Here is a 135,267-nt window from a genome sequence, read left to right as displayed (position 1 = left end):
CTGCCAACGTCTCATTGACAGCCAAGTGGACATGATCTTTCTCTCTCGGGCTAAGGTGGTGAGAGTTCAATCGGATTGGGGGAGAATTCCCCATGTCTATGTAATGAGACAAAGGGACATCCATCTGCTGTCAAATTTACCTTGACTGAAAACGTCGCCAAATCAATTTATAAAGGCTCAAAGTCGATTCCGCTCCTCAAGGAAAAGAGTGGATTCTCCTCGCAAAGCCTGTCAATCCATGAATTATCCGAATTGTTATCCCCCCCTACGCCGGCTACATGACCATCACCCGGCGTGGCATCTTCCGCGGAATGAGCAGGGGTCGCATGTGCCAAAACGGTACCGGCCTGAATAACTATCTGCGAACGGACACGCGTTTAAAATTTGAAAAAAGTTTCCTGGTCTTCCGCCACGACCGTCAGGGCACCCACCAAGCAGGCGGTCTGTGAAAAGTAATTAGCGGGAGTTAATAGGACTCTCGCCTCAGGCACTGGCAAATGCAGGTGCTTGCGCAACCTCAGGGGCACCAGCATTTGAGAACCTGGTGGAACCTTCACAGATTCCCTAGCCAAAGCCTGGGCACTGGCGGCAACAGGAGTCAGCCTAGTAGGAGAATTAAAAAAGCTCAATTGATGGCCCGATGGAATCTCCATGCACCCTTGATCGACTAAAATCTTAAGGGGCATTCTGGCCAAAAAATCCGTACCCAAAAGGCATGGCACAGCCAATGTCTATGAGACTAAGACAGGACCCACCACTTCGATGTCTCCAATTCTAATGGAGGCGACAATCTGTCCCAAAATGCCCAAGCTACCCCCGTTGGCGACAACACAAGCACCCTTGACCAGGCTCAAACGACCAATGCTGAGGTAGAATACCAAAGATAATTTCTGAGATAATGGTGGCGGACGTGCCCGTGTCCACCAAAAACTCCTTGAATGTAACCAATGACCGCATAGGAACCTGCCGCGGCTGCTACAACCCGATGTGCGAGCGCATCCCATTGGTGTATGCCCTGTGGCTACCCGGCGACCGACCGCGAACTCCTGTCTTGAGTTTTAACATGATTGGTGGTGGCAAGGTGATCGGGACGACGGGGTCCTGCCGTAGGCTCCGAAGTCGTTGCAGCAGCCCCTGGCTATGTGGCCAGGCTGGCCACATGGAAAGCACATGGTGGGTGGTGGCCCTCGCGAGCGAGGAGTCCTCGCTTGCCACTGCTGTACCGGCCGACATCCTCCAGCACCCCTCTCACGCTGGTCGTGTGTGACAAAGGCACCCATATGCTCACCCTCGTGTGGCGTGACGACCTCCAACGGACTCAGGTCCCCGGCACACGCCACCACACTGGGCCACTGGCGCAGCCCGAGGTGGGCCTGATTCCCCTGAGCCACCTTCAGAGAGGACAGGTCGGCCTCCCCCGCGATGGACAGGATGACACCCAGCTCCCGCGCCAGTGAAAATAGCCGCTCCAGTGCCAGGGAGTCGAGCGCAGCCCCGTCCATGTTGGGGTAGGCCGCCTGTCCGAGTGCCATCAAGATGCTGCAGAAGGTGAGAGGCGTCTCGGTCTCCCCTCACCTCAACAAGAATGTACGGTGAGCGCAAGAGGGCGGCTCAAAATCGCGGCCATGTGAGCACATGCCAGAGGGAACGTCGCCCGATCGCAGCCGGAATGGAGTTGAAAGCGGCAAAGGAGTCATCGTCCAATGCTGTCGGAAGTGCCTTGAGAGCCTCGTCCATCGGCCATCCCACCGAGGCGTAAGCCACTTTAACCTGCCGTTGAAAAGATGTACAATTGCCCCCAGCTGCGGTGAATGGGCGAACTGGGTGTAGACGCCGAAGCTTGAAGGAACTGGAGTTGAAGTCCGGTTCGGGCACTCCAAAAGTTGCACCCGGCGGCATCAATGTGGCATGGTCAATGGTGCCCGGTGTCTACGTCGCACTTGAGGATAAAATGGCGCCTTGTTGGTGCATCGCACTTGAGGAGAAAATGGCGCCCAGCTGCTCTGTCGCACTTGAAGATAAATTTGCGCCAAATTCCAACGTGGCAGCAGAAAAAGTGGCAGGAAGTGGCCGCTCTGACTCTGTGATGGGCGCACGCGGCTGGTATCCCGCCTCGGACATCAGCGAGACCAGGCGAGCGGCGGATTCCAGCAATCGGCCGAATTGGCTCGTGACGGACCGCCAGCTCTCCGGCAATGGTGGCCAGCCGGGAAGAGCAGCCTTCTCTTCCTGCATCGGCTGCCAAAGCTCTGCGGGGCGCATCTCCGGGGCCCCGGACTCCAGGAGCATCGTGGGAACCTCCTCCATACTGTCGACGTCTGCCGACTGCACTACGGGTGGGTTCTTGTACTTCGCTGCCGACTTGGACATGACGACGGTGAAGGTAGGGAGCCACTCAAGACACCAGTTGTTGTGCAGTAGACTCACGCGGAGATGAGGAATACTATAAGGGTTTTTGCCGTTTATCAAATCACTGTCACATTCGACATCCTACACTCACACCAGTGTAGGTGCACTCTATTTTGGTTCTCTACCCTGGACACTGAATACTATTTTGGTCCTACCCTCGGCTACCCTTTGGGCTCTCTCACTCGTCTGCCCGGAGCGGGGGTTCAGCCAATACCGCTCCGCGACGAGGAGAGAGACCCTCTTCTGCCGATCCTTACCCTGGCCCCCCAAGACGACTTCTCCTTTGTCACGGGGTCCCCCTTAAGAACCCCTTGGGCGGCTCCTCCCCCCCAGCTCAGCCCCGCCCATGTTCCCGACGGTGCTCTCCGAAAAGCCCCTTACGCAACCCATGACGTTACGTCATCCTTGGCTGTCAACCTGCTCGCACCTCCTTCTGTTCACCCCCTCATTGGTTACCCACAATACCCCTCTACACTACTATAGAGTCAGTAGATACTATTATAGTCGGTAGATACTTCTGTAGAGTTAGTAGATACTATTATAGTCAGTATATACTACTATAGAGTTAGTAGATACTATTATGATCGGTAGATACTACTATAGAGTTAGTAGATACTACTATAGTCGGTATATACTACTATCGAGTTAGTGGATACTATTATAGTCGATAGATACTACTGTAGAGTTAGTAGATACTACTATAGTCAGTATATACTACTGTAGCGTTAGTAGATACTACTGTAGAGTTAGTAGATACTACTGTTGAGTCCGTAGATACTACTAGAGAGTCGGTAGATACTACTGTAGAGTTAGTAGTGTAGAGTCAGTCGTTACTACTATAGAGTCTCCTGTACACCAGGTGAAGGAGTTAACATCGCATAGCCACACTGCCCATACTAGAGTCAGTAGATACTGCTCTAGAGTCAGAAGATACTACTATAGAGTTAGTACATATTACTGTAGAGTCCGTAGTTACTACTGTAGAATCAGTAGATACTACTGAAGAGTCAGTAGATACTGTTATAGAGTCAGAAGATACTACTATAGAGTTAGTAGATACTACTATATTCAGTAGATACAACGACAGTCAACATATACTACTATAGAGTCAGTAGACACTACTATAGTCAATAGATACTACTATAGAGTCAGTAGATACCTCTGTAGAGTCGGTAGATGCTACTGTAAAGTCGATAGATGCTACTGTAGAGTCGGTAGATACAACTACAGTCAGTACATACTACTGTAGACTCAGTGATACTACTGTAGTGGGTGCAAATTGAGAGAGAGAGGCTTCTCTGGAGGCAACACGTTTATTATAACAACATCAACACCCTAACACAAAGGGGTAGCTGCCCCTTCCACCAGGTACCCTAAGGAGGTAGTCCCTCCGGGCTAACCAGCCCTAACACAACTGGAGGAGGCTGTCAAGACTAGACCACGATTCGGGTACGGGTCTTGTCTTCAGGGCTTCTCTTCAGGATGACGGCCTCATGTCTTCAGGTTAACAACAGCAGCCGGACCCGTTCAGGGGTCCGGCTTATATAGTCAGTCGCGAGGCTTCCTCCGCCCCGAGCCATGCCTCCCTTCTCGAACCTTCGAGAAGCACCTGGAACTGGTCCCGGGGTTCCCCAGCCCCCTCTTTTTGGGGCCCTCCCCCGGTATCCGGCCACTAGCCCTCCGGGTTCATCCGGAGTGCCATGGCCGCCTGGCACCCCTGCACCGCACCAGGCGCTCTCGCCCCCTAGCCCTCAGGGGCTGACACTGCACACGGAGTGCAATGCCCTACAGCTGCCGTGCGGCGTGTCTCATGCTTCACACATAGGCCGACTTTACATGATATGCAGTGGCATCCCCCGACGCCACTACACTACTATAGAGTCAATAGATAATGCTGCAGAGTCCGTAGATATTACTATAGAGTCGGTAGATATTACTGTAGAGTCCGTACTATAGTCTCCTGTACACCAGGTGAAGGCGTTAACATCTCATAGCCACACTGCCCATAGACTCCATGTAGCAGGGATCGAACCCAGGACCTCCTGTACAGCAGCAGAGGTAGTTAACATCTCATAGCCACACTGCCAATAGACTCCATGTAGCAGGGATCGAACCCAGGACATCCTGTACACCGGGCGAAGTAGTTAACATCTCCTAGCCATACTACCCATAGACTCCACGTAGCAGGGATCAAACCCAGGATCTCCTATACACCAGCAAAGGGAGTAAACATCTCATAGCCTCACTGCCCATAGACTCCATGGGGCAGGGATCGAACCCAGGACCTCTTCTATACCAGGAGAGATAGTTAATATCTCCTAGCCACACTGGCCATAGACTCCACATAGAAAGGATCAAACACAGTATCTCCTGTACACCAGCAGAGGGAGTTAACATCTCATAGCCACACTGCCCATAGACTCCACATAGAAGGGATCGAACCCAGGACCTCCTGTACACCAGGCGAGGTAGTTAACATCTCATAGCCACACTGCCCATAGACTCCACATAGCAGGGATTGTACCCACGACCTCCTGTACACCAGGCGAGGGAGTTAACATCTCATAGCCACACTGCCCATAGACTCCACATAGAAGGGATCGAACCCAGGATCTCCTGTATATCAGGAGAGGTAGTTAACATCTCATAGCCACACTGCCCATAGACTCCACATAGCAAGTATCGAACCCAGGACCTCCTGTACAACTGGCGAGGGAGTTAACATCTCATAGCCACACTGCTCATATACTTTACATAGCAGGGATCGAACCCAGGATCTCCTGTATACCAGGAGAGGTAGTTTACATCTCATACCTACACTGCCCATAGACTCCACATAGCAGGCATCGAACCCAGGACCTCCTGTACACCAGCAGAGGTAGTTAACATATCTTAGCCACACTGCCCATAGACTCCACGTAGCAGGGATCGAACCCAGGTTCTCCTGTAGACCAGCAGAGGGAGTAAACATCTCATAGCCACACTGCCCATATACTCTACATAGCAGGAATCGAACCCAGGACCTCCTGTGCACCGGGCGAGGTAGTTAACATCTCCTAGCAACACTGCCTATAGACTCCACGAAGCAGTGATGGTATCCACCACACCCTGTACACAAGGAGAGAGAGTTAACATCTCATAGCCACACTGCCCATAAACTCCACATAGAAGAGATCGAACCTAGGATCTCTGTACACCAGCAGAGGGAGTAAACATCTCATAGCCACACTGCCCATATACTCTACATAGCAGGAATCGAACCCAGGATCTCCTGTATACCAGGAGAGGTAATTAACATCTCAAAGCCAGACTGCCCATAGACTCCACACAGAAGGGATCGAACCCAGGATCTCCTGTACACCAGCAGAGGGAGTAAACATCTCATAGCCTCACTGCCCATAGACTCCATGTAGCAGGGATCGAACCCAGGACCTCCTCTATACAAGGAAATATAGTTAATATCTCCTAGCCACACTGCCAATAGACTCCACATAGAAGAGATCGAACCCAGGCTCTCCTGTAAATCAGGAGAGGTAGTTAACATCTCATAGCCACACTGCCCATATACTCTACATAGCAGGGATCGAACCCAGGATCTCCTGTATATCAGGAGAGGTAGTTAACATCACAAACCTACACTGCCCATAGACTCCACATTGCAGGCATCGAACCCAGGACCTCCTGTACACCAGCAGAGGTAGTTAACATCTCCTAGCCACACTGCCGATAGACTCCACGTAACAGGGATCGAACCCAGGACCTCCTGTACAGCAGGAGAGGTAGTTAACGTATCTTAGCCACACTGCCCCTAGACTCCACGTAGCAGGGATCGAACCCAGGACCTCCTGTACACCAGGAGAGGTAGTTAACATCTCCTAGCCACACTGCCCATAGACTCCACATAGAAAGGATCGAACCCAGGTTCTCCTGAACACCAGGAGAGGGAGTGAACATCTCATAGCCACACTGCCCATATACTCTACATAGCAGGAATCGAACCCAGGACCTCCTGTGCACCGGGCGAGGTAGTTAACATCTCCTAGCAACACTGCCTATAGACTCCACGAAGCAGTGATGGTATCCACCACACCCTGTACACAAGGAGAGAGAGTTAACATCTCATAGCCACACTGCCCATAAACTCCACATAGAAGGGATCGAACCTAGGATCTCTGTACACCAGCAGAGGGAGTAAACATCTCATAGCCACACTGCCCATATACTCTACATAGCAGGAATCGAACCCAGGATCTCCTGTATACCAGGAGAGGTAGTTAACATCTCAAAGCCAGACTGCCCATAGACTCCACACAGAAGGGATCGAACCCAGGATCTCCTGTACACCAGCAGAGGGAGTAAACATCTCATAGCCTCACTGCCCATAGACTCCATGTAGCAGGGATCGAACCCAGGACCTCCTCTATACAAGGAAATATAGTTAATATCTCCTAGCCACACTGCCAATAGACTCCACATAGAAGGGATCGAACCCAGGCTCTCCTGTATATCAGGAGAGGCAGTTAACATCTCACAGCCACACTGCCCATATACTCTACATAGCAGGGATCGAAGCAAGGATCTCCTGTATATCAGGAGAGGTAGTTAACATCACATACCTACACTGGCCATAGACTCCACATTGCAGGCATCGAACCCAGGACCTCCTGTACACCAGCAGAGGTAGTTAACATCTCCTAGCCACACTGCCGATAGACTCCACGTAACAGGGATCGAACCCAGGACCTCCTGTACAGCAGGAGAGGTAGTTAACGTATCTTAGCCACACTGCCCCTAGACTCCACGTAGCAGGGATCGAACCCAGGACCTCCTGTACACCAGGAGAGGTAGTTAACATCTCCTAGCCACACTGCCCATAGACTCCACATAGAAAGGATCGAACCCATGTTCTCCTGAACACCAGGAGAGGGAGTAAACATCTCCTAGCCACACTGCCCATAGACTCCAAGTAACAGGGATCGAACCCAGGACCTCATGTACAACAGGAGAGGTAGTTAAAGTATCTTAGCCACACTGCCCATAGCCTTCACGTAGCAGGAATCGAACCCAGGACCTCCTGTACAGCAGGAGAGATAGTTAACGTATCTAAGCCACACTGCCCATAGACTCCACGTAGCAGGGATCGAACCCAGTACCTCCTGTACAGCAGGAGAGGTAGTTAACATCTCCTAGCCACACTGCCCATAAACTCCACATAGCAGGGATTGTACCCACGACCTCCTGTACACCAGGCGAAGGAGTTAACATCTCATAGCCACACTGCCCATAGACTCCACATAGAAGGGATCGAACCCAGGATCTCCTGTACACCTGGAGAGGTAGTTAACATCTCGTAGCCACACTGCCCATAGACTCCACATAGCAGGGGTTGTACCCACGACCTCCTGCACACCAGGCGAGGGAGTTAACATCTCATAGCCACACTGCCCATAGACTCCACATAGAAGGGATCGAACCCAGGACCTCCTGTACACCAGGAGAGGTAGTTAACATATCCTAGCCACACTGCCCATAGACTCCACGTCGCACGGATCCAACCCAGTACCTCCTGTACAGCAGGAGAGGTAGTTAACATCTAGCTACACTGCCCATAAACTCCACATAGCAGGGATTGTACCCACGACCTCCTGTACACCAGGCGAGGGAGTTAACATCTCATAGCCACACTGCCCATAGACTCTACATAGAAGGGATCAAACCCAGTATCTCCTGTATACCAGGAGAGGTAGTTAACATCTCATAGCCACACTGCCCATAGACTCCACATAGAAGGGATCGAACCCAAGATCTCCTGTATACCAGGAGAGGTAGTTAACATCTCAAAGCCAGACTGCCCATAGACTCCACACAGAAGGGATCGAACCCAGGATCTCCTGTACACCAGCAGAGGGAGTAAACATCTCATAGCCTCACTGCCCATAGACTCCATGTAGCAGGGATCGAACCCAGGACCTCCTCTATACAAGGAAATATAGTTAATATCTCCTAGCCACACTGCCAATAGACTCCACATAGAAGGGATCGAACCCAGGCTCTCCTGTATATCAGGAGAGGTAGTTAACATCTCACAGCCACACTGCCCATATACTCTACATAGCAGGGATCGAACCAAGGATCTCCTGTATATCAGGAGAGGTAGTTAACATCACATACCTACACTGGCCATAGACTCCACATTGCAGGCATCGAACCCAGGACCTCCTGTACACCAGCAGAGGTAGTTAACATCTCCTAGCCACACTGCCGATAGACTCCACGTAACAGGGATCGAACCCAGGACCTCCTGTACAGCAGGAGAGGTAGTTAACGTATCTTAGCCACACTGCCCCTAGACTCCACGTAGCAGGGATCGAACCCAGGACCTCCTGTACACCAGGAGAGGTAGTTAACATCTCCTAGCCACACTGCCCATAGACTCCACATAGAAAGGATCGAACCCATGTTCTCCTGAACACCAGGAGAGGGAGTAAACATCTCCTAGCCACACTGCCCATAGACTCCAAGTAACAGGGATCGAACCCAGGACCTCATGTACAACAGGAGAGGTAGTTAAAGTATCTTAGCCACACTGCCCATAGCCTTCACGTAGCAGGAATCGAACCCAGGACCTCCTGTACAGCAGGAGAGATAGTTAACGTATCTTAGCCACACTGCCCATAGACTCCACGTAGCAGGGATCGAACCCAGTACCTCCTGTACAGCAGGAGAGGTAGTTAACATCTCCTAGCCACACTGCCCATAAACTCCACATAGCAGGGATTGTACCCACGACCTCCTGTACACCAGGCGAAGGAGTTAACATCTCATAGCCACACTGCCCATAGACTCCACATAGAAGGGATCGAACCCAGGATCTCCTGTATACCTGGAGAGGTAGTTAACATCTCGTAGCCACACTGCCCATAGACTCCACATAGCAGGGGTTGTACCCACGACCTCCTGTACACCAGGCGAGGGAGTTAACATCTCATAGCCACACTGCCCATAGACTCCACATAGAAGGGATCGAACCCAGGACCTCCTGTACACCAGGAGAGGTAGTTAACATATCCTAGCCACACTGCCCATAGACTCCACGTCGCACGGATCCAACCCAGTACCTCCTGTACAGCAGGAGAGGTAGTTAACATCTAGCTACACTGCCCATAAACTCCACATAGCAGGGATTGTACCCACGACCTCCTGTACACCAGGCGAGGGAGTTAACATCTCATAGCCACACTGCCCATAGACTCTACATAGAAGGGATCAAACCCAGTATCTCCTGTATACCAGGAGAGGTAGTTAACATCTCATAGCCACACTGCCCATAGACTCCACATAGAAGGGATCTAACCCAAGATCTCCTGTATACCAGGAGAGGTAGTTAACATCTCATAGCCACACTGCCCATAAACTCCACATAGCAGGGATTGTACCACAACCTCCTGTACACCAAGAGAGGTATTTAACATCTGCTAGCCACACTGCCCAAAGACGCCACATAGCAGGAATCGAACCCAGGACCTCCTGTACACAAGGAGAGGGAGTTACCATCTCCTAGCCACACTGCCCATAGACTCCACATAGCAGGAATCGAAACCAGGACCTCCTGTACACAAGGAGAGGGAGTTGCCATCTCCTAGCCACACTGCCCATAGACTCCACATAGCAGTAAATCGAACCCAGGACCTCCTGTATGCCAGGAGAGGGAGTAAACATCTCATAGCCACACTGTCCATACTCTACATAGCAGGAATCGAACCCAGGACCTCCTGTACACCAGGCGAGGTAGTTAACATCTCCTAGCAACACTGCCTATAGACTCCACGAAACAGTGATGGTATCCACGACACCCTGTACACAAGGAGAGAGAGAGTTAACATCTCATAGCCACACTGCCCATAAACTCCACATAGAAGGGATCGAACCCAGGATCTCCTGTATCCCAGGATCTCCTGTATACCAAGAGAGGTAGTTAACATCTCAAAGCCACACAGCCCAAAGACGCCACACAGAAGGGATCGAACCCACGACCTCCTGTACACCGGGCGAGGGAGTTAACATCTCATAGCCACACTGCCCATAGACTCCACGTAGCAGGGATCGAACCCCGGACCTCCATTATACCAGCAGAGATAGTTAACATCTCCTATCCAGACTGCCCATAGACTCCACGTAGCAGGGATCAAACCCAGGATCTCCTGTACACCAGCAGAGGGAGTAAACATCCCATAGCCTCACTGCCCATAGACTCCATGTAGCAGGGATCGAACCCAGGACCTCCTCTATACAAGGAAATATAGTTAATATCTCCTAGCCACACTGCCCATAGACTCCACATAGAAAGGATCGAACGCAGGATCTGCTGTACACCAGCAGAGGGAGTTAACATCTCATAGCCACACTGCCAATAGACTCTACATAGAAGGGATCGAACCCAAGGCTCTGCTGTATATCGGGAGAGGTAGTTAACATCTCATAGCCACACTGCCCATATACTCTACATAGCAGGGATCGAACCCAGGATCTCCTGTATATCAGGAGAGGTAGTTAACATCACATACCTACACTGCCCATAGACTCCACATTGCAGGCATCGAACCCAGGACCTCCTGTACACCAGCAGAGGTAGTTAACATCTCCTAGCCACACTGCCGGTAGACTCCACGTAACAGGGATCGAACCCAGGGCCTCCTGTACACCAGGAGAGGTAGTTAACATCTCCTTGCCACACTACCCATAGACTCCACATAGAAAGGATCGAACCCAGGTTCTCCTGAACACCAGGAGAGGGAGCAAACATCTCCTAGCCACACTGCCTATAGACTCCAAGTAACAGGGATCGAACCCAGGACCTCCTGTACAGCAGGAGAGGTAGTTAACGTATCTTAGCCACACTGCCCATAGACTCCACGTAGCAGGGATCGAACCCAGGACCTCCTGTACACCAGGAGAAGTAGTTAACATCTCCTAGCCACACTGCCCATAGACTCCACATAGAAGGGATTGAACCCAGGTTCTCTTGTAGACCAGCAGAGGGAGTAAACATCTCATAGCCACACTGCCCATATACTCTACATAGCAGGAATCGAACCCAGGACCTCCTATGCACCAGGCGAGGTAGTTAACATCTCCTAGCAACACTGGCAATAGACTCCACGAAGCAGTGATGGTATCCACCACACCCTGTACACAAGGAGAGAGAGTCAACATCTCATAGCCACACTGCCCATAAACTCCACATAGAAGGGATCGAACCTAGGATCTCTTTACACCAGCAGAGGGAGTAAACATCTCATAGCCACACTGCCCATATACTCTACATAGCAGGAATCGAACCCAGGATCTCCTGTATACCAGGAGAGGTAGATAACATCTCAAAGCCAGACTGCCCATAGATTCCACTCAGAAGGGATCGAACCCAGGATCTCCTGTACACCAGCAGAGGGAGTAAACATCTCATAGCCACACTGCCCATAGACTCCACGTAGCAGGGATCGAACCCCGGACCTCCTCTATACCAGGAGAGATAGTTAACATCTCCTATCCACATTGCCCATAGACTCCACGTAGCAGGGATCAAACCCAGGATCTCCTATACACCAGCAGAGGGAGTAAACATCTCATAGCCTCACTGCCCATAGACTCCATGTTGCAGGGATCGAACCCAGGACCTCCTCTATACAAGGAAATATAGTTAATATCTCCTAGCCACACTGCCAATAGACTCCACATAGAAGGGATCGAACCCAGGCTCTCCTGTATATCAGGAGAGGTAGTTAACATCTCACAGCCACACTGCCCATATACTCTACATAGCAGGGATCGAACCAAGGATCTCCTGTATATCAGGAGAGGTAGTTAACATCACATACCTACACTGGCCATAGACTCCACATTGCAGGCATCGAACCCAGGACCTCCTGTACACCAGCAGAGGTAGTTAACATCTCCTAGCCACACTGCCGATAGACTCCACGTAACAGGGATCGAACCCAGGACCTCCTGTACAGCAGGAGAGGTAGTTAACGTATCTTAGCCACACTGCCCCTAGACTCCACGTAGCAGGGATCGAACCCAGGACCTCCTGTACACCAGGAGAGGTAGTTAACATCTCCTAGCCACACTGCCCATAGACTCCACATAGAAAGGATCGAACCCATGTTCTCCTGAACACCAGGAGAGGGAGTAAACATCTCCTAGCCACACTGCCCATAGACTCCAAGTAACAGGGATCGAACCCAGGACCTCATGTACAACAGGAGAGGTAGTTAAAGTATCTTAGCCACACTGCCCATAGCCTTCACGTAGCAGGAATCGAACCCAGGACCTCCTGTACAGCAGGAGAGATAGTTAACGTATCTTAGCCACACTGCCCATAGACTCCACGTAGCAGGGATCGAACCCAGTACCTCCTGTACAGCAGGAGAGGTAGTTAACATCTCCTAGCCACACTGCCCATAAACTCCACATAGCAGGGATTGTACCCACGACCTCCTGTACACCAGGCGAAGGAGTTAACATCTCATAGCCACACTGCCCATAGACTCCACATAGAAGGGATCGAACCCAGGATCTCCTGTATACCTGGAGAGGTAGTTAACATCTCGTAGCCACACTGCCCATAGACTCCACATAGCAGGGGTTGTACCCACGACCTCCTGTACACCAGGCGAGGGAGTTAACATCTCATAGCCACACTGCCCATAGACTCCACATAGAAGGGATCGAACCCAGGACCTCCTGTACACCAGGAGAGGTAGTTAACATATCCTAGCCACACTGCCCATAGACTCCACGTCGCACGGATCCAACCCAGTACCTCCTGTACAGCAGGAGAGGTAGTTAACATCTAGCTACACTGCCCATAAACTCCACATAGCAGGGATTGTACCCACGACCTCCTGTACACCAGGCGAGGGAGTTAACATCTCATAGCCACACTGCCCATAGACTCTACATAGAAGGGATCAAACCCAGTATCTCCTGTATACCAGGAGAGGTAGTTAACATCTCATAGCCACACTGCCCATAGACTCCACATAGAAGGGATCTAACCCAAGATCTCCTGTATACCAGGAGAGGTAGTTAACATCTCATAGCCACACTGCCCATAAACTCCACATAGCAGGGATTGTACCACAACCTCCTGTACACCAAGAGAGGTATTTAACATCTGCTAGCCACACTGCCCAAAGACGCCACATAGCAGGAATCGAACCCAGGACCTCCTGTACACAAGGAGAGGGAGTTACCATCTCCTAGCCACACTGCCCATAGACTCCACATAGCAGGAATCGAAACCAGGACCTCCTGTACACAAGGAGAGGGAGTTGCCATCTCCTAGCCACACTGCCCATAGACTCCACATAGCAGTAAATCGAACCCAGGACCTCCTGTATGCCAGGAGAGGGAGTAAACATCTCATAGCCACACTGTCCATACTCTACATAGCAGGAATCGAACCCAGGACCTCCTGTACACCAGGCGAGGTAGTTAACATCTCCTAGCAACACTGCCTATAGACTCCACGAAACAGTGATGGTATCCACGACACCCTGTACACAAGGAGAGAGAGAGTTAACATCTCATAGCCACACTGCCCATAAACTCCACATAGAAGGGATCGAACCCAGGATCTCCTGTATCCCAGGATCTCCTGTATACCAAGAGAGGTAGTTAACATCTCAAAGCCACACAGCCCAAAGACGCCACACAGAAGGGATCGAACCCACGACCTCCTGTACACCGGGCGAGGGAGTTAACATCTCATAGCCACACTGCCCATAGACTCCACGTAGCAGGGATCGAACCCCGGACCTCCATTATACCAGCAGAGATAGTTAACATCTCCTATCCAGACTGCCCATAGACTCCACGTAGCAGGGATCAAACCCAGGATCTCCTGTACACCAGCAGAGGGAGTAAACATCCCATAGCCTCACTGCCCATAGACTCCATGTAGCAGGGATCGAACCCAGGACCTCCTCTATACAAGGAAATATAGTTAATATCTCCTAGCCACACTGCCCATAGACTCCACATAGAAAGGATCGAACGCAGGATCTGCTGTACACCAGCAGAGGGAGTTAACATCTCATAGCCACACTGCCAATAGACTCTACATAGAAGGGATCGAACCCAAGGCTCTGCTGTATATCGGGAGAGGTAGTTAACATCTCATAGCCACACTGCCCATATACTCTACATAGCAGGGATCGAACCCAGGATCTCCTGTATATCAGGAGAGGTAGTTAACATCACATACCTACACTGCCCATAGACTCCACATTGCAGGCATCGAACCCAGGACCTCCTGTACACCAGCAGAGGTAGTTAACATCTCCTAGCCACACTGCCGGTAGACTCCACGTAACAGGGATCGAACCCAGGGCCTCCTGTACACCAGGAGAGGTAGTTAACATCTCCTTGCCACACTACCCATAGACTCCACATAGAAAGGATCGAACCCAGGTTCTCCTGAACACCAGGAGAGGGAGCAAACATCTCCTAGCCACACTGCCTATAGACTCCAAGTAACAGGGATCGAACCCAGGACCTCCTGTACAGCAGGAGAGGTAGTTAACGTATCTTAGCCACACTGCCCATAGACTCCACGTAGCAGGGATCGAACCCAGGACCTCCTGTACACCAGGAGAAGTAGTTAACATCTCCTAGCCACACTGCCCATAGACTCCACATAGAAGGGATTGAACCCAGGTTCTCTTGTAGACCAGCAGAGGGAGTAAACATCTCATAGCCACACTGCCCATATACTCTACATAGCAGGAATCGAACCCAGGACCTCCTATGCACCAGGCGAGGTAGTTAACATCTCCTAGCAACACTGGCAATAGACTCCACGAAGCAGTGATGGTATCCACCACACCCTGTACACAAGGAGAGAGAGTCAACATCTCATAGCCACACTGCCCATAAACTCCACATAGAAGGGATCGAACCTAGGATCTCTTTACACCAGCAGAGGGAGTAAACATCTCATAGCCACACTGCCCATATACTCTACATAGCAGGAATCGAACCCAGGATCTCCTGTATACCAGGAGAGGTAGATAACATCTCAAAGCCAGACTGCCCATAGATTCCACTCAGAAGGGATCGAACCCAGGATCTCCTGTACACCAGCAGAGGGAGTAAACATCTCATAGCCACACTGCCCATAGACTCCACGTAGCAGGGATCGAACCCCGGACCTCCTCTATACCAGGAGAGATAGTTAACATCTCCTATCCACATTGCCCATAGACTCCACGTAGCAGGGATCAAACCCAGGATCTCCTATACACCAGCAGAGGGAGTAAACATCTCATAGCCTCACTGCCCATAGACTCCATGTTGCAGGGATCGAACCCAGGACCTCCTCTATACAAGGAAATATAGTTAATATCTCCTAGCCACACTGCCAATAGACTCCACATAGAAGGGATCGAACCCAGGCTCTCCTGTATATCAGGAGAGGTAGTTAACATCTCACAGCCACACTGCCCATATACTCTACATAGCAGGGATCGAACCAAGGATCTCCTGTATATCAGGAGAGGTAGTTAACATCACATACCTACACTGGCCATAGACTCCACATTGCAGGCATCGAACCCAGGACCTCCTGTACACCAGCAGAGGTAGTTAACATCTCCTAGCCACACTGCCGATAGACTCCACGTAACAGGGATCGAACCCAGGACCTCCTGTACAGCAGGAGAGGTAGTTAACGTATCTTAGCCACACTGCCCCTAGACTCCACGTAGCAGGGATCGAACCCAGGACCTCCTGTACACCAGGAGAGGTAGTTAACATCTCCTAGCCACACTGCCCATAGACTCCACATAGAAAGGATCGAACCCATGTTCTCCTGAACACCAGGAGAGGGAGTAAACATCTCCTAGCCACACTGCCCATAGACTCCAAGTAACAGGGATCGAACCCAGGACCTCATGTACAACAGGAGAGGTAGTTAAAGTATCTTAGCCACACTGCCCATAGCCTTCACGTAGCAGGAATCGAACCCAGGACCTCCTGTACAGCAGGAGAGATAGTTAACGTATCTTAGCCACACTGCCCATAGACTCCACGTAGCAGGGATCGAACCCAGTACCTCCTGTACAGCAGGAGAGGTAGTTAACATCTCCTAGCCACACTGCCCATAAACTCCACATAGCAGGGATTGTACCCACGACCTCCTGTACACCAGGCGAAGGAGTTAACATCTCATAGCCACACTGCCCATAGACTCCACATAGAAGGGATCGAACCCAGGATCTCCTGTATACCTGGAGAGGTAGTTAACATCTCGTAGCCACACTGCCCATAGACTCCACATAGCAGGGGTTGTACCCACGACCTCCTGTACACCAGGCGAGGGAGTTAACATCTCATAGCCACACTGCCCATAGACTCCACATAGAAGGGATCGAACCCAGGACCTCCTGTACACCAGGAGAGGTAGTTAACATATCCTAGCCACACTGCCCATAGACTCCACGTCGCACGGATCCAACCCAGTACCTCCTGTACAGCAGGAGAGGTAGTTAACATCTAGCTACACTGCCCATAAACTCCACATAGCAGGGATTGTACCCACGACCTCCTGTACACCAGGCGAGGGAGTTAACATCTCATAGCCACACTGCCCATAGACTCTACATAGAAGGGATCAAACCCAGTATCTCCTGTATACCAGGAGAGGTAGTTAACATCTCATAGCCACACTGCCCATAGACTCCACATAGAAGGGATCTAACCCAAGATCTCCTGTATACCAGGAGAGGTAGTTAACATCTCATAGCCACACTGCCCATAAACTCCACATAGCAGGGATTGTACCACAACCTCCTGTACACCAAGAGAGGTATTTAACATCTGCTAGCCACACTGCCCAAAGACGCCACATAGCAGGAATCGAACCCAGGACCTCCTGTACACAAGGAGAGGGAGTTACCATCTCCTAGCCACACTGCCCATAGACTCCACATAGCAGGAATCGAAACCAGGACCTCCTGTACACAAGGAGAGGGAGTTGCCATCTCCTAGCCACACTGCCCATAGACTCCACATAGCAGTAAATCGAACCCAGGACCTCCTGTATGCCAGGAGAGGGAGTAAACATCTCATAGCCACACTGTCCATACTCTACATAGCAGGAATCGAACCCAGGACCTCCTGTACACCAGGCGAGGTAGTTAACATCTCCTAGCAACACTGCCTATAGACTCCACGAAACAGTGATGGTATCCACGACACCCTGTACACAAGGAGAGAGAGAGTTAACATCTCATAGCCACACTGCCCATAAACTCCACATAGAAGGGATCGAACCCAGGATCTCCTGTATCCCAGGATCTCCTGTATACCAAGAGAGGTAGTTAACATCTCAAAGCCACACAGCCCAAAGACGCCACACAGAAGGGATCGAACCCACGACCTCCTGTACACCGGGCGAGGGAGTTAACATCTCATAGCCACACTGCCCATAGACTCCACGTAGCAGGGATCGAACCCCGGACCTCCATTATACCAGCAGAGATAGTTAACATCTCCTATCCAGACTGCCCATAGACTCCACGTAGCAGGGATCAAACCCAGGATCTCCTGTACACCAGCAGAGGGAGTAAACATCCCATAGCCTCACTGCCCATAGACTCCATGTAGCAGGGATCGAACCCAGGACCTCCTCTATACAAGGAAATATAGTTAATATCTCCTAGCCACACTGCCCATAGACTCCACATAGAAAGGATCGAACGCAGGATCTGCTGTACACCAGCAGAGGGAGTTAACATCTCATAGCCACACTGCCAATAGACTCTACATAGAAGGGATCGAACCCAAGGCTCTGCTGTATATCGGGAGAGGTAGTTAACATCTCATAGCCACACTGCCCATATACTCTACATAGCAGGGATCGAACCCAGGATCTCCTGTATATCAGGAGAGGTAGTTAACATCACATACCTACACTGCCCATAGACTCCACATTGCAGGCATCGAACCCAGGACCTCCTGTACACCAGCAGAGGTAGTTAACATCTCCTAGCCACACTGCCGGTAGACTCCACGTAACAGGGATCGAACCCAGGGCCTCCTGTACACCAGGAGAGGTAGTTAACATCTCCTTGCCACACTACCCATAGACTCCACATAGAAAGGATCGAACCCAGGTTCTCCTGAACACCAGGAGAGGGAGCAAACATCTCCTAGCCACACTGCCTATAGACTCCAAGTAACAGGGATCGAACCCAGGACCTCCTGTACAGCAGGAGAGGTAGTTAACGTATCTTAGCCACACTGCCCATAGACTCCACGTAGCAGGGATCGAACCCAGGACCTCCTGTACACCAGGAGAAGTAGTTAACATCTCCTAGCCACACTGCCCATAGACTCCACATAGAAGGGATTGAACCCAGGTTCTCTTGTAGACCAGCAGAGGGAGTAAACATCTCATAGCCACACTGCCCATATACTCTACATAGCAGGAATCGAACCCAGGACCTCCTATGCACCAGGCGAGGTAGTTAACATCTCCTAGCAACACTGGCAATAGACTCCACGAAGCAGTGATGGTATCCACCACACCCTGTACACAAGGAGAGAGAGTCAACATCTCATAGCCACACTGCCCATAAACTCCACATAGAAGGGATCGAACCTAGGATCTCTTTACACCAGCAGAGGGAGTAAACATCTCATAGCCACACTGCCCATATACTCTACATAGCAGGAATCGAACCCAGGATCTCCTGTATACCAGGAGAGGTAGATAACATCTCAAAGCCAGACTGCCCATAGATTCCACTCAGAAGGGATCGAACCCAGGATCTCCTGTACACCAGCAGAGGGAGTAAACATCTCATAGCCACACTGCCCATAGACTCCACGTAGCAGGGATCGAACCCCGGACCTCCTCTATACCAGGAGAGATAGTTAACATCTCCTATCCACATTGCCCATAGACTCCACGTAGCAGGGATCAAACCCAGGATCTCCTATACACCAGCAGAGGGAGTAAACATCTCATAGCCTCACTGCCCATAGACTCCATGTTGCAGGGATCGAACCCAGGACCTCCTCTATACAAGGAAATATAGTTAATATCTCCTAGCCACACTGCCAATAGACTCCACATAGAAGGGATCGAACCCAGGCTCTCCTGTATATCAGGAGAGGTAGTTAACATCTCACAGCCACACTGCCCATATACTCTACATAGCAGGGATCGAACCAAGGATCTCCTGTATATCAGGAGAGGTAGTTAACATCACATACCTACACTGGCCATAGACTCCACATTGCAGGCATCGAACCCAGGACCTCCTGTACACCAGCAGAGGTAGTTAACATCTCCTAGCCACACTGCCGATAGACTCCACGTAACAGGGATCGAACCCAGGACCTCCTGTACAGCAGGAGAGGTAGTTAACGTATCTTAGCCACACTGCCCCTAGACTCCACGTAGCAGGGATCGAACCCAGGACCTCCTGTACACCAGGAGAGGTAGTTAACATCTCCTAGCCACACTGCCCATAGACTCCACATAGAAAGGATCGAACCCATGTTCTCCTGAACACCAGGAGAGGGAGTAAACATCTCCTAGCCACACTGCCCATAGACTCCAAGTAACAGGGATCGAACCCAGGACCTCATGTACAACAGGAGAGGTAGTTAAAGTATCTTAGCCACACTGCCCATAGCCTTCACGTAGCAGGAATCGAACCCAGGACCTCCTGTACAGCAGGAGAGATAGTTAACGTATCTTAGCCACACTGCCCATAGACTCCACGTAGCAGGGATCGAACCCAGTACCTCCTGTACAGCAGGAGAGGTAGTTAACATCTCCTAGCCACACTGCCCATAAACTCCACATAGCAGGGATTGTACCCACGACCTCCTGTACACCAGGCGAAGGAGTTAACATCTCATAGCCACACTGCCCATAGACTCCACATAGAAGGGATCGAACCCAGGATCTCCTGTATACCTGGAGAGGTAGTTAACATCTCGTAGCCACACTGCCCATAGACTCCACATAGCAGGGGTTGTACCCACGACCTCCTGTACACCAGGCGAGGGAGTTAACATCTCATAGCCACACTGCCCATAGACTCCACATAGAAGGGATCGAACCCAGGACCTCCTGTACACCAGGAGAGGTAGTTAACATATCCTAGCCACACTGCCCATAGACTCCACGTCGCACGGATCCAACCCAGTACCTCCTGTACAGCAGGAGAGGTAGTTAACATCTAGCTACACTGCCCATAAACTCCACATAGCAGGGATTGTACCCACGACCTCCTGTACACCAGGCGAGGGAGTTAACATCTCATAGCCACACTGCCCATAGACTCTACATAGAAGGGATCAAACCCAGTATCTCCTGTATACCAGGAGAGGTAGTTAACATCTCATAGCCACACTGCCCATAGACTCCACATAGAAGGGATCTAACCCAAGATCTCCTGTATACCAGGAGAGGTAGTTAACATCTCATAGCCACACTGCCCATAAACTCCACATAGCAGGGATTGTACCACAACCTCCTGTACACCAAGAGAGGTATTTAACATCTGCTAGCCACACTGCCCAAAGACGCCACATAGCAGGAATCGAACCCAGGACCTCCTGTACACAAGGAGAGGGAGTTACCATCTCCTAGCCACACTGCCCATAGACTCCACATAGCAGGAATCGAAACCAGGACCTCCTGTACACAAGGAGAGGGAGTTGCCATCTCCTAGCCACACTGCCCATAGACTCCACATAGCAGTAAATCGAACCCAGGACCTCCTGTATGCCAGGAGAGGGAGTAAACATCTCATAGCCACACTGTCCATACTCTACATAGCAGGAATCGAACCCAGGACCTCCTGTACACCAGGCGAGGTAGTTAACATCTCCTAGCAACACTGCCTATAGACTCCACGAAACAGTGATGGTATCCACGACACCCTGTACACAAGGAGAGAGAGAGTTAACATCTCATAGCCACACTGCCCATAAACTCCACATAGAAGGGATCGAACCCAGGATCTCCTGTATCCCAGGATCTCCTGTATACCAAGAGAGGTAGTTAACATCTCAAAGCCACACAGCCCAAAGACGCCACACAGAAGGGATCGAACCCACGACCTCCTGTACACCGGGCGAGGGAGTTAACATCTCATAGCCACACTGCCCATAGACTCCACGTAGCAGGGATCGAACCCCGGACCTCCATTATACCAGCAGAGATAGTTAACATCTCCTATCCAGACTGCCCATAGACTCCACGTAGCAGGGATCAAACCCAGGATCTCCTGTACACCAGCAGAGGGAGTAAACATCCCATAGCCTCACTGCCCATAGACTCCATGTAGCAGGGATCGAACCCAGGACCTCCTCTATACAAGGAAATATAGTTAATATCTCCCAGCCACACTGCCCATAGACTCCACATAGAAAGGATCGAACGCAGGATCTGCTGTACACCAGCAGAGGGAGTTAACATCTCATAGCCACACTGCCAATAGACTCTACATAGAAGGGATCGAACCCAAGGCTCTGCTGTATATCGGGAGAGGTAGTTAACATCTCATAGCCACACTGCCCATATACTCTACATAGCAGGGATCGAACCCAGGATCTCCTGTATATCAGGAGAGGTAGTTAACATCACATACCTACACTGCCCATAGACTCCACATTGCAGGCATCGAACCCAGGACCTCCTGTACACCAGCAGAGGTAGTTAACATCTCCTAGCCACACTGCCGGTAGACTCCACGTAACAGGGATCGAACCCAGGGCCTCCTGTACACCAGGAGAGGTAGTTAACATCTCCTTGCCACACTACCCATAGACTCCACATAGAAAGGATCGAACCCAGGTTCTCCTGAACACCAGGAGAGGGAGCAAACATCTCCTAGCCACACTGCCTATAGACTCCAAGTAACAGGGATCGAACCCAGGACCTCCTGTACAGCAGGAGAGGTAGTTAACGTATCTTAGCCACACTGCCCATAGACTCCACGTAGCAGGGATCGAACCCAGGACCTCCTGTACACCAGGAGAAGTAGTTAACATCTCCTAGCCACACTGCCCATAGACTCCACATAGAAGGGATTGAACCCAGGTTCTCTTGTAGACCAGCAGAGGGAGTAAACATCTCATAGCCACACTGCCCATATACTCTACATAGCAGGAATCGAACCCAGGACCTCCTATGCACCAGGCGAGGTAGTTAACATCTCCTAGCAACACTGGCAATAGACTCAACGAAGCAGTGATGGTATCCACCACACCCTGTACACAAGGAGAGAGAGTCAACATCTCATAGCCACACTGCCCATAAACTCCACATAGAAGGGATCGAACCTAGGATCTCTTTACACCAGCAGAGGGAGTAAACATCTCATAGCCACACTGCCCATATACTCTACATAGCAGGAATCGAACCCAGGATCTCCTGTATACCAGGAGAGGTAGATAACATCTCAAAGCCAGACTGCCCATAGATTCCACTCAGAAGGGATCGAACCCAGGATCTCCTGTACACCAGCAGAGGGAGTAAACATCTCATAGCCACACTGCCCATAGACTCCACGTAGCAGGGATCGAACCCCGGACCTCCTCTATACCAGGAGAGATAGTTAACATCTCCTATCCACATTGCCCATAGACTCCACGTAGCAGGGATCAAACCCAGGATCTCCTATACACCAGCAGAGGGAGTAAACATCTCATAGCCTCACTGCCCATAGACTCCATGTTGCAGGGATCGAACCCAGGACCTCCTCTATACAAGGAAATATAGTTAATATCTCCTAGCCACACTGCCAATCGAACCCAGGCTCTCCTGTATATCAGGAGAGGTAGTTAACATCTCATAGCCACACTGCCCATATACTCTACATAGCAGGGATCGAACCCAGGATCTCTTGTATATCAGGAGAGGTAGTTAACATCACATACTTACACTGGCCATAGACTCCACATTGCAGGCATCGAACCCAGGACCTCCTGTACACCAGCAGAGGTAGTTAACATCTCCTAGCCACACTGCCGATATACTCCATGTAACAGGGATCGAACCCAGGACCTCCTGTACAGCAGGAGAGGTAGTTAACGTATCTTAGCCACACTGCCCATAGACTCCACGTAGCAGGGATCGAACCCAGGACCTCCTGTACACTAGGAGAGGTAGTTAACATCTCCTAGCCACACTGCCCATAGACTCCAAGTAACAGGGATCGAACCCAGGACCTCCTGTACAACAGGAGAGGTAGTTAAAGTATCTTAGCCACACTGCCCATAGACTCCACGTAGCAGGAATCGAACCCAGGACCTCCTGTACAGCAGGAGAGGTAGTTAACGTATCTTAGCCACACTGCCCATAGACTCCACGTAGCAGGGATCGAACCCAGCACCTCCTGTACAGCAGCAGAGGTAGTTAACATCTCCTAGCCACACTGCCCATAAACTCCACATAGCAGGGATTGTACCCACGACCTCCTGTACACCAGGCGAGGGAGTTAACATCTCATAGCCACACTGCCCATAGACTCCACATAGAAGGGATCGAACCCAGGATCTCCTGTTTACCTGGAGAGGTAGTTAACATCTCGTAGCCACACTGCCCTTAGACTCCACGTAGCAGGAGTTGTACCCACGACCTCCTGTACACCAGGCGAGGGAGTTAACATCTCATAGCCACACTGCCCATAGACTCCACATAGAAGGGATCGAACCCAGGACCTCCTGTACACCAGGAGAGGTAGTTAACATATCCTAGCCACACTGCCCATAGACTCCACGTCGCACGGATCCAACCTAGTACCTCCAGTACAGCAGGAGATGTAGTTAACATCTCCTAGCCCCACTGCCCATAAACTCCACATAGCAGGGATTGTACCCACGACCTCCTGTACACCAGGCGAGGGAGTTAACATCTCATAGCCACACTGCCCATAGACTCCACATAGAAGGGATCGAACCCAGTATCTCCTGTATACCAGGAGAGGTAGTTAACATCTCATAGCCACACTGCCCATAGACTCCACATAGAAGGGATCGAACCCAAGATCTCCTGTATACCAGGAGAGGTATTTAACATCTCCTAGCCACACTGCCCAAAGACTCCACATAGCAGGAATCGAACCCAGGACCTCATGTACACAAGGAGAGGGAGTTACCATCTCCTAGCCACACTGCCCATAGACTCCACATAGCAGGAATCGAAACCAGGACCTCCTGTACACAAGGAGAGGGAGTTGCCATCTCCTAGCCACACTGCCCATAGACTCCACATAGCAGTAATCGAACCCAGGACCTCCTGTATGCCAAGAGAGGGAGTAAACATCTCATAGCCACACTGTCCATATACTCTACATAGCAGGAATCGAACCCAGGACCTCCTGTACACCAGGCGAGGTAGTTAACATCTCCTAGAAACACTGCCTATAGACTCCACGAAGCAGTGATGGTATCCACGACACCCTGTACACAAGGAGAGAGAGAGTTAACATCTCATAGCCACACTGCCCATAAACTCCACATAGAAGGGATCGAACCCAGGATCTCCTGTATCCCAGGATCTCCTGTATACCAGGAGAGGTAGTTAACATCTCAAAGCCACACTGCCCAAAGACGCCACACAGAAGGGATCGAACCCATGACCTCCTGTCCACCAGGCGAGGGAGTTAACATCTCATAGCCACACTGCCCATAGACTCCACGTAGCAAGGATCGAACCCCGGACCTCCTCTATACCAGCAGAGATAGTTAACATCTCCTACCCACACTGCCCATAGACTCCACGTAGCAGGGATCAAACCCAGGATCTCCTGTACACCAGCAGAGGGAGTAAACATCCCATAGCCTCACTGCCCATAGACTCCATGTAGCAGGGATCGAACCCAGGACCTCCTCTATACAAGGAAATATAGATAATATCTCCTAGCCACACTGCCCATAGACTCCACATAGAAAGGATCGAACGCAGGATCTGCTGTACACCAGCAGAAGGAGTTAACATATCATAGCCACTCTGCCAATATACTCCACATAGAAGGGATCGAACCCAGGATCTCCTGTAAATCAGGAGAGGTAGTTAACATCACATACCTACACTGCCCATATACTCTACATAGCAGCGATCGGACCCAGGATCTCCTGTATATCAGGAGAGGTAGTTAACATCACATACCTACACTGCCCATAGACTCCACATTGCAGGCATCGAACCCAGGACCTCCTGTACACCAGCAGAGGTAGTTAACATCTCCTAGCCACACTGCCGAAAGACTCCACGTAACAGGGATCGAACCCAGGAACTCCTATACAGCAGGAGAGGTAGTTAACGTATCTTAGCCACACTGCGCATAGACTCCACGTAGCAGGGATCGAACCCAGTACCTCCTGTACACCAGGAGAGGTAGTTGACATCTCCTTGCCACACTACCCATAGACTCCACATAGAAAGGATCGAACCCAGGTTCTCCTGAACACGAGGAGAGGGAGTAAACATCTCCTAGCCACACTGCCCATAGACTCCAAGTAACAGGGATCGAACCCAGGACCTCCTGTACAGCAGGAGAGGTAGTTAACGTATCTTAGCCACACTGCCCATAGACTCCACGTAGCAGAGATCGAACACAGGACCTCCTGTACAGCAGGAGAGGTAGTTAACATATCCTAGCCACACTGCCCATAGACTCCACGTAGCAGGGGTCGAACCTAGTACCTCCTGTACAGCATTAGAGGTAGTTAACATCTCGTAGCCACACTGCCCATAGACTCCACATAACAGGGATTGTACCCACGACCTCCTGTACACCAGGCGAAGGAGTTAACATCTCATAGCCACACTGCCCATAGACTCCACATAGAAGGGATCGAACCCAGGATCTCCTGTATACCAGGAGAGGTAGTTAACATCTCGTAGCCACACTGCCCATAGACTCCACATAGCAGGGGTTGTACCCACGACCTCCTGTACACCAGGCGAGGGAGTTAACATCTCATAGCCACACTGCCCATAGACTCCACATAGATGGGATCGAACCCAGGACCTCATTTACACCGGGAGAGGTAGTTAACACATCCTAGCCACACTGCCCATAGACTCCACGTCGCACGGATCCAACCCAGTACCTCCTGTACAGCAGAAGAGGTAGTTAACATCTCCTAGCCACACTGCCCATAAACTCCACATAGCAGGGATTGTACCCACGACCTCCTGTACACCAGACGAGGGAGTTAACATCTCATAGCCACACTGCCCATAGACTCCACATAGAAGGGATCGAACCCAGGCTCTCCTGTATATTAGGAGAGGTAGTTAACATCTCATAGCCACACTGCTCATATACTCTACATATCAGGGATCGAACCCAGGATCTCCTGTATATCAGACGAGGTAGTTAACATCACATACCTACACTGCCCATAGACTCCACATTGCAGGCATCGAACCCAGGACCTCCTGTACACCAGCAGAGGTAGTTAACATCTCCTAGCCACACTGCCGATAGACTCCACGTAACAGGGATCGAACCCAGGCCTCCTGTACAGCAGGAGAGGTAGTTAACGTATCTTAGCCACACTGCCCATAGACTCCACGTAGCAGGGATCGAACCCAGGACCTCCTGTACACCAGGAGAGGTAGTTAACATCTCCTAGCCACACTGCCCATAGACTCCACATAGAAAGGATCGAACCCAGGTTCTCCTGAACACCAGGAGAGGGAGTAAACATCTCCTAGCCACACTGCCCATAGACTCCAAGTAACAGGGATCGATCCCAGGACCTCCTGTACACCAGGAGAGGTAGTTAACATATCCTAGACACACTGCCCATAGACTCCACGTAGCAGGGATCGAACCCAGTACCTCCTGTACAGCAGGAGAGGTAGTTAACATCTCCTAGCCACACTGCTCATAAACTCCACATAGCAGGGATAGTGCCCACGACCTCCTGTACACCAGGCGAGGGAGTTAACATCTCATAGCCACACTGCCCATAGACTCCAAATAGAAGGGATCGAACCCAGGATCTCCTGTATACCAGGAGAGGTAGTTAACATCTCGTAGCCACACTGCCCATAGACTCCACATAGCAGGGTTGTACCCACGACCTCCTGTACACCAGGCGAGGGAGTTAACATCTCATAGCCACACTGCCCATAGACTCCACGTAGAAGGGATCGAACCCAGTACCTCCTGTACACCAGGAGAGGTAGTTAACATATCCTAGCCACACTGCCCATAAACTCCACATAGCAGGGATTGTACCACGACCTCCTGTACACCAAGAGAGGTATTTAACATCTCCTAGCCACACTGCCCATAGACTCCACATAGCAGGAATCGAACCCAGGACCTCCTGTAGGCCAGGAGATGGAGTTAACATCTCATAGCCACACTACCCAGAGACTTTCTATCTATCCATCTTCCGGAATAATGATGTCACCCATTGTTTTCATATCGGGGTGGTGAGGTGGCGGGGTAGATGGGAAGACTCTACCTCTCTTCCTATCTTCCGGAAGATCTTCCCATCTTACGGAAGATAAGAAGATAGGAAGAGTCTTCCCGGAAGATGGACAGGGTCTTCCGGAAAATAAGTATATGGGAAGAGTTTTCCGATCTTCCTATCTTTCGGAAGATCCTGTACATCTTTCCAGGGACGCCTTCCTCATATATTCCATCTTACGGAATATAAGAGTCTTCCGGAAGATTGGGAAGATGGGAAGACTCTTCCTCTCTTCCAGAATAATTTAATAGCTTCCAAAAATACCCTTCCATCTTCCGGAAGAATGACGTCACCCATTGTGTTTCCATGGTGGGAGGGGGGCCGCCCCCCCCCCGCGCCAAATAAAAAAACACCAAAATCTTCCGGAAGGAAGCCGTCGACCAATGAGGAAGGCGTCCCTGGGCCGTCGGTGACGTCACGCTGCGACAGAGCTGCCCCCCGGGGGGGGGAGAGAGGCGGCGGCTCCCTCCATTGCCGCACAGCGCAGCAGCAGGAGGAGGCTGTGAGGCGGCAGCAGCAGCAGTAGCGAGAATCTTCCACAATCCGTCGCCATCCTCCTGGCAGGAGCGCCCGCATCGCCACCGGCCCCACCCGGCAGACACCGTCGACGGGGTGTCACGACGCATCCGATGGCGGCGCAGATGGGGCGGCTGGCGAGCGCCGTGCTGGGAATCCTCCTCACGGTACGAGGAGGCTGAAGGGGAGGCTCCGTTAGATCCATGATGGCCGCCCCGTTTGCTATTAGGGCTTCTTGTCATGGAATCGTTAGCGGGGGGTTGCGACGTTGTGACTTAATTCGCTTATCACGGGATAGCTTCGAGATGCGTGCATTCGAAGCCGTATTCGTCTCCCCTTTCTTTTGAATATTTTTTCGTCCGCTTCCTCCGCCGCCGCCGCCTACGTTGCAATGAACAATAAAATGAAAATGTGTGAGCAAAATATTAACAATGCTATTGTCATTGTAGTAATCGATAATTGTGATGAATGCGATTAATCATTGCGAATGGTTAGCCGTGCATTCGGTTCGACGGGGCAAATGCCACCTTTGTTGCGGCGTTAATAATGAGATCCGCAAAGCCCGAATTTAATTGCGATTTTAAAATGCGCATTAAAATCACTTGATACGCGTATCGACATCAAGATAAATTTATCTGCCAATTCAGAACAAAATAATGAATAACATCACCGTTAAAGATCACGTTGCATATGAAATGCGTTGTGTTAATGTGTCGCGATTTAAATCTTATCGCAAGATGCGAATTAATATTTGTATTTACCATTGATTTAAAATAATCCATCACCATTACTGTATTCAATATAATAATAATACGTTAATAATATATCACGCGTTAGTTTTAACGTTACATTTTAACATAGCATTGTATTTCGATAAGCGCTTACTATATCGTCGCTATAATTTATCAATATATGAATGCATGCAATATATTTAACAATGTATCCCTTAATACCTCACTGTTTCATATCACACTATATATTAATATATCACAATGTATCAATGTCGCCATAGGTATCTATATATCACTGGTAATATAGTTCTAAAATATCACGTTATATATTGAGATGTATGAATGCATCGCTGTCAAGATATCACCGTTAAATACATGACGTTATATATTAATATATCATTGTTAATCTACCACACTTCATCGATATATCTATCACTATTGCATGTCAGTATGCATCAATATGTATCAGCAATACGTATGCATCGATATAAATATGTATCGATATCTATGAATTCAAAGACCAAAGATCCCCCGTGTAGCCTCCAGCAGGCTGTAGGGGCAAGTGCTGTGAGTAGCAGCAGCGCCTATGAAGGCTACCGGCACTGTGGCACACACAGAGGGGGCCCGGGTCCCCAGGTTCGTAGCGCAGCGCGCTTACCGCTACACCACCTCTCCCCACATAGACCACAGACAAATACACACTCACACACACACAGTGCGATAATCACTGCACCACCGCTCCCCACTCACACACAGTGTGATGATCACTGCACCACCGCTCCCCACACACAAACACAGTGCGATAATCACTGCACCACCGCTCCCCACTCACACACACAGTGCGATAATCACTGCACCACCGCTCCCCACACACACTGCGATAATCACTGCAACACCGCTCCCCACACACACACAGTGCGATAATCACTGCACCACCGCTCCCCACACACACTGCGATAATCACTGCAACACCGCTCCCCACACACACACACAGTGCGATAATCACTGCAACACCGCTCCCCACACACACTGTGCGCTAACCACTGCATCACCGCTCCCCACACACACACATTGCGATAATCACTGCACCACTGCTCCCCACACACAGTGCGATAATCACTGCACAACCGCCCCCACACACACAGTGCGATAATCACTGCACCACCACTCCACACACACACAGTGTGATAATCACTGCACCACCGCTCCCCACACACGCAGAGATACACACACACAAGGCAAAGATCCCCCGTGTAGCCTTAACAGACTGTAGCGGCAAGCTGCTAGTGAGCACCTATGAAGGTGCTCACTAGCAGCTTGGGGGTGGGTGGCCAACACCACGCCCGGCCGCCTTTGTCTCGCTTAGTGGCGATGTTTACACACAGCTCCAGGTACTCATTTAAGGCTGAGTTGACCTAGGGGAGGCCCAGGACCAGTTCAGATAATCGTCACTGGTGTTGGCTTGAGTGGAACGCTTTCAAGGATTTGTGAGCTCACACAATCCAGCCTGGTTAAACCCAGGATGGATCGTAGGCAGGCCAGCCTGAATGTTTGTAACCAGCGAAGATGTTCCATTAGGGGGGTTCACGTTTCGCAAGCATAGAGAAGGGAAGGAATGACTGTGCCCGAGAAGACCTGAAGCTTCGTGCGGAGCGACAGACCAGGTAGCTTCCACACAGCGTTACGCAGCCGATGAAAAGACAATACCGCTCGACTGATTCGGAGTGAGACCTCTGCTGTTAAACTGGAGCCGGTCATAACCACACTGCCCAGGTATGGGAAACTCTTCACTCTCTCCACAACTGCCCCATCACCGATTGGGAGTTGTGGGGGTGGAGTGTCCGATGGTACAAAATACCCAGGCAGGTGCTTACTTTTGGTGGGGCTGATGGTAAGGCCCCACCTCTTAGTGGCACGCTGCAGGTTCAGCAGCAGCGCCTCCAAATCCTTCTCTGAGTGAGCAGCAATTACCAGGTCGTCGGCATACATAACGTGGTTGACCAATCGTGAGCCATCCCCCGACCGCACCCAGGCATCGATCAGCCTCCCATTGTATCTGTACCAGATGAAAATTCCTCCGGTACAGCCATGGAAGGCTTGATGAACTACGTGGTCAAAATAGATGTTAAATAACGTGGGAGCCAGAGGACATCCTTGTCGCACTCCAAGGTGAACAGGGAATGAAGGTCCTTAATGAATGTGAGCAGAGAGACAGAGACTCAAAAAGCACGAAGAACAACCCAGTGCCCAGGCCTACTGATGGTATTATAGTGCCTTGACTAGATCAATAAAGCAGAGATGTAGATCCTGTTTGAATTCCCGACATCTCTGCTGTAGCAGACGGACAAAAAAAAATGGAATCTGTGCAGGACCGCCCTTTTCCGAAACCACATTGGGGCCTCTGCAAGCCTCTCGTCAGCGTGCCTGGCAAGGCGATGTTGAATAATCCTTGCCAGGATATTTCCTGACCTCACACTGAGTACGGAAATGCCCCTGTAGCTGCCACAGTTTGTGCGGTTCCCCGTTCTTGAAGAGGGGGACCATCAGAGAATTCTTCCAATCCTGCCACCCACACACAGATAGACACGAAAGACAAAGACATGCACACAGATCTCTCCATCTCTCTTTCCAGGTGCAGGATTAGGATTCCGCCATCTAAGCTCCATGACCCCCCAGGCATCAGGGATTAGGGACACAGTGGAAATGATGGATTAAGTGTGTGAGTGAGTGGCTGTGAGAGTCTGACAGTGTTTGAGGGTGTCTGTGTGTGAGGGTGAGAGTGTGAGTCTGGCTCCCTGTGATGAGTCTACGGGTCTCTGTGATGAGCCTGGGTCTTTGTGTGGTGAGTTTATGAGTCTCTGTGTGGTGAGTATGGGTCTCTGTGTTGTGAGTCTATGGGTCTCTGCATGATGGGTCTATTGGTCACTGTGTGGAGACCCTGTGGGTCTGTGATGCGTCTGTGGGTCTTTGTGTGGCGAGTCTACGGGTCTGTCTGATTAGTCGAGTCTGTCTGGTGAGTGTTTGGGTCTCTGTGGTGAGTCTGTGGTTCTCAGTGCGATGCGTCTGTACGCCTGTGTGATGTGTCTGTGGGTGTTTGTGATGCTTCTGTGGGTGTTTGTGATGCGTCTGTGGACCTGTTGATGCCTCTGTGGGTTTTTGTGTGTTGAGTCTATGGGTGTCTGTGTGATGAGTCTATGGGTCACTGTGTAGTGAATCTACGGGTCTCTGTGTGGTAAGTCTATGGGTCTCTGTGTAGGGAGTTTATGGGTTTCTGTGTAGTGGTGATGAGTCTATGGGTCTCTGTGTAGTGGTGGTGAGTATACGAGTCTGTGTGGTGAGTCTACGGGTCTCTGTGTAGTGAGTCTATGGGTCTCTATGTGGTGAGTATAGGTCTCTGTGGTGAGTCTATGGGTCTTTGTTTGGTGAGTCTATGGGTCTGTGTAGTGAGGCTCTGGGTCTCTGTGTGTGGCAAACCTGTTGGTCTCATTGCGATTAGCCTATGGGTCTGTGATGTGTCTGTGGGTCTTTCTGTGGTGAGTCTGTGGGTCGCTGTGTTTGGCGAGTCTGGCTGTCTTGTGTGGTGAGTCTATGGGTGTTTCTGTGTGTCTCTGTAAGTCTGGTGAGTCTGAGGGTCTCTGTTTGTTGAGTCTGTGGGTCTCATTGTGGTATGTTAGTCTGTGTTGTGGGTCTGTGGGTCTGTGGGTGAGTCTATGGGTTTCAGTGGGTGAGCATGGGTCTTTGTGTGAGGGAGTCTATGGGTCTCTGTGGTGAGGTTGTGGGTCTGTCTGTGGTGAGTCTGGATCTGTGTGATGCGTCTGTGGATCTTTGTGGTGAGTCTGGGTGGCTTGTGTGGTGAATCTATGGGTCTCTGTAAGTCTATGGTTTTCTGTGTGATCAGTCTGTGGGTCTCTGTGAAGTGAGTTTATGGGTCTCTGTGTAGTGGAGGTGAGGCTATGGTTCTTTTGTGGTGAGTCTGAGTCTCTGTGTGGTGAGTCTACGGGTCTGTGTGGTGAGTCTATGTGTCTCTGTGTGATGAGTCTACGGGTCTTGGTGTGTTGAGTCTACGGGTCTTGGTGTGTTGAGTCTATGGGTCTCTGTGTGGTGAGTCTATGGTTCTCTCTGTGATGAGTCTGGGTCTCTGTGTGGTGAGTCTATGGGTCTCTGTAGTGAGTCTATGGGTCTCTGTGTGGTGAGTCTATGGGTCTCTGTAGTGAGTCTATGGGTCTCTGTGCAGTGAGCCTATGGGTCTATGTGTAATGAGTCTATTAGTATCTGCGTGGTGAGTCTGAGTCTCTGGTGAGTCTATTGGTCTCTGTGGTGAGTCTATGAATCTCTGTGTAGTGAGTCTACGGGGTATTTGTGTATACATTTCCACAGTGACCTTACTTGTGTGCATTGTCCTTGTATTGGTTGCATTTTGGCATTGCCCTCTGGTCTACCACAATCGTGATGCACGGATTTTTTTTTACTCTGGGTCCTCTGGCTTTTCTCCCTCCCACATTTAGAATCGACAAGCAGTTGAAATATTATTTTGCGTGTGCTACAAGTGTCCACGGATGACGATTGATAATGATAAGCCACTTCTGTTGAGCGGCCATCACAGGCGTGATGGCCAGGTGCGCTTCTGAAAATGTTTTTTTTAGTCAACCTCGGTGGGCTTTGCCTTGATCAGGATTGGTGATCATTTGGTTTTCAGAGTAGATGCTCGATTATCCCGGCTAATGACAGGGTTCAAATCACGGATAAATCCAACAATGTTAACCATTTTCCCCTCGCGGATCTCCACGCCACAAAGCCGCTATTGCCGGGGTATAATAACACGTTTAAGTTTCCCTGCCGAACGCACAGTTTCGGTAAATTAAAACTCACAAAGTGAATTTTCGCGTAAATCGCTCAAGGTGATGGCGCGCGCTTGTGGTGATCGTTACTCTGTCGATTCAGAACGAATAACTTGACGATTGAGCGATGGAAGATGCTCATGCTCGGTGATAATATATATAAACACCCAGCTCTGTCATTCTGTCACTGTGTGACTGTGATTAACGCGGCACGGATTGGTTGAAGTGTGTCACGTGACCGCAAGCAAGCAGCCAACCAGAGGTGCTTCCTCCCAAACATGTACGCCCCCGGATTGGTTGAAGTGCGTCACGTGACCGCGAGCTACCCACTTCATGTTGTTGTGGTGCACCCCGCACCTCGGAGCAGCGAGAAGCAGAAACATCATGGCCACAGCGCCGGAGACGCAGCCACAGAAAGCTGACGGTCGATCCACTCACACACGGCTCACTCATACACACAGCTCACTCACTGACTCGCACACATTCGCATGCAGCTTAGCGGAGACGGGTGAGTGAGAGTGAGGAGACGGGTGAGTGAGAGTGAGGAGACGGGTGAGTGAGAGTGAGGCAGAGCCGTGCTCCATCCACTGCTGCCCTGGGAGACCCCCGTGCTCTCCACTGCTGGCTTGAGGGAGAGCCGCGCTGTCTCCCCTGCTGCCGTCAGGGAGCCAGACGCACTCTCTCCACTGCTGCCCTGAAGCAGAGCCGTGCTCGGGCCGCTGCTGCCCTGAGGGAGAGCCGTGCTCTCTCCACTGCTGCCGAGGGAGAGCCGCGCTCTCTCCACTGCTGGCCTGGGGGAGAGCCGCGCTCTCGTCGCTGCTGCCCTGAGGCAGAGCCGTGCTCCGTCCACTGCTGCCCTGAGGGAGCCCCGTGCTCTCCACTGATGGCCGCCTGAGGCTCGCGCTCCCGGGGTGCGCTCCCAGCAGCGGCTGGCGGGGCAGTTTGTGAGGGGGCTGAGGGAGCCGACGGAGGGGGCCGACGGAGCCGGGGGGGCCGACGGAGCCGGGGGGGCCGACGGAGCCTGGGGGGCCGATGGAGCCGGGGGGGGCGACGGAGCCGGGGGGGCCGACGGAGCCGGGGGGGCCGACGGAGCCGGGTGGGCCGACGGGGCCGACGGAGCCGGGTGGGCCGACGGAGCCGGGTGGGCCGACGGAGCTGGGTGGGCCGACGGAGCCGGGTGGGCCGAAGGAGCCGGGTGGGCCGACGGAGGCTGTGGTTGTGAAGCTATGGCAACTCCTGTACTGTAGTGGCTATCGCTTGGATATCGGATTAACTGGAGCAACACATTGGTTCGTTTTAAGCACTGGGTGTGACTTATACAGTGAGAGGAAAAAAGTATTTGATCCCCTGCTGATTTTGTACGTTTGCCCACTGACAAAGAAATGATCAGTCTATAATTTTAATGGTAGGTTTATTTGAACAGTGAGAGACAAAATAACAACAATAAAAAAATCCAGAAAAACGTATGTAAAAAATGCTATAAATTTATTTGCATTTTAATGAGGGAAATGAGTATTTGACCCCCTCTCAATCAGAAAGATTTCTGGCTCCCAGGTGTCTTTTATACAGGTAACAAGCTGAGATTAGGAGCACTCCCTTTAAGAGTTTGCTACTAATCTCAACTCGTTACCTGTATAAAAGACACCTGTCCACAGAAGCAATCAATCAAATTCCAAACTGCACCATGGCCAAGACCAAAGAGCTCTCCAAGGATGTCAGGGACAAGATTGTAGACCTACACAAGGCTGGAATGGGCTATAAGACCATTGCCAAGCAGCTTGGTGAGAAGGTGACAACAGTTGTTGCGATTATTCGCAAATGGAAGAAACACAAAATAACTGTCAATCTATACTCTTTGGTTTTATTCGGTAAAGTCACGTAGATAAAATAAAACAAAATAAAACAAAATAATTAAATCACGACGTTTCGGAGGCAACACAAGCCTCCGTCTTCAGGTGGAAAAGTCAACGCAGAATATCTGTGTTAGGAGCACAGTTCAGAGACTACCTTGGATTATATACAGGTTAAGGGAGGGGGGAGGAGTCAGTATGGTGACGTGGGTGGGAGGGCTGGGCTTAGCAGCCTTTTGATAGAATGCTGCGGGTAACACCCACTTCTCAAAGCTCACATCAAAGGGCCCCCCGATGTGGGCTCACATCAAAGGGTCCCCCGGTGCGAGCTCACATCAAAGGGCTCACATCAAAGGACCCCTCGATGTGAGCCCACATCAAAGGGCTCCCCAATGCGAGCTCTCTGTGAACGCGATCAAAGGGCTGTACAAAAAAATTGAAAGGCAGCTCACGTTTGACTTGATTTAAAACATCTTTCCAGTGATTACTCAATTTGAAACCATCCTCTCGGTTGAAGTTGTCTACGTTTGTAAATCTGGATGGCCTTGATAATAGCCTACAGGCCTCGTGGACAAATATCTGATAATAGCCTACAGGTTATTATCAGAGATTTGTCCACGAGACCATCGAGTGGCCCTTTGATGTGAGCCCTTTGATGTGAGCTCGCACCGGGGGACGCTTTGATGTGAGCCCACATCGGGGGGCCCTTTGATGTGAGCTTTGAGAAGTGGGTGTTACCCACAGCATTCTATCAAAAGGCTGCTTAGCCCAGCCCTCCCACCCACCCACGCCCCCTTACTGACTCCTCCCCCCTCCCTTAAACTGTATATAATCCAAGGTCGTCTCTGAACTGTGCTCCTAACACAGATATTCTGCGTTGATTTCACCTGAAGACGGAGGCTTGTGTTGCCTCCGAAACGTCGTGATTTAATTTTTTATTTTGATTTATTTTCTCTACTTGACTTTACCGAATAAAACCAAAGAGTATGAATCCTTGCAGTCACGAAAGCTTCAAATCTAGAACTGTCAATCTCCCTCGGCCTGGGGCTCCATGCAAGATCTCACCTCGTGGAGTTGCAATGATCATAAGAACGGTGAGGAATCAGCCCAGAACTACACGGGAGGATCTTGTCAATGATCTCAAGGCAGCTGGGACCATCGTCACCAAGAAAACAATTGGTAACACACTACGCCGTGAAGGACTGAAATCCTGCAGCGCCCGCAAGGTCCCCCTGCTCAAGAAAGCACATACATGCCCGTCTGAAGTTTGCCAATGAACATTTGAATGATTCAAAGGACAACTGGGTGAAAGTGTTGTGGTCAGATGAGACCAAAATGGAGCTCTTTGGCATCAATTCAACTCGCCGTGTTTGAAGGAATGCTGCCTATGATCCCAAGAACACCATCCCCACCGTCAAACATGGAGGTGGAAACATTATGCTTTGGGGGTGTTTTTCTGCTAAGGGGACAGGACAACTTCACCGCATCAAAGGGACGATGGACGGCGCCATGTACCATCAAATCTTGGGTGAGAACCTCTTTCCCTCAGCCAGGGCATTGAAAATGGGTCGTGGATGGGTATTCCAGCATGACAATGACCCAAAACACACGGCCTAGGCAACAAAGGAGTGGCTCAAGAAGAAGCACATTAAGGTCCTGAAGTGGCCTAGCCATTCTCCAGACCTTAATCCCATAGAAAAGCTATGGAGGGAGCTGAAGGTTCGAGTTGCCAAACGTCAGCCTCGAAACCTTAATGACTTGGAGAAGATCTGCAAAGAGGAGTGGGACAAAATCCCTCCTGAGATGTGTGAAAACCTAGTGGCCAACTACAAAAAACGTCTGACCTCTGATTGCCAACAAGGGTTTTGCCACCAAGTACTAAGTCATGTTTTGCAGAGGGGTCAAATACTTATTTCCCTCACTAAAATGCAAATCAATTTATAACATTTTTGACATGCGTTTTTCTGGATTTTGTTGTTGTTGTTCTGTCTCTCACTAGTCAAATAAACCTACCATTAAAATGATACACTCATCATTTCTTTGTCAGTGGGCAAACGTACAAAATCAGCAGGGGATCAAATACTTTTTCCCTCACTGTAGTAACACATTGACAGGGGATAACAATGTTGTTACTAATGTGGCCTTTTAAGGTTAAAAACCCCCACTAGTTATTCATTTAATGTAAAAATCTCAGGCGCCGCGGTTAATCCGTAGGTCGGCTAAATGGCAAGCGGATTATCGAGAACACTAAATAAATATTGAATACTCCCAGATACAACTGTCAGCAGTAGCAGAACAAACGTGCCAACAAGTACTCAAAAAAATTACAAAATTTGTTATTTTCTTTTATCCTATCTACGTGACTTTCCCGAAAGATCCAAGAATGTGAATTCCTGCGGTCACGAAATCTTTAAGTCAAGTTTTGAAACTCAATAAATTTTGATAATCTTGAAGTTCTGTGCAAAACTAGCGACTACTGGCCAAGACTAATTAGGGAATCGATCGAAATTGAAAGTAATATTTTTTTTAACCATTTGGATAGCTACCAACTTAGTGCTGCGTGGAAGCGAATCATCAAATGATGCATTGTTTAAATGCATGCCTATACAAGCCACCATACTTCAATAGGGATTACCGTTGGTACGGCTATTTTAATACACACAATGGACAGGAAAGACAAGATCAATGGGCCTGCATAATGCGCATGCATCATGGACGTTGGCTCAAGAGCGCAGAAGTGTGGTCACCACATCTACGCCTCCATATCAGGAATTAAACAGTAATACTTCTCCACATAAAGGAGTCGAGAGTGGGGGGAGCTCAGGGCTCCATCGTCACTAAACGTCTCCGCTAGATAATTCGCTGTGAAGGGCAGCAGTTGGCTGTCTGAGTCGGCGCCGTTGGTGTTGGGACGGCCGGTGTCGTGTATAGGCATAGGCTGTGAGCTACTGTGGAGGAAGTGTGCAGACGAAACCGTGGAAGTTGTTAATAAAGAAAGTGCCTGTGCCTCTTATAAACTGTCTCTGAATTGTTGACGCTACATTAGTATGAATATCTGAAGCCCCCTGTGTCTCTGTATACGCATGCATGGCGCTCTCTCTGCATTAACGGCTCCTATTAGCTTGGTTGGCTACATGCGGTTTGTACAGTGAGGGAAAAAAGTATTTGATCCCCTGCTGATTTTGTACTTTTGCCCACTGACAAAGAAATGATCAGTCTATAATTTTAATGGTAGGTTTATTTGAACAGTGAGAGACAGAATAACAACAATCCAGAAAAATGCACGTCAAAAATGTTATAAATTGATTTGCATTTTAATGAGGGAAATAAGTATTTGACCCCCCCTCAATCAGAAAGATTTCTGGCTCCCAGGTGTGTTTTATACAGGTAACGAGCTGAGATTAGGAGCACACTTAAAGGGAGTGCTCCTAATCTCAGCTTGTTATCTGTATAGAAGACACCTGTCCACAGAAGCAATCAATCAGATTCCAAACTCTCCACCATGGCCAAGACCAAAGAGCTCTCCAAGGATGTCAGGGACAAGATTGTAGACCTACACAAGGCTGGAATGGGCTACAAGACCATCATTTCTTTGTCAGTGGGCAAAAGTACAAAATCAGCAGGGGATCAAATACTTTTTTCCCTCACTGTATCTATGTATGGTGAACTTCTTTGACACCATACATAGCCAGCCGTGCTGTATGTACGTTGAACTTCTTTCGCACCGTACGTCGCCGACCGTGCTAAATATCCAAGCATATTTGCATTCAATATACCCATATACATCTTTCTCTGTATCTTTGCATTACTATATCTCAATAAACACAGCGCTCTCTACTGTCTATGTATCTGTATCCTCATTTATCTCTTTTATCTGTGTATAAATTTGACTCTATACCTCAGTGCATATCTATCCCACTCCTTCCCCACCTCCCGCTCCCCCCTCCCTTCCCACCTCTCTACCCCCCTCCCTCCCCACCCCCTTCCTCCCCACCTCCCTCTCCCCCCTCCCTCCCTTCCCCCTCCCTCTCCCCGTGTAGGCTACTGCCTGCCACTCGGCCACGCTGAGCTTGGCCGAGCCCCAGGTGGCGATGTTCTGCGGAAAGCTGAACATGCACCTGGGCCTGGACACTGGGCGCTGGCAGCCTGACCCCAGCGGGGTCACCAGCTGCCTGGCTACCAGACAGGACATACTCGCTTACTGCCAGCAGGTAAGACACTCACCCACTCACCCAGCCACTCACCTAGACACTCACCCAGCCACTCACCTAGACACTCACCCAGCCACTCACCTAGACACTCAACCAGCCACTCACCTAGACACTCACCCAACCACTCACCTAGCCACTCACCCACTCACCTACTCACCCAGCCACTCATCTCGACACTCACCCACCCAGCCTGACCCCAGCGAAGGTCACCAGCTGCCTGGCTACCAGACAGGAGGTATTCGCTTACTGCCAGCAGGTGAGACACTCACCCAGCTACTCACCTACTCACCCAGCCACTCACCTAGACACTCACCTAGCCACTAACCCACTCACCTACTCACCCAGCCACTCTTCTAGACACTCACCTACTCACCCAGCCTGACCCCAGCGGGGTCACCAGCTGCCTGGCTACCAGACAGGAGGTACTCGCTTACTGCCAGCAGGTGAGACACTCACCCAGCTGCTCACCTAGCCACTCAACTACTCACCAAGCCACTCACCTACTCACCCAGCCACTCATCTAGACACTCACCCAGCCACTCACCTACTCACCTAGCCACTCACCTAGCCACTTGCCTACTCACCCAGCCACTCGCCTACTCACCCAGCCACTCACCTACTCACCCAGCCACTCGCCTACTCACCCAGCCACTCGCCTACTCGCCCAGCCACTCGCCTACTCGCCCAGCCACTCGCCTACTCTCCCAGCCACTCGCCTACTCACCCAGCCACTCACCTTCTGACGTAGCCACTCACCCACTCATCTACACACCTAGCCACTCACCCAGGCACTCACGTACTCACCTAACCACACACTCATCCACTCACCTAGCCACTCACCTAGCCACTCACCTGGCCACTCACCTAAACACTGACCTAGACACTCACCCAGCCACTCACTTGCCTAGCCACTCGCTCATCCAGCCACTCGCATAGCCACTCAGCTCGCCATTCACCCACTCACCTAGCCACTCACCCACTCACTTATCCACTGACTCACCCAGCCACTCACCTACTCACTCACCCACATACTCACCTAGCCGCTCGCCTAGCCGCTCGCCTAGCCGCTCGCCTAGCCGCTCGCCTAGCCTCTTGCCTAGCCTCTCGCCTAGCCACTCACCTACCCAGCCACTCACCTACTCACCCACTCACTCATCCACTCACCTAGCCACTCGCTCACCTAGCCACTCGCTCACTTAGCCACTCACTCACCCAGCCACTCACCCAACCACTTACCTACTCACCTACTCACCAACTCACCTAGCCACTCACCTAGCCCCTCACCCAATCATCCACCCACTCTCTTCCTCCCTCCTAGGTGTATCCGGAGCTCCAGGTGCGAAATGTGGTGGAGGGGAACTCCCCGGTGACTATTGGAGGCTGGTGCCGGAGAGACAGAGCCCACGGGAAGAGGAGCGGAGCAGGAGAGAGGGGAGGAGAGAGGGGAGACTCCGCCAGCACGGGGCAGTGCAGGGGTCACCCTCACGTCGTGGTGCCGTACCGCTGCCTAGGTAAGAGACACGAGGAGAGAGAGAGAGACATGGGGAGAGAGACACGGGGAGAGAGAGAGACACAGAGAGAGAGACACAGGGAGAGAGAGACACGGGGAGAGAGAGAGGGACACATACAGGGAGAGAGACACGGGGAGAGAGAGACACGGGGAGAGAGAGACACGGGGAGAGAGAGACACGGGAAGAAAGAGACACGGGGAGAGAGAGAGAGGGACACATACAGGGAGAGAGACACGGGGAGAGAGAGAGAGGGACACATACAGGGAGAGAGACACGGGGAGAGAGAGGGAGGGACACATACAGGGAGAGAGACATGGGGAGAGAGACACTGGGAGAGAGAGAGAGGGACATATACAGGGAGAGAGAGACACGGAGAGAGGGAGACATGGAGAGAGAGACACGGGGAGAGAGAGAGGGACACATACAGGGAGAGAGACACGGGGAGAGAGACACTGGGAGAGAGAGAGACACGGAGAGAGAGAGGGACACATACAGGGAGAGAGAGACACGGAGAGAGAGAGAGACACGGGGAGAGAGGGACACATACAGGGAGAGAGACACGGGGAGAGACACGGAGACACAGGGAGAGACACGGGGAGAGAGAGGGACACAGGGAGAGAGACACGGGGAGAGAGACACTGGGAGAGAGAGAGGGACACATACAGGGAGAGAGAGACATGGAGAGAGAGACACGGAGAGAGAGAGGGACACAGGGAGAGAGACACGGGGAGAGAGACACAGGGAGAGAGAGAGAGGGACACATTCAGGGAGAGAGAGACACGGAGAGAGAGGGACACATACAGGGAGAGAGGGACACGGGGAGAGAGAGACACGGGGAGAGAGAGACACGGGGAGAGAGAGACACGGGGAGAGAGAGACACGGGGAGAGAGAGACACGGGGAGAAAGAGACACGGGGAGAAAGAGACACGGGGAGAGAGAGAGAGGGACACATACAGGGAGAGAGACACGGGGAGAGAGACACGGGGAGAGAGACACAGGGAGAGAGAGGGAGGGACACATACAGGGAGAGAGACACGGGGAGAGAGACACTGGGAGAGAGAGAGGGACACATACAGGGAGAGAGAGACACGGAGAGAGAGAGATACGGAGAGAGAGAGAGATACGGAGAGAGAGAGACACGGGGAGAGAGAGAGAGGGACACATACAGGGAGAGAGACACGGGGAGAGAGACACGGGGAGAGAGAGAGAGGGACACATACAGGGAGAGAGAGACACGGAGAGAGAGAGATATGGAGAGAGAGACACGGGGAGAGAGAGAGGGACACATACGGGGAGAGGGACACATGCAGGGAGAGAGACACTGGGAGAGAGAGAGAGGGACACATACAGGGAGAGAGAGACACGGAGAGAGAGAGAGACACACATACAGGGAGAGAGACACGGGGAGAGAGAGAGGGACACATACAGGGAGAGAGAGACGGAGAGAGAGAGGGACACATACAGGGAGAGAGAGACACGGGGAGAGAGAGAGAGACACGGGGAGAGACAATGAGACATGAGAGAGAGAGACGGGGGGAGAGACACAGAAACAGGGAGAGAGAGACATACATGGAGAGAGAGAGAGACGTACAGAGAGAGAGAGCCACGGGGAGAGACATGGAGACACGGGGAGAGACAATGAGACATGAGAGAGACAGGGACAGAGACACGGGGAGAGAGACACGGGGAGAGAGACACGGGGAGAGAGACACGGGGAGAGAGACACGGGGAGAGAGACACGGGGAGAGAGACACGGGGAGAGAGACACGGGGAGAGAGACACGGGGAGAGAGACACGGGGAGAGAGACACGGGGAGAGAGACACGGGGAGAGAGTCGCACGCAAAGGGAGAGAGGAATGAGAGACCCGGGGATGGGTGGTGGTCGCGGGTTGCTGAAAAGATGGAATCTGCCTCGGTAGCTCACGATCATAAATCACTCTTTGATTCCATCAAAAAAGCAACTTTGAGTGCCTTGCCCATCATCATCTCCACCATTGACGGAAAGAGCGGCAATCCGATCTCCGACCTCCCAGGAAACTGGCCTGCAGATTTGCAGAGCGTTTCCGTGAGGTCTTGGGGGGGGAGGGGGGGTAAGGGAATTTCCTCGGTCCAGACGACATCATGGGGGAATGTGGGGATGACCATTGCCAGTTCTGCATTTTTTTATTTTGGCAGAAGTAGTCTACCCCCCCCCCTTTTCAGAGTGGTTGGCTGAGTTGTCGTCTGTGGAGGAAGTACTGAAGGTGATCCGGAGGCTGAGATCAAGAAAAGTGCCGGGCAGAGACGATCTCCCAAGCACAATAGTGAGGGAGGGTGGCGTCTGTGTGCACAGACTGCCCTACGTGACATCGTCACAGCTATCTGGACCACAGGACAGGTTCCGCAGGATTGGAAGGATGCCCCGGTGATCCCCTCCCTCTTCAAGAAAGGGAGGAGAGGCTTGTGGAGCCCCAATGTGGTTTCGGGAAAGAGCGGTCCTGCACAGATGCCATATTTTCTGTCCGTCTGCTACAGCAGAGGTGTAGGGAATTCAACAGGACCCACATCTTAGCTTTATTGACCCAGTCAAGGCACTATGGATTCCATCAGTAGGCCTGGGCTCTGGGTTGTTCTTCGTGCTTTCGGAGTCCCTGGCTCTCTGTTCACGATCATTAAGGGCCTTCATGATGGCGAGCGGGCCTGGGTAAAACTACGTGGCCAGGAGTCGGAGCCATTTCCTGTTCACCTTGGTGTGCAACAGGTATGTCCTCTGGCTCCAACATTATTTTACATCTTTTTCGACCACGTAGTTCGTGAAGCCTTTGATGGCTGTACCGGAGGAATTTCCATCCGGTACAGATACAACAGGAAGCTGATCGATGCCCAGATGCGGTCAAGGGATTGCTCCCTATTGGTCAACCATGTTATGTATGCCGTTGATCTGCTAGTTGCTGCTCACTCGGGGGAGGAGTTGGAGGTGCTGCTGCTGAACCTGGAGTGTACCACGAAGATTTGGGGCCTTACCATCCCCTCAATTCCCCATTGGTGATGGAGCAGTTGTGGAGAGAGTGGAAATTTTTCTATACCTGGGCAGTGTTCTTCTGACCAGTTCTGGTTTGACAGCAGCCGTCTCACTCCAAATCAGTTGAGCGGCATTATCTTCTCGTCGGCTGCGTAATGCTGCTGTGTGGAAGGTACCTGGTCTATCGCTCAACACGAAGCTTCGCGTCTTCTCGGCCACGGTCGTGCCCTCCCTTCTCTACGCTTGTGAAACGTGGACCCCTCTAATGGAACATCAGCGCCGATTAGAAACATTTAGACTGACCTGCCTGTGATCCATCCTGGGTTTAACCAGGCTGGATTGTGTGAGCTCACAAATCCTCGAAAGATCTGGACACATACTCTTTGGTTTTATTCGGTAAAGTCACGTAGATAAAATAAAACAAAATAAAAGAAAATAATTAACAGCCGTTTGCACCCGCTTTCAAAATCCCCCCGACCCCCCACGCAGCTTCAGCCGTTTGCAACCGCTTTCAAAATCTCCCCGACCCCACACTCAGCATAACAAAAGGTGTTTTTTTTTTACCCACTCCCGTGCAGTGAGAATTGGTTGTTACCCGCAGCAGCCTATCAAAAGGCTGCTTAACCTAGCCCTCCCACCCACCCACGCCCCCTTATTGACTCCTCCCCCCTCCCTTAACCTGTATATAATCCCGGTTGTCTCTGAACTGTGCGCCTGACACAGATATTCTGCGTTGACTTTTCCACCTGAAGACGGAAGCTTGTGTTGCCTCCGAAACGTCGTGATTTAATTATTTTCTTTTATTTTGTTTTATTTTATCTACGTGACTTTACCGAATAAAACCAAACAGTATGAATCCTTGCAGTCACGAAAGCTTCAAATCTGGACACATTCCCATTGGTGAGATCCTCAGGCAGGCAAGGGGACTGCGTTGCCCGCATGCCCAGCCACCGCATGCCCAAGCAGCTTCTGTTTGGCCTTGATAAAGCCAGCTAAATGGGCATGACACAGGCTGGAGAAGAGAAGGACTGATGCGGTACAGGAGGATGTGGAGCTGAGTGGGCTTGCCGATGACTGGCATCTGCGATTTCAAGAGCTTCATCTATGGAGGAGGCTCATAAAGGATGCTGCTACTGGGGGTTGGAGGCAGTCACCCTCTTGCAACAACGGAGGGCAGAGGAGCAATGCTCACGACAACGAGCAGAGTGCCGGGCGGCTAAAACACACAAAGTTGGCACAGTAGGGGGCACAGGTGGTGCAATGGGCCAGTGATCTCAGGCGATCCATGGCACCTGGGTCTGCCCCGTGACCTCCTGCCAGCGGGCGTTCGACACTTCACGTGGCCTTAACGTACACCTAGCCTGGCACAAGCGCCGTGGTAACGTCATCGTCTATTAATGTCGAATGCCAGTTGTTGTTGTGTGACTGTGCCACTGTGTCACTTTGTGTGACTGTGTAACTTTGTCACTGTGTGTCACTGTTTATGACTGTAACTGTGTCACCGTGTGTGTGACTGTCACTGTGTGTATCACCGTGCGTGTGTGAATGTGTCACTACACAGTGGGAGAGTTCAAGAGTGACGCCCTCCTCGTGCCAGAGAAGTGCCACTTTCTGCACAAGGAGAAAATGGAGGAGTGTGAGACTCATCTGCACTGGCACAGCACTGCCAAGGAGGTGTGTGTCACTGCTTGTATTACTCTGTGTGCCACTGGGAGTGAGTGACTCAAAACTGCACCATCGACTCAAAACTGCACCATCGACTCAAAACTGCACCATATACTCAACACGGCCCATAGACTCAGCACTTCACCATAGAATCAACACTGCACCATAGACTCAACACTGCCCATAGACTCAACACTGCCCATAGACTCAACACTGCACCATAGACTCAACACTGCCCATAGTCTCAACAATGCCCAAAGACTCAACACTGCACCATAGACTCAACACTGCACCATAGACGCAACACTGCACCATAGACTCAACACTACACCATAGACTCAACACTACACAGAGACTCAACACTACACCATAGACTCAACACTGCCCCTGGACTCAACACTGCCCCTGGACTTAACACCACACCATCGACTCAACATCGCACCATAGACTCAACACTGCACCATAGACTCAACACTGCACCATACACTCAACACTGCCCATAGACTCAACACTGCACATAGACTCAACACTACACATAGACTCAACACTACACCATAGACTCAACACTGCCCATAGACTCAACACTGCACCATAGACTCAACACTGCACCATAGACTCAACACTACACCATAGACTCAACACTGCCCCTGGACTCAACACTGCCCCTGGCACCACCACACCATCGACTCAACACTGCACCATAGAGTTAGCACTGCCCATATCTTTCTGTTTATCTCCGTCTCTCTCTGTATATCTCTCTGTTTCTGTCTCTGTCTCTCTGTATATCTCTGTTTCTGTCTGTTTCTCTCTGTCTCTCTTTGTCTCTTTCTCTCTTTTTGTCTCTGTTTTTCTGTCTATCGCTTTGTATGTCTGTCTCTCTCTGTCTCTCCCTCTGCCTCTCCCTTTGCTTCTCTCTCTGTTTATCGCTGTGTATGTTTCTCTCTCTGTCTCTCTCTGTCTCTCCCTCTCTCTCTCCCTCTGTCTTTCCCTCTGTCTCTCTCTGTCTCTCTCCGTCTCTCTGTATCGCTCTGTCTGTCTCTGTCTCTCTCTCCATCGCTCTGTATGTCTCTCTCTGTCTCGCTCTCTCTGTCTCTCTCCGTCTCTCTCTGTCTATCTCTGTAAGTCTCTGTCTTTCTGTCTCTCTCTGTATGTCTCCGCCTTTCTCGCTGTCTCCGCGTCATCCCCGTGTAGGCGTGCGAGGCTCAGCACTCCAGTCTGCTCAACTTCGGCATGCTGCTGCCCTGCGCCATCGACCGTTTCCGTGGTGTCGAGTTCGTCTGCTGCCCTCTGGATCCCCAGCGAGCTGCCCACGAGGGGCAGCAGCAGCCAGAAGGGCAGCAGCAGGAGGAAGAGGAGCAGGAGGATAGGAATCTGAACGTCGGATTCACCTCACAGGAGCTGCGGCCCATCGATCCGGTGTACGACTGGTGGGAGGGCGGCCATGGCACGGATAGCAACTATCCGGCTAGGTGAGTGTTTTTTTTGTTTATACATGGCGCACAGATAGCAACTATCTGACTAGGTGAGTGTGTTGAGGCATGGCACAGATAGCAACTATCCGGCAAGGTGAGTGTGTTGTGTGGCATAGCACAGATAACAACTATACGGCTAGGTGAGTGTTGTGAGGCATGGCACAGATAGCAACTATCTAGCTAGGTGAGTGTGTTGTGTGTCATGGCACAGATAACAACTATCTGGCTAGGTGAGTGAGTTGTGAGGCATGGCACAGATAACAACTATCTGGCTAGGTGAGTGAGTTGTGAGGCATGGCACAGATAACAACTATCTGGCTAGGTGAGTGAGTTGTGAGGCATGGCACAGATAACAACTATCTGGCTAGGTGAGTGAGTTGTGAGGCATGGCACAGATAACTATCTGGCTAGGTGAGTGAGTTGTGAGGCATGGCACAGATAACAACTATCTGGCTAGGTGAGTGAGTTGTAAGGCATGGCACAGATAACAACTATCTGGCTAGGTGAGTGAGTTGTGTGGCATGGCACAGATAACAACTGTCTGGCTAGGTGAGTGAGTTGTGTGGCATGGCACAGATAGCAACTATCTGGCTAGTCGAGTGAGTTGTGAGGCATGGCACAGATAACTATCTGGCTAGGTGAGTGAGTTGTGTGGCATGGCACAGATAGCAACTATCTGGCTAGGTGAGTGAGTTGTGAGGCATGGCACAGATAACAACTATCTGGTGAGGTGAGTTGTGCGGGTGTATGCCCGGCTCTCTTGCTCACTTCTCCTCACCCATCGTAGTGAGGAGCTCACCGTGGACGACTCTCCACCTCCTCCTGCCCTCGCCAACGGCGACGATGACGCTGGCGACGATGATGGCGACGAAGATGCCGGTGACGGTGATGACGATGAGGAGGAGGGGGGCGATGATCGCGATGATGATGATGGCAACGACGATGGCGACGACGGCGATGATGATGCCAATGATGGCGATGATGATGCCAACGATGGCGACGATGGCGACGATGATGGCGACGATGATGGCAACGATGGCGATGAGGTGGAGCATGGAGCCACCATCACCACGACCACTGAGTGGGGTGAGAGAGGGAAGGGAGGAGGGGAGGGAGGGGAGTGGAGGGAGGGAGGGAGAAGGGAGGGGAGGGAGGAGGGAGGGGAGGTAGGGGAGGGAGGGGAGGTAGGGGAGGGTAGGAAGGAAGGAGAAGGGGGGGAGGGAGACCTCCACAGCGGTGCTTACTCCACTGCTGGATGGACACAGATAATTAAACAGAGACACGTCTACTCAGTGTAGCCTTCTGCATTCTAGAGGCTACACGCGGGAGCTTCGTGTGTGTTTTGTGTGTGTGTGTGTCTATGTGTCTATATGGCTGTGTGTCTGTGTGTCTATATGGCTGTGTGTGTCTGTATGGCTGTGTGTCTGTGTCTATATGTCTGTGTGTCTATATGGATGTGTGTCTGTGTTTATATGGACGTGTGTCTGTCTATATGGCTGTGTCTGTCTGTGTGTCTGTGTGTCTTGTGTGTCTGTGTGTGTCTATATTGCTGTGTCTGTGTTTGTCTGTGTGTCTGTGTGTGTCTGTATGGATGTGTGTGTCTGTGTCTGTATGGATGTGTGTGTCTGTGTCTATATGGCTGTGTGTGTCTGTGTGTGTCTATATGGCATCCGGCAAAACAACCCCCTACCTCCTCGCGGTGCCGGACGGGCAACTCTGTCGTGGACAGTGCTGTGGGGGAGGGCCAATTCCGATTGGCCCCTCCTCTCATGGCATCTGTGACCACCACAGTGGCTAAACGGGGGCTCTGGACGGGTGCGAGGGGCTGCTAACCCCTCCACCTTCAAAAATTTTACCACGAAACCATGAATTTAAATTTAACTAGTAAGCTTGTGCCGGAGGCCCCGGGGGGACAGGCGTCTATAACGTGTCCTGGCTAAACCCCAATTGGCGGAGCCAGGAGATTGAATCTCTTCCCTCGGGGCTCCTCCAGAAACAACGAAAAGCCACTTCGTGTAGCCACGTGGAATGTTCAAACGCTCACTGCGGAGGAGAGGCTGCCACTCCTCTGTCGGGAGCTGGACTGGATCTCTGTGGCAGAAGAGGTGTTCAGCCAGGAAAACATCGTGGCACAAAGTGGGGATGACCCTGTTGAGGCTGCGGTGCCTCAAATATTGGAAGAAGTCACCCCCTGTGAGTGGCTGGCTGAGGTGCCATCTGTTGAGGAAGTACTGAAGGCGATCTGGAGTCTGAGACCAGGAAAGGCACCGGGCAGAGATGATCTCCCAAGTGGAATGCTGAGGGAGGGTGGCGTTTGTGCACAGACTGCCCTACATGAAATCATAACAACAGTCTGGACCACTGGACGGGTTCCGCAGGATTGTAAGGATGCCCTGGTGGTCCCCCTCTTTAAGAAGAGGGACCGCACAGACTGTAACAACTACAGGGGCATCTCACTCCTCAGTGTGCCGGGAAAGGTCCTGGCAAGGATTATTCAACATCGCCTTGCTAGGCACGCTGGGTAGAGGCTTGCGAAGCCCCAATGCGGTTTCAGGAAAGGGCGGTCCTGCACAGATGCCATATTTTTTGTCCGTTTGCTACAGCAGATATGTAGGGAATTCCAACGACCTACATCTCTGCTTCATTGACCTAGTCAAGGCCTATGATACCATCAGTAGACCTGGGCTCTGGGTTGTTCTTCGTGCTTTCCGAGTCCCCTGACCCTCTGCTCACGATCATTAAGGACCTTCATGATGGTGAGCGGGCCCGGGTAAAACTACGTGGCCGGGAGTCGGAGCCATTCCCTGTACACCTTGGGGTGTGACAGGGATGTCCTCTGGCTCCCACATTATTTCACATCTATTTTGACCACGTAGTTCGTGATGCCTTCAATAGCTGTACCGGGGGAATTTTCATTTGGTACAGATATAATGGGAGGCTGATCGATGTCCGGGTGCGGTCAAGGGATGGCTCCCTATTGGTCAACCATGTTATGTATGCCGATGATTTGGTAATTGCTGCTCATTCAGAGGAGGAGCTGGAGACACTTCTGCTGAAACTGGAGCGTGCCACTAAGAGGTGGGGCCTTACTATCAGCCCCACCAAAACTAAGCACCTGCCTGGATATTTTGTACCATTGGACACTCCACCCCCACAACTCCCAATCGGTGATGGGGCAGTTGTGGAGAGAGTGGAGAGTTTCCCATACCTGGGCAGTGTGCTCATGACCGGCTCCGGTTTGGCAGCGGAGGTCTCACTCCGAATCCGTCGAGTGGCAATATCTTTTCATCGGTTGCGTCATGCTGTGTGGAAGCTGCCTGATCTGTCGCTCCGCACGAAGCTTCAGGTCTTCTCGGCCATGGTCATTCTCTATGCTTGCGAAACGTGGACCCCCCTAATGGAACATCTTCGCCAGTTAGAAACATTTAGGCTGGCTTGCCTACGATCCATCCTAGGTTTAACCAGGCGGAATTGTGTGAGGAGCTCACAAATCCTTGAAAGATCTGGGCACGGTCCCATCGGTGAGCTCCTCCGGCAGGCAAGGCTGTGTTGGCTGGGTCATGTAGCCCGCATGCCCAGCCACCGCATGCCCAAGCAGCTTCTGTTTGACCAGATCGAGGGGGCTAAACGGGCGCGGCACGGGCTAGAGAAGAGATGGAGTGATGTAGTACAAGAGTATGTGGAGCTGAGTGGACTTGCCGATGACCGGTACCAGCGGTGTCAAGATCGGCTTCTGTGGAGGAGGAGGCTCGTGAAGGATGCTGCTGCTACTGGGCAGTGCCAGGCTAAGCGCACTGTGAGGCCACTGACATCCACCGCCACTTAATGGCGAATGGCGGTTGTTGTTGTTGGGGGGGCTTGAAGAGAACATATATAAATATTGGGGCAGGAGGCACTGGGGGTAGAGTAGTGCCCCTTGTGCATCATTTGGAATATTGGAAAATTCGGCAATGCCAGAGCCCCGCCTTTGTCGGATGAATAAGGGTCACTGTTTAAAGAAGTGAGTTTGTCAAGCGGCTTCCGAATATTATCACACAAACCATGAACCTCCCCCTCTCTCCCTGCCTCTCCCCTCCTCCCCCCTCCCTCTCCCCCTTTCTCATTCCCTCTCCCCCTCCCTCTCTATCTCTCCCTCTCAACCCCCTCTCCCTCCTTCTCCCTCGCTCTCTCCCCGCAGCTGCCAGCTCCATCGCCCCATCTCCCACCACCACCTCCTCCACCCCCCGCTCCTCCTCTCCTCCTGCCGTGGAGGGGGGGGAGCAGGGGGAGATATTGGGGGGGGGCGAGGAAGAAGAGGAGGAGGAGGTGAAGGAGGAGGAGGTGAAGGAGGAGGCTGAGGAGGAGGTGGAGGAGGTGGCCGGGGGGGAGCATCGTAGATTCCTCGCCGCCAAGGAAGCTCTCGAGCGGAGTCACAGGGAGGAGATGGGTCTGGCGATGAGAGCATGGGAGCAGCGTGGGAGCAGCCCCGGGGAGCGAGGAGGACTCATCCAGGTGGGGGAGAGTGTGTGGGGAGAGTGTGTGGGGAGAGTGTGTGGGGAGAGTGTGTGGGGAGAGTGTGTGGGGAGAGTGTGTGGGGAGAGTGTGTGGGGAGAGTGTGGGGGGAGAGTGTGTGGGGAGAGCGTGGGGGGAGAGTGTGGGGGGAGAGGAGGACTTATCCAGGTGGGGGGAGAGTGAGGAGTGGGGGGGGAATGTGGGGGGGGCGGAGAGTGGGGGGGGTTCTCTGCTGTGGAATGAATGGTATTGACTCATCCTCTGAACACCTTGTTGACCCATTAACCAGTTGACCCATTGACCCGTCTACCTATTGATCAATTGACCAATTTAACCTTTGACCAGTCTACCTATTGATACATTGCACCTTTAATCCGTTGACCAATTGACACATTGACCCATCTACCGATTAAAACATTGACCAATTTAACCTTTGATTAGTTGACCTAATGACACATTAACCCATCTACCTATTGACACACTGATCAATTGAACCTTTGATCATTTGACCGATTGACACATTGACCCGTCTACCTATTGCCACATTAACCCTTTGATCCATTGACCTATTGACACATTGACCCATCTACCTGTTGACACATTGCCCTGTTTACCTATTGACAAATTTAACTTTTGATCTGTTGCCCGACTGACACATTGACCCGTCTACCTGACCCATCAGGGGTGTTTAGTCGGCTCCACGTCGGTCGCGGTGGCACGGTGGGCGCGTTGAGTCGGGTTGCCTTGACAGAGGACAGTGGGGTCGCACCCAGTCGACCCGTCAACCCGTTGCCTCGTGAAACTGTTGTTGACCTGGTGACTGATTGACTGATTGACCGGTTGAGTGATTGACCGGTTGAGTGAATGACCGGTTGAGTGATTGACCGGTTGGGTGATTGACCGGTTGGGTGATTGACTGGTTGTTGTTGACTGGTTGTTGTTGACTGGTTGTTATTGATGTTGACTGGTTGTTGTTGTTGTTTTTTTTATTGACTTGTTAAGTGGTTCCAGCTGGAGGTGTCCCACATAGACCGTGTATATGCCCAGCGCAGGCAGGTGCTGCTGCAGGGTTGACTGGTTGTTGTTGGTGTTGACTGGTTGTTGTTGTTGTTGACTGGTTGTTGTTGTTGTTGTTAAGCGGTTCCAGCTGGAGGTGTCCCGCATGGACCGTGCGTACGCCCAGCGCAGGCAGCTGCTGCTGCAGGGCCACGCTCGGCGCGCTCAGCAGGCGCTAAGCGACCGCCGCAGGGCGGCACTGGAGGAGCTGCTGGGCACGGTGCAAGGGGATCACGAGACGCGGGTAGCCACCACCACCTACTACCACGAGTTCTACTACTACTAGTGGTGCTAGTACTACTAGTGGTGCTAGTACTACTAGTGGTGCTAGTACTACTACTGGTGCTAGTACTACTAGTGGTGCTAGTACTACTAGTGGTGCTAGTACTACTAGTGGTGCTAGTACTACTACTACTAGTGGTGCTAGTACTACTACTACTAGTGGTGCTAGTACTACTAGTGGTGCTAGTACTACTAGTGGTGCTAGTACTACTACTACTAGTGGTGCTAGTACTACTACTACTAGTGGTGCTAGTACTACTAGTGGTGCTAGTACTACTAGTGGTGCTAGTACTATTAGTGGTGCTAGTACTACTAGTGGTGCTAGTACTACTAGTGGTGCTAGTACTACTACTACTAGTGGTGCTAGTACTACTAGTGGTGCTAGTACTACTAGTGGTGCTAGTACTACTAGTGGTGCTAGTACTACTATTAGTGGTGCTAGTACTACTATTAGTGGTGCTAGTACTACTACTAGTAGTGGTGCTAGTACTACCACGAGTTCTACTACTACTAGTGGTGCTAGTACTACTAGTGGTGCTAGTACTACTACTAGTGGTGCTAGTACTACTACTAGTGGTGCTAGTACTACTACTAGTGGTGCTAGTACTACTACTAGTGGTGCTAGTACTACTATTAGTGGTGCTAGTACTACTATTAGTGGTGCTAGTACTACCACGAGTTATACTACTACTAGTGGTGCTAGTACTACTAGTGGTGCTAGTACTACTACTACTAGTGGTGCTAGTTCTACTACTACTAGTGGTGCTAGTACTACTAGTGGTGCTAGTACTACTAGTGGTGCTAGTACTACTACTACTAGTGGTGCTAGTACTACTACTACTAGTGGTGCTAGTACTACTACTACTAGTGGTGCTAGTTCTACTACTACTAGTGGTGCTAGTACTACCACTAGTTCTACTACTAGTGGTGCTAGTACTACCACTAGTTATACTACTACTAGTGGTGCTAGTACTAGTGGTGCTAGTACTACTAGCGGTGCTAGTACTACTACTAGCGGTGCTAGTACTACTACTAGTAGTATTACCACTACTAGTAGTGGTACCACTACCAGAGACCCATGGACTCACCACACAGATACCCTTAGACTTACCACACAGATCCATAAACTCGTCACACAGAGTCATAGACTCACTCACACAGAGACCCATATACTCACCACACAGACCCACAGACTCACCACACAGAGACCCACAGACTCACCACACAGAGACCCACAGACTCACCACACAGAGACCCACAGACTCACCACAGAGAGACCCAAAGACTCACCACACAGAGACCCATAGACTCACCACACAGAGACCCACAGACTCACCAAACAGAGACCCACAGACTCACCACAGAGAGACCCACAAACTCACCACAGAGAGGCCCACAGGCTCACCACACAGAGACCCACAGACTCACCATGCAGAGACCCATAGACTCACCACACAGAGACCCATAGACTCACCACACAGAGTCATAGACTCACCACACACACCCACAGACTCACCACACACAGACCCATAGACTCACCACACAGTCATAGACTCACCACACAGACCCACAGACTCACCACACACAGACCCATAGACTCACCACACAGAGACACATAGAATCACCACACAGAGACCCATAGACTTACCACACAGAGACCCATAGACTCATCACACAAAGTCATAGACTCACCACACAAACCCACAGACTCACAACACAGAGACCCACAGACTCACCACACAGAGTCATAGACTCACCACACAGACCCACAGACTCACCACACAGAGACCCACAGACTCACCACACAGAGACCCACAGACTCACCACACAGAGACCCACAGACTCACCACACAGAGACCCACAGACTCACCACACAGAGACCCACAGACTCACCACACACAGACCCATAGACTCACCACACAGAGACACAGACTCACCACACAGAGACCCATAGACTCATCACACAGAGACCCACAGACTCACCACACAGAGACCCATAGACTCACCACACAGAGACCCATAGACTCATCACACAGAGACCCACAGACTCACCACACAGACCCACAGACTCACCACACACAGACCCATAGACTCACCACACAGAGACACATAGACTCACCACACAGAGACCCATAGACTCATCACACAGAGCCCCACAGACTCACCACACAGAGAGTCATAGACTCATCACACAGAGACCCATAGACTCACCACACAGAGGCCCATAGACTCACCACACAGCGACCCACAGACTCACCACACAGAGGCCCACAGACTCACCACACAGGGACCCACAGACTCACCACAGAGAGACCCACAGACTCACCACACAGAGACACACACTCACCACACAGAGACACACTCACCACACAGACCCACAGACTCACCACACAGAGACCCACAGACTCACCACACAGAGACCCACAGACTCACCACACAGAGACCCACAGACTTACCACACAGAGACCCATAGACTCACCACACAGAGACCCACAGACTCACCACACATAGACCCACAGACTCACCACACACAGACCCATAGACTCACCACACAGAGACCCATAGACTCATCACACAGAGACCCACAGACTCACCACACAGACCCACAGACTCACCACACACAGACCCATAGACTCACCACACAGAGACACATAGACTCACCACACAGAGACCCATAGACTCATCACACAGAGCCCCACAGACTCACCACACAGAGAGTCATAGGCTCATCACACAGAGACCCATAGACTCACCACACAGAGGCCCATAGACTCAGCACACAGCGACCCACAGACTCACCACACAGAGGCCCACAGACTCACCACACAGGGACCCACAGACTCACCACAGAGAGACCCACAGACTCACCACACAGAGACACACACTCACCACACAGAGACACACTCACCACACAGACCCACAGACTCACCACACAGAGACCCACAGACTCACCACACAGAGACCCACAGACTCACCACACACAGACCCATAGACTCACCACACAGAGACCCATAGACTCATCACACAGAGACCCACAGACTCACCACACAGACCCACAGACTCACCACACACAGACCCATAGACTCACCACACAGAGACACATAGACTCACCACACAGAGACCCATAGACTCATCACACAGAGCCCCACAGACTCACCACACAGAGAGTCATAGGCTCATCACACAGAGACCCATAGACTCACCACACAGAGGCCCATAGACTCACCACACAGCGACCCACAGACTCACCACACAGAGGCCCACAGACTCACCACACAGGGACCCACAGACTCACCACAGAGAGACCCACAGACTCACCACACAGAGACACACACTCACCACACAGAGACACACTCACCACACAGACCCACAGACTCACCACACAGAGACCCACAGACTCACCACACAGAGACCCACAGACTCACCACACAGAGACCCACAGACTCACCACACAGAGACCCACGGACTTACCACACAGAGACCCACAGACTCACCACACATAGACCCATAGAATCACCACACAGAGACCCATAGACGTTGTCCGTGTGTATCTGTGCGTCTCACAGTGTATTTGTGTGTCTCACCATGTGTCTCTGTGTATGTGTGTGTGTTTCACCGTTTGTGTGTGTGTGTGTTTCACCGTGTGTGCGTGTCACCGTGTGTGTGTGTGCGCGTGTCACCGTGTGTGTGTGCGTGTCACCATGTGTATGTGTGCTTGTCACCGTGTGTATGTGTGCTTGTCACCGTGGTTGTGTGTGCGTGTCACCGTGTGTGCGTGTGCGTGTCACCGTGTGTATGTGAGTTTCTAACCGGCGATCCTGAGTCTGAGACCAGGAAAGGCAGCGGGCAGAGATGTTCTCCCAAGCGAAATGCTGAGGGGGGGTGGCGTTTGTGCACAGACTGCCGTATATGACATCATAACAACAGTCTGGACCACTGGGCGGGTTCCGCAGGATTGGAAGGATGCCCAGGTGGTCCCCCTCTTTAAGAAGGGCGACCGCACAGACTGTAACAACTACAGGGGCATCTCACTCCTCAGTGTGCCGGGAAAGGTCCTGGCAAGGATTATTCAACATCGCCTTGCCAGGCATGCAGAGGAGAGGCTTGCGGAGCCCCAATGCGGTTTCAGGAACGGGCGGTCCTGCACAGAGGCCATATTTTCTGTCCGTCTGCTCAAGCAGAGGTGTAGGGAATTCCAGCAAGATCTACATCTCTGCTTTATTGACCTGGTCAAGGCCTGTGATACCATCAGTAGGCCTGGGCTCTGGGTTGTTCTTCGTGCTTTTGGAGTCCCTGACCCTCTGCTCACGATCATTAAGGACCTTCATGATGGTGAACGGGCCCGGGTAAAACTACGTGGCCGGGAGTCAGAGCCATTCCCTGTACACCTTGGGGTGCGACAGGGATGTCCTCTGGCTCCTACATTATTTAACATCTATTTTGACCACGTAGTTTGTGAAGCCTTCAATAGCTGTACCGGGGGAATCTCCATTTGGTACAGATATAATGGGAGGCTGATCGATGCCCGGGTGCGGTCAAAGGATGGCTCCCTATTGCCCAACCACGTTATGTATGCCGATGATTTGGTAATAGCTGCTCATTCAGAGGAGGAGTTGGAGACGCTGCTGCTGAGACTGGAGTGTGCCACTAAGAGATGTGGCCTTACCATCAGCCACACCAAAGCTAAGCACCTGCCTGGGTATTTTGTACCATCGGACATTCCACCCCCACAACTCCCAATCGGTGATGGGGCAGTTGTGGAGAGATTGGAGAGTTTCCGGTACCTGGGCAGTGTGCTTATGACTAACAGCAGAGGTCTCACTCCGAATCAGTCGAGCGGTATTGTCTTTTCATCGGTTGCGTAACGCTGTGTAGAAGCTACCCGGTCTGTCGCTCCGCACTAAGCTTCAGGTCTTCTCGGCCACGGTCATTCCCTCCCTTTTCTAAGCTTGCGAAACGTGGCCCTCCCTAATGGAACATCTTCACCGGTTAGAAACATTTAGGCTAGCCTGCCTACGATCCATCCTGGGTTTAACCAGGTTGGATTGTGGAGCTCACAAATCCTTGAAATATCTGGGCAAGGTCCCATCGGTGAGCTCCTCCGGCAGGAAAAGCTGCGTTGGTTGGGTCATGTAGCCCGCATGCCCAGCCACAGTATGCCAAAACAGCTTTTCTTCGGCCGGATCGAGGGGGCTAAACGTGCGCCGTATGGGCTAGAGAAGAGATGGAGTGATGTGGTACAGGAGTACGTGGAGCTGAGAGGACTTGCCGATGACTGGTACCAGCAGTGTCAAGATCGGCCTCTGTGGAGGAGGCTCGTGAAGGATGCTACTGGGCAGTTGTAGGCATTCGCCATTCAACAACAACGGAGGGCGGAGGAGCGACGCTCACAACAACGAGCGGAGCGCCGGGTGGCTAAAGCACAGCAGGTTGGCATAGCAGGGGGCACAGGTGGTGCATCAGCTAGTCATCTCAGTCATCTTAGTCAGTCGACCCGTGGCACTTGGGTCTGCCCCGTGACCTCGTTCGACACTTCACGTGGCCTCAAGGTGCACGTGGCCTAGCACAAGTGTCATGGTGACGTCACCGCCACTTAGTAGCGAATGGCGGTTGTTGTGTGTGTGTCACCGTGTGTGTGTGTCACCGTGTTTGTGAGTGTCACCATGTGTGTGTGTCACCTTGTATGTGTGTGTCACTGTGTGTATGTGTGTGTCACCGTGTGTATGTGTGTCACCGTGTGTCACTGTGTGTGTGTGTGTATCACCGTGTGTGTGTGTATCACCGTGTGTGTGTGTGTCACCTTGTGTGTGTGATCGTGTGTGTCACCGTGTGTGTGATCGTGTGTGTCACCGTGTGTGTGATCGTGTGTGTGCGTGTGTGTGTGTGTGTGATCGTGTGTGTGTGTGTATCACCGTGTGTGTGTGTCACCGTGTGTGTGTGTAGCCACACCGCGTGGTGCAGGCTCTCCGACACTACCTGAGAGCCGAGTCCAAAGACCGCACCCACGCCCTGAGGCACCTCCAGCACACGGCCAGCGTCGACCCCGCAAGGGCACAGGCCATGAAGGCCCAGGTGGGAGATTGGTGGGGGGAGAGGGGGGGGGGAGGCAGGGGAGGGGAAGGGGGTGAGGGTGCAGGGTTGGCTACTTCCTCCAAACTTTTAGGCACAATAAAAATGCCTCTCCCTAATCTCTCCCAGATCTCTTTCTAATCCCCCTCTAATCTCTCTCTAATCCCTCCCCAATCTCTCACCAATCTCTCTCTAATCTCTCTCTAATCCCTCTCTAATCTCTCTCCAATCCCTCCCTAAACTCTCTCTAATCCCTCTATAATCCTTCCGTAATCTCTCTCCAATCCCTCCCTAAACTTTCTCTAATCTCTCTCTAATCCCTCTCTGATCTCTCCACAATATCTAATCCCTCCCTAATCTCTCCCTAATCTCTCCCTAATCTCTCTCTAATCCCTCCCTAATCCCTCTCTAATCTCTCCCTAATCCCTCCCTGATCTCTCCACAATATCTAATCCCTCTCTAATCTCTTCCTGATCTCTCTAATCTCTCCCTAATCTCTCCCCAATCTCCATAATCTCTCTCTAATCTCTCTCTAATCCCTCCCTAATCTCTAATCCCTCCCTAATCTCGCTCTAATCCCTCCCTAATCTCTCCCTAATCTCTCTCTAATCCCTCCCTAATCTCTCCCTAATCTCTCCCTAATCTCTCCCCAATCTCCATAATCTCTCTCTAATCCCTCTCTAATCTCTCTCTAACCTCTCTCTAATCCCTCCCTGATCTCTCCACAATATCGATCTAATCCCTCCCTATTCTCTCCCTAATCTCTCTCTAATCCCTCTCTAATCCCTCCCTACTCTCTTTCTAATCTCTCCCTACTCTCTCTCTAATCTGTAAGCCCTCCCTAATCTCTCCCTACTCTCTCTAATCTCTCCCTTATCTCTCCCTAATCTCTCTCTAATCTCTCCCTAATCTCTCCCTAATCTCTCCCTAATCTCTCCCTAAGCTCTCCCTAAGCTCTCCCTAATCTCTCTCTAATCTCTCCCTAATCTCTCCCTACACTCTCTAATCTCTCCCTAATCTCGCTCTAATCCCTCCCTACTCTCTCTAATCTCTCCCTAATCTATCTCTAATCCCTCCCTAATCTCTCCCTAATCTCCCCCTAATCTCTCTAATCCCTCTCTAATCTCTCCCTAATCTCTCTCTAATCCCTCTCTAATCTCTCCCTAATCTCCCCCTAATCTCTCTAATCCCTCTCTAATCTCTCCCTACTCTCTCTACTCTCTCCCTACTCTCTCTACTCTCTCCCTAATCTCTCCCTAATCTCTCCCTAATCTCACTCTAATCTCTCTCTAATCCCTCCCTAATCCCTCTCTAATCTCTCTCTAATCTCTCCCTAATCTCTCTCTAATCTCTCCCTAATCCCTCTCTTATCTCTCCCTAATCCCTCTCTTATCTCTCTCCAATCCCTCCCTAAACTCTCTCTAATCTCTCCCTAATCCCTCCCTAATCTCTCTCTAATCCCTCCCTAATCTCTCCGTAATCTCTCCCTAATCTCTCCCTAATCTCTCTCTAATCCCTCTCTAATCTCTCCCTACTCTCTCTACTCTCTCCCTAATCTCTCTCTAATCCCTCTATAATAATCTCTCCCTAATCCCTCTCTAATCTCTCCCTAATCTCACTCTAATCTCTCTCTAATCCCTCCCTAATCTCTCTAATCACTCTCTAATCTCTCTCTAATCTCTCCCTAATCTCTCTCTAATCTCTCCCTAATCCCTCTCTTATCTCTCTCCAATCCCTCCCTAAACTCTCTCTAATCTCTCCCTAATCCCTCCATAATCTCTCTCTAATCCCTCCCTAATCTCTCCCTAATCTCTCCCTAATCTCTCCCCAATCTCCATAATCTCTCTCTAATCCCTCTGTAATCTCTCTCTAACCTCTCTCTAATCCCTCCCTGATATCGATCTAATCCCTCCCTATTCTCTCCCTAATATCTCTCTACTCTCTTTCTAATCTCTCCCTACTCTCTCTCTCTCTCTAATCTGTAAGCCCTCCCTAATCTCTCCCTACTCTCTCTAATCTCTCCCTAAGCTCTTCCTAATCTCTCCCTAATCTCTCTCTAATCCCTCCCTAATCTCTCTCTAATCCCTCCCTAATCTCTCCCTACTCTCTCCCTAATCTCTCTCTAATCCCTCTATAATAATCTCTCCCTAATCTCTCCCTAATGTCTCCCTAATATCTCCCTAATCTCTCTAATATCTCTCTAATCCCTCCCTAATCTCTCTAATCCCTCTCTAATCTCTCTCTAATCTCTCCCTAATCTCTCTCTAATCTCTCCCTAATCTCTCTCTAATCTCTCCCTAATCCCTCTCTTATCTCTCTCCAATCCCTCCCTGAACTCTCTCTAATCCCTCCCTAATCCCTCCCTACTCTCTCTCTAATCTCTCCCTAATCTCTCCCTACACTCCCTAATCTCTCCCTAATCTCTCTCTTTTCCCTCCCTACTCTCTCTCTCTAATCCCTCCCTACTCTCTCTCTAATCTTTCCCTAATCCCTCCATAATCTCTCCCTAATCTCTCTCTAATCTCTCCCTAATCCCTCCCTAATCTCTCTAATCCCTCCCTAATCTCTCTCTAATCTCTCCCTAATCTCTCCCTAATCTCTCTCTTATCTCTCTCTAATCCCTCCCTAATCTCTCTAATCCCTCTCTAATCTCTCTCTAATCTCTCCCTAATCTCTCCCTAATCTCTCTCTAATCCCTCCCTAATCTCTCTAATCCCTCTCTAATCTCTCTCTAATCTCTCCCTAATCCCTCTCTCATCTCTCTCCAATCCCTCCCTAAACTCTCTCTAATCCCTCCCTAATCCCTCCCTACTCTCTCTCTAATCTCTCCCTAATCTCTCTCTTTTCCCTCCCTACTCTCTAATCCCTCCCTACTCTCTCTAATCTCTCCCTAATCCCTCCATAATCTCTCCCTAATCTCTCTCTAATCTCTCCCTAATCCCTCCCTAATCTCTCTCTAATCCCTCCCTAATCTCTCTCTAATCCCTCCCTACTCTCTCTCGAATCTCTCTCTAATCTCTCCATAATCTCTTCCTAATCCCTCTAATCTCTCTCGAATCCCTCCCTTATCCCTCTCTAATCTCTCTATAATCCCTCTATAATCCCTCCCTACTCTCTCCCTACTCTCACCCTAATATCTCTCTATTCTCTCTCTAACCCCTCCCTACTCTCTCTCTATGCGCTCTCTAATCCCTCCCTAATCTCTCTTAATGACTCTTTAATCTCTCCCTAATATCTCCCTAATCTTTCCCTAATCTCTCTAATCCCTCCTTACTCTCTCCCCAATCTCTCTCTAATTTCTCCACAATCTCCCTAATCTCTCTCTCTCTCTTAATCTCTCAAATCTCTCCCTAATCCCTCCCTAATCTCTCTCTAATCCCTCCCTAATCTCTCTAATCCCTCCCTAATCTCTCCCTTATCTCTCTAATCTCTCCCTAATCTCTCCCTAATCTCTCTCTTATCTCTCTAATCCCTCCCTAATCTCTCTAATCCCTCTCTAATCTCTCCCTAATCTCTCTCTAATCCCTCCCTAATCTCTCTAATCCCTCTCTAATCTCTCCCTAATCCCTCTCTAATCTCTCTCCAATCCCTCTCTAAACTCTCTCTGATCCCTCCCTAATCCCTCCCCACTCTCTCTAATCTCTCCCTAATCTCTCTCTTTTCCCTCCCTACTCTCTAATCCCTCCCTACTCTCTCTCTAATCTCTCCCTAATCCCTCCATAATCTCTCCCTAATCTCTCTCTAATCCTTCCCTACTCTCTCTCTATGCGCTCTTTAATTCCTCCCTAATCTCTCTCTATGCCCTCCCTAATCTCTCTTAATGACTCTTTAATCTCTCCGTAATCTCTCCCTAATCTCTCCCTAATCTTTCCCTAATCTCTCTAATCCCTCCCTACTCTATCCCCAATCTCTAATTTCTCCACAATCTCGCTAATCTCCGTCTCTTAATCTCTCAAATCTCTCCCCCCAGGTGGATGCTCACCTGTTGGCTATCGACGAGCGAATCAACCAGACCCTGGCGCTGCTGCTGGGACGCCTCCCACCACTCTCCTCCGACATGCAGCGCCAGATCGGTAGTGACACAGTAGTAGTAGTAGTGGTGTCACAGTAGTGGTAGTGGTGTCACAGTAGTAGTAGTGGTGGTGGTGTCACAGTAGTAGTAGTGGTGGTGTCACAGTAGTAGTAGTGGTGTCACAGTAGTGGTAGTAGTGGTGTCACAGTAGTAGTGGTGGTGTCACAGTAGTAGTAGTGGTGGTGTCACAGTAGTAGTAGTACTGGTGTCACAGTAGTAGTAGTAGTGGTGTCACAGTAGTAGTGGTGTCACAGTAGTAGTGGTGTCACAGTAGTAGTAGTGGTGTCACAGTAGTAGTGGTGTCACAGTAGTAGTAGTGTCACATTAGTGGTAGTAGTGACACAGTAGTGGTAGTGGTGTCACAGTAGTAGTAGTGGTGTCACAGTAGTAGTAGTGGTGTCACAGTAGTAGTAGTAGTGGTGTCACAGTAGTAGTAGTGTCACATTAGTGGTAGTAGTGACACAGTAGTGGTAGTGGTGTCACAGTAGTAGTAGTACTGGTGTCACAGTAGTAGTAGTAGTGGTGTCACAGTAGTAGTAGTGGTGTCACAGTAGTGGTAGTAGTGGTGGTGTCACAGTGGTAGTAGTGGTGGTGTCACAGTAGTGGTAGTGGTGTCACAGTAGTAGTAGTAGTGTCACAGTAGTAGTGGTGTCACAGTAGTGGTAGTAGTGACACAGTAGTGGTAGTGGTGTCACAGTAGTAGTAGTGGTGTCACAGTAGTGGTAGTGGTGTCACAGTAGTGGTAGTGGTGTCACAGTAGTGGTAGTGGTGTCACAGTAGTGGTAGTAGTGTCACAGTAGTAGTAGTAGTAGTGGTGTCACAGTAGTGGTAGTGGTGTCACGGTAGTGGTAGTTGTAGTAGTGTCACAGTAGTAGTAGTACTGGTGTCACAGTAGTAGTAGTGTCACATTAGTGGTAGTAGTGACACAGTAGTGGTAGTGGTGTCACAGTAGTAGTAGTACTGGTGTCACAGTAGTAGTAGTAGTGGTGTCACAGTAGTAGTAGTGGTGTCACAGTAGTAGTAGTGTCACAGTAGTGGTAGTAGTGGTGGTGTCACAGTAGTGGTAGTAGTGGTGTCACAGTAGTAGTAGTGGTGTCACAGTAGTAGTAGTGTCACATTAGTGGTAGTAGTGACACAGTAGTGGTAGTGGTGCCACAGTAGTAGTAGTGGTGTCACAGTAGTGGTAGTGGTGTCACAGTAGTGGTAGTGGTGTCACAGTAGTGGTAGTAGTGTCACAGTAGTAGTAGTAGTGGTGTCACAGTAGTGGTAGTGGTGTCACAGTAGTGGTAGTGGTGTCACAGTAGTGGTAGTGGTGTCACAGTAGTGGTAGTGGTGTCACAGTAGTGGTAGTGGTGTCACAGTAGTGGTAGTAGTGTCACAGTAGTAGTAGTAGTGGTGTCACAGTAGTGGTAGTGGTGTCACGGTAGTGGTAGTTGTAGTAGTGTCACAGTAGTAGTAGTAGTGGTGTCACAGTAGTAGTAGTAGTGGTGTCACAGTAGTAGTAGTGTCACAGTAGTAGTAGTGTCACAGTAGTAGTAGTAACACAGTAGTAGTAGTGACACAGTAGTAGTGGTGTCACAGTAGTAGTAGTAGTGGTGTCACAGTAGTGGTAGTGGTAGTAGTGTCACAGTAGTAGTAGTAGTGGTGTCACAGCAGTAGTAGTGGTGTCACAGTAGTGGTAGTAGTGGTGTCACAGTAGTGGTAGTGGTGTCACAGTAGTAGTAGTGGTGTCACAGTAGTAGTAGTAGTGGTGTCACAGTAGTAGTAGTGGTGGTGTCACAGTAGTAGTAGTGGTGTCATAGTAGTAGTAGTGGTGGTGTCACAGTAGTAGTAGTAGTGGTGGTGTCATAGTAGTGGTAGTAGTGGTGTCACAGTAGTAGTAGTAGTGGTGTCACAGTAGTAGTAGTAGTGGTGTCACAGTAGTAGTAGTGTCACAGTAGTGGTAGTAGTGACACAGTAGAGGTAGTAGTGGTGTCACAGTAGTAGTAATGGTGTCACAGTAGTGGCAGTGGTGTCACAGTAGTGGTAGTGGTGTCACAGTAGTGGTAGTAGTGTCACAGTAGTGGTAGTGGTGTCACAGTAGTAGTAGTGGTGTCACAGTAGTGGTAGTAGTGTCACAGTAGTAGTGGTGTCACAGTAGTAGTAGTGTCACAGTAGTAGTAGTGGTGTCACAGTAGTAGTAGTGTCACAGTAGTGGTAGTAGTGGTGTCACAGTAGTAGTAATGGTGTCACAGTAGTGGTAGTGGTGTCACAGTAGTGGTAGCGGTGTCACAGTAGTGTTAGTAGTGTCACAGTAGTAGTAGTAGTGGTGTCACAGTAGTCGTAGTAGTGGTGTCACTGTAGTAGTAGTAGTGGTGTCACAGTAGTGATAGTGGTGTCACAGTAGTGGTAGTGGTGTCACAGTAGTAGCAGTAGTGGTGTCACAGTAGTAGTAGTGGTGGTGTCACAGTAGTAGTAGTAGTGGTGTCACAGTAGTTGTAGTAGTGTCACAGTAGTGGTAGTAGTGTCACAGTAGTGGTAGTATTGGTGTCACAGCAGTAGTAGTAGTAGTGGTGTCACAGTAGTAGTAGTAGTGGTGTCACAGTAGTGGTAGTAGTGTCACAGTAGTAGTAGTGGTGTCACAGTAGTGGTGTCACAGTAGTGGTAGTGGTGTCACAGTAGTGGTAGTAGTGTCACAGTAGTAGTAGTGGTGTCACAGTAGTGGTAGTAGTGTCACAGTAGTGGTAGTGGTGTCACAGTAGTAGTAGTGGTGTCACAGTAGTGGTAGTAGTGTCACAGTAGTAGTGGTGTCACAGTAGTAGTAGTGGTGTCACAGTAGTAGTAGTGTCACCGTAGTGGTAGTAGTGACACAGTAGTGGTGTCACAGTAGTAGTAATGGTGTCACAGTAGTGGTAGTGGTGTCACAGTAGTGGTAGCGGTGTCACAGTAGTGTTAGTAGTGTCACAGTAGTAGTAGTAGTGGTGTCACAGTAGTCGTAGTAGTGGTGTCACAGTAGTCGTAGTAGTGGTGTCACTGTAGTAGTAGTAGTGGTGTCACAGTAGTGATAGTGGTGTCACAGTAGTGGTAGTGGTGTCACAGTAGTAGCAGTAGTGGTGTCACAGTAGTAGTAGTGGTGGTGTCACAGTAGTAGTAGTAGTGGTGTCACAGTAGTTGTAGTAGTGTCACAGTAGTGGTAGTAGTGTCACAGTAGTGGTAGTAGTGGTGTCACAGCAGTAGTAGTAGTAGTGGTGTCACAGTAGTAGTAGTAGTAGTGGTGTCACAGTAGTGGTAGTAGTGTCACAGTAGTAGTAGTAGTGGTGTCACAGTAGTGGTAGTAGTGTCACAGTAGTAGTAGTGGTGTCACAGTAGTGGTAGTAGTGTCACAGTAGTAGTAGTGTCACAGTAGTAGTAGTGGTGTCACAGTCGTGGTAGTAGTGGTGTCACAGTAGTGGTAGTGGTAGTAGTGTCACAGTAGTGGTAGTGTCACAGTAGTGGTAGTAGTGTCACAGTAGTGGTAGTAGTGGTGTCACAGTAGTAGTAGTGGTGTCACAGTAGTAGTAGTGGTGGTGTCACAGTAGTAGTAGTGGTGGTGTCACAGTAGTGGTAGTAGTGGTGACACAGTAGTAGTAGTGGTGACACAGTAGTAGTAGTAGTGGTGTCACAGTAGTAGTAGTGGTGTCACAGTAGTAGTAGTGGTGTCACAGTAGTGGCAGTGGTGTCACCGTAGTGGTAGTGGTGTCACAGTAGTGGTAGTAGTGTCACAGTAGTAGTAGTAGTGGTGTCACAGTAGTGGTAGTGGTGTCACAGTAGTGGTAGTGGTGTCACAGTAGTAGTAGTGGTGTCACAGTAGTGGTAGTAGTGTCACAGTAGTAGTGGTGTCACAGTAGTAGTAGTGTCACAGTAGTAGTAGTGGTGTCACAGTAGTGGTAGTGGTGTCACAGTAGTAGTAGTGTCACCGTAGTGGTAGTAGTAGTGGTGTCACAGTAGTAGTAGTAGTGGTGTCACAGTAGTAGTAGTAGTGTCACAGTAGTGGTAGTAGTGGTGTCACAGTAGTAGTAATGGTGTCACAGTAGTGGTAGTGGTGTCACAGTAGTGGTAGCGGTGTCACAGTAGTGTTAGTAGTGTCACAGTAGTAGTAGTAGTGTCACAGTAGTCGTAGTAGTGGTGTCACTGTAGTAGTAGTAGTGGTGTCACAGTAGTGATAGTGGTGTCACAGTAGTGGTAGTGGTGTCACAGTAGTAGCAGTAGTGGTGTCACAGTAGTAGTAGTGGTGGTGTCACAGTAGTAGTAGTAGTGGTGTCACAGTAGTTGTAGTAGTGTCACAGTAGTGGTAGTAGTGTCACAGTAGTGGTAGTAGTGGTGTCACAGCAGTAGTAGTAGTAGTGGTGTCACAGTAGTAGTAGTAGTGGTGTCACAGTAGTGGTAGTAGTGTCACAGTAGTAGTAGTAGTGGTGTCACAGTAGTGGTAGTGGTGTCACAGTAGTGGTAGTGGTGTCACAGTAGTGGTAGTAGTGTCACAGTAGTAGTAGTGGTGTCACAGTAGTAGTAGTGGTGTCACAGTAGTGGTAGTAGTGTCACAGTAGTGGTAGTGGTGTCACAGTAGTAGTAGTGGTGTCACAGTAGTGGTAGTAGTGTCACAGTAGTAGTGGTGTCACAGTAGTAGTCGTGGTGTCACAGTAGTGGTAGTGGTGTCACAGTAGTAGTAGTGTCACCGTAGTGGTAGTAGTGGTGGTGTCACAGTAGTAGTAGTAGTGGTGTCACAGTAGTAGTAGTAGTGGTGTCACAGTAGTAGTAGTGTCACAGTAGTAGTAGTGGTGTCACAGTAGTAGTAGTGTCACAGTAGTGGTAGTGGTGTCACAGTAGTAGTAGTGTCACAGTAGTGGTAGTAGTGACACAGTAGTGGTAGTAGTGGTGTCACAGTAGTAGTAATGGTGTCACAGTAGTGGTAGTGGTGTCACAGTAGTGGTAGCGGTGTCACAGTAGTGTTAGTAGTGTCACAGTAGTAGTAGTAGTGGTGTCACAGTAGTCGTAGTAGTGGTGTCACAGTAGTCGTAGTAGTGGTGTCACTGTAGTAGTAGTAGTGGTGTCACAGTAGTGGTAGTAGTGTCACAGTAGTAGTAGTAGTGGTGTCACAGTAGTAGTAGTGGTGGTGTCACAGTAGTAGTAGTAGTGGTGTCACAGTAGTGGTAGTAGTGTCACAGTAGTGGTAGTAGTGGTGTCACAGCAGTAGTAGTAGTAGTGGTGTCACAGTAGTAGTAGTAGTAGTGGTGACACAGTAGTAGTAGTGGTGTCACAGTAGTAGTAGTAGTGGTGTCACAGTAGTAGTAGTAGTGGTGTCACAGTAGTAGTAGTGGTGTCGCAGTAGTGGCAGTGGTGTCACAGTAGTGGTAGTGGTGTCACAGTAGTGGTAGTAGTGTCACAGTAGTAGTAGTGGTGTCACAGTAGTGGTAGTGGTGTCACAGTAGTGGTAGTGGTGTCACAGTAGTAGTAGTGGTGTCACAGTAGTGGTAGTAGTGTCACAGTAGTAGTGGTGTCACAGTAGTAGTAGTGTCACAGTAGTAGTAGTGGTGTCACAGTAGTGGTAGTGGTGTCACAGTAGTAGTAGTGTCACCGTAGTGGTAGTAGTAGTGGTGTCACAGTAGTAGTAGTAGTGGTGTCACAGTAGTAGTAGTAGTGGTGTCACAGTAGTAGTAGTGTCACAGTAGTAGTAGTGGTGTCACAGTAGTAGTAGTAGTGTCAAAGTAGTGGTAGTAGTGACACAGTAGTGGTAGTAGTGGTGTCACAGTAGTGGTAGTGGTGTCACAGTAGTGGTAGTGGTGTCACAGTAGTGTTAGTAGTGTCACAGTAGTAGTAGTGGTGTCACAGTAGTCGTAGTAGTGGTGTCACTGTAGTAGTAGTAGTGGTGTCACAGTAGTGATAGTGGTGTCACAGTAGTGGTAGTGGTGTCACAGTAGTAGCAGTAGTGGTGTCACAGTAGTAGTAGTGGTGGTGTCACAGTAGTAGTAGTAGTGGTGTCACAGTAGTTGTAGTAGTGTCACAGTAGTGGTAGTAGTGTCACAGTAGTGGTAGTAGTGGTGTCACAGCAGTAGTAGTAGTAGTGGTGTCACAGTAGTAGTAGTAGTAGTGGTGTCACAGTAGTGGTAGTAGTGTCACAGTAGTAGTAGTAGTGGTGTCACAGTAGTGGTAGTGGTGTCACAGTAGTGGTAGTGGTGTCACAGTAGTAGTAGTGGTGTCACAGTAGTGGTAGTAGTGTCACAGTAGTAGTGGTGTCACAGTAGTAGTAGTGTCACAGTAGTGGTAGTGGTGTCACAGTAGTGGTAGTGGTGTCACAGTAGTAGTAGTGTCACCGTAGTGGTAGTAGTAGTGGTGTCACAGTAGTAGTAGTAGTGGTGTCACAGTAGTAGTAGTAGTGTCACAGTAGTGGTAGTAGTGGTGTCACAGTAGTAGTAATGGTGTCACAGTAGTGGTAGTGGTGTCACAGTAGTGGTAGCGGTGTCACAGTAGTGTTAGTAGTGTCACAGTAGTAGTAGTAGTGTCACAGTAGTCGTAGTAGTGGTGTCACTGTAGTAGTAGTAGTGGTGTCACAGTAGTGATAGTGGTGTCACAGTAGTGGTAGTGGTGTCACAGTAGTAGCAGTAGTGGTGTCACAGTAGTAGTAGTGGTGGTGTCACAGTAGTAGTAGTAGTGGTGTCACAGTAGTTGTAGTAGTGTCACAGTAGTGGTAGTAGTGTCACAGTAGTGGTAGTAGTGGTGTCACAGCAGTAGTAGTAGTAGTGGTGTCACAGTAGTAGTAGTAGTAGTGGTGTCACAGTAGTGGTAGTAGTGTCACAGTAGTAGTAGTAGTGGTGTCACAGTAGTGGTAGTGGTGTCACAGTAGTGGTAGTGGTGTCACAGTAGTGGTAGTAGTGTCACAGTAGTAGTAGTGGTGTCACAGTAGTAGTAGTGGTGTCACAGTAGTGGTAGTAGTGTCACAGTAGTGGTAGTGGTGTCACAGTAGTGGTAGTGGTGTCACAGTAGTAGTAGTGGTGTCACAGTAGTGGTAGTAGTGTCACAGTAGTAGTGGTGTCACAGTAGTAGTCGTGGTGTCACAGTAGTGGTAGTGGTGTCACAGTAGTAGTAGTGTCACCGTAGTGGTAGTAGTGGTGGTGTCACAGTAGTAGTAGTAGTGGTGTCACAGTAGTAGTAGTAGTGGTGTCACAGTAGTAGTAGTGTCACAGTAGTAGTAGTGGTGTCACAGTAGTAGTAGTGTCACAGTAGTGGTAGTGGTGTCACAGTAGTAGTAGTGTCACAGTAGTGGTAGTAGTGACACAGTAGTGGTAGTAGTGGTGTCACAGTAGTAGTAATGGTGTCACAGTAGTGGTAGTGGTGTCACAGTAGTGGTAGCGGTGTCACAGTAGTGTTAGTAGTGTCACAGTAGTAGTAGTAGTGGTGTCACAGTAGTCGTAGTAGTGGTGTCACAGTAGTCGTAGTAGTGGTGTCACTGTAGTAGTAGTAGTGGTGTCACAGTAGTGGTAGTAGTGTCACAGTAGTAGTAGTAGTGGTGTCACAGTAGTAGTAGTGGTGGTGTCACAGTAGTAGTAGTAGTGGTGTCACAGTAGTGGTAGTAGTGTCACAGTAGTGGTAGTAGTGGTGTCACAGCAGTAGTAGTAGTAGTAGTGGTGTCACAGTAGTAGTAGTAGTGGTGTCACAGTAGTTGTAGTAGTGTCACAGTAGTAGTAGTAGTGGTGTCACAGTAGTGGTAGTGGTGTCACAGTAGTGGTAGTGGTGTCACAGTAGTGGTAGTAGTGTCACAGTAGTAGTAGTGGTGTCACAGTAGTGGTAGTAGTGTCACAGTAGTAGTGGTGTCACAGTAGTAGTAGTGTCACAGTAGTAGTAGTGGTGTCACAGTCGTGGTAGTAGTGGTGTCACAGTAGTGGTAGTGGTAGTAGTGTCACAGTAGTGGTAGTAGTGTCACAGTAGTGGTAGTAGTGTCACAGTAGTGGTAGTAGTGGTGTCACAGTAGTAGTAGTAGTGGTGTCACAGTAGTAGTAGTGGTGTCACAGTAGTAGTAGTAGTGGTGGTGTCACAGTAGTAGTAGTAGTGGTGTCACAGTAGTGGTAGTAGTGGTGACACAGTAGTAGTAGTGGTGTCACAGTAGTAGTAGTAGTGGTGTCACAGTAGTAGTAGTAGTGGTGTCACAGTAGTAGTAGTAGTGGTGTCACAGTAGTAGTAGTGGTGTCGCAGTAGTGGCAGTGGTGTCACAGTAGTGGTAGTGGTGTCACAGTAGTGGTAGTAGTGTCACAGTAGTAGTAGTGGTGTCACAGTAGTGGTAGTGGTGTCACAGTAGTGGTAGTGGTGTCACAGTAGTAGTAGTGGTGTCACAGTAGTGGTAGTAGTGTCACAGTAGTAGTGGTGTCACAGTAGTAGTAGTGTCACAGTAGTAGTAGTGGTGTCACAGTAGTGGTAGTGGTGTCACAGTAGTAGTAGTGTCACCGTAGTGGTAGTAGTAGTGGTGTCACAGTAGTAGTAGTAGTGGTGTCACAGTAGTAGTAGTAGTGGTGTCACAGTAGTAGTAGTGTCACAGTAGTAGTAGTGGTGTCACAGTAGTAGTAGTAGTGTCAAAGTAGTGGTAGTAGTGACACAGTAGTGGTAGTAGTGGTGTCACAGTAGTAGTAATGGTGTCACAGTAGTGGTAGTGGTGTCACAGTAGTGGTAGTGGTGTCACAGTAGTGTTAGTAGTGTCACAGTAGTAGTAGTGGTGTCACAGTAGTCGTAGTAGTGGTGTCACTGTAGTAGTAGTAGTGGTGTCACAGTAGTGATAGTGGTGTCACAGTAGTGGTAGTGGTGTCACAGTAGTAGCAGTAGTGGTGTCACAGTAGTAGTAGTGGTGGTGTCACAGTAGTAGTAGTGGTGGTGTCACAGTAGTAGTAGTAGTGGTGTCACAGTAGTTGTAGTAGTGTCACAGTAGTGGTAGTAGTGTCACAGTAGTGGTAGTAGTGGTGTCACAGCAGTAGTAGTAGTAGTGGTGTCACAGTAGTAGTAGTAGTAGTGGTGTCACAGTAGTGGTAGTAGTGTCACAGTAGTAGTAGTAGTGGTGTCACAGTAGTGGTAGTGGTGTCACAGTAGTGGTAGTGGTGTCACAGTAGTGGTAGTAGTGTCACAGTAGTAGTAGTGGTGTCACAGTAGTGGTAGTAGTGTCACAGTAGTAGTGGTGTCACAGTAGTAGTAGTGTCACAGTAGTAGTAGTGGTGTCACAGTCGTGGTAGTAGTGGTGTCACAGTAGTGGTAGTGGTAGTAGTGTCACAGTAGTGGTAGTAGTGTCACAGTAGTGGTAGTAGTGTCACAGTAGTGGTAGTAGTGGTGTCACAGTAGTAGTAGTAGTGGTGTCACAGTAGTAGTAGTGGTGTCACAGTAGTAGTAGTAGTGTTGGTGTCACAGTAGTAGTAGTAGTGGTGTCACAGTAGTGGTAGTAGTGGTGTCACAGTAGTGGTAGTAGTGGTGTCACAGTAGTGGTAGTGGTGTCACAGTAATAGTAGTAGTAGTGGTGGTGTCACAGTAGTAGTAGTAGTAGTGGTGTCACAGTAGTGGTAGTAGTGGTGACACAGTAGTAGTAGTGGTGTCACAGTAGTAGTAGTAGTGGTGTCACAGTAGTAGTAGTAGTGGTGTCACAGTAGTAGTAGTAGTGGTGTCACAGTAGTAGTAGTGGTGTCACAGTAGTAGTAGTAGTAGTGTCACAGTAGTAGTGACACAGTAGTAGTGACACAGTAGTAGTAGTGACACAGTAGTAGTAGCAGTAGTGTCACAGTAGTAGTGTCACAGTAGTAGTAGTGACACAGTCGTAGTAGTAGTGTCACAGCAGTAGTAGTGACACAGTAGTAGTGACACAGTCGTAGTGTTAGTGACACAGTAGTAGTAGTGACACAGTAGTAGTAGTGACACAGTAGTAGTAGTAACAGTCGTGGTAGTAGTAGTGTCACAGTAGTAGTAGTAGTGTCACAGTAGTAGTGACACAGTAGTAGTAGTGTCACAGTAGTAGTAGTAGTGTCACAGTAGTAGTAGTGTCACAGTAGTAGTAGTGTCACAGTATTAGTAGTGTCACAGTAGTAGTGACACAGTAGTAGTAGTAGTGACAGTTGTAGTAGTGACACAGTAGTAGTAGTAACACAATCGTAGTAGTAGTGTCACAGTAGTAGTAGTAGTGTCACAGTAGTAGTAGTGATACAGTAGCAGTAGTAGTGATACAGTAGCAGTAGTAGTGATGCAGTAGTAGTAGTAGTGTCACAGTAGTAGTAGAAGTAGTCTCACAGTAGTAGTAGAAGTAGTGTCACAGTAGTAGTAGTGACACAATCGTAGTAGTAGTGTCACAGTAGTAGTAGTAGTAGTGTCACAGTAGTAGTAGTCGTAGTGTAACAGTAGTAGTAGTCGTAGTGTCACAGTAGTAGTAGTGTCAAAGTAGTAGTAGTCGTAGTGTCACAGCAGTAGTAATGTCACAGTAGTAGTAGTGTCACAGTAGTAGTAGTGTCACAGTAGTAGTAGTAGTGACACAGTAGTAGTGTAGTAGTAGTAGTAGTGTCACAGTAGTAGTAGTGTCACAGTAGTAGTAGTAACACAGTAGTAGTAGTGGTAGTGACACAGTAGTAGTAGTGTCACAGTAGTAGTGTCACAGTAGTAGTAGTAGTGTCACAGTAGTAGTAGTGTCACAGTAGTAGTAGTGGTAGTGACACAGTAGTAGTAGTGTCACAGTAGTAGTAGTAGTGTCACAGTAGTAGTAGTAACACAGTAGTAGTAGTGGTAGTGACACAGTAGTAGTAGTAGTGTCACAGTAGTAGTAGTGTCACAGTAGTAGTAGTGTCACAGTAGTTGTAGTAGTAGTGTCACAGTAGTAGTAGTGTCACAGTAGTAGTAGTGTCACAGTAGTAGTAACACAGTAGTGGTAGTGACACAATAGTGGTAGTGTCACAGTAGTAGTAATAGTCGTGACACAGTAGTAGTAGTAGTGTCACAGTAGTAGTAGTGTCACAGTAGTAGTAGTGTCACAGTAGTAGTAGTGTCACAGTAGTAGTAGTGTCACAGTAGTAGTCGTGATACAATAGTAGTAGTGTCACAGTAGTAGTAGTAGTTTCACAGTAGTAGTAGTAGTGACACAGTAGTAGTAGTGTCACAGTAGTAGTAGTAATGATACAGTAGTAGTGACACAGTAGTAGTTGTGACACAGTAGTAATGGTAGTGTCACAGTAGTAGTAGTGTCACAGTAGTAGTGTCACAGTAGTAGTAGTAGTGACACAGTAGTAGTGACACAGTAGTAGTGACACAGTCGTAGTGGTAGTGACACAGTCGTAGTAGTAGTGTCACAGTAGTAGTAGTAGTGTCACAGTGGTAGTGACACAGTAGTAGTAGTGACACAGTAGTAGTAGTGTCACAGTAGTAGTAGTAGTAATGATACAGTAGTAGTAGTGTTACAGTAGTAGTGACACAGTGGTAGTGGTAGTGTCACAGTAGTAGTAGTGGTAGTGACACAGTCGTAGTGGTAGTGACACAGTCGTAGTTGTAGTGTCACAGTAGTAGTAGTGTCACAGTAGTTGTGACACAGTCGTAGTGGTAGTGACACAGTAGTAGTAGTGTCACAGTAGTAGTGTCACAGTAGTAGTAGTAGTGACACAGTAGTAGTAGTGTCACAGTAGTAGTAGTAGTAATGATACAGTAGTAGTAGTGTCACAGTAGTAGTGACACAATCGTAGTGGTAGTGACACAGTAGTAGTAGTGTCACAGTAGTAGTAGTGTCACAGTAGTAGTGACACAGTCGTAGTGGTAGTGACACTAGTAGTAGTGTCACAGTAGTAGTAGTAGTGTCACAGTAGTAGTGACACAGTCGTAGTGGTAGTGACACAGTAGTAGTAGTAGTGTCACAGTAGTAGTGACACAGTCGTAGTGGTAGTGACACAGTAGTAGTAGTGACACAGTAGTAGTAGTAGTGACGCAATAGTAGTAGTGACAACGACCACCACAACGCTTGTGCCAGGCTAGGTGCACCAGGAGGAGGTCATTTGACAGACCCAGCAGCCTGTATTTCATGTGCCCCCTACTGTGCCAACTCACTTCGTTTTTGCTACCCAGTGCTCCTCACCACCTCACCACCACCTCCTCACCACCTCTTCACCACCACCTCACCATATCCTCACCACCTCCTCCTCACCACCTCCTCTTCCTCACCAGCACCACCTCAACAGCACCTCTTGACCACCTCCTCACCACCACCTCACCACCTCCCCCTCTCTCTCCCCCCTCTCACCCCCCTCTCCCCCTCTCTCCCCACAGCCGCCGCTCTCTCCCCACTGCACGAGACCCAACAGCAGCAGCAGCAGCGACACAGACAACACAAACAGCACAAACAACAACAGGCAGAGACCCCCCTCCCTGCCGGTCGTCGTGGCTACGGGAGGGACGCCCTGCCTCTCCCTCCTTCTCCTCCCTCCGCCTCTCCCTCCCCCTCCTTCTCCCTGCTTCCCCTGGTAGCCTCTACCTCCGGCCCCCCTCCTCCCCCTCCTCCTCCTCCACCTCCTCCCCCACCTCCTCCTGCTCAAGCAGCGCCCACTCTGCTGCCCACCTCGTCACGGATCGGACAACCTGCGGCTCCAACTCGCTACGCAGGTACGGGACAGGTTCACGATGGCCGTGTCGCTGGGTTCACGGCGGTCGTGTGGCTGGGTTCACGGTCGTGTGGCTGGGTTCACGATGGTCGTGTCGCTGGGTTCACGGCGGCCGTGTCGCTGGGCTCACGGTCGTGTGGCTGGGCTCACGGTGGTCGTGTGGCTGGGTTCACGGTGGCCGTGTGGCTGGGTTCACGGTGGCCGTGTGGCTGGGTTCACGGTGGCCGTGTGGCTAGGTTCACGGTGGCCGTGTCGCTGGGTTCACGGTGGCCGTGTCGCTGGGCTCACGGTCGTGTGGCTGGGTTCACGGTGGTCGTGTGGCTGGGTTCACGGTGGTCGTGTGGCTGGGTTCACGGTGGCCGTGTCGCTGGGTTCATGGCGGCCGTGTCGCTGGGTTCACGATGGCCGTGTGGCTGGGTTCACGGTGGTCGTGTGGCTGGGTTCACAGTGGCCGTGTCGCTGGGTTCATGGCGGCCCTGTCGCTGGGTTCACGGTGGCCGTGTCGCTGGGTTCACGATGGCCGTGTCGCTGGGTTCACGGTTTCCGTGTGGCTGGGTTCACGGTGGCCGTGTCGCTGGGTTCACGGTGGCCATGTAGCTGGGTTCACGGTGGTCGTGTGGCTGGGTTCACGGCGGCCGTGTCGCTGGGTTCACGGTGGCCCTGTCGCTGGGTTCACGGTGGCCATTTGGCTGGGTCCACGGTGGCCCTGTCGCTGGGTTCACGGCGGCCGTGTGGCTGGGTTCACGGTGGCCGTGTCGTTGGGTTCACAGCGGCCATGTGGCTGGGTTCACGGCGGTCGTGTGGCTGGGTTCACGGTCGTGTGGCTGGGTTCACGGTGGTCGTGTCGCTGGGTTCACGGCGGCCGTGTCGCTGGGCTCACGGTCGTGTGGCTGGGCTCACGGTGGTCGTGTGGCTGGGTTCACGGTGGCCGTGTGGCTGGGTTCACGGTGGCCGTGTGGCTGGGTTCACGGTGGCCGTGTGGCTAGGTTCACGGTGGCCGTGTCGCTGGGTTCACGGTGGCCGTGTCGCTGGGCTCACGGTCGTGTGGCTGGGTTCACGGTGGTCGTGTGGCTGGGTTCACGGTGGTCGTGTGGCCTGGTTCACGGTGGCCGTGTCGCTGGGTTCATGGCGGCCGTGTCGCTGGGTTCACGATGGCCGTGTGGCTGGGTTCACGGTGGTCGTGTGGCTGGGTTCACGGTGGCCGTGTCGCTGGGTTCATGGCGGCCCTGTCGCTGGGTTCACGGTGGCCGTGTCGCTGGGTTCACGATGGCCGTGTCGCTGGGTTCACGGTTTCCGTGTGGCTGGGTTCACGGTGGCCGTGTCGCTGGGTTCACGGTGGCCATGTAGCTGGGTTCACGGTGGTCGTGTGGCTGGGTTCACGGCGGCCGTGTCGCTGGGTTCACGGTGGCCCTGTCGCTGGGTTCACGGTGGCCATTTGGCTGGGTTCACGGTGGCCCTGTCGCTGGGTTCACGGCGGCCGTGTGGCTGGGTTCACGGTGGCCGTGTCGTTGGGTTCACAGCGGCCATGTGGCTGGGTTCACGCTGGCCCTGTCGCTGGGTTCACGGTGGCCATGTGGCTGGGTTCACGATGGCCGTGTGGCTGGGTTCACGGTGGCCGTGTCGTTGGGTTCACAGCGGCCATGTGGCTGGGTTCACGCTGGCCCTGTCGCTGGGTTCACGGTGGCCATGTGGCTGGGTTCACGATGGCCATGTGGCTGGGTTCACGGTGGCCATGTGGCTGGGTTCACGATGGCCGTGTCGCTGGGTTCACGGTGGCTGTGTCATTCTTTCTCTCTCTCTGTGTAGGGAGCCAGAAGTCATCGAAATACAACCCTGGCCACAGGACCATTCCAGATAAATCCAGCTACACACACGGTGAGTCTGTGGGTCTCTGTGTGGTGAGTCTATGCGTCTGTGTGGTGAGTCTTTGGGTCTCTGTGTGGTGAGTCTATGGGTCTTTTGTTGAGTCTATGAGTGTCTGTGTGGTGAGTCTATGGGCGTCTGTGTGGTGAGTCTATGGGTCTGTGTGGGCATCTGTGTGGTGAGTCTATGGGTCTCTGTGTTGTCTGTGGGTCTGATGAGTGGGTGGGTGGGTGAGTCGGTGGGTGAGTTGAATCCATGGGTCTTCTCTGCATGGTGAGTCCAGGCCTCGTGGAGGAGGAGGAGGTGGATGATCAGGAGGAGGAGGAGTACCTGGAGATCCTCACCAACGAGATTCTGGTCAAGGCTCCCCCTCTGGGCTCCAAGGGGACTCAACAGGACTCTGCTGTCTACCAACTCCCACAGAAGATGGTGAGGTCATCGTCGTCGTTCGCATCATCCTCAAATAATATCGGCATCGGCTAATAGCAGCAGCTGTTATGAGATAGGGAACCGGTTCCCATAGGATTGTCTATGGGCCATGTTAAGAGATAGGGAGCCGGTTCCCATAGGAAGTCTATGGGTCATGTTAAGAGATAGGGAGCCGGTTCCCATAGGAAGTCTATGGGTCATGTTAAGAGATAGGGAACCGGTTCCCATAGGAAGTCTATGGGTCATGTTAAGAGATAGGGAACCGGTTCCCATAGGAAGTCAATGGGCTATGTTAAGAGATAGGGAACCGGTTCCCTATCTCTTAACATGGGACAGTGTTAGGAGATAGGGAACCGGTTCCCATAGGAAGTGTATGGGCTATGTTAAGAGATAGGGAACAGGTTCTCTATCTCTTAACATGGGACAGTGTTAAGAGATAGGGAACCGGTTCCCATAGGAAATCTATGGGTCATGTGAAGAGATAGGGAATCTGAGAATCCAACTCCCCCCCCACCCCATAGATGCGTGGTGGGCGTCAGCACGGTGGCGAGGGCGGCGGTGAGGATGACGACGACGATGGTGAGGATGAGGGGGAGGGGCTGGTGAACCGCGGGGCCCTGGTCGGACTCCTGGCGGGGGCTTCGATCGTCGCGGCCGCCATCGTCCTGTCGCTGGCCGTGCTGCGGCGCAAGCAGCAGCAGCAGCACGCCAGCATCAGCCACGGCGTCGTAGAGGTGGGTGTGTGTGGGTGAGTGGGTGTGTGGGTGGGTGAGTGGGTGTGTCCGTCCCCCTACTTCCTTGCGGTGCCGGACGGGCAACTCTGTCGTTGACAGTGCTGTGGGGGGAGGGCCAATTCCGATTGGCTCCTCCCCTCATGGCGTCTCTGTCCACCACAGTGGCTAAACGGGGGCTCTGGACGGGTGGGAGGGGCCGGTAACCTCTCCACCTTCAATTAATTACCACTAAACTACGAATGAAATATGTAACTAATAAGCTTGTGCCGGAGGCCCCGGGGGACAGGCGTCTATGACGTCTCCTGGCCAAACCCCAATTGGCGGAGCCAGGAGATTGAATCTCTACCCTCGGGGCTCCTCCAGAAACAACGAAAAGCCACTACGGATGGCCACGTGGAATGTTCGAACGCTCACTGCAGAGGAGAGGCTGCCACTTCTCTGTCGGGAGCTGGACCGGTACAGCCTGGATGATCTCTGTGGAATTCAGGAGGTCCGGTGGACCGGTTCTGGCTCGTGCCACCATGAGGGATGGACAATCCTCTGCTCGGGGCAGCAGACTGCCAAACAACAGGGTGTGGCCCTTCTTTTGAACAAAAGAATGGAGGGGGTGTGGGAGCGTGGCTGTGAGGTGTGGGAAGCTGTAAGCCCTAGGCTACTTTGGGCTCGACTTCCCATCAACCGGAGGCGAGGAGTGGTGGTCATGGTTACTTATGCCCCCACCGAAGACGAACATCCGTGGAGGGATGCAGGCAAAGCCGATGAGTCAGATGCCTTCTATGACCTCCTGTCACAGGTGCTGGCTAAAGTGGCCCCTCGGGATAGAGTTATCTTGTTGGGTGGCTTCAATGCCCGAATTGGTCATGATGCTGGCACCTGGTCTGGAGTGATTGGAGGGCATGGGCCACTTCAGCTCAATAATAACGGTAGGAGGCTGCTAGATTTTTGTGCAGCCCATGGGCTTGTAATTACCAACACGCTGTTCCGGCATCGGCGCATCCACACAACATCATGGATGCATGCCGGGTCCAAGCAAGAACATCTGCTGGACTACATAGTGATGGACCAGTGGATGCGAGCCCATGTCCATGACACCAGGACCTACCGTGGAGCTGATCTGCCCTCTGACCATCGATTAGTCATCTGTAAGATGCGCCTGCCATTCTTCCACTCCCGTGGTGGGTGTAGGCCCAGGACCCCATTCCAACCTAAAGTGGCCTGGTCTCAGTTATCTGATGAAAGTTGCAAGCGAAAATTTCATCATCGCTTGCGGCTGGCGTTGGCATTGTCCCCCACTCCTCCTGATGTCGAGGGAAAATGGGCGAGGTTTAGGACTGTGACTCATGCAGCTGCAATGACTGCTTTGGGTACGCGGTCCAGACCTCTCCAGAGACCCTGGCTGACAGAGGAGGTGTTCAGGACGGTTGAGAAAAAGCGACAGGCCCACTGTCATCGGCTACAGAATCCCACGTCAGAGCATGAGGAGGCTTACCGCAGCCTTCGCTCGGAGGTTCGGAGAGCCGTGAGGCGCTGCAAGGATGGGTGGTGGTCGCGGGTTTCTGAGGAGATGGAGTCTGCCTCAGTGGCCCGCAATCACAAATCTCTATTTAACTCCATCAAAAAAGTAACCTGCAGCGCCACACCTATTACCATCATTAGGGGAAAACACGGTGCTTCAATCTCCGACCCCCAGGAACAGATTTGCAGATTTGCTGAGCCTTTCTGTGAGGTCCTGGGGGAGGGAAAATCCCTCAGCCAGGAAAACACCGTGGCACAAAGTGAGGATGACCCTGCTGAGGCTGCGGTGCCTAAAATATTTGAAGAAGTCATTCCCTGTGAGTAGCTGGCTGAAGTGCCATCTGTTGAGGAAGTACTGAAGGCGATCCGGAGTCTGAGACCAGGAAAGGCAGCGGGCAGAGATGATCTCCCAAGCGAAATGCTGAAGGAGGGTGGCGTTTGTGCACAGACTGCCCTACATGACATCATGACAACAGTCTGAACCACCAGACTGTAACAACTACAGGGGCATCTCACTCCTCAGTGTTCCGGGAAAGGTCCTGGCAAGGATTATTCAACATCGCCTCGCCAGGCACGCTGAGGAGAGGCATGCGGAGCCCCAATGCGGTTTCAGGAAAGGGCGGTCCTGCACAGATGACATATGTTCTGTCCGTCTGCTACAGCAGAGGTGTAGGGAATTCCAACAAGACCTACGTCTCTGCTTTATTGTCCTGGTCAAGGCCTATGATACCATCAGTAGGCCTGGGCTCTGGGTTCTTCGTGCTTTTGGAGTCCCTGACCCTCTGCTCATGATCATTAAGGACCTTCATGATGGTGAGCCGGCCCCGGTCAAACTACGTGGCCGGGAGTCAGCCATTCCCTGTACACCTTGAGATGCGACAGGGATGTCCTCTGGTTCCCACATTATTTAACATCTATTTTGACCACGTAGTTCGTGACGCCTTCAATAGCTGTAACGGGGGAATCTCCATTTGGTACAGATATAATGGGAGGCTGATCGATGCCCGGGTGCGGTCAAGGGATGGCTCCCTATTGCTCAACCACGTTTTGTATGCCGATGATTTGGTAATAGCTGCTCATTCAGAGGAGGAGTTGGAGACGCTGCTGCTGAGACTGAAGCGTGCCACTAAGAGATGGGGCCTTACCATCAGCCCCACCAAAACTAAGCACCTGTCTGGGTATTTTGTATCATCGGACACTCCACCCCCACAACTCCCAATCGGTGATGGGGCAGTTGTGGAGAGAGTGGAGAGTTTTCCATACCTGGGCAGTGTGATTATGACCGGCTCCAGTTTAACAGCAGAGTTCTCACTCCAAATCAGTCGAGCGGCAATATCTTTTCATCGGTTGCGTAACGCTGTGTGGAAGCTACCTGGTCTGTCGCTCCGCACTAAGCTTAAGGTCTTCTCGGCCACGGTCATTCCCTCCCTTCTCTACGCTTGCGAAACGTAGACCCCCCTAATGGAACATCTTCGCCGGTTAGAAACATTTAGGCTAGCCTGCCTACGATCCATCTTGGGTTTAATCAGGCTGGATTGTGTGAGGAGCTCACAAATCCTGAAAGATATAGACAAGGTCCCATCTGTGAGCTCCTCTGGCAGGCAAGGCTGTGTTGGCTAGGTAATGTAACCCGCATGCCCAGCCACTGCATGCCTAGGCAGCTTTTGTTCGGCCGGATCAAGGGGGCTGGGTGGGCGCATCAAGGGCTAGAGAAGATTTGGAGTGATGTGGTACAGGAGGACGTGGAGCTGAGTGGACTTGCCAATGACTGGTACCAGCAGTGTCAAGATCGGCCTCTGTAGAGGTGGCTCGTGAAGGACGCTACTGGGCAGTTGGAGGCAGTCGCCCTCCAACAACAACAGAGGGCGGAGGAGCGACGCTCACAACAGTGAGCGGAGCGCCGGGTGGCTAAAGCACAGCAGGTTGGCACAGTAGGGGGCACAGGTGGTGCATCAGCCAGTCATCTTAGTCGACCCGTGGCACTTGGGTCTGCCCCGTGACCTCCTGCCAGCGGGCGTTCAACACTTCACATGGCCTCAAGGTGCACATGGCCTGGCACAAGCGTCGTGGTGACGTCACCGTCACTTAGTGGCGAATGGCGGTTGTTGTGTGGGTGTGTGGGTGAGTGAGTGTGTGGGCGAGTGAGTGTGTGTGTGGATGAGTGGGTGGGTGAGTTGGTGGGTGTTTGGGTCAGTGAATGGGTGGGTGGTTACGTAGGTGGGTGGGTGCGTGGGTGGGTGGATGAGTGGATGAGTAACTGAGTGGGTAAGTGGGTGGGTGGTTTGGTTGGTTGATGAGTGAGTGGGTGGGTGTGTGGGTTGGTGGGTGGGTGAGTAACTGGGGTGGGTAGATGAGTGGGTGGGTGGATGAGTGTGAGTGGAGTGAGTGAGTGGATGAGTGAATGGGTGGGTGTGTTTTGTGGGTGTGGGTGAGTGGGTGGTTGTGTTGGTGGGTGGGTGTGTTGATGGGTGGGTGTGTGGGTGGGTGAGCAGCACACCACAATCAGCCACGGTGTTATGGAGCAGCAGATGGTGAGGAAGTGGTGAGGAGGAGGTAGTGAGGAAGAGCACTGGGCAGCTAAAACAAAGCCAGTTGGCATAGTAGGGGGCATATGTGATGAATCTGTACCAAGCCTGGCACAGCAGTTCAACCCATGGCACCGACTGGGTCTTTCCCGTGACCTCCTCCTGGTGCACCTAGCTTGGCACGGGCGCCGTGGCGACGTCATTGTCACTTAGTGGCGAATAGCGGCAGTTGTTATTTGGGAGTGGTAGGGCAGCGGTTAGCACCCTGGCGCATTAATTATTAAATTTATTGCTACGCTGCTGCTCGTTAACAGCACTTGCCCCAGCGACCTGTTTGAAGGCTACACGGGGGAACTTTGTTTTTGAGGGGTTGTGATGATGATGATGGTGGTGGTGGTGGTGATGATAGTGGTGGTGACGGTGGTGACGGTGGTGATGATGGTGACGGTGGTGGGGATGGTATTGACGGTAGTGATGATGGTCATGGTGGTGATGGTGGTGATGGTGGTGGGGATGGTATTGACGGTAGTGATGATGGTCATGGTGGTGATGGTGCAGGTTGATGCTGCTCTAAGCCCAGAAGAGCGCCATCTGAACAAGATGCAGCAGAATGGATACGAGAATCCAACGTACAAGTACTTCGAGCAGATGCACATCTAGTGCTGAGGCTACACTACAGTATACCCTACACTACTGTACACCACACTATACACTACAGTACTATACACTATGCTACTATACACTACTATACACTATGCTACTATACACTACACTACGCTACTGTACACTACACTATACACTACGCTACTATACACTACTCTACCGTACACTACTATGCACAACTATACACTGCACTATACACTAAACTATACACCACTACTACTACACGATACACTACACTAAACTATACACGACGCTATGCAGCACTACTATACACTACACTATACACTACTACATACTTCAACTACCACACACTACTCTACTATAGACTACTGTACTATACACTACTCTGCTATAGACTACACTACTATGCGCTGCTACACACTACACTACTATACACCACACTAAACACTACACACCACACTAAACACTACACACTGCTATACACTCCATACGACACTGCGCTAGACATTCCCCACTATAGATACTCCCCCCGCACACCCCACTCTATATAAATATAAACTCTGTCCACATCGCCCTCTCTCTCGCTCGGTGTCACATCCACGGTTTTAGTGGTCCACGGTGAGTGTCTACATAGTGGTGAGCTGGTGAGAGTCTACACAGTGGTGAGCTGGTGAGAGTCTACACAGTGGTCCATGGTGAGAGTCTACACAGTGGTGAGCTGGTGAGAGTCTACACAGTGGTGAGCTGGTGAGAGTCTACACAGTGGTGAGGTGGTGAGTCTACACAGTGGTGAGTGTCTACACAGTGGTGAGAGTCTACACAGTGGTGAGCTGGTGAGTCGTCACAGTGGTGAGTGTCTACACAGTGGTGAGGTGGTGAGTGTCTACACAGTGGTGAGCTGGTGAGAGTCTACACAGTGGTGAACTGGTGAGAGTCTACACAGTGGTGAGCTGGTGAGAGTCTGCACAGTGGTGAGCTGGTGAGAGTCTACACAGTGGTGAGCTGGTGAGAGTCTACACAGTGGTGAGCTGGTGAGAGTCTACACTGTGGTGAGGTGGTGAGAGTACACAGTGGTGAGGTGGTGAGAGTCTACACAGTGGTGAGTGTCTACACAGTGGTGAGGTGGTGAGAGTCTACACAGTGGTGAGGTGGTGAGTCTACACAGTGGTGAGCGTCTACACAGTGGTGAGAGTCTTCAAAGTGGTGAGGTGATGAGTCTACACAGTGGTGAGTGTCTACACAGTGGTGAGGTGGTGAGTCTACACAGTGGTGAGGTGGCGAGTCTACACAGTGGTGATAACACATTGGTGAGAGTCTAGACAATGGTGTCTGCACACTATTCATCTCACCTGGCTAGATGAATAGTGAATCTCAGTGGGGTCGCTCTCACCTGGCTAGATGAATAGTGAATCTCAGTGGGGTAGCTCTCACCTGGCTATATGAATAGTGAATATCATTGGAGTGGCTCTCACCTGGCTAGATGAATAGTGAATCTCAGTGGAGTGGCTCTCACCTGGCTAGATGAATAGTGAATCTCAGTGGGGTCGCTCTCACCTGGCTATATGAATAGTGAATCTCAGGGGGGGTTAGCTCTCACCTGGCTAGATGAATAGTGAATCTCACTGGGGTCGCTCTCACCTGGCTATATGAATAGTGAATCTCAGGGGGGGTTAGCTCTCACCTGGCTAGATGAATAGTGAATCTCAGTGGGGTAGCTCTCACGTGGCTAGATGAATAGTGAATCTCAGTAGAGTGGCTCTCACCTGGCTAGATGAAGTGAATCTCAGTGGGGTAGCTCTCACCTGGCTATATGAATAGTGAATCTCAGTGGGGTAGCTCTCACGTGGCTAGATGAATAGTGAATCTCACTGGGGTCACTCTCACCTGGCTAGATGAATAGTGAATCTCAGTGGGGTAGCTCTCACCTGGCTATATGAATAGTGAATCTCAGTGGGGTAGCTCTCACGTGGCTAGATGAATAGTGAATCTCAGTGGGGTAGCTCTCACCTGGCTAGATCAATAGTGAATCTCAGTGGGGTAGCTCTCACGTGGCTAGATGAATAGTGAATCTCAGTGGGGTAGCTCTCACCTGGCTATATGAATAGTGAATCTCAGTGGGGTAGCTCTCACGTGGCTAGATGAATAGTGAATCTCAGTGGGGTAGCTCTCACCTGGCTAGATCAATAGTGAATCTCAGTGGGGTAGCTCTCACGTGGCTAGATGAATAGTGAATCTCACTGGGGTCGCTCTCACCTGGCTATATGAATAGTGAATCTCAGTGGGGTAGCTCTCACCTGGCTAGATGAATAGTGAATCTCAACGGGGTCACTCTCACCTGGCTATATGAATAGTGAATCTCAGTGGGGTCGCTCTCACCTGGCTAGATGAAGTGAATCTCAGTGGGGTAGCTCTCACCTGGCTAGATGAATAGTGAATCTCAGTGGGGTAGCTCTCACCTGGCTATATGAATAGTGAATCTCAGTGGGGTAGCTCTCACCTGGCTAGATGAATAGTGAATCTCAACGGGGTCACTCTCACCTGGCTATATAAATAGTGAATCTCAGTGGGGTAGCTCTCACCTGGCTAGATGAATAGTGAATCTCAACGGGGTCGCTCTCATTTAACTATATGAATAGTGAATATCAATTGCGTGGCTCTCACCTGGCTAGATGAATAGTGAATGAATAGTTAATGACACTGCTTTATTTATTTGCGTTGTTCACTGCTCTGTCGGTGTCACTAACCGCCCTGCTCACTCTAGCCGTCCATGTGGTTTTTTTATATATAAATTAAAATGAGGCGAGAAAAAGAATGACACGCACACGCGTGTTCACGGGCACACGCGTGTTCACGGGCACACATACACCTGCGCACGCGTACGAGTGTGTGTACATGTGTGTGTACGTGTGTGTGTACCTATGCTATCACCTGTGTATATGTGCTGTTAACTTGTAACCATGATGTTAGACGTTGTCGTTAGGTGATGGTCATGATGATGATTGCGCTGATCGTGACGGTAATTTTGATGATGATTATGGGCATGACGGGAAGAGATTGCATCCTGAGAGTGGTCAGATGGTCTCTAGAGCCCGGGTCTGTAGACCATGACTGTCTAGACTGCGAGTCTCTAGACCATGACTCTCTAGAGCCCGAGTCTTGTGACCATGACTCTCTAGAGCCCGAGTCTCTAGACCATGCCTCTCTAGAGCCCGAGTCTTGTGACCATGACTCTCTAGAGCCCGAGTCTCTAGACCATGACTCTCTAGAGCCCGAGTCTCTAGACCATGACTCTCTAGAGCCTGAGTCTCTAGACCATGACTCTCTAGAGCCCGAGTCTTGTGACCATGACTCTCTAGAGCCCGAGTCTCTAGACCATGCCTCTCTAGAGCCCGAGTCTCTAGACCATGACTCTAGATCCCGAGTCTCTAGACCATGACTCTCTAGAGCCTGAGTCTCTAAACCATGACTCTCTAGAGCCCGAGTCTCTAGACCATGACTCTCTAGAGCCCGAGTCTCTAGACCATGACTCTCTAGAGCCCGAGTCTCTAGACCATGACTCTCTAGAGCCCGAGTCTCTAGACCATGACTCTCTAGAGCCCGAGTCTCTAGACCATGACTCTCTAGAGCCCGAGTCTCTAGACCATGACTCTCTAGAGCCCGAGTCTCTAGACCATGACTCTCTAGAGCCCGAGTCTCTAGACCATGACTCTCTAGAGCCCGAGTCTCTAGACCATGACTCTCTAGAGCCCGAGTCTCTAGACCATGACTCTCTAGACCCCGAGTCTCTAGACCATGACTCTCAAGAGCCCGAGTCTCTAAACCATGACTCTCTAGAGCCCGAGTCTCTAGACCATGACTTTCTAGAGCCCGAGTCTCTAGACCACGACTCGCTAGAGCCCGAGTCTCTAGACCATGACTCTCTAGAGCCCGAGTCTCTAGACCATGACTCTCTAGAGCCCGAGTCTCTAGACCATGACTCTCTAGAGCCCGAGTCTTTAGACCATGACTCTCTAGAGCCTGAGTCTCTAGACCATGACTCTCTAGAGCCCGAGTCTATAGACCATGACTCTCTAGAGCCCGAGTCTCTAGACCATGACTCTCTAGAGCCCGAGTCTCTAGACCATGACTCTAGATCCCGAGTCTCTAGACCATGACTCTCTAGAGCCCGAGTCTCTAGACCATGACTCTCTAGAGCCTGAGTCTCTAGACCATGACTCTCTCTAGAGCCCGAGTCTCTAGACCATGACTCTCTAGAGCCCGAGTCTCTAGACCATGACTCTCTCTAGAGCCCGAGTCTCTAGACCAGTGGTTCTTAATCTTTACTGCAGCCTTGCTTCCCTTTGGTTCCCAATCGTCAAACGTTAATACATAAAGATGTTTGATGAAACAAAGTAGTTGTACTTACGTGCCTGTGCTTAATTTATTTTCTATTATTTACCTTCTAAACAAATCTGGCCATGTCTTGCAGCCCATGTTAAGAACCACTGCTCTAGACCATGACTCGACTGTGACTCTCTAGACCATGACTCTCTAGACCAGGGGTGGGGAGCCTTTTTTCTGCCAAGGGGCATTGGAAATTTATAACATCATTCGTGGGCCACACAAAATTATCAACTTAAAAATTAGCCCGTTATATTTGGTTAAACATTTAATTAACTCACCCCTAATGCGATGGCTGGAACTGCTTCTCTTTGGTGAGACATGTGATGTTAGCTAGTATTGATCATGTTGCTACTCGCAACTGCTTTTTTCAGGTTTGCTCCTAGATTTATTGAATTTTGAGTCCCGCCTGCAGTTGCCTTGGCAGGGCCAGACTAAATGATTTTGCGGGCCTTATACGGCCCGCAGGCCGGACGTTCCCCACCCCTGCTCTCGACCATGACTCTCAACCCCCGGGTCTCTAGACCCCTGGGTCTGTAGATCCCCGGGTCCGTGATGTGTGCTGGGTGTGTGTGTGTATTGAGTTTAGTACTCGAGTGAGTATTCTGCATATACTGCATGTAATTAGCGCTACTGGTTGGTAAAAGATGTTGCGAAATTAGGATTGTAGGTGGAGGAGGAATTGGAGGATGAGGTGGAGGAATAATAGGAGGTGGTGGAGGAATAGGAGGTTCGAGTAGAGTCTTCGTCGTTTAAACCTCACCGAGTCCCCTTCACAACCACGACACAGACCGGGCGGTCGCGAGTGAACCTACGGGAGGGGAGGGATGGCGGGTCTGCATGGGATGATGAGGTCGAGGGATCTGGAGGTGATTAGCTAGATGGGGTGGTTAGGTAGTTGTGAAGTAGAGTGGTAAGATAGTGGCGAGGTGGACGGAGTGGCGAGGTAGACGGAGTGGCGAGGTAGACGGAGTGGCGAGGTAGACGGAGTGGCGAGGTAGACGGAGTGGCGAGGTAGACGGAGTGGTGAGGTACACAGTGGTGAGGTTTCACGATGAGTCTGTGCAGCCCCCGCTAGAGTTCCCTTGCTAGGTTTTAGACGGAACTCTGTGACCACGAGAGCTCGTTATTTAAAATAAAATAAAGATTTACAAACGTTCACGGACGTCGCGATGTGGACCAATAAAGGATCCAGACTCTGGTGGACGTCTGTGGTGGTGAGTCCTTCTCTACGCTTATGAATCGTGGACCCCTCTGGTGGAACATTGGTGCCGGTTTGATACATTCAGGCTGGCCCTGCCTACGATCCATCTCCTGGGTGTTAACCTGACACATTCCCATCGGCAAGCTGCTCCAGCAGGCGAGGCTGCGTTGGCTGGGTCACGTAGCCCGCACATGCCCAGCCACTGCATGCCCAAGCAGCTTCTGTATGGCCCGCATAGAGGGGGATGAATGGGCACGACACAGGCTGGAGAAGAGACGTAGCTGATGCGTTATGGGAGGATGTGAAGCCGAGTGGACTTGTCGACGACCGGTGCCAACGGTATCAAGATCGGTCTCTGGAGGGGCCTCGTGAAGGACGCTGCTGCCACGCATAGCTTGTAATGTGGGCTCCCACAAGGGGGAGTGGCAGTTGCCCTGCAGCAACAACAGCAAGCGGAGCATCGGGTAGCTAAAATGCAGCAAGTTGGCACAGTAGGTGGGTTACATGTGATCGTGCATCTGCATTCATCTAAGTGAGCCAACCCATGGCACCTGCTGGATATGTCCCAAGACATCATGTCGGCGAGCCTTCGACACTTCAGGTGGCCTCAAAGTGCGCCTGGCGCAGGCGCCATGTTGACATCACCGTAACTTAGTGGGGAATGGCGGTTGTTGGTATTGGTGGGTGAGAGGGCGGATGGGTCGCCACCTTGCCGTGGCGGAATCCCAGAAAACAACCTCCGACCTCCCCGGTGGGGCAGGACTATAACACTGTGGTCAATGCGAGCATTTCCATTGGACCGGCCAATTCCATTCGGCTTTTCCCGTTGTGGCACTTGTAGCCACCGCAGCGGCCAGTGTGTGCTCTGGATGGGTGCAAAGGGCTGGTAACCCCTCCACCTTCAATACAAGTGCAGTGACATCGGGAATGTCACTGTATGGTGCCCGCCTGAGAGGGCCATGGCGCGCGTTGCACTGTCATCACGTACACCCCATAGGCAGGTGTAGTACCAGCCCTAGCGGTGCTTGGTGTGCGCTGGGATAGCGCGGGCACCACGCATAGCTTGTAATGCGGGCTCCCACAAGGGGGAGTGGGAGAGTGTCAGCCCAGGGGCAGGGTTGCCATGGGCCATTGCACTCTGGTTGACCCCGTAGACACGTGATCCGGAGTGTCCACAAAGAGGCCCCCCAGGTGGGGGGAGGGGGGGGCTAGGGGGAAATCACGTGTCTGGGGAGAGCTCTCAAGAGGGATCGAGAGAGAGCTAAAACGCTCGAAGGCGGGCGGGCCAAGGGCGGAGCAGCCCCGACCCAGGGGGATATAAGGTGGGTGCCTGAGAGGGACCGGGTCGCTGCATTCTACAAGCTGAAGCTCTACGTCCTACAAGCTGGAAGCTCTACAGGCATCAACACGTGGCCGGGACCCTAGTGAGGGTCAGACCCTTCGTAGCTGTAACTCCGTATCGGGTAGTTAGCTGGGTGGCCACCATCCTAGGCTGTATCTGGTGAAGGGGCAGTTACCTCTTTGTATTATGTGTTGATGTTACAAATCAATGTGTTGCCTCTAAAGAACGTCTGCGGCTCAGTTGGACTCACGACATAAGTACCACTAAAATATGTGTTAAAAATCTAACTTAAGATTGTGCTTGAGGCCCCAGGGGGATAGGCGTTCTAATGTCTCCTGGCCAAACCCCATTTGGCGGAGCCAAGAGACTGAATCCTACACCCTCGGGGTTACTCCAGAAACAGAAAAGAATGATTGCGGGTGACCACGTGGAATGTTTGAACACTCACTGCGGAGGAGAGGCTGCCACGTCTCTTTCTGGAGCTGGACCAGTACAGTTTGGTGGACGGACTCTGCCACCATGAGGGGTGGACAGTCCTCTACTCAGGGCAGGAGACTGCCAAACAACAGGGAGTGGCTCTTCTGAACAAAATAATGAAGGGAGCTTGGCAGTGAGTTGTGGGAAGGTGTAAGCCCCAGGCTACTCTGTGGGCTTGCCTTCCCATCAACGAGAGGTGAGGAGTGGTGGTCGTGGTTACTTACATCCCCACCAAAGATCAACATCAGTGGAAGGATGCAAGCAAGGCCAATGAGTCAGATGCCTTCTATGATCACCAATCACAGGTGCGAGCTAAAGTGGCCCCTTGGGATACAGTCATTGTGTTGGGTGACTTTAATGCCCAAGTTGGTCATGATGATGGCACCTGGTCTGGAGTGATTGGAAGGAATGGGCCAGATCAGCTCAACAATGGTAGGAGGCTGCTCGATTTTTGTGCAGCCCATGGGCTTGTAATTACCAACACGCTGTTCTGGCATCGGCGCATTCAAACATCATCATGGATGCACACTGGGTCCAAGCAAGACATCTGCTGGATGATATAGTGATGGAACAGCAGATGCGGGTCCATGTCCTTGGCACCAACTGACCATCGGCTTGTCATCTGTAAGATGCGCCTGCCATTCCTCCACTCCGGTGGTGGGTGAACATCCAGGACCCTATTCAAAGCAACAGTGGCTTGGTTTCAGCTATCTAGTGAAAGTTTCAAGCATGACTTTCATAATCGCAGCTGGGGTTGGCATCGTCCCCCAATTCTGTTGTCGAGGGGAAATGGGAGAGGTTTAGGACTGGCTCATGCAGCTGCAATGGCTGCATTGGGTACACGGTCTAGACCTCCGCAGAGACCCTGGCTGACAGACGAAGTGTTCAGGATGGCTGAGAAAAAGTTACAGGCCCACTCACCATCTACAGCATCCCACATCGGAGAATGAGGCGGCTTATCGCAGCCTTCGCTCGGAGGTTCAGAGAGCCGTGCGGCACTGCAAGGATGTGTGGTGGTCACGGGTTACTGAGGAGATGGAGTCTGCTTCAGTAGCCGGCGATCACAAATCACTATAACCCCATCAGAAAATTAACTTGCAGTGCCACACCTATCACCATCATTCGAGGAAAGAAATGTGATCCGATCTCTGACTTCCACGAAGGTCTTGGGGGAGGGGAAATCACTCAGCCTGGAAAACATGGGCAAAGTGGGGATGTGTGGTGCCTCAAATATTTTAAGAAGTCACCCCCTGTGAGTGTCTGGCTGAAGTGCCAGACACTCACAGGTACCCAGAGTATGAGACCAGGATAAGCACCGGGCAGAAGTGCTGAGATAGGGTGGCGTTTGTGCAGGCTGCCCTACATGACATCATAACAGTCTGGACCACTGGACGGGTTCCACATGATTGGAGGGATGCCCTGGTGATCCCCTTCTATTAGAAGGGGAACCGCACCGACTGTAACAACTACAGGGGCATCTTCCTGCTTAATGTGCCAGGAAAGGTCCTGGCCTTGCAGGAAAGGATGGTCCTGCACGGATGCCATATTTTCTGTCCGTCTGCTACAGCAGAGGTGTAAGGAATCCCAATAGGACCTACATCTCTGCTTTATTGATCTGGTCGAGGCCTATGATACCATCAGCAGGTATGGGCTCAGGGTTATTTGTGCTTTCGGAGTCCCTGACTGCTCTCAACCATTCAGGACCTTCATGATGGTGGGCAGGCCCGGGTAAAACTACATGGCCGGGAGTCTGAGCCATTCCCTGTTCACCTGGGGTTCGACGACGTAGTTTGTGAAGCCTTCGATGGCTGTACTGGGGGAATTTCCATCTGATACAGAGTTGGAGGTGCTGCTGCTGAACCTGGAGCATACTATTAAGAGGTGGGGCCTTACTATCAGCCCCACCAAATCAAAGCACCTGCCTAGGTATTTTGTTCCATCGGACACTCCACCCCCACAATTCCCAATTGGTGATGGGAGAGTGGAGAGTTTCCCATACCTGGGCAGTGTGCTGATGACTGGCTCTGGTTTGACAGCAGAGGTATCACTGAATCAGTCGAGCGTCATCTTTTCATCGGTTGCGTAACGCTGTGTAGAAGCTAACTGGACCGTCACTCCACACGAAGCTTCGGGTCTTCTCAACCACGGCCATGCCCTCCCTTTCTGCTTGCGAAACGTGGACCCCCCTCCCCCCCCCCCCCCCGAATGGAACATCTTTGCCAGTTAGAACCATTTGGGTTGGCTTGCCTGTAAGCCATCCTGGGTGTTAACCTGCAGCCTGGATTGTGTGAGGAGCTCACAAATCCTTGAAAGATCTGTACAAAGTCCCATCGGTGAGCTCCGGCAGGCAAGACTGCTTTGACTGAGTCGTGTAGCTCGCATGCGCAGCCACCGCATGCCTAACCAGTTTTTGTTCAGCCGGTGGCATGGACTAGAGAAGAGATGGAGCGATGTGGTACCAGAGGATGTGGAGCTGAGTGGACTTGCCGGTACCAGCGGTGTCAAGATCGGCCTCTGTGGAGGAGGCTTGTGAAGGACGCTGTTGCTACTGGGCAGTGCCAGGCTAGGTGCACTGTGAGGCGCCTGGGCAGTTTGAGCCAATCTCCCTCCAATAACAATGGAGGGCGGATGAGCGACGCTCACAACGAGGGGATAAAACACACTCCACCACCACTCCACCACCACTCCTCACCGCTCCACCACAACCATTGTGTTTCATAACCGTGAGTCAAGGTAAGTTTCCTCAGCCACACCGAACCTCGTTCAGGATTATTTACGGATTCACTGCATAAAGTCAAAGGAAGGCAACCTCACAGATATCCCAAAGCGGCAGGAGAATCGCCCCAATCCGTGCCGCATGTCCAGCGCAGCCTCCCTCGTCGTGTCGGCCAGTGCAGCCATCGCTCGAGTGCGGTCGTGACTCTTCCTCGCATCTAATTATATGACGGCATTACGAGACGTCGCCATGTTTGCGTCATTCCTACAGCGTCAGGCTCCCGCCGAAGGCGCGAGGCTCCCGTCCAAGGCGCGAGGCTCCCGCCCAAGGCGCGAGGCTCCCGCCCAAGGCGCGAGGCTCCCGCCCAAAGCGCGAGGCTCCCGCCCAAAGCGCGAGGCTCTGGCACAGATGGCCGACTCTTTTTGGAATAACGTCGTCTTGGAATAACGTCTTGCCAACAACGTTTGGCAAACGAGCACCGGTAGTTTAACAAGCCTGACTGATGGGACTCAAATGGCAGCCGGTGGAGTTTTCTTGCTTGAAACAAACGCTGCTGTGTAATGTTGGTGGGAAAAGCCATGAGGCTGATGGATTCAAACATCGCATTCCGATTTATGTGGAGACACAAAAAGCGAGTGGTGCTTCTCCAGTTTTTGCTTGCATGAAATATGGACAATCATCACGGAGATCGAATCAGCTCAGCGGCGAGATGTTAACTACCTCGCCTGGTGTGGAGGAGGTCTTGGTTTTGAACCCGACCCTGACGCTGTATACAGGACACTATTGGATTTCGAGGTGGTTACATTCTTAGAAAGTGTAGCAAAAGCCAAAACCGCGATATTCAATACTTAAGCCTTACCTAAATAATAGGGGTTAGGTACACGGCAACCAAAAATAGACATCACAATTAAAATGTGCTGTACTGTATGCCAAATAAACAATGAGCAAAAGTGTGTGTTTGTGCATCTGTGTGTGTGTAGTGTAACGGTTAGCGCTATGCTGCGCAATGAACCCGGCCAACACCAGTGACGATTATCTGAACCGGTCCTGGGCCTCCCCTAGGTCGACTCAGCCTCAAATGAGTACCGGATGCGATGTGCCAATGTCGCCACCGGGGAGACAAAGGCACCCGGGCTTGGTGCTGGCCACCCACTCCCTCCTGTGCCGTACCAGCCTTCATAGGCGCTCACTAACAGCACTCGTCCCAACAGTCTGTTAATAGGTGACACAGGTGGTCTTTGTCCGCAAGATGCTTGCCTTGGAAAATCTTGAGGTGCCACTGACTGCGGCATGGAGAGGTCTTGATATAGCAGTGGATTGGTCCTGGTTTATAATTATGTTTTTGCATTGAGTGCTTAGTTGCAAATCAAGGTTTTTAAAGTGTCCGTTTAGTCAAATAATCTTGTTTTTATGCATTGGTCAGATACAATGTGCGTGCTAGTGTGTTATAAAACACCTCTCCCCATTTGCATTAAAATGTTATAACAAAAAATATATTTCAAGCATTCTCATACCTGTCAACCCATACGGTTTACCCGTATTGTTGTGTAGGGAAATTGAGTAAAAAAAAGTCTACTTGTTTGTTTTTCTCCCTTGTTATGGGACTTTGTAGGATGAATGTTGATTTTTATAAGGGGCATGGGGTGACCAATAATGTCTTGAATTGGTCTGTAATAAGGTAGGCCACTTATAAGGGATGACAGATTTGCATTCTCAATCCACAGTTGGACGAAGCCCTCTCCACACCATGTTGCCTGTAGGTGTTTTATGAGCATGTATCACCATGCTTCTCAGTTTGGGGTTGGCGGAGGAGAGGATGCGATGTCACTTGCCACTGATGTCAGCCGTGACTGAGAACAGAGCCGTCCCTAGGCTATTGCGAACCGGGGCAATTTTTTGCGGTTTAGTTTGAAGGCTTCGGGGAGTCCACGCGGTGAGATTCCACCCCCCCCCCCCCAGGCCCCACACACCTCCCGGTGGATGGCCCCTACTGGGAATCAAACTCAGGTCGCTGCGCTACCGCTCCTCCGCCATGGATTTACGTAATATTGTGTGTAGAGCTGCCGTGACGTCACCTGTACAATTGAACACGAATAGGAATCAAGCTGTCAACAAATGACGATGCGTTGTAGATAACTGAGAGAGGCGATAAGGATTTGATAAATAAATAAATTCGTCAATGAACATATGGGTAAACGGATGATTGAAGTGCCAAATTAAATCATGAATGAATTGACACTTACATTCTTGAATCAATTGATGAATTGAAGAATGAATGATGAAATGAACGAGCTGGTGAATGGCTCGATAAATTCTGGTAACGCGCTCCCAGTTTGCGCTATCGTTATCCGAGTCAAGAGCCACATGGCTCACAGGACTATACCTAATAAATAAACTTGAAATTACCTGAGTCGGGCTCAATACGAAACCGGGGACTATGATGCATCATCATCCACGCATTTTCATCATCCATACATGGATTACAAGCGATTCTTGAGGCGAACCCAAACCTGAGCGATTAGTAGCGCAATTTGTACTCTTTGGTTCTATTCGGTAAAGTCACGAAAGCTTCACATCTAGAATAGCGCAATTTGGTCGCATGCAACTGAATCGCTTCTACGTGATCCTCCCTACGATCTAGTTGCGAGCAGCTGCTCAACCTACCAAACAGCTCCATCTCGGATCACACCGCATTCAACAGCCGCACCGTAGACCACACCGCTCCTCCGTCTGCTTCTTCCCTGGCACTGCTCCACTTTGGAATTCCCTCTTGCATCGTCTCTTTTCCCAATAATGTAGAAGGTTGACTTAAAGCTTTCGTAACTGCAAGAATATAATAGAGGTTTTTGGGTTAGATCGCGTAAATATATAAATGTCGTTAAAACCTGCCACCACCCGACACTGCCAACTAGTAAGGGTTGTCACAGAAACAAAACATGCCAATTCGTCACTACTACAGCACTAGTGTATATTCCAGTATATAGTGTAGTGTACAGTAGTGTATAATTTCCGACAGCCTAAAATAGGTTCTAGCTAAAGGCTTAAATTTCGCAGTCACTCCTAATCACATCCCAGTTGATGATATCATTGCCCAGGTCGACGTAGCCTTTAAGGGTTTGGGACACATTCCTGCAGACGTGGAAAGATCGGAAATCGCTGCAATCCTCAAAAACGCCTATTAGCAACATCAGCAAGAATGAGCGCTTTGAGTTTTCTCAACTAAAAAAGAGAGATGACAGTCATCATCTCAGCCGACAAGGGCAATGCCACTGTCATCATGGATAAACCCACATAAAAAACAATTCAGGACCTATACCAAAATCAATAGAGATCCTACCAACCGACTGGTTACAAAAACCAACAATAATCACTGATTCGACATCTTTAATCGAACCAACCAAATGGCTTGCATTGAAACCCTCTGCTGCTAAGACCACCCAGATTTTATGGCTTACCAAAAGTCCATTAAAAAGATACACCACTCCATCCTACCGTCTCCACCATTGACTCACCCAAACTGGCCCGATTTCTGTCTGAGACCTTACAACCATTCACTGGTAAGACCACCTCAGCTGTACTTAGCTCACTTGGTATCTTTAATTAAGGACATATCATTATCTCCAGTTGATTTGCTTGTCAGTTTCGATGTATCTTTGTTTACCAAAGTTCCCGTGCATGATACCATTGCAATCATTGAAGATTTGGTCCAACAATGACAATGCTTATATACCGGCCCTGGTTAGACCCTGCCCTCACCAATACTTCACCTGGAATGTAACAAGTTGAAGGTACCCCAATTGGTTCTCTCTTATCTCCAGTTGTAGCCAATGTTTTCATTGAAAAATTTGACAGATGAGTATCTGAGAGTTAGAGAAGTGTGTGTTAGCTAGGGTTAGGTCGGTGGTCACCACCCTATGTGTAATTTAAGAGTTAACTGTTGTGTTCAGTAATAAATGAGTGTTGCCTCCCAAGAAGTTGTGTGCGCCTAAATTAGCGCCCACGACAAATGCAATACCTTGGTGTCTACAAACTGTTGTGATTGCGGCAGTAGTTACATTGGGGAAACGAAACGACATGTCTCGGGCTCACAAATTGATTTCTCCAAGACGAAGGTACTCTGCAAACCCACTGGCTATCAGAAAACATTCGTTCATGAAGCCATCCATATATATAAACAGACAATTTCAACCGAGAAGATGGGTACAAACTGAGCAATCATTGGAAGAACGTTATTAAGCAGGTAAAGTGTTAACTGGCTGTAATGTTTCCATCCTACCTGCTGACGTTAGCAGTTATTTTTGACTCTCTGAGATACATTACCAGGTTAAATGTCTTTACATTAACAGGCTAAATGCTCGTTTTCCTCGATGTGGTGGTGGTTTTCGTTTTTCCTACACTGACATGCTAATCTCTCACAATACAATGGCCACCTCCGCAGCTTTGTCGTCGTGGAGGTAGCTCAATTCTCCGATCAAATTTCATTTTCAGCCCCGCCCACTTCGCTTATGACTCTTGGGTGACACCCATCTCAAACCTTTATAACATCCTGCCTCAGCAGCTCTCCCGCTGTATTTTTTCTGCCTTAGTAGCTCTCCCACTATATGTTTTCGCCTGATGACGATCACTTGTGCTGCGATCGAAACATCGTGATTTTTAGTATTATTTTTCTATCTACGTGGCTTTACTGAAAGACCCAAAGAATCGTGTATAGTCGTGTAGTGTATAGTGTACAGCACACCGGGTGTTTTGGAGAGCCAAGCCACAACATTGACAATGCCTACGTGTTAAAATGTATAACCATCTTTCTCAAATCAACAAACATGTTACACTGATCTATAACAACTTTTGACGGCGCCGTTTGTTACTGGCCTGATGCACACCAAGTTTAAGGATTGGCATTTAAGTGTTGGCGTTTAAGAGTTGGCGTTTAAGGGTTGTGTTTAAGGGATGGTGTTCAAAGGTTGATGTTTAAAAGTTGGCGTTCAAAGGGGTTGATGTTTGAAGGTTGGCGTTTAAGGTTTGGCGTTTAACCGTTGGCTTTTAAGGGTTGGAGTTTAAGGGTTGTCGTTTAAGAGTTGGCGTTTAGGGTTGGTGTTTAAGGTTTTGGCCTTTAAATGTTCGCATTTCAGGGTTGGCGTTTAAGGGTTGGTGTGTAAAGGTTGGTTTAAGGATTGGCGTTTAAGGGTCGGCGTTCAAGGGTTGGCATTTAAGGGGTGGTGTTTACGGGTTGTGTTTAAGTGTTGGCGTTTTAAGGGTCGGCGTTTAAGTGTTGGCGTTCAAGGGTTGGTGTTTAAGTTTAGGCATTTAGGATTGGTGTTTAAGAGTTGTGTTTAAGGGTTGACGTTTAAGGGTTGGCGTTTAAAGGGTTGGTGTTTAAGTGTAGGCGTTTAAAGTTTGATGTATAAAGGTTGGAGATTATAAGGGTTCTTGTTTAAGGGTTGGTGTATAAAGATTGGCGTTTAAGGGTTTTGGCATTTAAGGGTTGTGTTTAAGGGTTGGCATTCAAAGGTTGGTGCTTAAGGGTTGGCATTTAAGGGTTGGTGTGTAATTTTTGACGTTTTTTAGGCTTGGTGTTTAACGGTTGGCATTTACTGGTGGGAGTTGAAGGGTTGGCGTTAGAGGGTTGATTTTTTAAAGGGTTGGCGTTTGTGTTTTTTGTTTAAGGGTTAGCATTTAAGGGTTGGAGTCTAAAGGTTTTATTTAAGGGTTGGCGATTGTTTTTCAATCTTTAAGGGTTGGCTTAAAAGGGCTGGCGTTAAACATTTTGCGTTTAAACACGAGGATTTGGGTTTTGGGGATGGTCTGTAAGGGGGTTGGTTTTGAATGGTTGGCGATAAAGGTTTGGTGTGCAGAGGTTGGTGTTTTAAGGATTGGCGTTTAAGGGTTGCTGTTTAAGGGTTGGTGCTTAATGGTTGCGTTTAAGGGTTGGCGTTTAACGGTTGACTTTTAAGGGTTGGCGTTTAAGGGTTGTCGTTTAAGAGTTGGCGTTTAAGGTTGGCGATTAAGGGGATGGCATTTAGGGTTGGTGTCTAAGGTTTTACCCTTTAAGTGTTCGCGTTTCAGGATTGGCTGTTTAAGTTTTGGCGTTTAAGGGTTGATGGTTAAGGGTTGCGTGTACGGATTGGCTTGTGTTTTTTTTTTCTTTAAAGGCTTGGCGTTTACCGCTTGGCGTTTAAGGGTTGACGTTTAAGGGTCGGCCTTTAAGGGGTTGGCATTTAGGGTTGGTATTTAAGGTTTTGGCCTTTAAGTTTTCGCATTTCAGGGTTGGCGTTCAAGGTTTAACGTTTTAGGGTTGGTGTTTAAGGTTGGGCGTTTAAGAGTTAGCGTCTAAGGTTTGGTGTTTAACGGTTGGCTTTTAAGGGTTGGTGCTTAAAGGTTGCGTTTAAGGGTTGGCAATTAAGGGTTGGTGTTTACGGGTTGTGTTTAAGGGTTGGCGTTTTAAGGGTCAGCATTTAAGTGTTGGCGTTCAAGGGTTGGTGTTTAAGTGTAGGCGTTTAAAGTTTGTCAATGAACAGTTTGGTGTTTAAGCGTTGATGTATAAGGGTTGGAGATTATAAGGGTTCTGGTTTAAGGGTTGGTGTCTAAAGAATGGCGTTTAAGGGTTGGCATTTAAGGGTTGGTGTTAAAGGGTTGTGTTTAAGGATTGGCGTTCAAAGGTTGATGTGTAAAGGTTGGCGTTTAAGGGTTGGTTCTTAAGGGTTGCGTTTAAGGGTTTTTTTGTTTGTTTAAGGGTTGGCGTTTACGGGTTGGCATTTAAGGGTTGACATTAAAAGGGTCGGCCTTTAAGTTTTGGCCTTTGTTTTCTTGTTTCAGGGTTGGCGTTCAAGGTTTAACGTTTTAGGGTTGGTGTTTAACGGTTGGCGTTTCTGGGTTGGAGTTTAAGGTTGAGCGTTTAAGAGTTAGCGTTTAAGGTTTGGCGTTTAAGGGTTGGCATTTAAGGAGTCGGCATTTAGGGTTGGTGTCTAAGGTTTTTTTTGTTTAAGGGTTGGCGTTTAAGGGTTGACATTTAAGGGTCGGCCTTTAAGGGGTTGGCTTTTAAGGTTGATTTTTAAGATTTTAGCCTTTAAGTTTTCTCGTTTCAGGGTTGTCGTTCAAGGTTTGACGTTTTAGGGTTGGTGTTTAACGGTTGATTTTTACAGGTTGGCGTTTAAGTGTTTTTTTTGTTTAAAGGGTTTTATTTAAGAGTTGGCGATTGTGTTATTTTAATCTTTAAGGCTTGGCTTTTTAAAGGGCTGGCGTTTAAAGGTTATGTTGAAAAGTTTGCGTTTAAGGGCAAACCCTTGAACGGAAACCCTTAAACACGAGGATTTGGGTTTAGGGGAAGGTCTGTAAAGGGGGTTGGTGTTGAAGGTTTGGCGTTAAAGGTTTGGTGTGTAAAGGTTGGCGTTTAAGGATTGGCGTTTAAGGTTTGGCATTTAAAGAGTTAGCTTTTAAGGTTTGGCGTTTAACGGTTGGCTTTTAAGGGTTGGCGTTTAAGCGTTGATGTATAAGGGTTGGAGATTATAAGCGTTCTTGTTTACAGGTTGGTGTATAAAGATTGGCGTTTAAGGGTTGGCGTTTAAGGGTTGGTTCTTAAGGGTTGCGTTTAAGGGTTGACGTTCAAGGTTTAACGTTTTAGGGTTGGTGTTTAACGGTTGGCGTTTCCAGAGTTAGCGTCTAAGGTTTGGTGTTTAGCGGTTGGCTTTTAAGGGTTGGCGAATAAGGGTTGGCCTTTAAGTGTTCACGTTTCAGGATTGGCATTCAAAGTTTGACGTTTTAGGGTTGGTGTTTAATGGTTGGCTTTACGGATTGGAGTTCAAGTTTTGTTGTTTGAGAGTTAGCATTTAAAGGTTGGCGTTTGTGTTTTTTTTTTGTTTAAGGGTTGGCATTTAAGGGTTTGTGCTTAAAGGTTGCGTTTAAGGGTTGCATTTAAGGGTTGGTGTTTAGGGGTTGTGTTTACGGGGTTTGTTTAAGGGTTGCCGTTTTAATGGTCGGCGTTTAAGTGTTGGCGTTCAAGGGTTGGTGTTTTAGTGTAGGCGTTTAAAGTTTGTCAATGAACGGTTTGGCTTTTAAGTGTTCATGTATAAGGGTTGGAGATTATAAGGGTTCTGGTTTAAGGGTTGGTGTATAAAGATTGGCGTTTAAGGGTTGGCATTTAAGGGTTGGTGTTAAAGGGTTGTGTTTAAGGGTTGGCGTTCAAAGTTTGATGTGTAAAGGTTGGCGTTTAAGGTTTGTTCTTAAGGTTGGCGTTTACGGGTTGGCGTTTAAGGGTTGGCATTTACGGGTTGGCGTTTAAGGGTTGACGTTAAAAGGGTCGGCCTTTAAGTTTTGGCCTTTGTTTTCTTGTTTCAGGGTTGTCGTTCAACGTTTAACCTATTAGGGTTGGTGTTTAATAGTTGGCGTTTCTGGGTTGGAGTTTAAGGTTGGGCGTTTAAGTTAGTGATTAAGGTTTGGCGTTTAAGGTTTGGTGTTTTAAGGGTTGTGTTTAAGGTTTGGCGTTCAAAGTTTCACGTGTAAAGGTTGGCGTTTAAGGGTTGGTTCTTAAGGGTTGCGTTTAAGGGTTGTCATTTAAGGGTTTTTATTTGTTTAAGGGTTGGCGTTTACGGGTTGGCGTTTAAGGGTTGACTTTAAAAGGGTCGGCCTTTAAGTTTTGGCCTTTGTTTTCTTGTTTCAGGGTTGGCGTTCAAGGTTTAACATTTTAGGGTTGGTGTTTAACGGTTGGCGTTTCTGGGTTGGAGTTTAAGGTTGAGCGTTTAAGAGTTAGCGTTTAAGGTTTGGCGTTTAAGGGTTGGCGTTTAATGAGTCGGCATTTAGGGTTGGTGTCTAAGGTTTTTTTTGTTTAAGGGTTGGCGTTTAAGGGTTGACGTTTAAGGGTCGGCCTTTAAGGGGTTGGCTTTTAAGGTTGATTTTTAAGATTTTAGCCTTTAAGTTTTCTCGTTTCAGGGTTGTCGTTCAAGGTTTGACGTTTTAGGGTTGGTGTTTAACGGTTGGTTTTTACAGGTTGGAGTTTAAGTGTTTTTTTGTTTAAAGGGTTTTATTTAAGAGTTGGCGATTGTGTTATTTTAATCTTTAAGGGTTGGCTTTTTAAAGGGCTGGTGTTTAAAGGTTGTTTTGAAAAGTTTGCGTTTAAGGGCACACCCTTGAATGGAAACCCTTAAACACGAGGATTTGGGTTTAGGGGAAGGTCTGTAAAGGGGGTTGGTGTTAAAGGTTTGGCGTTAAAGGTTTGGTGTGTAAAGGTTCGCGTTTAAGGATTGGCGTTTAAGGTTTGGCATTTAAAGAGTTAGCTTTTAAGGTTTGGCGTTTAACGGTTGGCTTTTAAGGGTTGGCGAATAAGGGTTGCCCTTTAAGTGTTCACGTTTCAGGATTGGCATTCAAAGTTTGACGTTTTAGGGTTGGTGTTTAACGGTTGGCTTTACGGATTGGAGTTCAAGTTTTGTTGTTTGAGAGTTAGCATTTAAAGGTTGGCGTTTGTGTTTTTTTTTTGTTTAAGGGTTGGCATTTAAGGGTTTGTGCTTAAAGGTTGCGTTTAAGGGTTGCATTTAAGGGTTGGTGTTTAGGGGTTGTGTTTACGGGGTTTGTTTAAGGGTTGCCGTTTTAATGGTCGGCGTTTAAGTGTTGGCGTTCAAGGGTTGGTGTTTTAGTGTAGGCGTTTAAAGTTTGTTAATGAACGGTTTGGCTTTTAAGTGTTCATGTATAAGGGTTGGAGATTATAAGGGTTCTGGTTTAAGGGTTGGTGTATAAAGATTGGCGTTTAAGGGTTGGCATTTAAGGGTTGGTGTTAAAGGGTTGTGTTTAAGGGTTGGCGTTCAAAGTTTGATGTGTAAAGGTTGGCGTTTAAGGTTTGTTCTTAAGGTTGGCGTTTACGGGTTGGCGTTTAAGGGTTGACGTTAAAAGGGTCGGCCTTTAAGTTTTGGCCTTTGTTTTCTTGTTTCAGGGTTGTCGTTCAAGGTTTAACGTTTTAGGGTTGGTGTTTAACAGTTGGCGTTTCTGGGTTGGAGTTTAAGGTTGGGCGTTTAAGTTAGTGATTAAGGTTTGGCGTTTAAGGATTAGTGCTTAAAGGTTGCGTTTAAGGGTTGGCATTTAGGGGTTGGTGTTTACGGGTTGTGTTTATGGGTTTTGTTTAAGGGTTGGCGTTTTAAGGGTTGGCGTTTAAGTGTTGGCGTTCAAGGGTTGGTGTTTAAGTGTAGGCGTTTGTCAATGAACGGTTTGGCGTTTATGCGTTGATGTATAAGGGTTGGAGATTATAAGCGTTCTTGTTTAAGGGTTGGTGTATAAAGATTGGCGTTTAAGGGTTTTGGCATTTAAGGGTTGTGTTTAAGGGTTGGCATTCAAAGGTTGGTGCTTAAGGGTTGGCATTTAAGGGTTGGTGTGTAATTTTTGACGTTTTTTAGGCTTGGTGTTTAACGGTTGGCGTTTACTGGTGGGAGTTGAAGGGTTGGCGTTAGAGGGTTGATTTTTCAAAGGGTTGGCGTTTGTGTTTTTTGTTTAAGGGTTAGCATTTAAGGGTTGGAGTCTAAAGGTTTTATTTAAGGGTTGGCGATTGTTTTTCAATCTTTAAGGGTTGGCTTAAAAGGGCTGGCGTTAAACATTTTGCGTTTAAACACGAGGATTTGGGTTTTGGGGATGGTCTGTAAGGGGGTTGGTTTTGAAGGGTTGGCGATAAAGGTTTGGTGTGCAGAGGTTGGTGTTTTTAGGATTGGCGTTTAAGGGTTGCTATTTAAGGGTTGGTGCTTAATGGTTGCGTTTAAGGGTTGGCGTTTAACGGTTGACTTTTAAGGGTTGGCGTTTAAGGGTTGTCGTTTAAGAGTTGGCATTTAAGGTTGGCGATTAAGGGGATGGCATTTAGGGTTGGTGTCTAAGGTTTTACCCTTTAAGTGTTCGCGTTTCAGGATTGGCTGTTTAAGTTTTGGCGTTTAAGGGTTGATGGTTAAGGGTTGCGTGTACGGATTGGCTTGTGTTTTTTTTTCTTTAAAGGCTTGGCGTTTACCGCTTGGCGTTTAAGGGTTGACGTTTAAGGGTCGGCCTTTAAGGGGTTGGCATTTAGGGTTGGTATTTAAGGTTTTGGCCTTTAAGTTTTCGCATTTCAGGGTTGGCGTTTCAGGGTTGGCGTTCAAAGTTTGACGTTTTAGGGTTGGTGTTTAACGGTTCGCATTTACGGGTTGGAGTTTAAGGTTTGGTGTTTAAGAGTTAGCTTTTAAAGGTTGGCGTTTGGGTTTTTTTTGTTTTAGGGTTGGCATTTAAGGGTTGGTGCTTAAAGGTTGCGTTTAAGGGTTACATTTAAGGGTTGGTGTTTAGTGATTGTGTTTACAGGTTTTGTTTAAGGGTTGCCGTTTTAATGGTCGGCGTTTAAGTGTAGGCGTTCAAGGGTTGGTGTTTTATTGTAGGCGTTTAAAGTTTGTCATGAACGGTTTGGCGTTTAAGTGTTGATGTATAAGGGTTGGGGATTATAAGGGTTCTGGTTTAAGGGTTGGTGTATAAAGATTGGCGTTTAAGGGTTGGCATTTAAGGGTTGGTGTTAAAGGCTTGTGTTTAAAGGTTGGCGTTCAAATTTGATGTGTAAAGGTTGGCGTTTAAGAGTTGGTTCTTAAGGGTTGCGTTTAAAGGTTGGCGTTTAAGGGTTGGCGTTTACGGGTTGGCGTTTAAGGGTTGACGTTAAAAGGGTCGGCCTTTAAGTTTTGGCCTTTGTTTTCTTGTTTCAGGGTTGTCGTTCAACGTTTAACCTATTAGGGTTGGTGTTTAATAGTTGGCGTTTCTGGGTTGGAGTTTAAGGTTGGGCGTTTAAGTTAGTGATTAAGGTTTGGCGTTTAAGGTTTGGTGTTTTAAGGGTTGTGTTTAAGGTTTGGCGTTCAAAGTTTCACGTGTAAAGGTTGGCGTTTAAGGGTTGGTTCTTAAGGGTTGCGTTTAAGGGTTGTCATTTAAGGGTTTTTATTTGTTTAAGGGTTGGCGTTTACGGGTTGGCGTTTAAGGGTTGACGTTAAAAGGGTCGGCCTTTAAGTTTTGGCCTTTGTTTTCTTGTTTCAGGGTTGGCGTTCAAGGTTTAACGTTTTAGGGTTGGCGTTTAACGGTTGGCGTTTCTGGGTTGGAGTTTAAGGTTGAGCGTTTAAGAGTTAGCGTTTAAGGTTTGGCGATTAAAGGTTGGCGTTTAATGAGTCGGCATTTAGGGTTGGTGTCTAAGGTTTTTTTTGTTTAAGGGTTGGCGTTTAAGGGTTGACGTTTAAGGGTCGGCCTTTAAGGGGTTGGCTTTTAAGGTTGATTTTTAAGATTTTAGCCTTTAAGTTTTCTCGTTTCAGGGTTGTCGTTCAAGGTTTGACGTTTTAGGGTTGGTGTTTAACGGTTGGTTTTTACAGGTTGGAGTTTAAGTGTTTTTTTGTTTAAAGGGTTTTATTTAAGAGTTGGCGATTGTGTTATTTTAATCTTTAAGGGTTGGCTTTTTAAAGGGCTGGTGTTTAAAGGTTGTTTTGAAAAGTTTGCGTTTAAGGGCACACCCTTGAATGGAAACCCTTAAACACGAGGATTTGGGTTTAGGGGAAGGTCTGTAAAGGGGGTTGGTGTTAAAGGTTTGGCGTTAAAGGTTTGGTGTGTAAAGGTTCGCGTTTAAGGATTGGCGTTTAAGGTTTGGCATTTAAGGAGTTAGCGTTTAAGGTTTGGCGTTTAACGGTTGGCTTTTAAGGGTTGGCGTTTAAGCGTTGATGTATAAGGGTTGGAGATTATAAGCGTTCTTGTTTAAGGGTTGGTGTATAAAGATTGGCATTTAAGGGTTGGCGTTTAAGGGTTGGTTCTTATGGGTTGCGTTTAAGGGTTGGCGTTCAAGGTTTAACGTTTTAGGGTTGGTGTTTAACGGTTGGCGTTTCCAGAGTTAGCATCTAAGGTTTGGTGTTTAACGGTTGGCTTTTAAGGGTTGGCGAATAAGGGTTGCCCTTTAAGTGTTCACGTTTCAGGATTGGCATTCAAAGTTTGACGTTTTAGGGTTGGTGTTTAACGGTTGGCTTTACGGATTGGAGTTCAAATTTTGTTGTTTGAGAGTTAGCATTTAAAGGTTGGCGTTTGTGTTTTTTTGTTTAAGGGTTGGCATTTAAGGGTTTGTGCTTAAAGGTTGCGTTTAAGGGTTGCATTTAAGGGTTGGTGTTTAGGGGTTGTGTTTACGGGGTTTGTTTAAGGGTTGCCGTTTTAATGGTCGGCGTTTAAGTGTTGGCGTTCAAGGGTTGGTGTTTTAGTGTAGGCGTTTAAAGTTTGTCAATGAACGGTTTGGCTTTTAAGTGTTCATGTATAAGGGTTGGAGATTATAAGGGTTCTGGTTTAAGGGTTGGTGTATAAAGATTGGCGTTTAAGGGTTGGCATTTAAGGGTTGGTGTTAAAGGGTTGTGTTTAAGGGTTGGCGTTCAAAGTTTGATGTGTAAAGGTTGGCGTTTAAGGTTTGTTCTTAAGGTTGGCGTTTACGGGTTGGCGTTTAAGGGTTGACGTTAAAAGGGTCGGCCTTTAAGTTTTGGCCTTTGTTTTCTTGTTTCAGGGTTGTCGTTCAAGGTTTAACGTTTTAGGGTTGGTGTTTAACAGTTGGCGTTTCTGGGTTGGAGTTTAAGGTTGGGCGTTTAAGTTAGTGATTAAGGTTTGGCGTTTAAGGATTAGTGCTTAAAGGTTGCGTTTAAGGGTTGGCATTTAGGGGTTGGTGTTTACGGGTTGTGTTTATGGGTTTTGTTTAAGGGTTGGCGTTTTAAGGGTCGGCGTTTAAGTGTTGGCGTTCAAGGGTTGGTGTTTAAGTGTAGGCGTTTGTCAATGAACGGTTTGGCGTTTAAGCGTTGATGTATAAGGGTTGGAGATTATAAGCGTTCTTGTTTAAGGGTTGGTGTATAAAGATTGGCGTTTAAGGGTTTTGGCATTTAAGGGTTGTGTTTAAGGGTTGGCATTCAAAGGTTGGTGCTTAAGGGTTGGCATTTAAGGGTTGGTGTGTAATTTTTGACGTTTTTTAGGCTTGGTGTTTAACGGTTGGCGTTTACTGGTGGGAGTTGAAGGGTTGGCGTTAGAGGGTTGATTTTTTAAAGGGTTGGCGTTTGTGTTTTTTGTTTAAGGGTTAGCATTTAAGGGTTGGAGTCTAAAGGTTTTATTTAAGGGTTGGCGATTGTTTTTCAATCTTTAAGGGTTGGCTTAAAAGGGCTGGCGTTAAACATTTTGCGTTTAAACACGAGGATTTGGGTTTTGGGGATGGTCTGTAAGGGGGTTGGTTTTGAAGGGTTGGCGATAAAGGTTTGGTGTGCAGAGGTTGGACTTTTAAGGATTGGCGTTTAAGGGTTGCTATTTAAGGGTTGGTGCTTAATGGTTGCGTTTAAGGGTTGGCGTTTAACGGTTGACTTTTAAGGGTTGGCGTTTAAGGGTTGTCGTTTAAGAGTTGGCGTTTAAGGTTGGCGATTAAGGGGATGGCATTTACGGTTGGTGTTTAAGGTTTTACCCATTAAGTGTTCGCGTTTCAGGATTGGCATTCAAAGTTTGACGTTTTAGGGTTGGTGTTTAACGGTTGGCATTTACGGGTTGGAGTTTAAGGTTTGGTGTTTAAGAGTTAGCGTTTAAAGGTTGGCGTTTGGGGGTTTTTTTGTTTTAGGGTTGGCATTTAAGGGTTGGTGCTTAAAGGTTGCGTTTAAGGGTTACATTTAAGGGTTGGTGTTTAGTGATTGTGTTTACAGGTTTTGTTTAAGGGTTGCCGTTTTAATGGTCGGCATTTAAGTGTAGGCGTTCAAGGGTTGGTGTTTTAGTGTAGGCGTTTAAAGTTTGTCATGAACGGTTTGGCGTTTAAGTGTTGATGTATAAGGGTTGGGGATTATAAGGGTTCTGGTTTAAGGGTTGGTGTATAAAGATTGGCGTTTAAGGGTTGGCATTTAAGGGTTGGTGTTAAAGGCTTGTGTTTAAAGGTTGGCGTTCAAATTTGATGTGTAAAGGTTGGTGTTTAAGGGTTGGTTCTTAAGGGTTGCGTTTGAAGGTTGGCGTTTAAGGGTTGGCGTTTACGGGTTGGCGTTTAAGGGTTGACGTTAAAAGGGTCGGCCTTTAATTTTGGCCTTTGTTTTCTTGTTTCAGGGTTGTCGTTCAACGTTTAACCTATTAGGGTTGGTGTTTAATAGTTGGCGTTTCTGGGTTGGAGTTTAAGGTTGGGCGTTTAAGAGTTAGCGTTTAAGGCTTGGCGTTTTAAGGGTTGGCATTTAAGGAGTCGGCATTTAGGGTTGGTGTCTAAGGTTTTTTTTGCGTTAAGGGTTGGCGTTTAAGGGTTGACGTTTAAGGGTCGGCCTTTAAGGGGTTGGCTTTTAAGGTTGATTTTTAAGGTTTTAGCCTTTAAGTTTTCTTGTTTCAGGGTTGGAGTTCAAGGTTTGACGTTTTAGGGTTTGTGTTTAACGGTTGGCTTTTACAGGTTGGAGTTTAAGTGTTTTTTTGATTAAAACGTTTTATTTAAGAGTTGGCGATTGTGTTATTTTAATCTTTAAGGCTTGGCTTTTTAAAGGGCTGGCGTTTAAAGGTTATGTTGAAAAGTTTGCGTTTAAGGGCAAACCCTTGAACGGAAACCCTTAAACACGAGGATTTGGGTTTAGGGGAAGGTCTGTAAAGGGGGTTGGTGTTGAAGGTTTGGCGTTAAAGGTTTGGTGTGTAAAGGTTGGCGTTTAAGGATTGGCGTTTAAGGTTTGGCATTTAAAGAGTTAGCGTTTAAGGTTTGGCGTTTAAGGGTTGGTTCTGAAGGGTTGCGTTTAAGGGTTGACGTTCAAGGTTTAACGTTTTAGGGTTGGTGTTTAACGTTTGGCGTTTCCAGAGTTAGTGTCTAAGGTTTGGTGTTTAACGGTTGGCTTTTAAGGGTTGGCGTTTAAGGGTTGTTGTTAAAGGGTTGTGTTTAAGGATTGGCGTTCAAAGTTTGATGTGTAAACGTTGGATCTGCCCTCTGGATCTGCCCTCTCAATGGATTCATAAATGTACACACAGTATGATTATTTGACGTTTACGTATTGATTTTTTAACTGTTGAATTCATGAAAGCTTCCAGCTGTAAGTAGCAGCTCGCAGGACTGTGGGGTTAGAGCGGGGATCTAAATGCGGCGATTTTGGTACGTGCCTAATTTTCCAGGCTCACTTCATCGCCGTCACTTTTACATTTTTAATCAGCCAAAACTTGAGGCATTTCAAGAGGGTTGGTTTGTTTTGAATATTTTAGATCACCCACCCTGCGTATCTCTGGGACCACCCGATACGCTCGCAATACACCTCAGGGTGACTCATCCCGACATTGATGTCTGGATCAAATCGCCAAAAAGCAAACTCTCACTAACGTCTAACTGAGACACAGTAACGTCCCGTAAGTCGGACTACACGCGATTTCAAGTTTATCCACTAACAAAGTCAAGTACTTGTTGATGCATGGCGTATCGATGTCCCTGTAACCCATCTGAAGAGATCGCCACTGACTCTCCCGAAGCAAAGTCGCCAACCAGTCGCCACGCAATTGTGCGCGCCAGGCTGGGTCTCGCAGGAGAAGAGTAATCTACAGAGCGAGGAGTCGAGCGTCTATCCTCAGTAAAATTACTCTCCAAATGGTCTTGAGGTCTCATTTTAGGCCCCTTATAACTCGCCTGTAGCATCCAAATCCTTTGTTCTCGACTTGGCCTATCATGGACTTTGCATTCAATTGTTAATTTTAACATTTACACTCCGCATATGAATCAACATATCTTAGCTAATCTGTACATTGTAATTACACCTTAATATGTATGTACATCTCACTGCATAATTGTATGCTTCCGTTTGAATACAGATGTACATCTCCATGCATAATTCCGTGCTTCCTGTTAATTTGCAAATATTCACCCGGCTATGTCCATTAAACTGCTGCAAGTTTAGAGGATTTAACAGCGACATACAGTCTAAAGTATCAAAATGGTGATGTCCAGTTTGATTTGGACTAAGAGTTGCACATTTATATTGTACTGACTTCGTTTTATAAACACATTTAAGGACACTCGTGTTGAGCGGAATGTTTTTAGAAAACGAGGTTGTTATGTTATAATTTCAGTCATAAACTTTGAATAATCATCTGTATGTTTTAGCTTGTAAGCGTGGTATAATATAACGTACCACAACAAAATCAATCATCACCTTTTCGTCTTCAGTGCGTATGTATACTCTTGTGTATGTGTTCAATATTTTGCACGTTTTATATTTTGGACGTGTTTTTGTAACGGTAATTGTGTAGTGCCGTAGATGGGCCACACTGACCGGCAGTGGTAGACGGGGCCCATCTGTAGGCGGGGTCGGGGACCACGTGGCACCCTCCGCGCAAAACTAGTTTAGCGCCAATGGATTTGACTAAAACCACTCGTGCACAAGACCAGTTTAAAAACTATCCTGAAATTTTTACAAATTAATACACACCATGAGGAGGGTAATTCTCCTTGTCACTCGAAGTGGTCGAGTGACATGGACGTATGTTCTCCTTGACGTGCATTACACGTAGTTATGTTCTCCTGTAAACGAGGGCTACTCCCAGGAAAATGTGCACAGCGCACGCTGCACTCCCACGGTTTTGTTTTTTTGATGAGCCGCGCTTTCCATGTCATAGCGATCTGCAGGTTCTGCGCTTGTTTAGCTTGAGGCTGTAGTCATCGCCGCGATGCCGCCAGGGAGTCTGCTGAGTGAGCTCCTGCGCCCCGCTATCAATCGAAGGCTCGCATCGCTGAGCCGCGTGTCGCCAGGCTCGTTCGGAACAGGACTGTGGCTGGGAGGGCTCGGCGGGTTGTTTACAAGTTCTTGGGAGACGCCGCCTTGTTTACACAACCAATGGGGGAGCAACGTCGGCTCGGAATGAACTCAGCAAAATTATATCACTTGAGAGAGAAGGCTGCAGATTTGTGCGTGTTGTTGTCTCGTTACCAGCTTTTGGTGAACACTTGGGTGTCACGTGGTGCATTTTATCATTCTCGTGACAGACTGCAAAGGCTGAAGGGGAATTTCCTCACATCCGACATGAAACAATATACGCACAGACACACGTAAATTTTACCCCCTGTACTTTCCAATATTCCTATAACCGTGCTTGATTCAAGACACTTATTACCTCTTTATCGGTCACACATTTAATAGTCATGTTTTTTGCTGGCTGTTTTGTGTGTTTGGGTCTTTGGGACTGTCCGTGATGAACAAAAATAAAATTAGTTCCTTGAGTGTAATCCCCTCCATATACGTAGGCTTTGTTCGGGCACTCCAGTTTGCTGCCATACACGACGACCAATTCAGCTCCTTCCCTCGCCCTCAGGACCCTCTTGGAAATACAGCTTGAGATCACCAATCACTGCATCGCCACTCCCCGAATGCATGATATTGCAACATGGGTCAAAAATAAAATCCATTCCAGTCGTTCTCAGCACAACATTTTACCATATTTCACCACGCTGGTGAGTGCGAGTTAGCAAAGTGTGGGTGTCAGTCAGTCCAGATGTCGCTCGGCACTGATGCGTGCCATGGGTGGGAATCGAACTCGGGTCGCCGTGTTTGTAGCATGATGCGCGATGCACTGCATCACCGCTTCCCAAACGCACGTATTGCTCCATGTACCTGTACTGTGCGAAACAAGTGTTGGCACACACGCATGTCCTCCTTTCTTACAATTGCTCTGACGCTTCTCTGAATCCCCTTGCTGGCAGGTGCTCAAGTCATCCACTCGCTCACCATAGCACTCTCATGGGGCAGCTGCAGGGAAGAGGTTTCTGATGGGGGCGGGGTGGTATCTTTTAAACAGCGCCAGGCACACCCCCAATTCTCCATTTCACAGCCTCGAGACGTTTTGCACATTTGTAGATGCAGGGCTTTACATTCCTCGCTCTACATTCCCCCCAGGATGCTACCGTAGGCTGGCTCGGAGTGGGAAATATCGGCGCAAGGCACTACCACTAGAGTGTAAGGTATGCCTTTCCATAATAATGTTTCATATCGTCCTCATATTCTTATACGTCTATAAACAATTTTATACAAAATTGTGAGGACCAAATAAAGAGAGATTGATGTGGCGTGGCAAAATAATTCCCGGTGCAGCGATCCGGAGCCGTTCCGGCTGAAAGTAAACATTGAGCGGCGCGATGGAGAGAAAAAGCAGTCTAATCACGAGAGAAGAAGGAGCGATGAAGGGGCCGCTCCTACCCCTTGTAGCAAGCTTCCCTTCTCACGCCTCTGGATACTTCACTGTCTATCAATACTCACAACATGCTCGATTCTTTCCTTGTTTTTTTTTATTCTCGTCGATTCTTTTGTATGGAAGCCCCCGTTTCAGCGAGCCCGGTGCTCTCCTCCATGCCGTAGGCATTAGGACGTGACTCGCCTCCTCCCGTGGAACGTCTGACCTCCATGCCCCTCCCTGCGCTCCGCTCCCACAATGCGCCCTCTCCTAACCAGTTCCCAAGTTCTCTATTCGGTGGCCACACTTCCCCTACAAGGTGAGCCTGCAAGCGGACCCGGGAATCTGAGATCCTCCGTGAACTCGCCAGCGCTTTCCTTCAGCATCTTTCTCTGGAGGGTTCCTGGAGTCCGGAGCTCCGGGAAGGTGGGTTCCAGGCAGCGTGGACCTGGGCTTCACGACCCCGCTACCCTTATGTCGCCCCCTGCTGGCGTGGGGTGGCGACGCCTGTTCATCACCCAAATTCTGAGTCCTCATTCCCCGCCGTTCTGGCCTTAGTGACGGAATAAGGAGGTGCTTCGGAATACAAATTAAATGAAACTAAATCGGAGTTGATGCCCCAATCATCTGTGTCCCCCCAGTCCCTGGATGGCTTGGTGCCCTTCAAGTGGTCTCCAGCTCACATAAAATTCCTGGGCGTGATGATTCCTTCCTCGTTGTCGTTAATTTTTCGGAAGAATCCGCCCCCCCCCCCCCCCCGCTCCAGTACATCAGTGTTTCCCTGTCCACGTGGGCAGATGACCCTTTCTCGTTTAATAACAGGATGCATCTGATGAAAAAGCTGACTCTCTCAACTCTTTTATTACCTAAGGATGATTCCTTCCCGCATTTTTTTTTTGTACGGTGTGGCCCAAAAATCAGGACACATCGGGTTATTATTGTAGAGTGTGGCCCAAAAGTCAGGACACATAAGGTTATTTTTGTGCAAGGTGGCCCAAAAGTCAGGACACATTGAGTTATTGTCCAGGGTGGCCAAAACGTCATGGAACATCGGGGTTATTGTTGTACAGTGTGGCCCAAAAGCTAAGACACATAGGGTTATTGTACAGGATGGCCCAAAAGTCAAAAGACAATTGGTTATTATACAGGGTCGTCCAAAAGTCTTGACAAGTCTCACACAGAAAGACATAGACTCACACTCAAACTCACTCAGGCAAAGACCCAGAGGCATTGGGACCATGGAGACCCCTAGATTTACATATAGCCTCACACCGAGACCCATCGAAACACAGACAATATACTTACACAAAGACACATAGACTCACAAAGAGACTCATATACTCACACAGACAATAGACTCTCACAGAGAAAAGACTCACAGAGACCCATAGACATACACTTAGATTCACACTAAAAACCCATCAACTCATACAGAGACCCATAGACCCACACAGAGACTCATCCACTCGCTCACCCACTTTTTCACTGCTTGTGCACCCACCCACTTACCTACCGACTCACTCACAAGCTTACTCGCTCACTCGATCTCTCACCGACTCACACATTCAAACAGCCACTCACTCACGCACTCACTCATAGACTATTTCAAAAATTCACCCACTCACACACTCAAATGCTCACTCACCCAAACATTGACCCACTCATCCACTTGCTCAACGACACGTGCCCAGACTCACTCGCACCCAGTTTCATTCGCTCCCAGACTGACTCGCTCCCAGACTCACTCGCTTTCAGACACACGCACTCACAGACTTGCTCAGAAACTCACTTACCCACTAATTCAGAAACTAACTGAACCACCGACTCAAATAACTCCCTCACTCATCCGCACCCACTCACTGACCTATTTCTTCATACATTCACTCAGCCACTCACTGGCCAACTCGCTCACTCATCCACTCACTCAGAAACTCCTACAACCCCCGACCCATTCACTCAAAAACTCACTCACCTTCCCATTCACCCACTCATCCAATAACTCACTCATTAAAGTACTCACTTACTCATCCACTTTCTCAGCCAATCAATCGTAAACTTACCAACTCGCTCAGAAACTCACTAACTCAGAAAAGGACCTTCTCACTCACCCTTTCTCTCAATAACCCGCTCCTTCACACAGAAAAAATTACTCAACCTTTCAGTCACAAACTCGCTCATCCACTTGCTCAAGCAGTCACTCGCCCACTCAATAATTTTTCCATTTATTCCCTCCGTCAATCATTCAGCAACTCAGCCAATCATTAAATAATGATTTACTCACAAACGCACTCACAAACTCAGTTAACCACCCACCTTCTTACTCAAAAACTCAATTATCCAATCATTCTCCTACCCACTCATCCACCCTACTCGCTCACTCCCTCACCCACTCAGTCATATACAAACTCGGTCACCCACTCACTTATAAACTTACTCACTACTCATTCACCCACTCACTCACTCATGGACTCACTCACAAATTCACACTGTCACTCACTAAGAAACTCACTCATCTATGTGTAACGACCCCAGGAGACCGTTCATCGCGCGGTTTCCACCACGCGAACGACTGCGGCTGTTGATCGCGCAGCTCCCGCCACGACGATCCCCTCCACGGTTTACAGTGTTTCCCCCTCGTAACCGTAGAGTTTCTCCGGGTGCTCCGGTTTCCCCCCACTTGTGTAAGCGCTCGTCATTCATTGGTCGAAATATCTTAAAATAAAAACTCGATTCAGGACCTTACTATGACTCAGTGTGGCTTTCCTGGAGTAAGTCTATTATTATTCTTGGTTCTTTCGGTAAAGTCACGTTGAAGGGAAACAATAAAATAATAGAAATATAAAACAATAAAATTCTCACGACTTTTCGACTGCAACACAAGCAGTCATCATCAGGTGTGAAAACCAACGACAAGAAATTATTTCAAATGTTCTTGCCATTGGTTTTCACACCTGATCATGACTGCTTGTGTTGCAGTCGAAACGTCGCGATAATTTTATTGTTGTATATATATTTTATTGTTTCCCTTCAACGTGACTTTACCGAAAGAACCAAGAATATGAATCACTGCAGTCACGAAAGCTTTAAATCAAAATTTAAGTCTATTATTATCAAACATTACAGGAAGTTAAAATTCAATTCTGATTCCGCACCCCTCAATGCCCTTTTTAAGTTCAATTTGTGCATGTCTAATGACATGATGACACCTGCTGGTTAGAAAAGGGAAGCACGGGTACAGGCACCGCTGAAACAACATCCAATCCGAAAGGGAGAGGCATCTGGGCCAAAGGTAATGGGTGGGGCTGGCCGGGATGCTCCGGGAACCCACTCGAAGGTTCCACTATAGGGCGTGGCCAGTGGCGGAGCCTAGCCGCGCTTGCGGTGATATAAGCGGGGGCGGAGGACTCTTGGGTCCGGACTATGTCGCTGCTCACCGTCATCTCTCTCTGTCGTCCGACCACGTGGAAGATCTACCTCGGCTTCCATCACCCTCCCCGGCACGCCGCCAACCAGCAGCTTGGCCGAGCGCGGATGGTGGAACCACGCTGAGTGATCGGCCGTGTGTGTGTAGCCCGTAGAGACGCTAACATCCAGTGTTGTACTCAGAGTGAGAGATAAGGTGTTGTGCCCGTATATGAATAAAAGAAATACCCTCTACACGACGTGTCGAGGAAATCGCTCATTACACATGTAAGACTCACACAAACATCCATACTCAGAGACCCATAGATTCCAACAGACATCCACACACTGCAATACACACACACACAGACTCACACAGCGACCTTATAGACTCACACACAGACCCATAGCCTCACAGAGATCCATCCATTCAAAGAGACCCAAAAACTTACACCGAAATCCATAGACTCGAGGCCAATAAGAATAAAAATAAAAAATATTTATTTGTACTGCAGGAATCTAACGAGCGATAAAGATATTTTTCACAGATGTCTAGTCAGGCGGGTCAAAATGTAACAACAAAAATAGAATACAAAACACGACAGGAGAGGTATACAAATTATCTACAAATATACAAATGAAACTAAACAATTGTTTTCATCTTATCACAGACCCCTTAGACTCAAAGAAACCTAAACTCCTTAATTACTAACCCTCTAAACCTCTAAGAATCGAAACCCATAAACCCGCTAAACCTCTAAACACCTAACCCTCTAAACCTATAACCTTCGAAACCCATAACCTTCTAATCCCTAAAACTCTACCCTTAACCTTCTCATCCTCAAAACCGTAACTTTCTAAAACCCTCAATCCCTAACCTTCTAAATCCCAAACCATCTAAACCCCAATCCTCTTAAACACCTAACCTTCTAAACCCCTAACTCTCTAAACCTCTATAACCCTAAATACTAACCCTCTCAACATGTAACTCTCTAATCCCATAATAAAGGGTTTTTGGGGCAAGTTCATGTAAATGTGTCATTACACCCGCCACCACACGACAGCCAATTCATAAATTTTATCATGTAACTAAAAAATGCCGATTTGTTTCTACTTTAGGACACTGGTGTGTTGGGAGACTAACCCAAAAAAAACCTTTATTACAAATAATATTGTTAAGTGTAGGTGTTAAACCCTCTCATCCCTGGCCCTCTAATCCTTTAGACCCTTGAAGATCCTCAAACCCATAACCTTCTAATCCCTAGTTCCCTAAACACCCCGAAATCTCTAAACTCCTAAACCCATAACCTTATAAACGACTAAACTCCTAACCCTCTAAACCACAAAATCTTAATCCATAAACCCTCTACACCTCTAAACACCTAACTTACTAAAACCCTAACCATCTAAACCACTCACCATCTAAAACACTAACCCTCAAAACACCTAACCCTCTAAACCCCTTTACCCTTAAAACTCTAACCCACTAAACCCCGAACGCTCTAAACCTCTAACTCTTTCAACCCCTAACCTTCTAAACCTTTAAAAACCAACCCTCTAAACCCTCTAAACCCCTGGCATTTTAGGAACCGGGCCGCACGACAGGAGGTGAGCGGTGGGCGAGCGAGCGAAGCTTCATTTGTATTTACAGCCGCTCATCGCTCGCATTACTGTCTGAGCTCCGCCTCCTGTCAGATCAGCGGTGGCATTACATTATCATAGGAGCGCGAACCCTACTGTAAACTGCGCATGCGAGGGATCTAGGTTGCGCACTCCTTATGAAAAGTCAGAATCCGACACTTATTTTAATCCGCGCGTGGCCTGCCCATTTTATTTACCACTTCCGTCCGCGCCTCTTTCCCGCACTGCGCAGTTTTGGTAAGCCCACAAGCTAACCCTAGCCAAAATGAGTAAAAAACAAACATCGCTGGAGAGTTTATTTGAAACAGGGGAAAGACCCAATGACGAACCCCCCCACCTCTGGTCCATGAAAAAATTGTCTTCCACGAAACCGGTCCCTGGTGCCAAAAAGGTTGGGGACCGCTGCTCTAAACCACTCACCCTCTAAACCTCTAAAACCATAACCCTTTACAACCCTAACCCTCTCATACCATAATAATGGTTTGTTGGGTTAGATTGTGTAAATATAAATGTGTCGTTAAGCCCGCCACCATCCGACAGCCAATTAGTAAATCTTGATTTGAAGCTTTCGTGACTGCAGGAATCCATACTCTTTGGTTCTTTCGGTAAAGTCACGTAGTTAGAAATAAAATAAATCATGACGTTTCGATCACAACACAAGCGGTCATCATCAGGCAAAGGAGTCAGCCTCTAAAGGCAAACTGTTTATCAGGGTTTGGGATGGGCATATCCCAAGTGTATTAACAGCACCAGGAGCATGGGCGGTGCACGAGTGCCAATGCAGCAACAATGCCAATGCAGAAACAATGCCAATGTAGCAACAATGCCAATGTAGCAGCAATGCGAATGCAGTAACAATGCCAATGCAGGGGGTGAGAGAGCTGCCGTGGCAAGAGGTTAGATAGGTAAGAAAGGGGGGTAGAAGCAAGGAGGTCAGAGAGAGGGAGGGGGGGAGTGGGGTAGGGGGATGGGGGGGGGGCGCTGCGTGAGCGCTAAGGGGAGAGAGGACGTGAAGCTGGGGGGGAAGTGGGCGGGGCTGCAAGTGGGAGGCTGGGAATGCTGGGGATGCGGAGGGAAATTAACTTTGATAAATAGACTAGTACCCGGCAGATGTGATGGAACAACCATCAACAGTTAAGGTTTTACTTGGTTAATAACATCCTTCCAATGATTGCTCAATTTGTATCCATCTTCTCTTTTGAAGTTATGTCTATGTTTATAAATCTGGATGGCTTCATGAACAAAACTGTGATGGTAGCCCGAAGGTTTGCAGAGTACCTTGCTATCTGAAAAAAACAATATCATGGGAGCCCACAGTGTTATAATAATGGTCAGCCATGGCAGAGGTATTGGTTCTGCCGTGTTTCAGATCTGCCTTGTGTTCGCGAACACGGTCCGAGACATGTCGTTTTGTTTCCTTAATGTAGCTGCTACCGCAGGTACAAATCAGTTTGTAGACTCCAGATGTGATTAGATCACGGATTAAGAAGGTATTCCACTTCGGCCAATCGTTTCCACTATCAACTCACCTACCTACAAACTGGCCCGTTTTCTGTCTAATACCTTGCTTCCATTCACGGGCAAGACTACCTCAGCAGTACGTAACTCAGCTCACTTGGTCTCTCTAATCAAGGGAATTTCACTGTCCCCAGATGATTTGCTAGTCAGATTTCATGTAGTTTCTCTGTTCACCAAGGTTCCTGTACCTGACACTTTAGCAATAATTGAAGATTTAGTCCAACATGGACTGAATCTTGATGTACCTACTCTGCTTAGGCACTGCCTTACCAACACTTACTTCACCTGGAATGGTACTTTCTACAAACAAAATGAAGGTACCCCCATGGGTACCCCCTCATCACCAGTGATAGCGAATGTTTTCATGGAGAAATGTGAAACAGATGCCATCCAGACATTCACCCTACGTCCTTCCTCGTGGAAGAGATATGTAGATGACACTTTCGCCATTTGCCCACATGGCTTGCCAGCATTGAACGAATTTCTCAACCACATCAATTACATACACCCATCCATCAAATTCACCATTGAAGTAGAGAAGGATGGTAAGCTACCATTCCAGGATGTTTTGTTTGAGAAGAGACCTGACGGCTCGTTGGGACACGCTGTCTACAGGAAGCCACCCACACATATTCCTATCTGAAACGTGATTCCCACCACCATCCGGCACAGAAGAATTCCCTCATCAAAACACTGCACCATAGGACCCACTGCATTTCCGACCAACACCACCGAGCAAGTGAACTGGAACACGTACACCATGCCCTCAAGATGAAAGTTTACTCGGACCGCATTATTCGTAAAGCTGTTTCTCCAACCATTGGAGAAACAACCCCCTGAGAAGCCAATCAAAACCATCACGTTACCAAACATAGCAGGTGTTACCAAAAATATGTCCAAAATCTTAAACAAACACAAGATCCAGGTCCGATTCAATAAAGTACACAAAATCCGTGATCTAATCCCATCTGGAGTCTACAAATTGAGTTGTACCTGCGGTAGCAGTTACATTGGGGAAACGAAACGACACGTCTCTGACCGTGTTCGCGAACACAAGGCAGATCTGAAACACGGCAGAACCAATACCTCTGCCGTGGCTGAAAATTGTTTTAATGCGGTGAGCTCGCATGATATTGTTTTTTCCGAGACCAAGGTACTCTGCAATCCTTCGGGCTACTACCAAAGGTTTGTTCATGAAGCCATCCAGATATATAAACATAGACATAAATTCAATGGAGAAGATGGATACAATTTGAGCAATCATTGGAAGGATGTTATTAACCAGGTAAAACCTTAACTGTTTATGGTTGTTCCATCATATCTGCCGGGTACTAGTCTACTTTTCAGAGTTAATTTCAGCCTGCATCCCCAACGTTCCCAGCCTCCCACTTGCAGCCCCGCCCACTTCCCCCCCCAGCTTCACGTCCTCTCTCCCCTTAGCACTCACGCAGCGCCACCCCCCCCATCCCCCTACCCCACTCCCCCCCTCCCTCTCTCCCCTCTTGCTCCTCTCCTCTTTCTTACCTATCTAACCTCTTGCCACAGCAGCTCTCTCACCCACTGCATTCGCATTGTTGCTGCATTGGCATTGGTGCTACATTGGCATTGTTGCTGCATTGGCATTGTTGCTGCATTGGCATTGTTGCTACATTGGCATTGTTGCTGCATTGGCATTGTTGCTGCGTTGGCGCTCGTGCACCACCCATGCTCCTGGTGCTGTTGATACACTTGGGCTACGTCTATCCCCAAACCCTTATAAACAGTGTGCCTTTAAAGGCTGACTCCTCTGCCTGATGACGACCGCTTGTGTTGCGATCGAAACGTCGTGATTTGTTTTATTTTATTTCTAAAGACACAAAGTTTATCACATTAACAAAAACTTCCAATTAGTTTCTCCTATAGCACACTGGTGTGTTGGAGACTAACCCAAAAAACCTTTATTATGGATAATATTAGTTGTGAAAGTCGAGGTCTTAAATCCTCTACACCCCTAACCCTCTCAACCCCTAAACCTCATCACCCTATAAACCTCTAATCCTCAAAACCCCTAAACTTTGAAAACCCAAATCTTCTAATCCCCCAAACATCTAAACCCCTAAACTTATAACCTTCTAAACTCCAAACCCTCCAAACCAATAAACATCTAACAATTGAAACCCATAAACTCTCTAAACTTCTTAAACACCTAACTCTAAACTCATACACTTCTAAACCCTAACCCAATGAACCCCTAACCCTCTAAACCCCTCACTCTCTAAGCACCTATACCATAAAACCCTAAACCTCTAACCCCCTAACCGTCTAAACCCCTAAAAAAAACCCAAACTCTAAAACCTATACCCTTATAAACTACTAAACTTCTAACCCTCTAAACCACTAAACCTCTACATATCAAAACCCATAAAGCATCTAGACCTCTAAACACCTAACTATCTAAATCCCTAACTCTCTTAACCCATAATATTCTAAACCTTAACCTTCTAAAACCCTAATCCATAAAACCCTAACCCTCTCAACCCCGAACCCTTTAATTCCCTAAACCCCGAAAACAATAACCATCTAAACACTTAACCCTCTAAACCCCTTATGCTTGAAAACCCTCACCCTCTAAATCTCTAAAACCTCTAAACCCTTAAAACCCTAACCCTCTAAACCCCTTACCCTTTAAACCCCTCCCTCTAAAACCTTAAACCCATCATCCTTTAAACCTGTAAACCCCTAAACTCTTAGTCCAATAAATGTCTAACCATCTAAACTTCCAACCCTCTAAACCCATAACCCTCTAAACCCCTATACCCTCTTAAACCCCTAACCCTCTTAAACCACTAACCCTCTTAAACCACTAACCCTCTTAAACCACGAACCCTCTGTGTGGAGTATGTTGAGTAGTCGGTATCACGCTGTGGGTGGGTGCAGGGTGTGTGTGATGGGTTCAGGTTGTGTGTGGTGGGTGCAGGGTGTGTGTGGTTGGTGCAGGGTGTGTGTGGTGGGTGCAGGGTGTGTGTGGTATGTGGTGGGTGCAGGGTGTGTGTGGTGTGTGGTGGATGCGGGGTATCACAGACTGGGTGGGTGCAGGGTGTGTGTGGTGGGTGCAGGTTGTGTGTGGTGGGTGCAGGTTGTGTGTGGTGGGTGCAGGTTGTGTGTGGTGGGTGCAGGGTGTGGGTGGTGGGTGGAGGGTATCACACGGTGGGTGAGTGCAGGGTGTGTGTGGTGAGTGTGGTGAACGTGGTCATGGTTCACACCACGCCTACTGTGCAGTGGACCGGTCACCACAAAGCAGCACGCGTCGGAAGAGTGAGCGGATGGCTCTCCCTATGCGGGCCAGGCTCCCTTGCTTCTTCTTCTCCTCTTGTACCACCAACTCCTCCACAAGGGTCTCCTTAAGTACCACAAACTCCTCCACAAGGGTCTCCTCCAGTACCTCCAGCTCCTCTACCAGCGTCTCCTCCTGTACCACCAACTCCTCCACCACGATCTCCTCCTGTACCACCAACTCCTCCACCAGGGTCTCCTCTTGTACATCCAGCTCCTCCACCAGGGTCTCCTGCTGTACCACCAACTCCTCCCCCAGGGTCTCCTCCTGTACCACCAACTCCTCTACCAGGGTCTCCTCCTGTACCTCCAGCTCCTCCACCATGATCTCCTCCTGTACCACCAACTCCTCCACCAGGGTCTCCTCAAGTACCTCCAGAACCTCCACCAGGGTCTCCTCCGGTGCCTCCAGATCCCAAACCAGGGTCTCCTGCTGTACCACCAACTCCTCCACCAGAGTCTCCTCCTGTACCACCAACTCCTCCAACAGAGTCTCCTCTTCCTCCAGCAGCACCAGCTCCTCCACCATGGTCTCTTCTTCCTCCACAACCTTCAACTTCTCTTTAGAGGCCTTGGCGAGCAAGGAGGATGGGCGCTGTGCCGGCTCCACTCTGTGAAGAGATGCGCATGACACCGTTCCAACTTCCTGCTCCAGCAGAGATCAGTCCCCCCCCATCCTCCCCCCCCATCGTCCATGGGTGGACTGTGTGCCGCAGAAGATTAACCCATATAATTAACAGTGCCGCTATAATGCAGCATAGCTTTGCCCACCGTGAGTCTGGTTATGAAATGGGCATTAGTCTGGCGGTGGCTCAGTGGATGCAGGGCAGCATGGCAAATAAATTGCCACTTCATTATCTGTCCTAACCCAGAAACCAATTATGGAATCTACACGTTCGTTATGGCTGGAACTCACAGCCAGAGAGGACCTGGGTTTGATTCCCATACGTGGGCCACTTTCTCCGTGTGGAATGTGGAGTGTGTTCTACCAACCCCCCTACCCTGCCCCCGCCCCCTGCATGGGTTTCCAGAATCAGAATCTTTATTTAGACTGGATGAAGAGGAGTCTGATGAGCTATTAAGCTCTTCTTTCACAGATGTCCAGTCAAGGCACAGGATCAGCAAGTTACAACAACAAACAAAACAAAAGGAGTACAAAGTATAGAAGAGTCACTAAAAAAAATTTAGGCGTATAAATACAAATGGCATAAATAAATAAAATCCTGTCAGTTTTTCAACACTAAATGCAAGCTTGGGCAAGGCAGCGAAACAACAAAAACAGCCTCACACCACACCAAGACAACACAATCCTTCAATAAAATTGCACATTAAAATTTCACTTCCATTCCTCTGGGTTTGGCAACGGAACCCTCAGAAACACGCCGTGCAACCAGTGTTGGATGGACATCTCCGCCAGTGTTGTAAATTGCACCTCCAAATCACTCAATTGGGATCGTACAGCAGCAGTAGCAGTAGATTTGTTCTGTACAGCAAACAACTGGGCAGGACCCTCCTGAAAAAGAGTCTTGAGACTGAGTGAGGCTATTGCTGGCTAAATAAGCGTAGAAGTAGAATGAAGAGAAATCGATATTAAACACACACAGGAGCAGAGTCGTCCCCCGGGTACGGTGTATGGGGGTGACCACCCCGGGCCCTGAGCTTTGGGGGGCCCTGCGCTTCGATGTCACGGTGCAAGACGTAATACTTCCGTTTAACACATAGGCTCACAAGTGGTGACATTACATTCATCCCTCTATTTAAGACCGAAAGAGGGTGATTTCTCCGGGATTCGAAAGGCCACACTGTGTAACTTGCCCCAGGCTCCGCACCCTCGTATAGACTGCCTTGACCACTGGACTAGCAGATAGTGGCTTACCGTCGCTTAGCAGTTCCAGGGCGCTTCACACTGCCAGGAGCAGCAGCGGTGGTGGTGGCTTTGCTGGCCGTGGTGGTGCTGGTGGCTGCGGTCCGGAGCCAGCTATGAGCCAACGCCTGCGCTGGCGTCATACGGCAATTCGGATCCCATCTGTTGAGAGATGCACGGGGGACACACGCGGCCACGTGGTGAGAGAGGCATGCTGAGAGCTTTGATGTTCCTTCCTTTTCCCACGAGGTCCAGGAACGCACAGCAGCAGCGGAAGCCGCAGTAGCAGTGGGAGCCCTCTGATGCCCAGCAGTGGCTTGCACAGACCTCCCACTCCTCCACAGAGGGCTAACTTCACAGAGGGCCAGTGACACCGCTTATTGGCAGGTCCACTCAGCTCCACATCTTCCTGGTGATCGGTGCAGAGCGGTCGCTGATACATTGGAGGGGGGAATCCTCGTGGGGAGGGGAGGGGGGGAGTGGTGGGTGGTTCTTACCGCAGACAGGAGCTGATGAATTCGACAAACTCCGGGTCATCGCTGTTGAGCACCTTGTGCAGTGGGAAGCTCCCCGGCACCCTTTTTTTGCCTGGGCAGAACATCTTCCCCCGATGGTCTGCAGGAGCCATGCACAGCGGGAGAGACGAAGTCACCAACCACCACGTCGCCCACCTACTCATTTACTGACCGATCCATCAACCCACTCATCCACCTACCCACGCATACTCTTCCACCTACCCAATTGCTCACCCATTCATCTACCCACCCACTCACCCACCCTCTCACTGACCCGCTGACCCACTCACTCACACACTCACCCATCCATTCGCGCAATTACCCACCAACCTACTAGCCTACTTACCCACATACCCACCCACTTGCCCACACACCCATTTACCCACCCACACACCCAAGGAATTAAAAATACAAAAACGCCCCCTCCAAAACAAAATAACAACAGCCTGAGGCTACTCCCTAAAACTGAATCCGGTCTGTCACTCACCCCACGCTTCAACTCACCAAAGAACTCCGTTCTGTCGGGTGCTGCATTCACAAAGTATCTTGGAGGCATCCCCAGAATCTGCACATGGTTGACATGAAGACAAAGGTCACCCGTAAACTGTAGGGGCAAGTGCTGTTAGATCGAGTAGCAAAAGCAGCAGCGTTTGTTGAGGGCCAGCACTGTGGCACACAGAGACAGGAGTGGCGGGCCACATTGACCCAGGTACTTCACACATTCCACGAGGTACTCAGTTGAGGCTGACTCAAACTAGAGGAGGCCCAGGACAGTTCAGACAATCGTCACTGGTGTTGGCCATGAGCTGGAATCGAACTCAGTTTCTAGCACAGCAGGCTGACCGCTATACTACCGCTCCCTTACACATACAAGACACACACGTGTACACGCAACATATGACGGCCGTTATTCACAGATCACCAAGTGGCCACCACCTCCTGCCACCCCCATAGCCCACGACTCCACGGAAAGAGAGGGGGATCACGAGCGGACAGACGCCGTGTGGGAAATACCTCTATGCAGCGCGGGAGGTGATCTTCGTGGCTGTTGGACCGGAATAATTCCCTGCCCGTCGCCAACTCCGCCACCGTGCAGCCCAACGCCCACATATCCACTCCACATGTCAAGCTATAACCCAGCAACAGCTCCGGAGCCAAGTATTCTAGGGTCCCACCAACATTCATAGCTGTACAATAATCACAAGAACAACAAACATTGGTGCGTGTGTACACACTGTGTCTTAAACAGCATCATCATTATACACATAAACAGTCACATGTACAGACACTCAGATACTCACACACAGACACACTCAGACAAACGCTAACATATAGACACTCACCTGGACGCAGAGACACCCATGCGTAAAGACAGCCATACAGACACCCACACGCAGACACTCACACACCCAGGTGAGGTCACTCACGTTGACTTTCCACAAAAAAGCTCGTGCCAAAGTCCGTGATCCTCACGGTGCCAGTCACGGTGTCTTTGACGAGAACATTTTCCTGGAGGAGGGGTAGAATGAATTCAAACTCAGAGGTTACGCCGATATCATTCAGCCAGCAGTGGATCAATCACATACCACGACACGCGCTAAACAGGGGAACTAGATGAGGCATAGCGCTGTCGACTAGTGTCAGTCAAGTGCAATATTCGCTGTTTTCTGACAGCTGTCACTGGGTGGTGCCCCTTTCAAGTACGTCAAAATTGGAGATGTGAGTAGAGGCGTGTCATGTTCAAAGCACTCTCAGGCACCATCAAAGTAAAGGGGGTGGCTCTATTGACAACCGATTGCCATTGCTCCAACAGGAGAGCTGCATGGAGCTCACAGCTGGATGAGTGCCCGTTAACGAGTTACAGATAAAAAGCCACTCACAAGAGAGTGCAAGGATTCCGTGATGGTTTCCACTGCACCTTTGTCTTTGGACGTTTTCAATTTGTAGAATGGAATTCGATAACGAGCAGTTGTCAGGCCAAAATGTACGTTCTTTTTGACTCCGTTTCGTGTCTCCCAGGGTTTGGGGCAACGCTGATCAACGTTGACGGTTTTGTCTCTGGTGAGTCCCCAAGAGCGACATGACTCTACACTATAGTTTAATTCATACCAGATCATCTTCACCAGAGGTAGCATGACCCTGCCTCCTTCCAGTGAGAAGGGCAGAGCTAACGTATCAACCTTGTGACCAACATGGCCAGTTTTCTCTGTGGAACGAGTCCCCAATGAAGATACACCTCTGCACCAAAGTGAAAGCTGAACGCTGTGTCCACTCACTGGCTTGATGTCCGCGTGGACGATTTTCCTGGAATTGATGTGGCACAAGAACTTGAGGATGCCCCTGGTGTAGGTTTTCACCATCGCCATGTCCAACCGCCGGAGCCCCGCTTTTCTATTCACTTCATGAAGGCTCTCCCTGCGAGAGAGGCAGAAGCAGCAACAAAAACAGCATCAGTGCCATCCCCTACAATGCTGCACTGATTCTGATAACGATAATCATGTTAATCTTGTACGTTCATGTGCACGTTCATGACCAATATTAAGAGTTATAGTTCCGTGTGGGTTGAGGTCGTCAGTTTGCCAATAAACCAAATAAATTGGCATATATGCCAACTTGACAACTTTATTTCATTGGCTTTGTTGCCGGGTGGTGGAGGGTTATCTATTGGGAGAAGATAAAAACTCCACACAGAAAAGAAGCTCGGATTCTCGCCGAGAGACACAAGCATCACCACTGCTATCCAGCCACCCTGCTGATTAAGTGGAGGCATGGCTTGGTAAAAGTGGCAGGGCTAATGGAGAAAAGAGAAGTGGCCTCCAATGCACCCATGACACATGGCAGCTCCAAAGTATTGCAATGCATGGGTGGCGTGGGCATCTCAAAATTAACAGCTTGCCACGGTGGCGAGATGACATCTCCCCCGCCTGGTATGGAGGAGGCCGTAGGTTTGATCCCGACCGTGACGCCTGTACATTTGGAGTTTGCATGTTCTCCCCGTGGGCACATGGATTTTTCTGTGGGTCCACTGGTTTTCCCCTCCACATTTAGAAACTACATGTTACTTTTTAAATTTTGATTTAAAGATTTCGTGACTGCAGGGATTCATATTCTTGGTTCTTTCGGTAAAGTCACATAGAAGGGAAACAATAAAATAAGAAAAATATAAAACAATAAAATTATCACGACGTTTCGACTGTAACACAAGCAATCATCATCAGGTGTGAAAACCACAACAAGAAAATTTAAAAAAAGTGGCGGTTATTTTTAACGTCGTGAGAATTTTATTGTTTTATATTTCTATTATTTTATTGTTTCCCTTCTACGTGACTTTATTGAAAGAACCAAGAATATACATGTTACTTTGTAAAATTTTTATTTGTGGCCAGGTCGCTTCTAAAAAATAACGAAAGTTTGTTAAGTTAGTTAACCACATTATTGGTGGAGGCGGGGGGGCGGCATGCAGTACATACTTCAACAGCTCCAGGACGATACAGTGGTGTCCTCTGAAATAAAATTTATTCAGGACTTTGATGATGTTGAAATCTTCATCACTGCCCTCGCCCTGAAGTTCCAGAGCTATCTGAAGTTCCATCTTCTGGTATGTTTCTTGCTTGGAGCTGCAAAGAGGAAGTCCACAAATGAAGATCCTATATTTGCTTAAGGGATATCCAGAGCCAAATTCTAGTCAGAATAAATTAATAAAATATGAATTCACCAGGTCTAACGGCACCACGAGTTCCAGTAGTACACTCAACTATCATTGGTGAGGAGCTACCACAGAGGGAGCAGGAGCCGATGTAGTGCACCCGATAGGATTTGGAAGTGAAGAGCCATTCAAATCGGATTGGTCATTTGAGAAATCTAAATGCAAACGCATGTTAACACAATGCATCTTCGCTTCAATGTGGCTCTTCTATTAGGGCACACTTTTCGCACAACGCGGAATGTGCCCGTAATAACACGAACGCGCCCATTGCATAACAGAACGCTTTTCGATTTCAAACAAAACACACTTGTTAAAACGTGGAACATGCCTGTTAAAGCACGGAACCCGCCCGTTATAACACTATTTGTGAGTAGTCAACAACGAACTACTTTCTTGAGCTGCAATGATACATTACTCACAATGATAAGGTAACATGACGGTATACCCTCAGTTATTGGTCTCGTCATCTCAAGGTGTATGAGTGCATTGTATCTCGCCAAACATTATTATTACATTATTTATGGGGAAATTATTTTTGCTCAATACTTTTTGCTGAATGCGGAACTTTTCAGGAATGTATCTACAGCATTAAATGAGGAATTACCGTAATGTGCAGGTAATCCTTCAGCAATGGGATGCTTTGCCCCAATATTAGTTTACACTGTGTGTGTATTTTAAGCTTTATGGAGTAAAAATCTGAGAACCCAGAAGGAACTGATGCAGACCAGGGGTATAACATGTAAACTCCATACAGGAGGGCACCCGAATCAGGAGTCGAACCCAGGACCCCCTTCTCACTTTGATGCACAGGTGTCACCACCGCATCGCACGGCTGCCCGTGGCAACGGACTTAATAACATCGGCCTCGTGATGGCGCGGCTCTGAAGTCTTACCTCGATGGTGAAACCAGGATCTTGATGGCCACCAGGATGTTCCTTTTGTGATCAAGGCACTGGATCACCTGGCCTTGACCTCCTTCTCCAATCTTCTTCAGCACCTCATAGCGGTAGTGCAGGTGCTCATGCCGGAACTGCACAACAGGAATATAATTCAAATTACAAAGTTTAAGAAGTGAGAATGTATATTCTTTGGGTCTTTCGGTAAAGTTACGTAGATATATTCAAAGAAAATAACAAAAAACAAAAACCAATCAAAGGGCTGCCAGGTGAAAATTAGCATGTCAATGAGAGATTAGCATGTTAATGAGAGATTAGCATGTTAATTAGAGATGAGCATGTTAATGAGACATTAGTATGCTAATTAGAGATTAGAATGTTAATTGAAGATTGCAGAGCCGCAACCGAGGGGTTGGCACGCGAAGTGGCTGTGTTCCTGTGAATCCTGTGAAAGCACAAGTTTGAAATGGGCATGAAGCACAACTAACATCGGAAGGTGGTAGGATGGGAACATCATAGCCAGTTATGACTTAAACTGGTTGATAACATCCTTCTAATGATTGCACAGTTTGTACCCATCTTCTCGGTGGAAATTGTGTCTGTGTCTATATATATGGATGGCTTCATGAACAAATCTTTGTTGATAGCCAGTAGGCTTGCAAAGTACCTTCGTCTTAGAGAAATACATTTCGTGTGAGCCCACCACGTTAAAACAATGATCAGCCACGGCTGAGGTATGGTCCTACCGTGTTTCAGATCCTAACGAGTTTCGGATCTGCCTTCTGTTCCCGAACATAAGGCAGATCTGAAACTGTCGGGTTGGCTGCCCACCACTTGCATTAATATTGGCTGCTGACATTTGGGCTACGCCCAATTCAAACCCTTATAAACAGTTTGCCTTGGGAAGCTAACCCCCCTTTTCCTGAAGACGACCACTTGTGTTGCGATCGAAACGTCATAGTTTTTGTTTTTGTTCTTTTCTTTGAACCTATATACGTGACTTTACCGAAAGACCCAAAGAATATGAATTCCTGCAGTCACGAAAGCTTTAATTCAAGATTTAAGTGAGAATGTAATTTTCAAAAGTATTCTCTGTAATTATTACGGGTTTTTTTACCTGTCATTATGGGATATTCTAATGTCTGCTGGCTCAGTCACCCTTGAAAAAAGAGCTTCTTAGCTCAATGGGCTTTACTCGGGATTAAAAATTCTGATTCTGAAGTGCATTGGTGTGTGTGTGTGTAATAGCCCTGGTCGGTACTTCAGGTGCAATAACAAGAAGCCACAAACCCCGTTACCGATGGGCCCTGTGACCGCCCCCACAGTTGGTGTTTTGTGGCGAGCCTCACCAGAATGTAGTTTCGTTCGTAGTCGTCGTATCCACCATTGTTGCATTCCTCAGATTTGTTGTAGAGTGCAAAGTACCACACTTCCTTCATGGCTGCAAGTTCCAGCTTCTCACGGTTGGTCAAGTGAGGGCCAAAGAGAGCCATGATTTCTGCAGACATGAGAATAACAACAGCTGTGTGATCCCAAATTTGAGCAATTTGTAGGAAAATATTTCAGGATTGGGATATTTTGGCCAATACCAGGTATGTCTGTATGTATGCTAAACTTCTTTTGCACCGTACGTAGCCAATGGTGCCAAATGGATATGCGTGGGAAGGACAATGAACTACACATGAAAAGCAGCTCTAAAGAAAGTAGTTTTCAATCGAGATTTTTTAAAAGTGTACAGCTCCAGTGGCTTCCTAATATCGGAAGCGCATCTGAAAGCGTGTGATGTGCTGAGGCCAGAGCACAGATAATCATCCCCATGCAACATGGCCACCATGATGCAGTCCCCCATGCAACATGGCTACCATTAAGTCCCCAATGCAACACGGCCAACATGAAGTCCCCCATGCAACTTGGCCACCTGGATATCACCCATGCATCATGGCCGCTATGACATCTCCACTGCATCATGGCCACTGTGACATCCACCATGCAACATGGCCATCGTGATGTTCCACCATTCACCATGGCCCTCCGTGACGTCCCTCATTACTGTTCTTACCTTGCGGTGATTTGCTGCAAATGGAGGCGGTGCCCTCTGAGGACAGCGCACTCCACGTGGTGCAAGATTCGCCCTTACTCCTCGCCTCTCCAGCTCGGCTCATCTACACGCACACAAAGACAAAGGTCCATCACGTAAGTTTTAGCAAAAAGGTGTTGGGGAAAGCGCAGGAGGTGAGCACTGAGCCAGGATCTGTGAGATCCTGGGCTCCACAATCAGGAGGGTCCTGCCAAGATGTTGTCAGTTCTCAGCGTTGGGATATTTGGCCGATATCTGATGTCACATTTGGATTTACAATGAGACACATGTGGATTTAGAGGACACACGCAGGTGAACGGCATCCTTCAAACTGTTAAGAGAAGTGCGGCTGGGCCAGGAAATGCCACGGCCAGGAGGAACAACGATGGCCGATGGTCAAGAACAATAACGGAGCTGCAGCCAAGTATCGGAGCATGTCTGAGAGGACAGCAGAAAGATGGAGCGACAAAATCGGTGCCTGGTGGATTATTCAATCGCAGGATCATGAGGGGTGGTAGCAGGGTCTCAGGGAAGGAGGCCTTCATCCAGTAGTGGATAGATAAAAGTACTGTAGATTATTCACGTGTAGACAGGCAGGTACACAGGATCTCGGGGGAGATACTCTGATAGATGCACACACACTCAGGCAGGCAAGCAGATGCACACTCAGGTATATGGATAGGTGACTGGTAGCCACATGCAAAGTGGAGAGCACACGTCCATCCATACTTCACCACACGAGTGGAGGAGCCACATGTACCTCCATGGTGGCAACTTGCAGAGCAGGGTGCACAGAACTCACAGCGTCTCTCGCACAGTCCGGGTCTCTGCATGCGGAGCAGGAGACGAAGGCGAGGATCACAAATAGTCGAGGGGGCGTGACGGCACCCAGATCTCAACACGAGGACTCACATCCTCACCATGAACCCACATCATCAACGCAGACTCACATCATCACCACTTACTCACAACACGAAACACAAAAACAACCGACATTCGCCACAAAGTAGCGGTGATGTCACCACGGCGCCTGTGCCGGGCCAGGTGCACTTTTAGGCCACGTCAAGTGCCGAAGGCTGTCAAGACGTCATGGGATAGACCCAGGTTCCAAAGGTTGGCTGAGATGACTGGTAGATACACCAGCTGTATCCCAAACTGTGCCAACTTGCTGAATTGTATCCGCCACACGTTGTGAGCGTCACTCCTCTGCCCTCAGTTGTTGTTGGAGGGCTACTGCCTCTAACTGCCAAGTAGCATCCTTCACGAGCTTCCTCGTGAAGGATGCTATTTACACCGCTGATACCACTCTTCTGCAAGTCCACTCAGCTCCACATCCTCCCAGACAGCATCAGTGCATATTTTCGACAGCCCATGTCATGCCCGTTTAGCCCCCTTTATGCGGCCAAAAAAACTGCTTGGATATGTGGGCTACAAGACCCAGCCAACGCAGCCTTGCCTGCCGGAGGAGCTTACTGGTGGGAAAGTGTCCAGATCTTTCAAGGATTTGTGAGCCCCTCACACAATCCAGCCTGTTTAAAGCCATGACGGATCGTAGGAACCACCACTAACACCACGAACAACACCACCACCAACAACACCAGCACCACCACCAACAAGAATATTACCACCATCAACACCATCACCAAAAGCATCACTAACACCACCAACAATACCAACACCACTCCCATCAACAACACCACCCCAATCAACACCACCTCCATCAACACCACCCCCATCAACACCAACAACACCACCATCAACAACACCACCAACTCGACTACCAACACCACCAACAGCACCACCAACAACACCACCACCAACACCACCACCATCAAAACCACCAACAACACCACCACCAACACCACCACCATCAACGCCAACAACACCACCATCAACAACACCACCACCAACTCGACTACCAACACCAACAACAGCACCACCAACACCACCACCACCAACACCACCACCATCAACACCAGCAACAACACCACTATCAACAAAGATAAAGATCCCCCTCATAGATGAAATAGACTGTTGGGGCAAGTGCTGATAGCCAGCAGTACCTATGAAGGCCAGAACGGCACACGAGGGCGTGGGTGGCCAACACAACGCCCGACCGCCTTTGTCTCCCTAGTGGCGACGTTTACACACCACACCAGGTACTGATTTGAGGCTGAGTCGACCTAGGGGAGGCCCAGGATCGGTTCACATAATCGTCACCGGTGTTGGCCTTGAGCGGGAATCCAACTCGGGGTCACCGGGTTCATAGCGCGGCGCGTTAACCACTACACACACACAGACTCACACACACACACAGACTCACACACAGACTCACACACACACACAGACTCACACACACACAGACACACACACACAGACTCACACACACAGACTCACACCACCACACCGCTCCTCACCTTCGCCAGAGTCTCTCCCCGCCTCTCTAACGGACAAACTGCCAGGGGGAAGCGCGTGGCGGGAGACGAGGGGGCGGTACCATGTGACCACGCCCACCGCGACGTAACAGCCCTGAGCCCCTCCCCCCACCGGAGCTCCTCCCCTCCATGGCCACACCCCTCGCCCCACCCCTTTACCCCCCTCGCCCCGCCCCCTCTCCCCGCCCCTCCCCCCGCTGCTTCTTCCGCTGAGGCCGGGGCGAGTGGAGGCGGCGCTGTGCATTGTGGGTGGCGAGCGGCCGATTTGGATTCCCGCTCACGGCCACCGTCGGTGGCTCGCGAGCTTCTGAAGCGGCGGCTCGCTGGCTGGGCCACCTCTACGTCGACTCAGCCCGAAGAAGGCGAGAAGCTTGCTCGGTGTGGACACAGCAGCAGTGGCGGTGGTGCGGGGGTGGGAGGCAGAGGAGGCGCCTGGCCCACAGCCGTCACGCGCTAGGCGCCTGCTGAGTTCACGGCCCTGCTGCTGCTGATGATGAGGAGGAGAGGCACTGCCAGATTGCGGCTGATGGGATGAGTTAAATTTAGTTTTTTTGTATCTCTGGAGGGACGGATTTGTTGTCGTAGCAGAAATCGTCTCCACTAGAGGCCGCGATGTGGAGTATTTCGTCTCCTCTTTCACGCTGGGCGTAGCCACACTTTACCCCTCCACACGCGGGCCGT

At 49.4% G+C, this 135,267-nt stretch overlaps 1 protein-coding gene across 3 annotated transcripts; it reads left to right on the top strand.

Annotated features, from left to right (window-relative positions):
- Window positions 1–28,335: 28,335 nt before the first annotated feature.
- On the top strand, window positions 28,336–89,575 carry LOC116957700 (amyloid-beta A4 protein-like). 3 transcript variants are annotated; one of them, XR_012931224.1, is made up of 16 exons: window positions 28,336–28,616; window positions 39,909–40,079; window positions 41,398–41,590; window positions 46,154–46,266; window positions 47,449–47,726; window positions 48,517–48,815; window positions 51,907–52,220; window positions 53,359–53,520; window positions 59,502–59,630; window positions 63,598–63,700; window positions 75,973–76,305; window positions 78,111–78,179; window positions 78,451–78,596; window positions 79,118–79,330; window positions 83,929–85,031; window positions 85,083–89,575. XR_012931224.1 is itself a non-coding variant. In XM_076057365.1 (15 exons), exons 1-15 carry the CDS (start codon window positions 28,563–28,565, stop codon window positions 84,028–84,030), a joined length of 2,679 nt encoding a protein of 892 aa, XP_075913480.1. In that variant the 5' UTR covers window positions 28,336–28,562; the 3' UTR covers window positions 84,031–89,575. The 3 variants fall into 3 exon arrangements, 1 of the variants encoding a protein (XP_075913480.1); XR_012931223.1 differs by having other exon boundaries at window positions 83,929–85,202; window positions 85,245–89,575; XM_076057365.1 differs by having other exon boundaries at window positions 83,929–89,575.
- The last annotated feature ends 45,692 nt before the right edge of the window (window positions 89,576–135,267 follow it).

The sequence above is a fragment of the Petromyzon marinus genome, chromosome 82 (assembly GCF_048934315.1).
Source record: "Petromyzon marinus isolate PM22_M1 ecotype Great Lakes invasive population chromosome 82, UKy_Petmar_22M1.pri1.0, whole genome shotgun sequence".
Taxonomy (NCBI): domain Eukaryota; kingdom Metazoa; phylum Chordata; class Hyperoartia; order Petromyzontiformes; family Petromyzontidae; genus Petromyzon; species Petromyzon marinus.
The sequence above is the reverse complement of the archived record's forward strand: the minus strand, read 5'-3'. Positions and strand labels throughout refer to the sequence as shown.

What these genes read in the sequence shown, in the direction of transcription:
- LOC116957700 (XM_076057365.1), top strand. Translation starts at nt 28,563, where the DNA reads ATGGCGGCGCAGATGGGGCGGCTGGCGAGCGCCGTGCTGGGAATCCTC. An exon ending in GGTGCCGTACCGCTGCCTAG is followed by an intron (nt 41,591 to 46,153) that starts GTAAGAGACACG and finishes GTCACTACACAG; the next exon opens with TGGGAGAGTTCAAGAGTGAC. An exon ending in GGCTCCAACTCGCTACGCAG is followed by an intron (nt 76,306 to 78,110) that starts GTACGGGACAGG and finishes CTCTCTGTGTAG; the next exon opens with GGAGCCAGAAGTCATCGAAA.